Raw genomic sequence first — 123,363 nt, forward strand, 5'->3', positions numbered from 1 at the left:
GTCTAATGCTTCTTCCACGTTATCCTTCTCTGTTACTCCTTTTCCTTAGAGCCCAACTGCTTAACCATGCCTGTCCCAGAATCATATAGGCCAGTATACTCGAAAACCGCCTGAAGGACTATTTGTCCCCCATGAAGAAGTCTGTATGATTGTACAGTTGTCAGTGATGCATGCACAATCTCTGGTGCTCTTTCCAAGACAAAGCTTTTTGCTCCTCTTGGGTCTGCTACCAACACAGCCATTCTCCAGTCCTATTCTTTACATACATAAAGCAGTTGTGGCACAGTATGTCCTAAGTCGGGACTGGAGTCCTATGGCAGCAAGAACTGTGTATCCTGTTAGTAAAGCAATATAATCTGTTGTGCATGCCAAGACCTCTAGCAATGTCTCTTAGCTAGGCTTTAACCCAGCTATTGACAGGAGCATCGAAACTGCACAGCATAAAGCTCACTTAGTATCACAGAAATCGTTACCTCCCTTTGCTATTTTTATTTCTGGCTGCTAAACAATTTGGAATAACCCAGCCAGTTCAGACTGCTTACATAAAGTGTAGTCACTCCTGTGGAAGCAGTTTGAATAATTCTACAGAGACAAGTGAGGGACGAAGAATGGGCAGGGAGAGTAATAAGTGTAACCAGGGCAAAGAAACACGCTCCTTCTGCACCTGTCACCTCAGCCTATTTGTTTTGAAGGCAAAAGAGCTGAGCAAGGAGGAGTGAGGGCAAAAGAAGAAATAGAAAGGTGGAGAACAGAGGAGATAATGAAGGTTTTGGGAAAGGCACTTCTTGAGGCTCATTGGTGCGGGCTGGGACTGGTAAGTCTCCCCAGTGTGGTGCCTGAAGGAATCTGGAGAATTGGCAACCAACAGCTGGCAGCAGCAGAACAAACAAAACCACGAGGCTTGTGGTCAGAGATGAGTTATCCTGGAAAAAAACTGAAAAAATAAAACAAAGATACATGGGTTTGTACACTCCTGTTTTGAATTAAATACATAAATTTTCCCCAGCTCTTGTTCAGGTAATTTTGGGTCAGTAACTTCAGACTCATGTCCTTGTTGCTTCCATCCCAGTATGTTCTAATGGGGTGCAGACACCTGTGTGTGGTTGTTACAACCCACTGCAGAAGGCAAAGGTAACCCAAGTTGTTGGCAATAGATCCCTTGGGGCAGATTAGAGTGAAAAAACACTAAAGGGTTGGTGTTTGTAGATATACATATGTTGGGTTTATTATAGTACAATTTGGTTGCAAAGAAAAACAGGAATGTAGCCATTTTGGTTGTTTTATTATCTATAACAATATAACAACATGGAAGCATCGCAATATGAAAGTGCAACAACATCACCTAAGGACGTGCCCAAGGGAGGAGAAAGAGAGAGAGAGAAAGGATGAGGGGGTGAGGCTCTCACCACCTGTAGGCCCAGGGACAAGACTTGGTTGCTGTGCAGTCTTGGTCAAAGTGGTAGTTGCAGACCAGATCTACCGGGTGGGGGTGAAGTCCCAAAGAAATAGTGGGGAAAAATCCCCAGGAAAATCTGAGGAGTAGAAGGAGCCCCACAACCCAGTGGTTTGTGCAAGGCAGGACAATTTAGACAACACATGACAAGAGGCACCATCCAATCTCTAAGGATTATCTCCTAACTCATTCATAGCCCATCATTCAGCCTCTGTTTTATCAGATCAGAGATTAGCCATTACACACCCAAAAGCTCACCTCCTCCATTTCAGCAAAGCACCCTGGCTTCTCCACTAATGGGGGAACGTTTTGAGTCATTATCCCTCAGCAGTTCAGTCTCTCACAATTGTGTGATATGCAAATGCCAACTCCCTGAGATCACTAGGACTGTATGAAGCCAGTTGTGAAAATAACAGTAGCAGAGGGTTATCATGTGCTCTGTAGCACGAAGACCAAGTTTAAATCAGCAAAGAACATGTCCATCTACAACACCAAGGACTGGACAGGATTTTAGCAAGAGAGAGTGGCATTGAGCCTTACTTCATGAGAAGCAGAGGTGACAGTCTGGTGACACAAAGGAAGATGATCGCTCCTAGGAAGAGACGTCCAAAGGTCAGGAGATGTTTATGTATCAGGAAACTAGTCAAGAATCTGTGCACATTTACTAGGACAGCTAATTCAAATACGTTCCAATCCGCATCTCAGCACTAGCATGGTTCTGGCAGCACACCAGGAGAGATTGGCAGGATTTTCTGTGTTTGTTTTTGTAATGAGTATGTGTCAAGTTTTAAGCAGGAGGTATTTGTTTTTAGTGACGACAGTGGGCACCGCCATCATGGGTTCAAAAGTGCGAACAGTTTTTCTAAATTTCTCTTGTCCCCTTTTGTGATTCACACTCTCAAAACGAATCCATGACAAAGACTTCTAAAAAGGACACCCTCTGCCACCCATCCTCCAGGACCTTCCAGTGGAGCCAGTGTGATCCCCTCCGTCCCAGGGGTACAGCGTGGCTGACATAGCCATTCCTGCACAACTGAGCATCTGTGCAGGACGTTTCCTCCAGCTGTAGGACTGCTCATTTGGTCTGTATCTAGACTTTTGTCTTGTTCTGGAGATGCTGGCAGGATTTACTCTTCCTGAATTACATACTTTTTACCAAGCACTACACCCAACCCTCTCATTCACAGAGGAAGTTGTGAAAAACTTTGCTGATGTGTCCATTCCAGTTTGTCAAAAAAAAGAGCCTCATCTGAAAAAAGGCCTATCTGCTTTACACAGTTACTGTCATACTACTAGAGGAAGACAATATAGCTGTGATATACTCTGATTACCTTCAAAAATAGCAGGGATCGCTTTAATTTAGCATCTGAATACTATTTATTCAAAGGTCTCAGAAAGATTTCCACAGCTCTTTTAACTCCTACAGGCTTACAGAACTGTTTCATTATATTTTTCATTATAGCACAAGCGGGCGACCAGTTCTGAATTACCTGCTGCAGATATTTTTATCTAAAAACCCCAGAAATTTCTGCAGAATATGACACAAATGTTTTGTGTATCTGGAGGTCATGGTGTTCTTACAGTTATGGAATATAGCCCATATTGCAGTAAGGGATCTCTCTCTGTTTGGGTTTGTAGCTATTTGCTTTAGGCTTTCTTGTTATTGGAGCATGGTGTCTCCACACAAGAGAAACTCAGAAGTGAAAATTTGGCAGAGCTGACTGAAGTCCATGGTGCTTTTGCTACTCTTGATGTCCATTAAAAAGACAATAGATATCCTGAGAACAGTGGTAAAATTTTTCTAGACCTTGCCCAGTATCTGAATCACCTATATCCTAAAATGTGACTTGTACATTTTAAAGCATGCAGGTCACTGACTGGCTGTGAAAAAGTATGTGGCTGATCCTCTACTGCACTTCTTTCTTCTTTCTGGAAATAAAGCTGCTTTTTTTTTCATTTATTTTACCTTAGAAAGTTCAGTAAAATTGAGGTCTTTAGAGATTTCTTAGCCCAAGACTCAGATATCCCTCAAGAGCTAGTTCATCTATTACAGGAAAGGCCAAGGTATTGAAACTTCAGCACACGTATTTTGTCCATTCTTGTAATGTATTGAAGTTAAGGAGCAAAATCAAAATGGGACTTCATTCACAATAAAAATTAGGTTAAAACACTGCCAGTATTTACTGGCAATGAAAATACTAGAAAACAATAAATTTTTTCCTGTAGACCAGTCATGCAATAAACATAGAACCACAGAAGAGCCCAGGTTGGAAGGGGCCTCCAAAGTTCACCCAGTCCAATTTTTGGTGGGAAATGGAGCCTTGATGACATCTAGCACCATGTCCTGTTGCACCTTGGAAACTTCCAGTGATGGGAGGGGTCTTCTGCATCCTTGAGGAGGTTTTACCAGTAAGTGATTGTTCTGATTGTAAAAAATTTCTTTCTTATGTCTCAAGATGAAGACACCTGTAGATAATTCAAAACTTTTTTCTCCAAATTTTTTCCACTAATATATAATAATTCTATGTAGTTAGTATAGTACTTTTAAGTTCATCTCAAGCTTCCTCTGACACTATGCCAAAAAACCTGATCTTTCAGAAATACTAAATCTCTTCAGAAAAAAACAGTAACAGAATACATACAACATTATGCAGTAGTATTACACCATCCAGACCTCACAAAATACTTCATAAAAGTAACTCTTACATGCTGAAGAATACACAGTCACACAGGAAATAAGTTACAAAAATGAAGGAATAAAACAGCCCTTTTGTTTCATACTTCCTGAATGGCCCAGATGGTTTGTTTCAAAGGAAAATATAAGTAGAATACCAGAAAAACTACTATCATTGTGAACAGCACCGTGGAAAAATCTAAACACCATGGAATGATGCAATTACTGTAATGGGGGAAAAAAAAAGGTGGCATAAATTTGGTCTCAAAAATTCCATCTTTATGCCATTTTAAGACCATGGAAAATGCTGTTTTCATAATAACATGTGATTAATTGTCACAAGCATCCTGCTTGTGACAATTCTTAATGCCAGACGAAGAGATAACAAGTAATGCTTTGGTATGGTTGCAAAGGACAAATGCAAACTGTCCTTTGTGCCCTCTCTAAAAATCAGGACTTAGTCTGCAGTCAAGTAAACATCAATTTTGCTACTACAAATGAAAGCCTGAAGGATTTGCATCAGCTTGACAGGGCAGGGTCTCAGCACTTGTCTGTGTTATGCTGGCCCAGGCTGATTCTGATAGATTTTAGAGGCGATAGCAACCACCCAGTGGTCACGTTGGGTTTAGGTTACCTTTAGTTAATTGTGACAACACAAAGTTACTTTCTGTTGACTGTGTTATCTGTTATCCTAGAACAAAATTGGAGGTAAAAGAACCAAAAATGGGATGGTACCAGAGATCCCAGGCTGGGAGGACAAACCACAGTGGTCATTACAGGAAGATAAGCTTGTTAAACCAGTTCAGTTATAAAAGAAAGAACAGAAATTTGAACAGTTGAGAACCAATAGAGAGCAAGTTCCCCTACCCACACTGCATTAAGGGAACTCCACCTATATAGTGTGCACCATTTTTTCCTGTAAGACTTGGAGAGTAACAAATCTTCAGCTTGTACAGCAGAGTATTTCTTTTTCCCTAGGAAATGCAACTATGAGTGGTTTAAGGTCCATAGAAAAAAATGCCCATATTCTAGGTAGAGAAGTCATATTATGGTTAACATACTGACAAAAAAGAATTATTCCAAATTCTATCAGGCATATCCTATAGGGCCTTGCACAAATCATCCTGTTCCTCTGAGTGCTCCAGGGCCAGCTCAAGTGGACTTAATACGAACTCCTTACCTGACAGGACTGCATGAGCAGGGTGTGATGAGGGGATGCAAATACTTCAGTTATTTTCTCATCATGAGGTTCCAGAACATGTTTTGCTTCAGAACTCATAAAAATGCACTATAAACTAGGGTGAAAAAAATTCATCTTAATTGGGGCAATATTGTCCAGCAAAAACTCCTCTTGCCTTACCCAAATGCCTGATGCTGTGTATAACAGAGTGTGACACATACTCTTGAGCAGCTGTTCTACTCATAGAAGCACGTTTTCACCAAAGCCTGGACCATGAGTGACCAACCCAGAATAAAATTACTGTGGCTAAACAAGTGATCCTATGTCAGTTACTGTCCTGAATTATATATGGGATCATCTGATTTCAGTGGAACGAGTCTGAGACCTTTTTTTCTGTCATGGGATGGGGGGTTATGTAGGACAGGCGGGGTTAGGTAGGCACTGCATTAACTCAAAGCAGCTCCTTGTCTGTAAATAGTTTTAGTAACACAACGTTACTGCCAGTACTGTTTCTTCTGTTGTTGATACACGGCTAACCTCTGTTGCACAAATTTTGTGTTAATACTTTATTCTGCATCCTAAAGAATTCACTGCAAGAAGTGTGGGTCTGTATTCTGCAATAATAAGGGTTAAAAGAACTGTCTGGACACTCTGGGTGCTTGTCAAGACAAGCTGAAAGGAAGCAGAGGTCTGTGAATCAAGGTTATTTGCATTCTTTCAGTTATCTCTTCCTTGGCAACTGGAGACATTTTTGAGAAACTGTGTTAAACTATGCTGCAGTTTGGCATTAAAAACTGTAAGAAGGGGTGAAATATGCCATTTTCCACTAACATGCACATCATGGGAAATTATTCAAGGGCAAATGAGAAGACATTTCCAGATACAGGCAGGTCACCTAGAAAAAAAAAGCAGCTGTTTTTTACAAGGAATTCTGTAAAAGTAGTAGCATACTGGAATGCTGCTCAACTTGCTTCTCTTTAAAAACAAACAAAAAATCAGGCTTTTTTTGTTCAAGCAATCCTCATCTTTTAACTTCCTATTCTGCTTGAGTTGCAGTCTAAAACCCTAATAATCTTAAGCTTTCAACCTGATTTCAACAATCATCAGTCCTTTCTTCAGTGTAGCAGATCTCTGCCTTTTTTTCAGCCATGTCTCATGTTACAGGATGTAGTCTTTGGTTCCAGTTTCGCACAGAAGACAGTGTTGTGCCAGCCAGACTTTATTTGCTTCCCCTGTGTTACAATCCCATGCTCCAATTCTTTCTTAAACCTTATTTACTAGTTCTTAATAATCTCTTTTAACTGCTCAAGGCAAATAAAGCAATGTTGACTTTGAAGGGGTCAATAACAACTTACAAATAAGCTTCAAATATATTTCCTGGGGTTCCTAATATATTTGAGTTGGAATAGTAAGTACACGCTGCAGGTAATGAGTGGTAGGACTTCAAAATGGTATAAAGTCTCATAGAATCAGAACAGTTTGGATTGGAAAGGACCTTTAAAAACCATTTAGCCCAACCCCCCCTGAAATGAGCAGAGACATCTTCAACTAGACCAGGTTGCTCAGAGCCCCATCCAACCTGATCTTGAATGTTTACAGGGATGGGGCTGCCACCACCTCCCTGCACAACCTGTTCCAGTATTTTACCACTCTCATTATAAAAAACTTCTTTCTTATATCTAAAAGAATATATTAGACTAATATTATCAGACCCAAAACTAGACAGATCTTTGCATTTAAGAAAATAGATTTTATAATTAAAAAAAAAAGGCATTCAAAATCCATATTGTTTATTGACACTTAGGCCACCTCTTCTCAGCATGAGAAAGAGTTTGGTAAGATTGCAGCTCTTCCATTGCATTATTTACTTTTTTCTTTAAAATTAAATGATCCTCCTTGTGTCAATGGAAAAAAGTCACTACATCTCTCTGATGACTGTGGAGTTGTTTCAGTTTCATGTCTTTCTAAGAAACTAATTCTTGCCTTCTGAAATTTCATAGCATTGATTGCTAAATATATCAGCTTTCCTCTCTGGGATCTTGGAAAGCATTAAGAGTCCAACAGGCTGTTTCCATTCATTCTTCACCACTTCTTTTGCCCCAACACCATTTCTGAGCTCTGGCACCAAAATACACTGGTTATATCTTCCTAAATAATTTAAAATGAAATCTAGATAATTTGGTTTTTATTTGCTTTAATAAAAACAAATTCATTTTTTAACACGCTGTCACACAAAACAATCCAAACTGGAATGGGTCAGAGCAAAGCTTGCAAGGTATGAGCAGGCAGGGCTGACCTCCAGTTGGAGCAGTTGCGATGCAAATATGAAAAAGTCTTTTGATGGCTGCTTGCAGCCAAACAGAGAAATAGACTTCTTCACTGCTTCCACATGGGCATTAGGATTTTGGCACAGACAAACAAAATTTTAAAGCTTCATACAGGCGACATCCAGTAAAATGAGCTGCATCTCTGTTCTACAAACTGTAACACCAGTATAAGGTACAAAGTGAAGATTTTCCTACTGGCTGGTCCAGGGCAGATACTGACAGGGCAAATAGCTGTCAGCAACAGCATGGACAAGGAAGAATTGGAGTAAATGTCTTCTGTCCCAGATTGAGTATGAGATCCAGCAGATTCCTACTCCCATTTCCAGCTGCTCTGGGTGAGGCTTGTGGCAGACTGCCCAAGGCCATCGAAAACAGATTCCTCCTCAAAGTTCAGATCCTGGAGCAGAGCCAAATTCATTGGATCTGAAGTTCAGTGCTCCCCACACTCCTGGTGCTTCCCAGGCCAGTACAAAGTCAAGGTTAGTGTACAGTAGGTCGCCCTCTCTTTGTCCCTATTAACCCTTTGCTCCCTGCCCCACTCATCCTAACAGCTCCTGAATCTCTTCCTGCAAGTCAAAGCAAAAGTGCACCGTGGCCAATATAGTTGTCACTGCAACCTGGAGGTTCAGGAAGCCACAGGCAGGGAGGTGGCAGGACTGCTGTCTTCCATCCAGGTATTTTTGCCAAGGTCAACAATTGGGGAACCTGAAGTCAGTCTCAAAAGGGGCTTTTGTGGAGATCTGTCATGCCTGAGGGCACAGCAGGGAATTGGACAGAGCAAAACTTTGTAGCAACCATCCCAGACAGTGCTGAGGACAAAATGTCCTTGGAAGGCAAAGCACCTTATAGCAAGGTACCACCAGTCCAAGTCACACACTTAAGTGGTTTTGTTTCTTGCTTTACATGTTCATTCCTCAGAGGGACTGTATCTTCTTCATGCCCTTGGCCAGGATCGTCCTGTTTAAAGTGACACCTGTGAAGGGATACTTGCAGGATAGAGTTTTTTTCTTCTCTCTTCTGCAAAATGAAAACTGCTTTGTTTATTGCTGTCAACATTTCACAATTAATGTATAGTTTCAAAGATGAAGACAGGTGTTTATGAAGAGGATGAGAAGAAGCTGAAGTTACATTACACTAGATTAAGAGATGCCAGTTGTAGAGCATCTTCAAGTGGAATGATGCCCATTTCTTGGCACTGCAGCTACAAACAAGACACAACAAACATGAATATACTCTGGTGTTTTACAAAGCAATACACTTGCTACATCACCCTGACAAGGCACTGCAGTGACACTGCCATCCTGGAGAAGCTTTTGGGGATAATATCTAAAAGAATGTATTAGAACTGGCCCAAATCCATGCTGGGTGTGCAGCAGTTTAATTCATGTGTGTTCCACTAACTCCTTTGTGTGCAACCCTTCTAGTCAAGATCACTCTGAGAGCAACAGGTTTCATTGCATCAGGGCTATGGTCTCTTCCTCCACTGCAAAGAAGGGAACAGGTTCCCGTCTCCTGTACACTGGTCATACTCCAACCGTGAGACCCAGAACAATGCACGAGGTGGTACAGAATCACAGAATCATTCAGGCTGGAAAAGATCTTTGAGATCATCAAGTTCAACCTTTGACTGACCTTGTCAACAAGACCATGGCACCAAGTGCCACATAGAATAGTTTCTTGAACACTGTTGGGGTCTCCTCCCCCTGCCATGGAGCCCTGGGAGAGGGGCCCTGAGGGGAGGCACAGGGTTTCCCTGCCCCTGATCAGCCTCACTCCCCATTGGTTGGTTTGTGTTCCCTGGTGTGGGCAAGGACCCTCGGGTCCTGTGACTGGAGGAGTTCCTGAGCTGAGCCCCAGCCATGCAGCTGGAGAAATAAAGACCTCTGAAACATCTACCACGAATCTGTCCATATATACTTCGTTTCCACAGGGTTCCTGGTTTGATATATGCTTGTTACAGTAATCCCCGCTGTAACAAAATGGTGGAGAATTGTGAGCAGAACGATACCAATCCCTGAGGAAGATTCGTGAGTAAAATAACCACTCTAGACCTCTCTCTTCTCATCTTGGTTTGGATATTCTCTCTGGACTATGGAAGAATCGTGGGAAATGGGGCTCTCTGAGCCACAGAAAAAAATGTATCTAGAAGTAAAAGGAATCCTTGAACAACAAAACAAAAAAGTAATGCAACTGGGAGATCTAGAACATTTTTTCATCTAGCTTTTCAAAAGGTTCTCCTATATTTCTCGAGACTTACTTTTTGATATCAAACCTCCTGGATCTTGTCAGGGGTGTTTCTGGGACGAGATCTGGGATAAGGTAAGGGATCAAAGAGAAGCTTTCCGTGCATACCTTATAATCAGGGAAGCTCTTGAGGAGCATTTGTATGGTTCCATTACCCCTAAAGCAGAAGATCATACTTATCCCATGGTCGAGACCGCGCGGCCGCCATCCCGGGAGCACATGACTGCAGCCGTGCCAGCGGAGGTGCCTGCGCTGGATGCGCCCGGCCCCCTCGGTAGGGCGCGCCTTATCGCGGATCCCATCCCCGCCTCGGGGTCCCCGGCCGCTCGACTGTGAGTGAGGGAGCGACGCCGCGGGTGCCGTGGGCCACGAGCAGCCAGGAACCGGGCATCGGCGTGGCAGCCCGCTCTGAGCACACGGCTCGGAGAGCCCTGCGGAGGGAGAAGCGGCGGTTCCCACAGCGACACGAGGAGCCGCGCAGCGCCGAGCCGGAACGGGGCCGCTCTCAAAGCAGCGTGGAGTTGGCGGAGCGGAACCGCTCACAGGGCACGGAGCCAGCGGCGATGGCAACGCGGGGCCGCGCAGAGCCCGGACACGCGCCGGAGCAGCGCCGCTCGGAGAGCGCGGAGCAGCCGCAACGCGGGGGCCCGGCCGAGACGTCGGAGTCAGCGAGGCGGCGGCCACGCGGGACAAGCAGCCACGACGAACATGCAAGCACGTGATAGGAGGAGTTGTAGCCACGAAAGTCACAGGAACTGTGAAATGGTACAATGTAAAAAACAACTATGGATTTATAACACGAGATGATACAGGGGAAGATTTATTCATCCATAGAACTGCCATTAAAAGGAATAACCCTAAAAATTACCTGCAAAGTGTAGGAGATGGGGAAGTTGTACAATTTGATATAGTGCAAGGAAAGAAGGGTTTACAAGCAGCAAATGTTACTGGGCCTGGAGGTATTCCAATCAAAGGCAGCCGTTATGCACAAAATTATAAACAATATCCATCCCAGCAGCTTCCCTACCCACAGCCTACTTTCCCCTTTTACCCTATACCCAATATGAACCCCTTCCTAAGTTTACCCTATCCCCAGTTTATTCCTAATCCGTTTTTCACCCCATGGCTTCCCTATACAATTCCATTTCCCTACAATTCCTCTCCGATGCCAAGGGGGGGATGAAAAGAGGGAGAGAAGAAATTAAACCCTCTCCTGCCTCAGTTTCCCCACAAAGCATGCCCGGAGAGTTCTGTCTCCCTTCTGTCAGCCCTAAGATGTTCCACAGAATCTGTTTGGACATTTAAAGACTCAGGAGGGTGGCTTGTTTTGTTTTGAAACTGTTCTTGTTATGTTTATCCAGTTGTTTTCATTCTCCTTTTATTAAAATAAAACGGGTGAGATGTTGGGGTCTCCTCCCCTGACATGTAGCCCTGGGAGAGGGGCCCTGAGGGGAGGCACAGGGTTTCCCTGCCCCTGATCAGCCTCATTCCCCATTGGTTGGTTTGTGTTCCCCTGTGTGGCCAAGGACCCTCGGGTCCTGTGACTGGGGAGTTCCTGAGCACTGCCCCGGCCATGCAGCTGGAGAAATAAACCTCCCTGAAACATCTACCACGAATCTGTCTATATACTTCTTTTCCACGGGACTCCTGGTTTGATATATGCTTGTTACAGTAATCCCCGCTGTAACAGAACACCACCAGGGCTGTTGACTCCACCACATCCCCGGGCAATCCATTCCAATACTTAACCACCCTTTCCATATGCACTGGCAGAGAAAGCAAGAGCTCTGCTGGACAAGTGTCTCCAAACCTCAAGAGACCCCAAAGCTTGGGAGTTTCTGCCAAGTTTTAGCCGTTGCACAAATAAGGATCTGCTTTATATTTTTAAGTAATTACTGAGTAAGAACATGTAACTGTGACTGCCCAGACATATATCACTGTGGACACAGGAACACCCTGGAAAGCATCCTGCAACTGGAGACATGTAGTGGCAGCCACACAGCCAGTGCAGTCCTGCTGTCATAGGCACAGAGCTCAGCCTTGATGGACACACATGCCACAGTGCTCGTAGCAGTTCACAGAAGCACAGAGTGGGTCAGGTTGGAAGGGACCACAGCGGGTCACCTGGTCCAAACTCCCTGCTCAGACAGGGTCATCCTGGAGCGCATGGCACAGAATTGCATCCAGGTGGTTCTTGAATGTCTCCAGTGAGGAAGACTCTACAGACTCTATGGACAACCTGTTCCAGTGCACAGTCACCCACACAGTGAAGTTCTTCCTCATATTCAGGTGGAATTTCCTGTGCATCATTTTCTGCCTATTGCCTTTCTCATTGTATTGCTTGGCTCCACCAGGGAAACTGGCTCCATCTCCTTCACACCCACCTTTTAGGTATTTATACACATTAATGAGGTGCCATCTCAGTCATCTCATCTCAAGGCTGAACAGGCCGAGCTTCCTCAGCCTGTCCTCGTAAGAGAGATGCTCCGGTCCCCCAGTCATCCTTGTTGCCCTCCTCTGGACCTGCTCAAGTCTCTCTGGCACCCAGGAGCCCAGAACTGGACACAGCACTCCGGATGTGGCCTCACCAGGGCTGAGTAGGCGGGCAGGATCACCTCCTTCGACCTGCTGGCGATGCTCTTCCTAATGTACCCCAGGATACCGCTGGGCTTCCTGGCCGCAAGGGCCTGCTGGCTCAGGGACAGCCTGTTGTCCCCCGGGCCGCCCGGGTCAGACACACGCGGGGCTCCTGCGCGCCGCGGCCCCGGCGGCTCCGGCTTCCGCTCCCTCAGCGCCTTCCCAGCGCGGCCTCCCGCCGCCAGGGGGCGCGCCCCTCCGCCGCGGCGCGCGCGCTCCCCGCCCCGGCCCCGCCCCGCTTCCCGCCCGGCCGCGGCGCGAGCGCGGCCCCCGCGCGGCGCCCATGGCCGGCGTCATCCGGCGGCTGGATGAGGCCGTGGTGAACCGCATCGCCGCCGGCGAGGTCATCCAGAGGCCGGCCAACGCCATCAAGGAGATGATCGAGAACTGGTAACGCGGGGTGCGCCCCTCCCGCAGCCCGGCCGCGCTGCGTGGGGCGGGGGGGCTCTGCCGGGGCTGACACCGTGTCCCGGCCCCGCGTCCCGGCCCCGCGTCCCGGCGGGCAGCGAGGGGCGAGCGGGAGCCCGGGTGCCGAGGAGGGGCGGTACCTGTGTGTGCTCGTACGGAACGCGCGGGAGGGCAGCTCCGCTCGGAAAGCCGCGTTCCTGTCTGCGTTTGTGCTCCGGCTTGTTTTGTTCTTGTTTGAGAAACTTATGAATCGTTTGGTTTCGGAGCCAAGTTAGCATTCACAGAATCATTTAGGCTGGAAAAGACCCTTAAGATCGTCAAGTCCAGCCATTAACCCACCACTTCAAGTCTACCGCTAAGCCATGTCCCTAAGCACCACATCTTCAGGTCTTTTAAATACCCCCAGGGTCAGCGACTCAAACACTTCCTTGGCTGCCTGTTCTATGCTTGACCACCCTTTCTGTGAAGACATGTATCCTAATATCCAATCGACATCTCTCCTTACGCAAGTTGAGGCGGTTTTCTCTTGACCCATCACTTGTTCCTTGGGAGAAGAGGCCAATCCCCACCTTGGTACAACCTCCTTTCAGGGAGGTGAGAGCAATAAGGTCATTCCTGAGCCTCCTTTTTTCCAGGTTAAACACCCCCAGCTTCCTCAGCCTCTCTTCATCAGACTTGTGCTCCAGACCCTTTACCAGCTCCACTGCCCTTCTCTGGACATGCTCCATCACCTCAGTGTCTTTCTAGCAGTGAGGGGCCCAAAGCTGAACACAGGATTTGAGGTGTGGCCTCACCAGTGCCAAGTGCAGGGGAACACTCATTGTCCTGCTGGTCACACTTTTGCTGATACAGGCCAGGATGCCTTTGGCCTTTTTGGCCACCTGGTTACACACTGGCTCATGTTCAGCCAGCTGTTAGAGCAGCACCCCCGGATCCTTTTCCATGTGGCAGCCTTCCAGCCACTCTCCCCTCAGCCTGTAGCATTGCATGGGGTTGTTGTCACGCAAGGGCAGGACCTGGCACTTCATCTTGTTGACCCTCATACCATTTGCCTCAACCTATCAATCCAGCATGACCAGATCCCTCTGCAGAGCCTTCCTACCCTCCAGCAGATCAGTGCTTCTGCCCAGCTTGGTGTTATCTGCAAACTGACTAAGGGTACACTCAATCCCATCATCCAGGTCATGGATAAAGATATTAAGCAGAACTCTGGGATTGAAATTGCTTTCTTGGTTTTTTGGTTTCTGCAGTTTGGATGCTAAATCTACAAGTATCCAGGTAATAGTTAAAGAAGGTGGTCTGAAGTTCATCCAGGTCCAAGATAATGGCTGTGGTATCAGAGTAAGTAAACAGAGTTGACAGGTATATGCTGTTGTTTAATACTACCTTTTAAAAATTATTTCAATTGGTGTTTCTGATCTTGAAAAAACTCAGAGAGTGACTATTGCTTGTCCCTTTCACATAGAAAGAAGATCTGGATATTGTATGTGAGAGATTTACTACGAGTAAACTGCAAAAATTTGAAGACTTGGCTAGTATTTCTACATACGGTTTTAGGGGCGAGGTAAGCTCTTCATCAAGGTTTTGAAACTGTTCATTGTTGTTACTCTGCTGTAGTGGGCTGTACATACTGTCTCATTCCCAGTACTTTTTACAGAAGCTTCTGTTTTCTGAGAGAGTCTGCTATGTGAATATAGTATTCAAAATACATTTCAGTGTCTTCCAAGATTAGGTGGATTCCTATAGGGAGGTATATATTCTTTTTGCTTTCTGGATTAAGATTTTTTTTTTTAATTGAAACAAAGCCTGTCTTCTCAAATGATGGTTCAGGAACCTACAGATAAAAGTGGAAGATTTGAGTTGAAGGTGAATCTTTGATGTCAGACATTTGTCTAAATACCACATTTAAAACGAAATGTTCAAAATGTACAGTGGTCTTCCTTTTCTTTTGCTATTAGACAAAGTTAGTATCTCTTACCCTTCAGATATACTGTTTTTTCATACTCTTATAGGCTGTATCTAAACTCTGGAAGAACAGTCAAGGATGAGCTTAACTTTCTCCTCTGGATGAACAAGATATATAAGTGTGTGTCCTGTGCTCAGATACAGAGATCCTCACATGCTCCAAAGAGTAGACTACTTGAGTCCTCTCCTCACACACTTTCAACATAATCATCTCCACAGTCAGTGGAGTCTGGTCCTGAGGCTGGTTTCATCTGTGTGGACATGTCCATTGAGTTTTCCAGGAAAACCATTATGACCTAACTTTGTAATATTACTTACAGTCAAGAGAAAGACTTGGGCAGGAGTGAGAAAGTAACAGCTAAAACCTTCCAACTGCTTTCTTGTTAACATGAAAAAGGCACAACTGTAATAATTTTGCAAATTTCTTTTAGTTATGCTACGTGGTTAACCACTTGCATTGTCAGTGATAATGAAATATTAGGGAAGCCAGAAGGATCTCCTGGATTAAATTCAGTATTATAGATACTAACATTTTTTTAAGCTTTACTGACCAGCAATTTCCTTGTAAGGATTTTTATTAATTACTTGCAAGTGGTATATTGAAATTTAGTGATGGTGTTTAAAGTGTGGACATGCCTCAGTGTTCTCCAGAGCAAGGTTTACAAAGATGCTTTCTCTTTTCCTAGGCTTTGGCCAGCATCAGTCACGTTGCCCATGTTACAGTAACAACTAAAACAGCTGATGCAAAGTGTGCATTCAGGTATGCTACCTATTATCCAGGTGACTTCTGGTGCATGCAGTAACAGATGTATCTATTTCAGAGCTCCTATTACGGAAGAGGGTATGGTAAGAGTAGGTACCAAAAAGGCTTGGAATATGAGAAAATGTATTTTTCCAAATTGTAAATGGAAGCTTGAGCTAAATAGTGTATTTTAAAATTGGTGGAGGTAGGTTGGGGAGGCAAGAGATCTTGAAGGAACTTCTACTTCAGTAGTTAATGTAGGCTAAACATTTGTCTTTTTCTCCATTTCAGGATAAAAGGTTATACATATATATTATGGGCATTGTGTCAAGCAAATTTCGGATGTCTCAGCATAGAAACTTACAGCTTAGTTTGTTATCCTGTGGTGCTTTATCCTATCCAAAAAGAGTTTTGAATGTTCTTTTGAAAACTTAATCTAAATTATAAGCAAGCTTTTCCATTAATTTCTTAACTACTTTTAAGAAAAGGAAGTGGTAAAAAAGAGATGTTCTGAATCTTGGTTTTTCAAAAGATTGTGTGGCTGTTGTCTTTCTTGCACTAAATACACAGGGTATGTGAGACAGCACAATAAAGTCTGTCCTTTGAATTTATGCATCTGTGTAACTTGCTGAAAGACCTACGTGGGTCAGAAATCTCTTATGCTCAAAATCCTGTTAGTGTCAAAAAGGAAACAGACTAAAGTCAAGAATTTCTCATTAGCATAATTGAAGTGTAAAGTCTAGTGAGAGAATTGTTATTAGGCCATGTCTACCTATTAAAGAAAAAATGCAGTAATCCTGCCTTTAGAGGAAAAGTCTCAGTAATACAATTTCAAAACACATATGCCATGATCTGCCTCCTTTCCTCTGCTATTATTCCCATCCCCCCACTGCCCCTCTGGCTCTTAAAATCAGAGAAGACAGTTTTACTCTAGCAGAAAGGTGTAGAAAGCTAATTCTCAGGGTCCCAAATTGTTTGCTGGGAGGAGTGTGACAATGATGGGATTTCTTTTGTTTTCTTCCTTTGTTGTCATCTGTCCATGTCCGCCCTCCTGTAAATCTAGATGTCTGACAACTTTTATTTTCTGCCTAGAGCTACTTACAGTGATGGAAAAATCAAAGCCCCTCCAAAGCCCTGTGCTGGAAACCAAGGAACTCAGATCACGGTAGGTTTTAGTGCCCGTTTTCTCTTGTTCCTTTTCTGTTCCTTGCTTGTTAGGCTTGCACCAATTACGTTGTAAGGTACATGACAGTATCACCTCTGGAGCTGCAGTTTGTCAGGTGAACGTAGGGAGGCAAGGAATAAATTGAATGTTGATTCTTCATAAACTAAAGTATTCTCAGAAAATTTATATATAAAATAAAAATTAACAGGATGGATTTAGATTAATTCTATAGTAAGAGAGAATTTTAAAAATTGTTTTTAATTGTGAACTTTTTCTCTGTAGGTTGAAGATCTCTTTTACAATGTAAATACAAGGAGGAAGGCTTTAAAGAATCCAAATGAAGAATATGCAAAAATACTAGAAGTTGTTAGCAGGTAAACTGAAATAGGAGGCTCCCAATTCTGTATACTGCTATAGGGAGTACCAGGGTTTTTCAGAGGGACTGGCAAGTGTGTGTTTGGTGTCATTTTGTTGGTGGTGGTGGTGATTTTGTTTGTTAAGGTTTTTTTAAGCTATTTTTTAGTGTGCACTACCAGATAACAGTCTGTCCAATTTGATGTGAAAAATCCACATAGGAAGTAGTGTATTCTATCTGTGACTATTAATTATTTCTAAGAATTCCAGCAAAGAAATGGTGATGGACTTGAACTCAAGTGAACTTTAAATATACTTGGGCTGAATAGAATTAATGTAAAATCTGCTCAGGAACATTGAGATTTGGCTGAATACAGAAAAGTTGAATGGCAACTTAACATCCCCAAAAAGCAGTAATGTCACTTTAGCCACTAGATGTTCCTTGCCTGGGCCCCTTGGTTGCATCTTTTGCCACGTGCAGAGGCTTTGCAAGCAGGATCTGCACAATTTAAGCAAAAGAACTGCTTTAGACTTTCAGAAGACACGAAAGGTAGCAAAGAGTAGCAAGACTGTATACCAAGGTTTAGCCTACTCCCCAAATGAACTATTTAAGAGTCTTTACTGGGTCAGGCAGATTTCAGCCAGGAGGTGAAAGGTCAGCTCCTGCTGCTCTGTCAAACAGAATGATCTGAAGTCTTCCTGAGTTACAGCCCTCCAGCTCATTGGTTGTTGTTTTTCATTAGGATTTTTCTGTTACTTAATTTTGGTGTTTTTTTCCACTTGAATTTTTGAGTTCACAGTCACAGCAGTCTAATCTTTGTCTGCATTTTTACATTTCTCATTGTGCAAGGTTCTGTGGTGTTTTTTTTATTCACTATGCAGTAATTTCCCTGGAAGTTTGAGCCAACATTGTGGAGCTGTAGTGTATCAGATCTCAGCTGTGGGATCACAAATAGCTGAACTATCTGGGTAGGGGAAGTTATAAGGGTGGGCCAGCCATTATTCAGATGCTTCTCCCTAGTAGTTGAGACTTGCTTCTGTTGTACTTAGGATGTTTTGGTGTTTTTATTTAGTTAAACCTGTGCAGTGAAACTGAAAAAACAGGTCTGTAGGAGCCGATCCTTTTTTTTGAGAAATAAGCTAAGCTGATCCTTGAATTTCTTATGGTTACAGTTGAGTTATAAATAGGACATGCTTTTTTTTTTTAGCTATGCAGTCTACAAAAGCTCAGGTTGGCTCAAATTGCATTACTGTCTAACAGGAAGTGAAATTGCTTGCCCCTATTACTAGCTGCTTTTCAGCAATCAGGGGAAACAATTAACTTTTCTTCCACATACTGCAGACTTACATTTATATGTTTTTCAGGTATGCTATCCATAACTCAGGCATCAGCTTTTCAGTTAAAAAGGTGTGTAGATAAAGTCTTTGTAACTTCACTGTGTGTCTGTATGTGCCTGTGTATATATACATAATGTGTGTATCTGAAAATGCCAGAAAATTTGCACTGCATCTTTTGGAGCAGGGACAGCACACAGAGCCTTCCCTTGTACTGCACTGTTGAAGGGTATGTTGGTGCAGTTTGCCTAGAAAGCACATCAGTTAGAAGTAAGCAAGACAAAAATATATTTGTCAGGAGTTTGTATGTTTCTGTGCGGTCAGTGCTGTATTTGGTTTAGCTTTATGAGCTGTTTCAGCTTCTCTGGAGAGGCTGGTTACTAAGTACTATATGAAAGAGGCTGGGGTAGATTACCCTCATTCTGTGCCATTCTTGATAATTATTTACTGAACTGAGTGTGTTCCTCACTTTCCATGGTGGAGTTACTAGCCTCAGTGGGTCTGATGTGCTCCAGCTGATCTTGTAAATACGTGCCATTTACCATCCATTGCTTTTTGAATATAAGTAAGTAAATAAGAATACAAAACAATATAATGATGTTATGTTGTTCCCTGCCTTTGTTTTAGAAATGTTATTGTGTAGTTTAAAGTATTTCTAAAACTTTGTCCCGAAAGGTGAATTGATTGACACTCATTTCTGCCCTCTTTAGCAAGGTGACACCGTGTCAGATGTTAGAACCTTATCCAACGCCTCAACAGTGGACAACATTAGGGCCATCTTTGGAAATGCTGTTAGCAGGTATGTTGATGTCAAGTTTCCTTTTGATATTCCAGTGAATCACCCTCCCTTTTCTCTTTAAATACCATGGGCTATGATAACTTTTCTTGCTTCCTTCAAGGTTAATTTCAGAGAAGAGGGAGTGCAGCAATTAGAGAGCTCTTGCTTCTTTTCAGAATGTGTGACTTTTTTTGTGCACCAAAGGGAAGAGGAAAGTTACAAAGTTGTTCCTTTAATGTACTGAAAAGGAAACATCTGCTTGTAACTTTGCGAGTGCTCATGTAAAAACAGCAAGCTGAACCTGTGTTCTCTACAAGTTCATATTCTTTTCCTATACCATGAAAATCTTACCTCTTCTTACTGTCTGCTACCTCATAAATTTTGAAGCTACTCATATTGTTTTTTCTGAAATCTTATGGTTTCTTATTTTGACAAAAGCTACATTAGCTGAGGCTGTGTAAATCAGGTAGAAAAGTTAAAAAACTAAAAGATTGTATTTTGAAGATGTATCTGCCATTGTAGGAAAAATCCTCTTTATGAGACTTTCAGCTGTGAAGAATTCATGTTATGAATTTGTCCCATGAATAGCTGGGTGTCATTTTGATTCTGTTCTGTTACTGACTGAAGTCAAACTTCACATTTAATGAATGTAATTTCTAATTAATGAAAACACCTTTAGGAAACACAGCAAAATAGAGAGGCTACTCAGTAATAAGGTTTGCAGCTTTATGTATTTCCTTGTTAAGTATTCGTTTTTTCCTAGTATGGATGCTCCTTTGGCAAGAGTTTTTCCTTTGTACAGTTCAGGATAAATTGCCCACTTCACAGTAAATGTTGTGATAATTTATTTTCAAACAAAACTTTTAATTTACCCAGTTCAAGGTGGTGTTAAAAACTGAACACAAATAAAAATGGCACTTGGTATATATTTAAGTTGAATTGGAAAGAAGTTTTTACATTTTAACGACTACTCAACAGACCACCAAGACATATTAGACTGACAAAAGTGGACAAAGTAGTCCAAGAAATAATGTGCTTGTTCTTCCCTGGCTGTAGACAATTTTGAAGTGTTCTTGTCAATCACTGTCAATGACTTAAACAAAGAAATGCATGTTAGAATTATCAATAGATTATAATGCTGTGGATACTGTAATATGTTGCAGTATTAAAAAGATAATGGAGGTAATTTTACAAACTCCAACCATACAACATTACCAGTTTACACTTAGTTGAGAAGAGGAAATGATACAGTTCAGGTTGAATAATTATTGTGGCCCAGCAGTCAGTGTTTGAGCTCTGAAATAATTCTAATGTTTTCATTAACTGGGATAGAAGATAGATCAGTATATGAAGTAGTGAGATTGAGCAATAGGCCCTGAGCCAAAGCTGACCTTTAGATGAACCTTCCAACCATATGTTATATGATATTTTTATCTGCTCATTAGCAAAATATGCATGATCATTAGCAAAATATGTAGTGTAATAAGAATATATTTATCTTTCCAAATTTAGAGGATGGACAAGGCAGTGAAATCAGACATCTGACCTTGTTTGGGGGTGTATGGTCAAAGCCAACTCCCTTGGTTCCTCCTTGAGCCCTGGCCAGGCTTTGGGTGGAACCCAAGAAGAGAATGAAACCAGATGTTTCTGCATTAGGGTTATGTGGGCTTTTTTAGTCAACAGTGTAAAAGCTGGACCCTCTCACAGCGAAGGTGGAGTCTTCACCTACAAATGAGCTCACTGTGTAGGATTTCCCAGTTACCAGGAGTGGTTCTGCTGTCCTGCACTGTGACCAGGGCTCCCCAGCTGATGTGTGGATCTGGGTGATGGTAAAGTGTTAGGGTAACTGGTGTTGTATCTTCTTAATCACTGTAGGCAATCTTCTGTAGTAATGAGTAGGTGCATTACTTAGGTTATCTCTTTGTAATTCTTTGCTGTTTTGAACTACAGTTAATTACACTCATCCCTTAGAGCTGATGTCTGTATATTTTGTGCTGACCCTGCCAGCTGGCGAAACAGAGTATCATGTACTGTTCAAAATTTGCAGAGTTAATTTTTTGATTGTGTTTCTGTCAAACTTAATAGGGAACTGATAGAAGTGGGCTGTGAAGATGCAAATCTGGCCTTTAAAATGAAAGGTTACATCACGAATGCAAACTACTCAGTGAAGAAATGCATATTTTTACTCTTCATAAACCGTAAGTTAAAAAAAAGGCAGCATTATGTACAGTCATGTGTTGCTTACATAAACAGAAGAACAAAACTTTCTGAAGACCTACAAAGTACCTGAGCGTTCTTAAAAACATTTTTAAGAATAAATATTGCAGTTAATTGTAAATCTTAAAGTGTTTTTTGATTTGTAATGTGCATCACACTTGGCACTGTATTTAGTGGAAAACAGCTAAAACTGGGCCTAAAGAAGTACCGAGGAGTATCGAGGTTATGGTTGTGTCCTGCCAGCTTACACTGAGTGATCTCTCCATTCTGTACCAACACTGGCATCGGTTGCAACAAACCTTGACTGTATGAAATAATGAAAAGGTAGTTTGGTTATTTCAGCATTTGTGGAAAAACTACTTCTGAGTATAAAACATGCTAAGAAAATATTGTCTATTCCTGGTTTTATATGAAGAATAAATAGGTCTTGGGGGAAAATGTGCTTAACAGATACCTTTTGAAGACACGAAGCATGAAGATGTCTGAAGGAGCAGCTGGGCACTGTGCAGTGTGTTTTAGCTGGGCTCTTTGAAAACAGCGCTGTGTTCTGTGTTTCAGATCGGTTGGTAGAGTCAGCCGCTATGCGCAAAGCCATAGAAACTGTGTACGCTGCTTATTTGCCAAAAAGCACGCACCCATTCCTATACTTAAGGTAAAGTAATAGGAAGATGTAGCCTTTTCATGTTGTAGGATATAACTAGGGTGAGTAGTTTAGAAGGACATTTCTGTTCCTTGTAATAGTGTTAAGCATTGCACTGAGGTAATTAATTACGAGACAGGAGATTATTAAGTAACATCAAGGAAATCTTAAGAAGGCAGACCTTGTTTTTAGAAGTAGTGAGTATCTGTAATTTCAGCTGAAGTCCTTTCCTGTTAATTCATGAGACACTGCAAGTAAAAGATATTTGTAAAAATGGGTTTTTGTAGTTGTACAATGGCGATGTTGGTTTAAGCTTACCTATGTAAGCTTATTTTGCCGAGTGATTTTGGATTATTTTTTAATACACTAAACAAGTCTGACTGTAATACAACTTTAGCAGGTTTCAGGATCTTCTTGACTTCTTTGTATGGAATTTGTGTGGACAAATTTTGTCAAATTTGAACCAATTTTTGCTTTCTCTGCCATCCATGGGGTATTTTAGGTTAACTTCTTTTAAAATGTTTTCCAGCCTGGAAATAGCTCCCCAGAATGTAGATGTGAATGTGCATCCTACAAAACACGAGGTCCATTTTCTTCATGAAGACAGTATTCTGGAACGTGTGCAGCAACATGTAGAGAGCAAGTTACTGGGCTCTAATTCTTCAAGGATGTACTTCACTCAGGTGAGAACGTGTATGGAGTGATGGCAGTTCTGCATTATTGTAATGATCAGGGATACTTTTACTCTGTTCAATAGTGCAATCTTTGCAGATATGGCACTTAAAAGTGTTGTACTGGTACCTTAAGATATTTGCTCTATGTTTCAGGGATGAAGTCACTTTAATACACCAGTATGGCAAAAGAGAGAAAAAAAAAGTATGGAAACACTTTAAGTATATTTCTGTCAAGTACCTGTTCGGTTGTCTTGATTTTATAAGTATGTTAGCCTTCACATGTGGTAAATTGTTTTCTTATTCTGCCCTGGTTTATGTGAAGATGATGTGATTGAGGAAACTGTTCTGTGTATTTGATAACACTTTGGATTTAATCTAACCAGAAAAAAAGTCAGGAAGATATTCTACTCTCTCTTTATGTAAAGCATAGCATGAGAACTACTATAATTTTTATACAAACTAATTTCCTTGTGATTTTTTTACCTTAAAGATTTTTTTCCTTTGAGACAAAGGAATGGTAACTAATGATTTTAGCTGCCAAGATGATGACATTCCCTTTATGTGGATAGCAAGTGCAAAGATGGTGGCCTTTTAAGCCGTTGACACTGTGTTGGTGGGGTTTCAAATTTGCTCCTGAGCAGTAAGAAGTGTGATTGATCTTTCTGGGTTTTTTTAAATGTTATTCAATCTCTTCTCTTTGTTTCCCCATATCTGAATGAAGACGTTGCTTCCAGGGGCTGACTGCTCTTCCAGTGAGGTTGTAAAATCAGCAGCGAACCCTTCTGTGGTTACGAAGGGAACCAGCGATAAAGTTTACGCACACCAGATGGTCCGCACTGATTCCCGAGAGCAGAAATTGGATGCTTTTCTTCAGCCAGTGAACAACCCCCTAAGTGCAGGCCTCACTGAAGTGACAGCAGAGGTTAATGCAGGACCTCCAGAGGGTGCAGGCAGACCCCAGGATGCTGAAATGGAAGAAGTCAGCGACCTGGTTGAAATGGCTGATGTTCAGGAGGATGCAGTGAAGCCTGGGGGGCCAAGCGAGAGTCGACACCTGTCTCCTGAGACTGTGCCTTCTAGGTGAGTCTCACCTTTCGTCAGGTGGTGCAAGGCTACCTATTCATTTCATGGCATAGCCCTGAAACTATAGATTTTTCTGATCTCTTTGGACTTCTGCTTTTCCAGAGGGGGAAAATTCTCTAGAATAACTTTTCATGACATTTTATTGAGAAATTAATCTGTGAACTGTGAATTATGTAATTTGTGATAAATTTTGTGACTGGAATAGGATTTCCATGCATACTGAAAGGCAGGAAGCAATATACATAATGGCATTAGTTTAGGGAGATCATACTGGTCTGTCTCTTTCTGGAAGCTTCCCTTTTGTGGAGGGATAGAAACTACATCACTGAATTTGACAGGCATTACCCTAACAAAGGTAAAAGTGCTGTTATTATTGTTAGAGCTCCTGGAAGAGCTGTTAGGAGAGGCCAAAGTCTTCTGAGGGAATCTGATTCCCTCTCCCCGGTATAACAGAAAAATGGGCATGGAAAAAAAAATCATTAGAAATACCAACATATTTAGACATGTCCTTTAGAGCCCAATTTGCTTGGTGCTTAAGCAACAATTGCCTAATATTAGAGTCACAAATTCTCTTAAAATTCTGAACTACCCTTTCCTAACAAATTATTCCTCAGAAGCAAAATAAAACTGTCTTTCTGGGAAACTGTCTGCATTTCCTGTGTTAACATACAGCATGTGAATTGAGCATCCCATCTGTTGCTGTGTTTAGCCTAAGTGATAGGAGAATTGAACATAATTCCTTTTGTTTTGGTATTGCAGGAAGAGACCACGGGAAGACATGGACATAGAATTGGAGAAAGATCACACCAGAAAGGACATGACTGCTGCTTGCACCCCTAGAAGAAGAATTATCAACTTGACTAGTGTGTTGACTCTCCAGGAAGAAATTGAGAACCAGGCACATGCAAGTAAGCAAGGCTTGTTTCTCAAAATTACTGTTATTCCACCAACTAAATATGACTGTTTGAACTGGAAAAAGGTATTTAAAAGGAGGCCCAGTGAACTTACTGTGTTGCTAAGCAAGTTTTTAACAAAAGTTTTTGCTTTTCATTTTTATTTGTATCTGTCCCACTTATATGAAATGGTGAGACTTGTAAAATATTGTCTCTTTTGTAAAGAGTTGTTTTAGACAAAGGTAAATGGTTTGCGATTCTTTCTAGGGTGTTTCCCTCTTAGCTCAATTGCCTCTGAAGGCAACTTACCCTGACTCATACCCTTATTATTCATATGTCTAAATGCTAGGAATATCACATCCTGGGGGCTCTGTTGGATTTGTTTTGATTTTTCTGCTTGTAAGAACTGGGGACACTCCACACAGACATCTGTAATAAATAACTTTATAAACTGCTAAGAATCTTAAACTTTAGAAAGCATGAACTTTTACTTTACTTGTGCTGCAGTAAATGTTTTGCAGAAGACTGGTAATTCTGAGCCAGTAATTCCATATGTGACTGTCACTGTTTAAATACTGAAATCAAAGAGTTGTCCCTGAACCATAAAATACCCAAAAATGTCTCAAAATGCGTGATAGAACTTTTGAAGCTGCCTATGGTTGTGTCTCATCTTCACATCTGTAAGAAATACCTAGAAGAGACTTTGGAAAGAGAGAAATCTTTTCTCAGACTGTTACCCTCTTTTGGAAAACATAAGAGTGGAATTAGGGTAGCGTAGTGCTTTGTACATGCTGTGACTGCAGTGCCAAACATCTGTAACAAAGCTGCTCCCAAGGATGGCAACTAGTGAATTTTTTTTGTGGAATGCCTAAAATGAACTCTTTTATGAAATCTGACATCTCATACCCTTCCCAGCCTTCTCATTCATATATATATATTTAAAAAAACTTTGTGAGAGAAAAACAAAGAAATTATGAAAAAAAAATTACGGACCTATTCTATCACACTTTTAGAATTTAGTTTGACAATACCTAGATTGTGCTGCAAAGCTGGTTTACACCTGCAGTTTTTGAAGTACATATGTGCTCCTCACCAATCTCCTGTGGCTGGAAATTAATCTTGGAAGGTATTCAAACACAGGGTTTTTAATTTTAATTTTTTTTTCTAATTTGCATTTGTAGTTTAAATGTTAAATAACTATTCTCCCTTATGCTTTAATAGTATGAGTATGCGCAGAAGTTATTAATATTTCAAAACTTGTGAATAATTGGTCATACAGGGATATAAGAAGAAGCAAGGGTGTAGTAGGACTGAACAGTAATCTGAGACTTTCATGCTAAGAAGACGCAAACCACTCAACTAAATAAATGAGGGCAGGGTTGTGTCTCGGTTTTGGAGACAAAACTTCAGGAGGAAACACTCCAGAGTGTCTGCTCCGAAGGGAAAAGGGCCTACCCTTTTCCTCCACCAATAAGACAAGTGGGTCACAGCAAGTGAAAGTGGAAAAAACAAACTGTTTATTAACACACAAACAAAACAGGGTAGAACAGGATAAAAATAAAACCTCCAAATACAACACATTCCCGGAGAGGGAACAGCCACATGGGCTCGGACCAGCTGGGGCCACCCCATGGGCCTGCTGGGGCCACCCCGCAGGCTCCCCGGACCAGCGAGGAGGGAGGGGGGGCAGTGAGGCAAGGGAGAGAAAAGGGAAAAAGAACAAGTAAAAAAAACCCAACAGAACCTTTTCCCAGCTATGCGGAACACAAAAGAAACCCAAAGAGCAGCACAGCGCTCCCGGCGCACTCCCTCCGAGCCCCGCAGAGCCCCAGAGCCCCCCCGAGCCCTTGGGCTGAGCCATTAAAGTGCCCCGCACTCGGTCCCACGGCCCCACCCCCCGGGCCCATCTAAAGGCACAGCGGCCTTGGGCGGTGAGCGGGCGGTTTAGGAATAAAGCGGCTTCATAACATCGCCCCAGGACAGGCTGCAACTATGAAATGACTTCCTTTTGTTTCTTCCCCACCTCTCTATTGTTTCAGAACTTCAGGAGATGCTACGTGATCACTCGTTTGTTGGTTGTGTTAGTCCTCAGTGGGCTCTGGCCCAGTATCAGACAAAGCTGTACCTTCTCAATACAACAAAACTCAGGTAAAAGAGTTGTAAGACCTGTTGGCAGCTGAAATAAGTACCAGTTGTGAAGCTAATTAGAAGAAGGAAGGAAATTACAGAGAAAACAACATCGTTCTCGTTGCCTATCTGAAAAGTCATGAGGCTAAAGATTAAGCACAGTTCAGAACAGTGGAAACAAGTCTGGCACACTTGGGAAAAGTTGCAGGGAATCAGTGTAACTAAAATGCCAACTACTGTATTCTGCACTCACAGAGAGTGGGAAGGGAAAGAATTTTTCTTGCTTCATGATGCTCTATGATCATCATCATAATTTGCTGCAGGATCATCTACAGCACGCTGTATAGAGCAGAGTCTTCAGAAGAGTCCTGTAAAACATTGTATCCAGCTGGATTAAGAGTATCTGCAGGACATGATTGTAACACAAACCGTGTAATTTTGCCTCTGCAGCCTTACAGGGCCAGCTACATAATTTTTTGTAACAAATCAGAGAATAGACTTGAGGTAGATATGTCTATTAATTTCACAGTTCCTTTGCATTTCTTACAGTGCAGTAAAGGAGTAAAGAAGTGGAAATATAAACTATCAGGGAATAAATTGATAGGGATTGGATACTTGAGTATGTAACCTTTCTGCACCAGTGTGGCTGATGAGGTCAGAAACCAAGAAATAGACTTGTAAATATCTAGATAGTGCAGGTGAACCCTTACACTCTTTAGTTAAAATAAGATCTTTATTAATAGAACTGAATATATACATCTGATGTTTCCAGGATGATACTTTCCCTTCTTAATTATGGTAACTTGTACATATGATATCCTGTCCATGTAACTAATTTTTATGCTTCAATTTAGCCAAGAACTCTTCTACCAGATACTTATTTATGACTTTGCAAACTTTGGAGTCTTAAGGTTGTCTGTAAGTATAATTTTACATTATATCCTATATAAAAAGATTTTAAAACAATGTATTTACAAAATGTCTGTCCTTTCAGACAAATGCATGGTTTTTGGTTGCACAGTCAGGTTGGCTTTTGTCCACTACAAGAGTATTGTTTTGTTTCTCAGTAAGAATGTAGAAAATTCAGTAATTTTGTAGCTCCTACTGTTAAATTGTCATCCTGGCTGCTTGTTATTAGTGTCAGTTGTAGTTGTTCACCAAGTTTTGCTGTTGCTCATTACATTGGGACAAATAATTAATTTGAATATACAAATTACAGAAATACAGTGTTGATTGCCAGTGTTCGTCCTGTAAAATATCACAGTGCTCAGCAGGATTGTGGACTGCAGAGAAAGAAGAAAGAAATTCATACCTTTTTAGCCTGGTTGTGATAAACAGAACTGTTAGTTCTGCAGGCCAGATGTCGTGTATTACAATTAGTTAGTATGTGAAGGAAGAAGCTATAGATTTCCAATAGGGTGTGCTGATCATTAACCAAAGTTTTGCTTTCTTCATTTTTTAGGAGCCAGCTCCTTTATATGAGCTTTCCATGCTTGCTTTAGAGGATCCCGAAAGTGGCTGGACAGAAGAAGATGGCCCAAAAGAAGGGCTTGCTGAGTACATTGTGGAGTTTTTGAAAAAGAAGACTGAAATGTTGAAAGATTATTTTTCTCTTGAAATTGATGAGGTGACTGCAGCTATTACTTCTGACAGTAAATGAATGGTGGACTTGGCAGTGTTAGGTTTATGGCTGGATTCAACCTTAAAGGTCTTTTCCAACCTAAATGATTCCATAATTCTACATTTTGGTGACAGATAACTGCAGTAGTTTGCTTGCAGTGCTTACCATCATTAAGAATTAGTTCCAGTAAGATTTTAGGTGGCATAAGCCTTTTGTTAAAAATGCTCAGCACTTACGCTGCCTCTAAGAAGGGTGCTACACAAAGTTTCTGTTTAATTAGTTACCAAGTCACAGAATGGGTTAGGTTGGCAGGGACCACAGCGGGTCATCTGTTCCAACCTCCTTGCTCAGGCAGGGTCATCCTGGAGCACACGGCACAGGATTGCATCCAGGTGGTTCTTGAATTTGTCCAGTGAGGGAAACTCCACAGCCTCTCTGGGCAATCCACGATTTAGTCATTGCTTCCATAACTAATGCAGATCTCTTGACCAACAAGGTGTGAATCTTAACCAGCTTTCAAGTCAGACAGGGCTGCAACACCACTGTGGCTCTTAATGTGTCTTTTTTGTGTGGCTTTAAGGCATCCCTTACTTTATACAAAAGTGAACAACTTCATCAAGCCCAGGCACTTCATTTGGATGTTTGCCCGGGAAGTGGTACCTGTGTATCCTAGAGCTAGAGGAGAAGGTTGAATTCAGCCACTCCCTGAGCTGAGTGGCTTAATCTATGCCTTGTGAAATTAAACTCTGCCAATAACTCTCTTCCTTCCAGGCAATGTCTGCCTGGCATCAGGCTTTAGAAACTTGTAAGGCTCACTGAGTTTGGTAAGAAACAGTCTTACAATATGTAACAGTTTTGGTGCTTTTACTGCAAGGAAGAACTTTCTTTTTTTACTGAAGTAGCAGTGTTGCCTTGCAGGAAGGAAATCTTACTGGGTTACCACTTCTGATAGACAACTATGTCCCACCACTGGAAGGACTGCCTATGTTTATCCTGCGCTTGGCCACAGAGGTATATTCTCTTAATTATTCTAATAATGCACAATTACTTTTTTTACATTACATTTAAGCAATTCCAGCCTTCCTTTGCAGTTTCTGGTGCAGCTTAAGTGTACTGTTACGTGTTCCAGATGCTTTTCTGTGGTTACTGATTAGTTATGCTTTGCCTCTGTATTTATAACTACTGACTGAATGAGCCTCTATTTTGATTTAAAAGCCTGCATTCCTACCCTCTTTTTTCATTCTATAATTTTACCTTACCAGGACAAAAATGGCCAATATATTAATATGAATTTTCCATGTTAAGAATCTCTATCAAGTCTCTTACTGCTACCCAGATTCTGTAAGATGACTCTTTTTTTTTTGTAACAGGTAAACTGGGATGAAGAAAAGGAGTGTTTTGAAAGCCTAAGTAAAGAACTATCCATGTTCTACTCCATCAGAAAGCAGTATATAATAGAGGAAGCCAACCCGGCAAACTCTCAGGTACAAGAATACTGTAACTAGTCCTGTGAGCAGATAACTAACAACATACAGGAAACTGCTGCTCTTTCAGATATAGACTTATAATCCCAGCTCTTTCAGTGAACTGAGTCAAGTAGCAGTGTGGCAAGATTCTGAAAGAATGTGGCTTAAATTTTCTGAAGTATTACAGGTATTGAGGGAACCTTTTAACTTTGGGCATTGCAGTGTACTTAATATTATAACAAGCCTCCTTGGCCTCCAAGTTGGAAATGTATTTTTTATGCTATATTTCTACAGAAGAACAAGGATGCATATAAATTTAAAATACAGCCTGATTGTGTCTAAATATCTGCCCAATCATTCAGTTAAGCTCACCCATTCTGCAAGTGACTTCACAGAGCTTAGAATTTACTGTATAGAATGAACTTTTCTAATACCAGCAGAATTTTACAACTGCTGTAGTCTTACATAGTAAAGTTTTTAAGGAGTGCTGCCCTCTAGTTAAACAGAACCTCGGTTTAATTGTTTGTACTTTTCTTCCTGTATTTCAGAATGAAGATTCTGAGTCTGGTTCAACAACATGGAAATGGACTGTGGAACACGTGCTTTACAAAGCTTTTAGGACTCATCTTTTACCTCCTAAACACTTTGCAGAAGATGGCAACATTTTGCAGCTTGCTAACCTGCCTGACCTGTATAAAGTTTTTGAAAGATGTTGAGCACATAGTTATTAAAGACTGTTTTTTTAGATAGACACCATTTATGTTACCTTCAATTTTACTTAGTAGAAGATAAAGCTGGAATCTCGATGGAAGAAAAAAAGAGGGGATTTAGTATCATACTAAACTACTAACATGGCAGCAAATGGTCTATTTTCCTTCTGTTGATCAAAGTATAAAAAGCATAATTTTTGCTTTGTCTAAACCCACCAAAATCCCTACAATAAAATCTCCACTTACACTCTGAGTTTCCCTATTAACCAATCTGCTGACAGAATACACTTCTACTGAAGAAAATTAACTGGGTTAAGTGATTGTGGAAGAGGATAGAGCTTAATTTAGTTGAAATGTGAGTGCTTTAACTTCACTGCTTTTGGAAATCAAATTAGGTTACCTGCATTCTTTTAAGCATGACTGTTGTCTGACAGTACCTGCAATGTGAATGTACATGCAAAGCACTTAAAATCATCCATAACTGCAGGAGTTAGGCTTGTAATATTTCAGGACCCTTGCTGAAATAAGGCAAATCCCTTCCCTTTTAATCAAGGAGTCAGAGAATAGAAATGGGAATGCTCTGGCAGGTAGTAAATGAGCATGCACACATAATATTAATTGTCTCCAATTTAATGAGTAGGGCTTAGGAGATCTGTTACTTACAAGGCTGTCCCAACAGAGAAAACATTTTTCTAAGTCCAAGAGGCATCTAGCATCCAAACCAAAAAGGAAAGCAAGCTTCATTTTTTACACTGTAAAGATTTCTGTTCCATTTGAAAGCAGCTCTGGTACAAGCAGAAGCATTAATGCTCTTGGATTGCTGAGGTGCCAAACCCTGCCTTCCTTTGAGAAATACTCATGAAGGGCAGCAGTTTGATGTGAGTCCAAAAAGACAGGTCCTCTCAGATGGGCATCTGCTGGCCTCAAGTAAAGTATAACACAGGGGCTGTGTAACTTCAACTATTTCAAGGGTGCCAAGTGCAGATGCTGATAATTTCTCACCAATGATGTGCCAGCTTCAAAAGAGTGGGAGTTCTCAATAGTAGAAAACCACACTGTTCCAGAAAGCATCTCCTTCCTTCTGCTCCCCCTCTTCGACGACAATCCTGGCGATGGGATAACTACTGGGGAATTCGTGTCTTCTTGAGCCAGGCAGCCCAGCAAATGACATCTGAAGTGAGCAGAATCTGGCTTCAGCTGGCCTCAGCCCACATATTACTTCTGGCAATGAGGGGGCATGGAGAATGTGGAGAATATAGGAACTACTAATGGAAATAATATTTGTATTGTGATTCCATTGTGCTTGCCCTTGCTAGTGTGCTTGTCTTGTGATTTCAGCATACTGCGGTATCACTCTTCACATGTAATACCTAATATATCAAATAAGTAAATTTGATATTGAACATGAAAAGCTCTCTCTGTGGAACATCCAAAAGAACCTGGACTCCGACATGTACATGTGAGAAATGTCTAGAGATCACCACAGGCATACTTACAGTGTATGTTAAGTGTGGCAGCAGTCTGGTGTGCACTCACATGCCATGTAACAAATGCCAGCTCCTCATCAAACTGTTGTGCGGGTTCCTGGACCCCCACAAAACTAACAAACCCCAAAATCATATTTTGAGTTACGCTCATTTTCTTCTGGTTTTGGTATTTTTTCCCCTTTTGGGATTTAATGGAAACCTGATGACATAGTGCCAAGTTTCTGTCACAACATGAAAAATACTGATAGCTCAAATACCTTTTTTTTTCTTCTAATCTGTGTATATTTCAGAGCATTAAGCAACCTGATACAGCTTAACTGACTTCCTTTGGGTAAAAAATGTAGGAAATCTTTCTTGCAAAATATATTTTGAAGTTAAGATTGCAGTAAACCATCAATCAAAACATTCCTGTCACAGATATATGACAGGCAGGTGATTGTACTTCGGTTAACATCTTGCTTAGGTTATTTTTCCTTTTAAATCCTTGATTCAAATCTGCTTCTTGAAACAAAACTTCTTAAACCTCATTTTCAAGCCTAATGAAAAGCAAACCCACCCCATTAAGAGCACATAGCCACACTGCTGTCACAGTCATGCCAAGCAATTCAGTCCATTACCACGGGCCTTCCCATGAACAATCACCTCACCTGTATTAAGCGAACAGCTTTTTCTAGTAAAGGCTGGTGAAAAGTTCTTCTGGAGATGTATTTGGGGCTACCCAAGGAGAAACAACATCCCTGGGGAGGGCAGGATTGAACAATAGTTTTTGCAGGTTTTACAGGTAGGTTTGAGAGGAGTGAAAAAAATTAATCCAGATTGAGTTTTAACTCCTTTCTATACTGTAACTGATGCATTTTAGATTTACAGGAGATGCAGCCTCTCATGGCAGCAACTGGAACTGTTTGTGGATGCACCAAAGGGAGTAACATCCTTGGCAAACTACCCATGTATGAGAACATGGCATCTCAGTTAACTCACTATGCAGAGCACCCAAACCATGCACCACAGGAAGATGCTTGTTTAGGAGAGGCTTGCAAAATCTTTACCTGACATTTGCCAAATATAACTATTCATGTTTGGTGTAACAAAATAACCCCCACCCCAAGGGCTTTCTGTCACCAGTGCATATGGCTTGTTCTGCTTTGCAGTTTTTGTATTAATTCCATTAAATTTTTTCCAAGTACTGAACTGCAGGAGGAAATAGGCACTGAGAATATGTTGAATTTCTTAGATACACAGAGGAATTTCATATGGCAGATTGAGGGAAAGTGTTCAAGTAAAGTCATGGGTTGTGCACCTAGATGAAGTTCATAGCTTTAATGGAACCTTTGGCCTCCTATCCCAGATGCATTTTTCTCATTGAATTTATTCACAGAATCATTAGGGTTGGATGGGACCTCGAGATCATCCTCTCCAACCCTCCTGCCAAAGCAGGGTCACCTAGAGCAGGTTACACAGGCATGCATCCAGGTGGGTTTGGAATGTCTCCAGAGAGGGAGACTCCATGAACTCCCTGGGCAGCCTGTTCAGTGCTTTGCCACCCTCAATGTGAAGAAGTTCCTCCTTGTCTTGAGGTGAAACTTCGGTGTTTTAGTTTACAGTCATTGTTCCTCCTCCTGTTGCTGGGCACCACCAAAAATAGTCTGGCACCATCCTCTTGGCACCTGCCTTAGAGATATTTATGTGCATTAGTGAGATCCCCTCTCCTCCAGACAGGCCCAGCTCCTGCTGTCTCATCTCGTAAGAGAGATGCTTCAGACCTTTGGTTAGTAACATTCCAACATTGTTAAATGACAGGGTTGGAATTTTTTTTTTCTTCTAATGGTTTATTCTTACCTGCATCCTCTGAAACAGATATTGGCTATTCTGAAGCAATGTAAGGGATAAACTTGGCCCTGGCTTATATTTTCATTCAGCAATCACAGAAGAGAACTTTAGGAAGAGCATACTGAAGCCAATGCAACAAAGAAGTGATGTGCCACTACCACTAACATGGCCTCCCCCTACAGGCAAACAGCACTATAACACATTTTGCACAAAATTTTTGCAAACTGGAATCCTTATTACCCCACATATACAGGAGTGGTTTATCAGATTTTCTGATAACAGAGCAATGAAATATCATAATACATCAGTCATGTTTTAATGTTTTTATTTTAGAAAGTGAATATATCCATTAAAAAAAAAAAGAAAATGCATGGAGTTAAAAAAAAGTAAACATAAACTAATGACAAATTGCAAGAACATAAAGTAGTTTTATCTAGTGAGACCCAACAATTATTAAATATACTTCCACCACAGAGAAGTTTTACTTCATTATATTACCAGTCTCTTGATTAGGTACACAAGACAACACTTTCCAGTAATTACCTAGTCATTAGAAGATCAACTTCAGGAATCACTGAATAATAAAATACATCATGGACAAATACTTTCATACCACCTGGGAGGCAACCTAATATACATATGTCAACAAGGTACATCTTCATGAGGTATTACAGTACATGGGAACCCTTCCCTTTACTTTCTAATGAGCAAATTCTTCTGTCAGCAGCTCCACCAGCAGGTCAGCCACAGACTCTGTTGCCAGTTTCCAAACCCCAACAACTTCCTGCACAGATTTTCTTTCTGCAACAGATCACACAAGCCAGGATGAATGAAGATGGGAGTAAAGAAAACAGATATTGTAAATAGGGAGGCTGAAAAGAAAAGGCCATCCACTCTTCCAGGTGAGCACTAGAAGACTTCAAATCAGTAGCTTCAGCTTCTCAAGAACATTTAATACCTCCCCTAGCTTGAGCTTTGCTGTGAGTAGTGAAGTGAAAGCATGGGGCACGATAATTCCAAAAGTAAATAAAGTCATTTCCAAAATAAGGAAGCAATCTCATATTTAACCAAAGTAGACTACAAAAATCTTAAGATGAGGCTGCTCCAATGTAACCCATTTGTAGTATTAAACAGACTGAGGAGGGGGAATACCAAAGCAGGTTTGCCCATGAAATCTTCAGGCATACATGTCCTAGACTTAAACCAGAGACAATCTCTTCCTAGCATTCCTGCGGTGCCATCTCCAAAGAAGTATCTCTCTCCGCTGCCAAAAAAAGGAGTTTTTACACATCTGGTCCACTATTGTCCTTTCCAGGAGAGCCAAAAAATAAATGTAGAGGACCCCAACTCCAGGCTCTCAAGAGCTTGGCAGGATTTCCTTCTTGAAGGCTGCTATGAGAGACAGACTGAGTTCAAAAATGATGAACTCCTAAGAGTTAACACACCATTTAATTTGTTTGGGAAGGAACTAGGAAGGTAAAACATACCTTTAAGAATATTCAGGTTCTATGCAAAGGAACTTACCTGCTTTTTTATATTTGCTATACAATTGGTTTTTCACTGTCTTGTTTTTCTTCAGAGTCTTCATCAGAACCTGAAAAGGAAGACAAGAATGCTGTAGATCGGTTGAGAGAAGTAAAAAGACACACAAAAGTGTTCAGCATTTTTTGGACAATTTACTCTGAATTTCTTTCATTTCTTGGAATAGCATATCTGCCTCCTTTTGAAGCTCAAATTGTACAGGAACTGAATAAATTTAGTCTTTCCAGGCTGATTTTCCACTTGCTACCTCCAGAATAGACTTGGTTACCAAGTAACCAGTGCTGAAGAGGAAGGGTCACCCCATATAAAGAAGTGGTTTCAGGGTATGTTCCTGGACATGTGTAGCTTCAAGAAAGACAAAAAGAGACAAATATGCTGAAAATTCCAACAGAGCTCATTTTAAACATCACCTCCTAAAAGCAAAGATTTGTTTTTAGAAATGCTGCTGTGTCAGCAGAGGGCTTTATTCCCCACTGCATGATCACAGGGAATAGTTTAGCTCTAAATATTTGTCAAATCAGTATGTATGGCAAAGTGACCAAAAACTGCTCTCTTAGAACAATCCATTGTTTGTCTTCTCAGAAAGAAATGCAGATTTTTAAAGAAATATTTCAATTATGAGCTATTTTTACTCTACATTATCTAGCAGTTTCACTTTGTGACTACCAGTGTGTGTGTTTCAGTTCAAATATATTAATTTGACTGTTCCTTTTACTTCTCATACCCATAAAGGGTGCTTAAACAAATGTACTTGGCAGTCAGGGCAGACCTGGAGAAGGCACCTGAGCTGTTAGTGAATCCCACTGGACAAGCTGAAAATAATGGCACACCTAGAGTTAACACATGCATGCTGCGACACACCACCTCACTGCACGAGCAGCACAGACACAATGTCTAGAGAAACATCAGCTCCACTTACACTCCTCTCACACTCGATATTCTGATGCTAAAAAACCCCACAAAGCCCAGGCTGAATGGCTGAGTCCGGTATAATACTTCCAACCATTATTCCTCAAAACAGACCCGCAGTTTCAGCTAAAATCCATTTTCACTTTGAATCATTGGTTAAACTCGACATTAATGCTCTGTGACCCCTAGATGGAGCTCGAAGTCATTCACTGAGCCAAGATGCTCAGCATAGAGAAACCAGAGACAAATATTAAAATGAAAAATATCACATACATGTATAACTCTATAATGCAAGATAGGCGAACGTATCTGTAGCAATTAGCAGATATTTTAATTACATTGCATAACACAGCACAGCTTTACAGAACAGGTTTACATATTAGGGGAAAAAAACTGATACGGGATTTGGGGGTTCCCACTGCATTCTCGGGTAACACAAATTGATCCGATCCATAAAGAAATTACTCATTTCCTTGAAATGCTTGAAAACATATTATTAAATCTTGCCATATTTACATTTATTTTTGACTTAATCAACTCATACCTCAACTAGACCAAAGCACATGATATGCAGAGTTACGATATAATTAACATTACACACAGCTGAGCCTTTTTATACAGAGAGGGCTTTTTCTTCTTGAGAAAAGAAAAGAGCCTCTGACTGAAATTTCAGTTTGCCTTATAGCAGTTTCACGTTCATTGTCTATCCTAAGACAGTATAAAGCTCCAAGTCCAGGCTGGATTAAATAGTGCATTACTGCATAAATGTTGGAAGGGACCTGTAAGGATCACCGACGGCAGAAGCAAACCGTAACTGCCTCCTTTCAGTTGTGGTAACATTTTCTTTCAGACTTACCTTGTTTTTAGTCAGAACATGATTTAAAATACACTAATCACGTGTATTGTAACTCATCTGGTAGGTAGTAACTAAACTGAATTACTGAATAAAAAAGACTTGCATTTCAGGGTGGTAAATACACTTTTTCTTTAAAAAGAAAAATATTTTTTTTCCCTTCCCCCTTCCCCTCTTGAAGGGGGTGAAATATGCAGGAGTGTAAAGTGAATATGAAAAATCGTTCACTAAGGAAACATCATTACCTGCTACAGACTCAGGAGGAGAATAGAACTGCCCATCAGAGAGGACTCCTGGGTGAAGAAGAGCTGCTCGTTCTGAAGCATCCTGTGCTATCAAAAACCCTAAAAGAAAAAGAATACCAGAAAACAATTCCTCACTGCTAACGCATAGCATCTTAAAGATCAAATATTGATGAAGAACCTTGAAGACTGATGTATTATATTAGCATTCCTAACAAGTTACTTCTTTAAATAAATACCTTTTTAAAAAGCATCAACAATTAATTTAACACTTGCGTCTTCTATTTAAATGCTGGAAGCTAAGGTGGCACACACTAGCAAAACAGACATACTGCACACATGAATTAAGGAATCTTTCCTTCTACTACGTGCAATTACACAACTAGGTTGCCATACGTAAATTCATCTCTATTCACTGGCTAACTAAAACTTCTGAAATGTATTTTTAATGATCAGTGAGGTACCATGCATAACCAAATAAATTATTTTCTCACTTTGCCACTATGACTCTTCACTAATGGCTTGCTTTCACCTATCTATCTCAACATACTTAGTTTCTGCAACCTTCATGAAGTATTTGCATGTGTATGTATGGAATACTTTCTTTGTCTATGAATATTCAACATGAAAAAATGCAAAAGTCTCTGAACTGGTTAGATTTCTTATCTATTTAGATAACACTGTGATGCAGCTGTATTTTGTCATCCCCTCAAAAGATAAAAAAAGTTACCCTAAGTTTCTTTTTCTCCAGACAAAACCCACTGTTCTCATTTAACCAACTTCTTTCTCAGACTGGTGAAAAAGATGAGGGAAGGGATCAAAGTAGGAAGACTGCGTTCAGAGCACGTAAAAATGGAGGCATCCATGCCCATGTAAAGCCTTCAGATTTACCTAGCACATAAACATGCCCTCCCAACAGAGTTTCAGACTGTACTTCAGGTAATGGTGCATAAATAACAGCTTGGCTGTATAACTACCCTCCTGCTGTTGAAACTCAAAAAGCATCGGTAAGCTTTCTTTTCCTCACCGCTCAAGCAATACTCTCTTTCAACTGTAACTGTGGGTTTTCTCCATTTAGTTGAATACACTGAGTGTCAGATGACATGGTGTCTTATCTCAAAGGTCGAAATTCACTTGTTCTGGTCTCATTCTGCCTGTGCATGAAGCAGACTCTCCACAACACTTCTTTGCTTTTCCCTTTCTACCTCAAAAGAGGAGTTAGTGACATTGAATTAGTTACTGTGTCTGCTCTTCCTAAACGAAGAGCCAGACACTTTATGCACTACCCAAAAAATGAAATTTTACAAGCCCAGTTAAATTTTACAAGTCAGTTAAATTCTCGTATCTTAAGCATACAAAATTACATGCATTTCTAAGTGTTTGAAAAATTGCTGATCTGGCCTTTGTAACTTTTAACTTTGCCTCCCTAAATTAATTAAAAACCTCATTTCTTTGAAGGCATATGTTCCTTTCCCAAAAACGCAAAAATCATGCCATATGATTTAATTTTTTCCTCAGCTCTTCAAATTTTGAGAAGCTGAAAGAAGTATTCTTCTGCCAGCTAACATGGCATCAAATGTTGCCAACTGCAGTGATTGAGGGGAAATATCACAAGCTTACTGTTTTCTTCTTCAGCTTCTTGTGGTAACACTTTAAAGTCCAGGAACCAAGTTTCAATCCAGGCAAGTATGAAGGATATGATGGGCAGCACATAGCCAAAAGCACCCTGTGAGAACAGCTAGAAAGAAAGAAAACATTACAAAAATTACCCTGAAGAATCTTGCTTTTAAGAAAACAACAAAGGAAAACAAACATTTGATTAGAATATATACCTGTGAAATAATTACTTTTGCTAATAAAAAGGCACTGGTCACTGCTGTTGTAAACTGAAAGAGACAGAACAGATAAACTAATAAATTGATTTAGTTTTTGATTTCTGCCATTATCTATTAGTTGCAACTTTAAATATTTACTGGCAACAGCAAGATCACATAGATTAATAAAATGTAACAAGCATGTTACAATTAACCTAGTGTTATTAAAATAACCTCCTTAATAAAGATAACTTTTAATACGAGCACCTCCAAACGTTGATTTCCACATAGCAGACAGCATTTGTGTAGAATCTAAACTGCCTGAGTTACATTAATTGTGATCTTACTGTACAATGAAGACAGTGTACTCTAGTCATCAAGTCCCTTAAAAAAATCCCAACTATTTATGTATGTGGGAAAAAAGCAAACAGCAGCTGTTCCAAATGCTTTTCACTACCATCCAAATCAAAATATCCATCTCAAACAACAAAACATCTTTGTGGGGGTAAATTGGAATAAGTATTTTAATCCATGAAGTGATATTTTGAAAAATTTATTTCTTTGAAGACTTGATATTCCCTGATATATTTTTTTAAAATGGCAGGCTGGATAAAACATCTAAACAAACCCCAAAACCTGAAAAAGCAGTGAACAAGTACTGTTCACAGAAGCAAGGCATCTATATCTTCTAGTGCATTTGGGTGCAGCAATTCTTTAAGTAACAGCAGAACCTAACTAACTTCTGTCAATCACAGGTAGGATATTAAGATTAAAGGCTTTGGCAAAACCTTCAGTGAAGCTTTATGTATCTAATTACTTGCTACCATGATGGGTTCACTCTCACCACCTCACAAACAAAGGCTTAAGGATTAAGAAATATGCTAAAGCTACACAACCAAGAGCAAGGACTTCTAAGAGGCATGCATTTAAATATAAGCACAGTCAGAGCAGCAGCTATTATTATGTATGTGTTTATGCCATGCTAGTAACACAATCTATAAAAATCATGGCATGTAGTCTCAGAGTACTAAGCAAACTGCATGCTACTCACTTGAAGAAAGTTATACATGAACCTGTTCTACATGCACCTACCACAGCATAAGGGAAAAAAAAAAGTCTGATTTACAAAGCACTAAGCCAGCAGCACACCTATTGTATTACAATCTATAGTACTGACTGGTGGATGCATGAATTTTACACCAAATTTTGCTTTCTTTGTCATTCCCACAGTACAGCTGCATTAAAGATATTGGCTCCAATCCACTGTGGCTGCCTACAGTTCTTGAGAACTTCCTCTTTAAGAAGGGATGCATATTCAACATTTTTTATTGGAGCATGAAGCAATACAGGTACTAGTGTTCAATGGGTGGCACCTAAAACTTTAAAAAGTAAGAATGTGGGAGTTAATGGACACCTGGATCTCTGGTACAATAATGCCAATTCTTGTTTCTGAAGAAGGTTCACTATTTCAAATGCAAATGTATTTCCAACATTAATTAACAAATCGGAGGTAACAAGCAGTTCTGACTAGCCATCCATACTGGATTAAATTGAATTTATTGATAAATTAATATATTTATTAATATATATTAATTATATAATATATTAATAAATTAAAATATAATACAAATTGATAAATCTTCCATTTGTATTAACATGATACCTAGTAAGAACCACACCCACTGTGTTAATGAATTCTTGCCTTTAGGCTGAAAATCTTTCAGAAAACAAGTTTTTAATTTGTTACTGCAGGACAAATGTTTGTATATATCATCAAGATGATTCTTAACAAACAAGCGTTAAGAGGCATCTAAAATTGTGTCTGTTTGATCCAGTCTAGGAAAAACTCCATTACGCTTGGCTACTACTCACAGCTATTGCCCACCAATGGCGCAGTCTGCACATTGCATATGCCAGTATTAACACCTTAAACCGAAAGACTGCCAGTAGCTATAGAGAGAGGAAAACACATTGGTTGGTTAATTCAGAACACAGAAGAACCACAATATTCTCAGCTCACTGAAAATACAGAAATAGAAGTCAATTTCCCAATTTGTAAAGCAACATCCACACGCCTACACAGGCTCAAATATGCGAACATGTGCAATTCCACAAATTAGTTAGAAACATAAGAAAGCTACACAAAGTATGTTCATGATCATTTTACCTGACTGGAATCTAAACAGTTAAATTTGGATGCAGTTAATCCAGCAAATACCTTGAGCATCACTGCATCTCACTGATCTTAGTGGTCTGCTACTATACTTCTAGTATTTTTTGAAATATTAACATTGCAACAATCAATTATCCTTTACGTAGGTGCCTGCAATAGCAAGTCATTCTATTTTGCAGTAGAGAAAGGTAAGTTATGGTATTTCTAGGCCATAAAATTAAACCAATAGCAGACAGACAAGATCTCTGAATCAGGGACCCCGACCTTCAATTTCCCTGTTTATTTTTTGATACTAGATTGTCTCCAACTTGTTTTAAAAGATGTGTTCAGAATTGAAAAAATGGGAAAAAAATGCTTAAAAATGAAGAGAAGTCAAAGACAGCCATGGCCAGAGGTACGATAAACCCACTTAATCTTATGCAAATGTGTAGTAGAAACAGGAAATTCTGTAAAAGCCCACAAATAATTTTGCAAAATTTAATGTTCTAGTCCCTTCCCAGGGAATAAAAGTCTGTCGTTTTGCATTTGCATTTGACCCTTGGTTAAACTACGGGATAAAATAACTTCCAGAGCTTCAACATTTAGAGATAACATTTTTTGCCTTCTGCAGTACGGTTTATCATGGAGAACCTGCCAGCAAAACAATGAAAGAGGGAGAAGTAGCAGAGCTTGCTAGCTTATATAATATTTGAATCTAGTAAGTTCATTTGACACAGCAAATGTCCAATGCAGAAGTAAGGATGGGTTTTTACACCAGTTTCAAAGAGAGGTTCTGGATATGGTCATCAGTGTAAAATGACTAATACCAAACCAAGTCATCTCTGTAAGGCAAACAAGATCTGGTAGAATTAACAATCTCGCCCTTTAGAAGAACTGTAATGAAACACCTTTTACTTGGGTCATGCAGTGCAAAATGCATTGCAGCTACAGAGCTACAGCTTCACCTAAAGAAAGAAATTTCCTAATGCAATAGAGTTCCTCTTACGTGCCTAAGCTACTTATACATAGTAAAGGAGACTCCTACTTCATGCCAACTCTTTTTACTGTTGGAGTGAAAACAACTCTGAAAAAGCCTGCCCTGCGCAGGCCATCCTGGGAACAAGCCTCTCCTCGTTGCAGCCACTTTATGCCCAAGGAAGGATGAAAACATCGGTTTGAGCAAAATTATTTTAGAGCTGGCGGTCTCTGGGTCTTGTTCTCTTAATGAATTACCTTATGTTACATCAGACTCACATTCTTGACTGGGTTTTCTATCTGCTTTTCCATGCACCCCAAAGCTAAAGATGCAAATTAATTGGCCCTAAGCATTTCTATCCACAGGCTCCATGAGCCTGCTGCAAGAGCAGGACTGGGCAACCCCTAGATGGATGAAATTTGGCACAAGCCCTTCTGGTTTAAATTATCGAGAAAAGATCAACCTTTTCACAAGACTCAAACTAGGAAACATCTGTGGAAGGAGGAATGGGAAAACTGTAGTTTTCCTGCTCCTTTTTCTTTTTTTAAGAACACTTACAAATATATCAAAATATGAAGAAGAGTAGTCATAATGTAGGACTTCTTTCTCTAAGGTAGTCTCAATGCCTCCTTTTACCTACAAAGGAACAACAAAACACACAGCTTCAGAAAACAAAATACACACAAATATGAAGGGTAAAACTAGTAATTCCCTAATAATTCCTGCTGATATACAAAAAGATCATTAAACTAAATACAGAAGAGCTGTCTGCCAAGAATGATAGTGTCAACACTATTGTTGTTATTTGTTTTTCATGATTACATAGACTTTTCAAAGTGAAAACATTTAGGATTTTCATCCTTGCCCTAGGCAAGCTACATTTCAGACTGTCCCAAAATAAAAGCAAACAAGTTGTTGAGGGAGGAAGAAACGATTAAATGTTAAGAAGGTCTGTTACACAAACTCACAAAGCATTTTATGTCTTATAAGGAGGATCAAAACAGCTGATGAAAAAGCCAACCATAACCCGGTTCTGGTTAGTCTCATATTAGCAAATAGGAAACAGAACAGAAACTGAATTCATACTTCAGGCCGTTTCCTTATCAGCCCTCACATGATTTGTTAAGAAAGCTGAGCAAAAAGATCCACAGTAAAAAAACCAGAAGCTGCAACTATTAGACTAATCTCCCACAAAAAACTAACATTCAAGTTTAATTCCTCCATTTGCTGATGAGATTCAAAATTGCACCTTCCTTAGCCACCGTGTTTCTTTCCAGTGGAAGGATTCTACTGTTCAAACAGGCCTCGCAAGAAAATAATTTAAGGTGTACTGGGTCAGAGAATGAGAGCAGTATCTATCTTAGTTGAAAATTAAAAACCTCAGTGTCCATCTCCTATTGCTTTTAATATGAAGTTCCATAATTAAGCACCGCATGAAATAGTTATGTAAAAAACCACCAATGGAAGGCTTTAATATTGAGTTCAACTACTGTCATCTTTTCAAGGAAAGGAGCTACCAAAGCATGCCAACAACATATGCTCACCATCTCAAAGCAATGCAGTCTACACACTTGCACACTTTTCCAGCTATACTGCTGGACAGTGTTTTCCTGAGACTAGTCATTCAAACTCTGAATTTCTTCTCCTCTCCCTCCCCTCTATGGCTACCTGACAAATAACTTTATAAATACAGTTTTCCCTTGGTTGCTCTACTGCATCAGGTGCAATTATCCAGCATAAATAAGGAAGATCAACTTCCCCCACTCCAAGCTGTTCGTAACTGTGTGGCTGTGTGAGCACCATGTTAACATAAGGATAAACAGAGAACCATGGAAGTCTTGATTTTTGCTCAAAATGACAGGGAGCCACTCCCTGAAGCATTTAATGATAAAGTACACTATACCTAAGGAAACTGGATCGTGGCAACAAAGTGAAAACAATATTTACAGGAACTCTCATAGCAATTCTGACCCATTACTTATGCACCAGTAACAGACAGTCCTAACACAGTGCTATTTGACTTCCCAGTGAACAAAGCAATTCAAAGAAAAACTGAACAAAACCCTAAGCACACGTCAGATCCCAGATATCAAATTTTAGCTTCTAATATCATGACTTCTAATGACAAAAACCTGTTTTTCATTCTTGCTGACATGTGGAAGTACAGGACACCAGTTCATAATATGTTGTCTTGAAAATACAGCTTTTCACAAAGAAACTGCTATGATCTTGAGGTCCCTTGATGCTGTAGCATTCAAAATAAAATATCATGAGTTGGTAGCATTTTCTATTCAGAGTCTTCAGTATTCTGAGAGCACCCATGTGAAAATCTGTACTCTGAAACCTCAACAAGAGATATAAACCCACTCTGTTCCTCTTACTCGTACAAGCTGTTGAGAAACTGGCCTAAAAAATAGAACTGCCTCAGAACACTATGCTACAACCATTTTTCCACCTAGAGAGAAAACAAAAAGTCTAGTCCCAAAATTACATCATTCAGGCAAGCAAAATCTGCTTTCTCTAATTAAATCAGAATGAGTATTTTTCACTGCATCAACAAACTATTGAACAGTCAGCTCCTGAAGCTTCATAATGTCAAATTAATAAGCAAGGTTATTTATCTAGTAAAGGAATGCTGACAAAAAATATTTACTCAAGATCTTTCTTGTCTAGAAAAGGGATTCCTCCCTAGTGTGTCCTTTCTTAAATGCAAACTTTAGATTATAGCTTAAAACCCAGCTCAAGAACTAGGATGCTACTTATGAAATAACAACAAATGAGCTATCCTATTGCTTTCTGGAAATTTTAGGAGAACAGCCTCATTTTCCAGATTACAAATGGTGGAGTTAAAAGATGGCAACTGTGGGAGTTTATGTTGTTTAAATGCACCCTGCCATCCATAATGTATAACACATTAAGTTTACATCAAAGAAAATACATCACAACAAAAGAAAGGTTTTGGCCATCGGAAGTCTTTTCAGGGACTAACACCTCAGTGAAATATCACTGACTAAAAGTTACTCAGAAGGCAAAGTCTTGAATCCTGTAAAAATTCACATTTCTTGCTAAATTCAAAGATGTACAGCAACATTTTCGTTTATTTGATGCCTGAAGAGTTCCCTGGATTTCCAATGTTTTTTTCAGCATGGTTCACAGACTACAGGAACATCTAAAGGTTTCATAATAAGATAAATGTGTCCTAATGAATAAAAGTAGATGCAGTTGAGTAGACACTGTGTTCATGGAAGCTTAAAGTAACAAGCAGCCTCAACTTAAATAGATACAAATAACATAATTTTGGATAGAAAGGAGCAACTTACTAACCGTCTCTGAAGTGAATAAATACTTAACATAATGTCTAAGGGTAGGTACTGAAAAGACGACTCACATTTAATTCTATTATCCACAGTAAGGTTATGAATAAGAGATCAAATGTAACAAACAAACAGAAAGTCCTTCTGACATCTGATATGCCTTTCTTCTCCCTGCCTTCATATGACTCAATCCTTGCCATCAGATGCGTGGGGTTGATGGAGTGGACATCCCGCAAGGAAGGACAAGATTCCATGCTGCTAGTGTGAGCATTTTCTGCATCAGCTGGGACCCGATTCATCCTGAGTTTGCTTAGAGTGGTCTTCTTCCAGTTTTACCATCACTAGAAGGCTGATCCATATAGGAAGAATTTCTAAACAAACAAACAAAATCAAACCACATTAGTCACCAAATGCCCGTAATTCCAAGAGGTATTTTCACCTTACAGTGTCAGTTCTCTTTTTGCTAAATTGATGACTGAGAGAATTAGGCAAGCTGGCCCTAGAAATTGTTTCTAACACAGTATCTAGTTCTTCTTCATCTCTCAGGAGATTTGTGAAGCAAGAGAATTAATGTTCAATTAGACCGTTTGAAATAAGGGAGCACTGTCTAGATTTAAATGGGTCATTTCTCCATGTTGTTCGAGTGAGATCTTTGAATAGAATGAATAAAAAGCATGATGCTGTGCATCCTGAAGGTTTCCAATACTGATTTAAATGCTCTCAATAAATAGGAAGACAACTTAAACGAACTTCCACATGCAATTCCTGAAAAATGGCAGTGTTAGCACATCCAGAGCTGCCACAAACAAAAGATTAAAAGTCCATTAAAATCCCCAAATAGTGGACTAATCATTCTATAAAGCATATACACTGCTATTAGCTCTGTAAATTCAGCTGCTATAGCAACTTACATTGCCAGACAGTTTCTCCATGAAAAAAATGTGTGCAACCAGTGGTTAAAGGTAATGCAATTACCCTAAGTCTCTTTTGAATACAAGGCTTTTAAAAGAAGTTTCAGGCTGAATTTCCTATAAAACTGGAGCAGCTTGATGCATGATTCACTTAAATCCTCTGTGAGAACATTTGTCCAATTAAAGCTTCTAGAAAGGGTGGACTCAGAAGGTTACAAGTTTCATGGAAACACACAGAAAATTTAATTTTATGCAAAATGCTCAGAAGATGAAACTATACATCCTCCAATACAAATCACATCAGACAAGGTTTTTTAACACTGGTGAAATAGCTTTTTGAAATTCAAGAACAAAACTTTGCTTCCTGCTGTGTGGATTGTTTTACAGTAAATGGCAAGAGATACAGAAATTCTTCCCACTCCTGTCTTTCAACAGTGTTTCAACCCCAAGGCTTCAAGAGCACAGTCAGTCAAAGCCCAACAGGGGATCTGTAACACACCACTAAGCAAACACAAGGGAGGATACAAGGACGCAGGGAAAAAGTAAAGGTGGTGTGGGGAGCTACCAGAGCACACACATCACAGCTGAGGAAGACACAGGCCAGCCAGGGAAGGTCAATGCCTATGTCAAGTCACACAGAGCAGCCTTCAGGGAGTTTAAAGCAGCAGGCAAGGGTGGACAAGCACAATGCATCCTTAAATCTTCCTCATTTATTTCAGCAGTTGCCTGAAACATGGCTGGCAAAGGCTGTAGAGGAGGGAGACATACGTGGTGTGTGTTTGGTCAGGTGTCTTGAGCACTACAGTGAACTTTGGGCCGCCTGAACCCGAGGGCGTGAGCAGAATTGCTGCACTCCAGTGCTGTGAACTGCACTTGCTTTGTACTGAAAACCCTCACACTAAAGTGCCCTGCTATGTAACAGCAGGCCATAGGAAAATGTTTGGGATGAGACATAAACCTCAGATCAGGCCATCAATGGCCATAATTAAAAAGAAAAGAAAAAGACAAGTTAACACGTGAACTTCCAAAAAAATTTCCATCTACATTGGCTAAAATATTTATTTTATTTTGATGTGGCACTCAGTGCCAATTATATAGGAAGTTGTTACTTCCAGTCTGGATTATTGCTAGATACAGCACAGTATGGGAATGCAGTTCATACAGCCAGAGCTAATTGTTTTAGGATGTGCTAGTTCAGCATCCATTTGCCTCCGCAAAGAGAAAAGCATGGCCTTAAAACGCACTGGCTACCAGTTTGTTTTCAAGCATGACTCAAAATGTCAGATTCACTTATAAATGCCATGTACTCTGAAATCCTTGCTACTGACAGACTGGTTTTTGCGTCAAAGCCCTCTGGACAGGGGATACTCAAAGTAAGGGAATTTGTCTCTAGCCTTGCTCTGCCTGCTGATCCATCAGATCCATGTTTGGACACATGGCAGGGCCTCTCTCGTCACACTAAGCTGGCATCAAAATGTTGTGATGCTTTAACTGAACAGACATAGCTTGGCAGCTTTCTGCATTCATTGCAATAGCTCTGCAAGCTGATTAAGCACCAAGTGTGTGCTAGAGGATTGTTTCCCATTATCTCTTTCATTAATTAAAAGTTCCTTTGTACCTGAATGACATAATCAGCCATTTCATCACACCAGCATTCTCAAATGGCTTCAGGTGGGTGCACAAAAAAATCTTAAATTCTTTCCGGCAGCTGTCTTACAGGCATGTAGGGACTATTAAAAAGCAGTGTTAGTGTTAGATGGTGACTTGGCCAGACACTTTCATACGCATCTCAGCATTACCAGCAACAACAATTCTCCCTTGCACTTCCAAAGCACCAGTCATGCCCCATCTCTCTTGCCCATTACAAGTTTGCAGCAGGAGTGAGTGAGCTCTGCTCTTCCCTTGGCTCCATTTCTCCAGGGGCTCTTGCTTGTGCAGAACAGCCCGTGCTTGGAAGGGCTCCAGGCTTGCACCCTCATGAAGAGATGTCACTTTTCAGCACTCCATGTGGGCAATACAAGCACCAGGCAGGCACAGGAGTGCTTTTCATGCATCCCTGGCCAAGAAACTCAGTGGTGGAATAAGTTTAGGAAAGGTGTGTTTGTCACTGAGATGTGTCATACTTTTAAAAATACCACACAATTCTTTTGCATGTGACTGTTACCGATCTTTATTCTTGCTCTTCAGGAAACACGGACAGCTCGACCTCTATTCAAACTGCCATATTATTTGAATTTCTGTATCCAAACTGATACATGACATTGATTATTGTTCTTTCTAAAAACCAAAATAATTTTGAATCAGAGAAAAAAATAATTATAAACTGGGTGTGAGAATGTTTGGGGTTTGGGTTTTTGAAAATGCAAATTCAGCCAGAAAAAAATTCATTATCAAATAAAGAGAGAAAATCACATTCTTATAACTTTTGAGATATTTTCTAAAAAGAACCTTTTTTGTGCATCAGTGAGTTATCTACTTTCCTGTTTCTGATAAAGGTTATATAAAGGTTATAAAGATTTTATAGATAATTTTCAGGGGTTTTTTTCCAGTATCAGTAACATATTTTCAAGACTGTTGTATCATCTGTGGGTTGACCCAGTGTCTGCCTCTGATTTGAAGGAGACTGGGTTCACCTGGCACCCCTTCTTTTGGCCTTCTCTATGGCAGGCTCCAGGAAGGATGTGTGGTCAAAACAAGTATGTCCTATGAAGGAATGATGTTTACAGACCATCATGTTCACTCTCTCCAGAGAGTGAAGGACACTCACCAGGAAGATAAACAGCCCATAATTCATAATATTCCAAGAAACTCTATGGGCAAACTTGCCTGGAGAGGTGGAGTTCATAGCAACTGTGTTGGATACAAACCGTGCCATTAACTCCTTGCCACAAGAGACACATGAGTGAGACAGAAATCTGTTTTCCTCATGCAGTCTGTATTGGTTTGGCACAGCCTGGTTTTAGCTAGCAGGGGGCCACAGAGATAGCTCCTGGGAGGAAGCTGCTGGAAGCTTCCCACCATGTCCGGCAGAGCCAATGGCTGATGGCTCTGAAGACGGACATGCTGTTGGCCAAAATTGGGCCAATGAGAGAGGCTGGTAACGCCTCTGTGATGACATATTTAAGAAAAAAATCAAAACAAAGTCGCAAGATTTTGGATTCTAGTCAGAGAAGAGGAGGAGATGAGAACATGTGAGGGAAAATAACATGGAGACACCAAGGTCAGTGGAGAAGGAGGGGCAGGAGGTGCTCCAGGAGCCGGAGCCGAGGTGCCTCTGCAGGCCGTGGTGCAGCCCATGGTGCAGCAGCTGTGCCCCTGCAGCCCGTGGGGATCCACGGGGAATGCAGAGATCCACCCGCAGCCCATGGGGATCCACGGGGGATGCAGAGATCCACCCGCAGCCCGTGGGGATCCACGGGGGATGCAGAGATCCACCCGCAGCCCGTGAGGATCCACGGGGGATGCAGAGATCCACCCGCAGCCCGTGGGGATCCACGGGGGATGCAGAGATCCACCCGCAGCCCGTGAGGATCCACGGGGGATGCAGAGATCCACCCGCAGCCCGTGGGGAGGTGCCCGTGCCGGAGCGGGTGGATGCCTGGAGGAGGCTGTGATCCAGTGGGAGACCCAGTGGGGAGAGAGGGCCCCGCTTCCAGGCTGGAGCAGCCTGTCCTTGGAGGGCTGCACCCCGTGAAAAGAGAGAGCCCCGGCACAGCAGTTTAGGAAGGGCTGTGTGCCCGTGGGAGGGGCTCACGCTGCAGCAGGGGCGGTGGGGCTGCTGCTCCTGAGAGTGGATCCACACCAGGAAAGTTCAGGGAGAACTGTCCCCTGTGGGAGAGACCCACGGCCTCACAGGGGAAGGACTCCTCTCCCGGAGCAGCAGAAGGAAATCTCGGTGATGGACTGACCAAACCCCCATGCCCTGTCCCCTGTGCTGTCGGTGGGAAGGAGGGAGGGGCTGGGAGGGGGAAGGTGTTCTAAGGGCTTATTTTACTTCTCATTATCCTCCTCTGATTCTGTTAGTAAGAAATTCACTTTGTAACTTAAGTTGAGCCTGTTTCACCCTTGAAGCGCTTCTACTGGTCCTTATCTCAGCTCATGGAGCCTTTGTTAACTTTTTTTTTCCTTTCTCTCCTCTGCCCAGCTGTGGCAGGGGAGGGTGAGTGAGCAGCTCTCGTGGGTGCCTGGCGTTGGGCCTGTCAAATCCACAAAATGTAGGGGACTTGCAATGCTCTGTAGCTCTCTGACTTTCCTTTGCCAGACTTCAAGTGATGTTTTTTCAAGCTAAACTGAGGACTGCATTAACCTGCTCCTAGCTACACCTGCACATTGTGATAATGCTTGTGAACATTTATTCTGAAACAGAGTGAGAAAAATAAAATCCTGTTTCCAGTTATATCTCTTGTGTTACATGTCTTTGAAAGTGTTTTCAAAGCTAAAAAACCCCTGGCATTTCAGGCATATAACAGTCTTATTGTTATTTGACTCATCATGAGTGCAGAATAGAATATTCAGTTGAAAGGGACAGTAAACAGTCACCTTATCCAACTGCCTGACCTCTTCAGGGCTGACCAAAAGTTTAAGTATGGCATTAAGGGCAATGCTCAAATGCCTCTTAAACACTGACAGGCTTGGGGCATCAACCCTTTCTCAAAGAAGACTCTTCCATGGTTTGACAACCCTCTTGGTAAAGAACTGTTTCCTCATGTCAAGTCTGAACCTGCCCTGATGGATGCAGCTTTCAGCCATTTCCACATGCCCTGGTACTGGGTACCACTGGGAAGAGATCAGCAACTTCCCTCTCCACCACCTCAGGAAGCTGCAGAAAACAGTGTGGTCACCCCTCAGCCTCCTTCTCTCCAAACTAGATGAACCCTGTGTCTTCAGCTACTTCTCACAGGGCATTGCTTCTAGCCCTTTCACCAGCTTCAGTGCCCTCCTCTTGGACACATTTAAGGACCTTCACACCTTTGTTAAATTTTGGAGTCCAGACGTGCACACAGTACTCAAAATGAAGTTGCAGCAATGCTAAACAGAATGAGATGATCACCCCTTTTGACCAGCTGGTTGTGCTGTATTTGAAGGTTTGCCACTGCTGACTTTGAGCCTGCTATCAGCCAGTATCCCCAGACCCATTTCTGTGGGGCTGCTCTCCAGCCATGCCTCTCCTAATTTGTACTTGTGGAAAGTTCTGCTGTATCCTAGGTGCAGAGTCCAGCATTTGTTCCTGTTCAGTTTCATGCCACTGATTATTGTTCAACACTCCAATCCATCCATATCCCTCTGCAAGGCCTCTTGTCCCTCAAAAATGTCAACAGCACCTCCCACTTCAGCATCATCAGCAAACTTGCTACTAGTGCACTCGACTCCTGCCTCCAAATCACTGATAAAAATTTTGAGCAGAACTGGCCTTGGGATTGAGGTCTGAGGAACACCACTGGTGACTGGTCTCCAGCCAGGTGTAGCCCCATCCTCTACAACCCTTTGAGCCCTGCCCTTCAGCCAGTTCTTTCAGCACACCATCTACCTGCTCACTTCACAGTCAAACTAGTCCAGAAGGATGCTGGGAGGAACAATATCAAAATCCTAAACAAAATCTAGAAAAATCATATTCACCACCTTCCCTTCATCTCCTAGGCAGGTGAAATGACAGAATCTGCAAGCTTATTGAAGTGTCAAAACACTTAACAGGGAAATAAAACTTATGAAATAAGAATCCACATCAGTATATTTGTGATATACTTTCTCCTCACTTCCCCTGATTTCAAGAGATGTAATATTTTAATGTTTTTTCTTTCTTTTCTTCATGACTGCGTTGTGGCAACCTAGAATGCAGAGAACATTTCTCTGCCTGTTTTGAAAGGTTTTACCCCCCTGGACAGTACTGGTTTTGGCCTTTGTCCATGGGAAAATTTGCCTAGCTTCTGGGAAGAATTTGAATCTACAGTGGTGTGAATTAGGTGATAGAAGATTTTAACGACAACTTATCCTCCATTATGAGGTTTTTCTACTTCTATCTATTTACTATGCAAATAGACCTAAAAACTCTAAATTTTTCACCCTGTGATAATCTCACATAGTATTCTTTCTCCTTCTTCACTAACTCCATATTTTGCAGCAATAGTGGTTTGGGATGATTGGATAAAGAATTCTGCAGTTCCTGTCTACGTGATTTAGGAACTTGTTGGACATTGGTAAAAAAGTGAAAATATCTTGTGTTTTAAGTTTTCATTGGGTAATTTACCTTTAAAAAGGCTGTGAAATCTTGATAAGTTGTCTTCTTGCTGCATTCTCTGCTCTGTGCTATGTCTAAGCCATGCCAGTGGCTTGTACTCCTTAGATAAGAATTAATAAACACCTATCTGGAGACTGAGAAGCATGAAGTCCCATTTGCCTCCTTTTTTCTCCTGGCAAAAATCTGAACGTCTTCCCCATCAGGGAAGACAACAATTAATGACGCGGACAGCGTTACTGCGTATATTCACTCAACTCCCACTAAAAATATTTAGCTAAGTAAGTTTTCTATGCTGACATATTCAAAGTCATAGATAACAGTGGCATAATTTTCCTGGAAGGAATACCCCAAAGTTTGCATCTATTTAAATAAAAATAAAGAATTAAAATAAAGGTTTGTTTTGCTTTCTTTTTTCTTTTTTTAAACCCTTAATTGTTATGGCCATAACTCAAACTTCCAAACAGAGAATTAAATTCTCAAACTTTCTACTGAAATACGGATTTTACACTTATTAATAGTATTAGCTAGTATAATAAGTGAAAAGTAAAGGAATTAAAATTATCAAGCTTAGGACTGCAGTCCTTCCCTGCCCTCAAAGTCTAATAAAGACTTTAGCAATACAATGGTGAGAGCTTGCCCATGATTTCAGGTTACATTTACAATTAACATCATTATTTTCATTCATACTGACAGAAGCAGATGGCACACACTGCATGTGTAATTTTACACTTATCTTAAAGATGCAAGATCAGAAGGCTACTTCTCTTTTCTACCATTATTCTTCCAGTCTATTATCCTTGGTTTAAATTTTTTTTTTGGACTCTATTACTGTATCATACATGAGCAACAGCACCACATATGATACATTTTTCTTTCCAAGAAAAAAAAGATGCAGCAGAATTTAACTGAGAAGGGATAATAGATGTGATTAAAAAAGAAAAAAAAACCCAAACAAAAAAGGCTTACTCAAAGGCTATCAACAGCTCAGCAAAACCAAAACTTAAAGAGTCACATGGAGGCAAGTCCGAAAAGGCAATGCTAGTTTAGGTTAAAATACGAGAGAAGTCACGTTTGCATAAAGTAACTAGGCACACAATGTAACATTGCATCACAACTGCTGTTGAAACACACTGAATACCTATAATACTTCTGTGTCCTGACAACACTAAATATGGCCCAAAAATTACCACCATAAACAGCTTTTCTGTGAATGTTAAAAAAACCATCTGAAAATATTTCTTTTTTTCCAATGAGTAAAATAGGATGACATGGACAATATAGCAGCCAAGATGCTCAAGTACTGTGAAAACTACAGGGTAGTAGAAAAGCTGACACTGAAAGAGCAGCAATTTTCACTCCTAACAAAAATAAAAAATAAAGCATTTCCTTGCTAAAAACTTTCCTCATAGGGAGACAAATAAAACATGCCAGTTCTTTACCAAAAGAGTTATTTTCTGATAAGAGGGCTTACATTTCTGCTTATACTACCTGCTGTGCTGTAGGAACACACTACATGGCACAGATAAACCCAAAATTTCTCACAAGAACAGAGCTTAATACAGTAACCGGTCCAATTATAACACTAACATTCACATATTTAAGTTATACTTAAAGACAGTTTCAGACAATTTTAACATACCTAAAAGAAAATGGTCTTGAACCACTGTTTGCTCTCTCACCATCATGAAGCCCAACTTCATTCTTTATCTAGGCATAGACACAAATTGCCCTAGCCAACACCTTGGACAGAATATGCAATTATCTGTAAAGACTGCTTTGGTACACCCCATATTGGAAGTCCAAGAAACTGAGAGTTTCTGGTATAAAGCCATATTAACCTGCAGGAGTATTAGCAGAAGCCTCTCAGTGTATCTTCTGACAGTACCAGCACATACTCTGATTAAGAGCCAACACAGATAGAATCAATTTCTGTGAAGATGAAGTAACGCTGATTATAAATCAAGGGGGAAAAAAAAAATTCCCGAAGAGCTGAAGATTGCCTCCAAAGCTTACCTGGACACATTTTTTACACTGTTTTCTACTATAAATGACCTCACTCTGCCGACATACTCTGTCCCTCTTCTGTTTATATAACTGCAAGAACTAATTTTCCTGAAATCCGCTTGTAGTGGGTACATTACTAGTGACCTCCTGATACTCATTGCTCCTGTTCCTGAAGGGCACTCAAATCCCTTCCAATCTGCACTCATTCTGTCTCTAGCTGTAACACATCATTGCCTCAGAAACATTTTAAGGTTTCAATGCCTTTAAAAACACTGTCTGAAGCACTGTTCTGTTCAAAACAAATGCTCCTTAGTGAACATGAAGGAATATTAAAAAAAAAAAAACAACCAAAACACCACCAACAAAAAAACCCCAAACCTGGGCCAGACACTTTAATCAAAATAAGACTGAAAAATTCAAACTGATGCACACCCACAAAACTCCCCAAACATAAGCAGAAGATACGGTCGAGCGCTTTGGCAATAGTCTAGCTTTTCAATTAAGCAATACAGCAGGAATTACAAGTTACAAATATGTAATACATTTAAAGACTGGGAAGGTTTCCCACTGGAGGGGCAGACTTACCAGCATATAGGAGAGAGCATCTTACAAAGAGTTTGGGTTTATCTGGGTGTTCAGAACTAGAGTAGCTCTGCTTTACCCTGAAGTAGCAGCTCTTACTTACATAACTTGTCCCTGTAAAAACAAAACTGAAACAATAAACCCCCAGTTTCCTTGAGAAAAATGTTTCCCCAATTTCCTGTGCTCTAATGGTGACCTAGCAAAAGTAACAGGGCAGTTGCACACATTTGTACTGAATAATATTTTTCTCGGACCACTGAAAGAAAGTGAAAAAGAGAAAGAAAAAAAAAGGAAATACATTTTTTTAGGTTAGTAGAGCATCTGAGGAAACAGCAGTGTCACCCTTCTCCATCCCAAGAGTGAGACACATAGATTCAGAAAGTCAAATCGAAGTGTCCCAACCTTGGACTAGTTTTCCCTGCAGTTGAAGAATCCCTGCTACTGAGCCATGTCTTGCAAAACACTATTGTCCTTTTCCAAACACTTCATTTCTTATTCTACAAGAGCTGAGAAAAATGGCAGAGTTAACAGCTTGTAAATTTGGCATCAGCATTGTCCTTACTTTTATCTCCATCACCTCTTCCCCTCTGGACTCCTATTTAACAGCATATCCCAGACTTTTACTTTTAAAATGGACTCAAACCAGACATGTGAAAGAGCATGTGAAACAACAGCTCTTCAGAGTTATTCCCACCTGGAGCACTGCATCCAGCTCTGGGGCCCCCAGCATCAGAAGGATGTGGATCAGGTGGAGTAAATCAGCTTCAGAAGCTGAAGACAAGCTGAGTGAGTTGGGGTTGTCAGCCTGGAGAAGAGAAGGCTCCAGGAACACCTTAGAGCACTTTCCAGTACCTAAAGGGGGCCTACAGAAGAGCTGGAGAGGGGCTTTTTACAAGCGCATGGAGTGACAGGACAAGGGAGAAATGGACTTACATTGAAAGCAGGCAGGTTTAGACTAGATATTAGGAAAAAGTTGTTTACTGTGAGGGTGGTAGGACACTGGAACAGGTTGCCCAGAGAAGTCATGGCTGCCCCATCCCCAGAAGTATTCAAGGCCAGGTTGGATAGGGCTTGCAACCACCTGGTCTAGTGGAGCATGTCCCTGCCCGTGGCAGTGGGATTGGAACTAGATGGTCTCTTGAGGTCCTTCCAACCCAAACCATTCTATGGTTTTATGACTCTGAGAATATTCCATGCTAAATTCATGATACACTTGAAAACACACTTGCCAGAACTCAAAATGTGTAGAGGTCAGATTTTGTTTAATCAAGAGTATGATCTTAAATCACAGAATCATCTGAGTTGGAAGGACCCACAAGGGTCATCAAGTCCAGCTCTTAAATGAATGGCCCATACAGCGATCAAACCTGCAACCCTGGCATTATTAGAACCATGCTCTAAACAACTGAGCTAATATGCAATGATATTCTAAAAAAAAACTAACAAAAAAGGATGCACTGTAACATGTTCCAAAGGTTTGCCTCAGATCTCAGCTGCACTCAAGATAGTTAAGCATTGCAAACTCCAAAACTGAATTCTGTGCACGTTATCACTGTTAGGTCCTTAGAGAGAGAAAGTATCCCAGTTATAGAATTGACTGCATATCATCCCATTTACAACCAATAATTCCAACTGATAGCAATGACTTCATAAAATCAGAGAATGCTAAGGGATTGGGATGGACCTTGAAGATCATCCAGTCCCAACTCTTATTTAATTAATTATCAAACCAAAACTACAGTTTTCTTAAAAATAACATAAGCTTTTTATTTGGTTTAAATGTTCTGGAGTAATCTTGCCAAAGACCTGAAACTACATCAGGATTTTAAGGTTTAATACAGTCAGCTCCCCACAGTTATATTAACATACGTAAACAGCATTTTTGTATGTTTTATGTATACATACACATTCCAGTCACAAGCAATACCTGCATGCAATAAAAAATATAAAGAAAAAAAAAGATGCTAATGATTTCTTGCAAAAGCTGGGAGGGAGAGGTGGGCATAAAGGGGAAGTGATACAAAGATAGAGGAAAGACAGTTAAAAAACCTCCAACGAATCTGGTATTAACTCTTCTTCACATCTGTTACCTGCTCTCTGAAGCTGACTTTGTAGCCCACCCAACACCAGCTCACAGAAATGAAGATTTCACGGCAAACTTTCTCCACTAAGCACAAAATAAGCAATAACGGCTTATTATTCATTCAGTTTCTCAGACTTAACTGTGGGCCAAATAAACCATTTAGATATCAAAACCATACCTATTTTATCACACCAGCATTTCTCTAAGTAGAAAACACAATTTTTTAAAGAGGCCAAACATCTCACTGATTGCCTCAAACATCAAGCACGATACTGGTTTATAACACTGACTACTCCTACACATTTGTTGGCTTTTTCCCAGATCAACAACAAACATATGCCCCAGGGCTGCTAGCCAGATACAACTTGGACAAGAAAAGCTATTCTTTTGCTAGCACAGAATTGTGGGACTCTTCCTGAAACAGATCAGTCACTTTATGTACTAGTGAGAAACACTCAGGATTCTGTCACTCCCTCAAAAACTATTCCACAAAATGGTGCAAGTTTACTCCAGGCAAACAACCCCTGAAAATTCTTCAGAGCTCTTAAAGAAAACAGCCCTTCAAGAAACTGACGTCCATTTCAGAATACAGGATAAACTTTTGTAAGATTTTTTCACTCTTAACTCCTCTTTTATAGGTCTTGAAGGTGCTTCAAAATAAAAGGAAGTATCAGGTTTTACATTTTACCTCTATTTTTCTTCTTAAAAGACATTGTAAGGAAACAATTACCTAGTCCAAGCAGCAGCAAGTTCTAGCAAAGACCTACATCTGAACCTTCAGAAGAAAAGACTTAGTTTAACACACCCCCCACATAATTTATCTAATTTTTCTGTCAGTGCAAGATAGAAATTAACTCCTGATGTCTGAAGTGATGCTATTTTAGGGCTTCAGCTGATGACTGAGTAGCTGAACTTAATATGAAAAGCATAATGTCATTATAAGACATTCAGTTGGTTCTTTTTGGTTCTAAGATTACTTTTTTCAAATTTTCATTTTTAATTCTACTCCTAGCTGAATTTAAGTCAGCAAGGCAGAGAGGTAATGTACAAGCTGTCTTTTCACACAGTCGCTAACGATTCCAAATTAAGACCAGATATTTAGCACGTACAGTTAAATTAGAGAATGTTTAACAAGCAACAAATCTGTGATCCTTTAAAGTGACTCATCTGAGTAGCTGGATGCTGCTGTCTAACCATGAGAAATCACAGGCCCTGCTGTCACAAGTCTGATTTACCATTACCATGTCATCCATATCTTCTGCAAAATCACTGGTAATATTGTGCATGTTGACTTAATTCACCGAGTGAAATCCATTAGTCATGTTTATTAGAAACTAGGTTTGGCCCTGTAAAATATTACAACAAAGATGTTTTAATAACTGTATGTTTGACTAGGATGCTCTGACAAAGTTTAAAATGGTAAAGACTAAATACATTCTTTCTCATGAATGATGACCTAGGACAATTGTGCTAAACTCACTTTGAAAAAATCATGGCTAAACACTTGAGAATTTATGAAAATTAGACCACATCACATCAAGATCACCACACTCAAGCCCAAATGCACAAAAAAGAATGCCTAATCCATGTGAACTGAGTTTAGTATTTCACAAATTCCAGCATCGTTAAAAGATCATATCTCTTTCTCAACATATCAAGTCTACAGAAAGCAACATTCACCCTGAAAAAGCCTAACACACGAATAACAGAAAATACTTAAAATTATGGATTTGCATCACAACAAGAGGATCACTGGTGCCTTTTATGCAGAGTATCTGGCCCTGAACACCATCAACAAACAAAACCCAAATCACTCTGCATCTGGCCTACTTAAAACTTCCAAAGCTGATGAAAAACATCTACTAAAAATAGTAACACCACTATGGACTTATAAACAGAAAGGAGCCTCCTCACAATGTTGGATTCACTAACAGCGCCCCAAAACACTACCAGCAAAAAATGAAAACTTTCATAGCAATTAATATTCAACACAGTTCTACATATTATATAAACCAAGATGACAAACGCGCACCATAAAATGTATTGACAACGTTGTGCAAAATACAGTGATCACCTTATGCCTTTATGCACACTAACATGATTTAAAAACAAACAAACGACAAGTTTAGTATTTGTGGTGAATATTTTCCAGGTTGAAGTCGACCACTGTGTCTGCTTACAGCTAATTGGGAACTGCTGAGTGCTAGCACTTGATCAATGAATAACATAAACTGCTGCTGGAGACCAAATGCTGCGGGTTTAACCAGCTCGCTCTGCAGACGTACAGCGTCACCCTCAACACAGATTAAAAACCCTACACTTCAGGAATGAATGATCCACTTTAAATTCGGATGCTGAACGCAGGCAGTACCTCTCCGAAGCTGTCTAAATTCAGCCCGACGCTAAAATTAACCCTCAGGACAACATTTTCCCGCGATGGAAGCCGGAGGTTCGCAGGGCCCGGCTGGCTCACCCCACTACCAACAGGACAAACAGGTCGCCGTACCTCTGTGAGGATGGATTTGCTGGGCTAGGATCGCAAGGAGAGGGGAAAAAGCAATCCTCCGCGGGCCCGACAACAGAAGCAGCGGCGCCGGGCATGTGGGAGAGGCGGCCGTGCCCGCTGAGCATCCGCCGAGCGCCACAAGCACTCCCTCCGCGGAGAGGGATCCCCTTCCCAGAAAAGGACCCCCGCCCCGCCCCGCCTCCCAGCACGTGATCGCCTTCCTCCTCCTTCCTCCTCTTCCTCTTCCTCTCCCTGCCCCCACCTCGCCCCAGCAGGACAGCGAGCTCCGTACCAAGGGGAACAAACCCGTACCCTCCCCGGGGAAAGCGGCGGCACCGGCACAGGAGGAAGTGGGCAAAGGGAAGGGAGAGAAGGGAAAGGAAAGGAAGGAAGGGAGGGAGGGAGGGAAGGCAGGCAGGCCGGGCCGTACCAGCGGCCCCACCGCGCCACCACCAGCAACACGCCCCGCATCCCTCTCGGCCTATTCCCCGCCGTGCTCCCCTCGCCCCCCGCTCCGGGCGAGGGGGCAGCGAGCTCACCCCGGCGCGCCGCTCCCCCCCGCAGAGACGGCCCCGCCGCACCGGGCAGCGCCGCAGGCCGCGGGGACGGGCGGGGCGGGGCCGGCGGCAGGGGGCGGGCCCGGCCCGGCCTCCCTCTCCCCTCACGGGGCGCGGGATGCGGCGGGACCGGCCCGCACCGCCACCGCGCCCGCCCCTGGCGCGAGGGACACGCGGCGCTGGGGGCAGAGCCCTGGCGGAGGCAGCGCGGGCGGCCCATAGATAAGGCTCTTATCTTTCTTTGAGTGTCAACACTGCCAACTTGAGCCATCGGAACGAGCAGAGGGACTGGTTAGCTGTCGTTCGCCCGGATTCCACTTGTGTGGAATCATAGCACAGTCCTTGTCTTTGCCGAGATTAGCACCAGAGAATCACAGAGTATTCTGAGTTGACAGGGACCCACAAGGATCATCGAGTCCAACTCCTGGCCCCGATGGTCACACCATGTGCCCGAGAGAATTGTCCAAACGCTTCTTGATCTCGGTCAGGCTCAGTGCTGTGACCACTTCCCCGGGGAGCTGTTCCAGTGCCCGACTCCCCTCTGGGTGAGGAACCTTTTCTAATATCCAACCTAAACTTCCTCTAACACAACTTCAGGTCATTCCCTTGGGTTTTGCCTCTGGTCACCACAGAGAAGAGATCCAGGCATGATTCCTGTCATCGTGAAAATAGGACACAAAATCAGTCGACCAGCCACTGTAGGAAACCATCCATTCCTTTGGGAAGCATGGTCTCCAACCTTATTGAAGCCCAGAGCTTGTCAAATGCTTACATATGTCATAAGGTTTGTCTGCCGTTCAGTGCTGCAGGCTAGATCCACAATACACATCTTTTAACAAGAAGCAGTGTAGCTGGGAAACAGAGGAAGAAGGGTTAAAAGACAGGTCCAGGAAATATTGAGATAAAGGTCACTTGCTCCACCCTGCCTTGCTCACTCCACTAGACCCCAGCATCTTCAGGGAGATCAATGCACAACAGCAGCAGGAAGGTGATGCTGGGGTGTTCAACCTGGAGTTAGAACACTGCTGGAAAAAAGTAGTCTAAGAATTTATTATTTAAAAAAATTAAGATAAATAATAGCTGAGGTGAATTGCTTAATCTTTGTTCCACAAACCCAGAACTCACAATAAAATGTCCTCTTCACTATTACCTCTCATTAATGGGAAGGGAGAGCAATTTCTGTAGGTGTGAGGAAAATCTTGCAAGATACAAGATCCTTTTTCTTTTTTTTTCTGTGCTAATAATTTTTTCTTAGTCTGAGTTTGTAAATAAAATCACTTTATGCACTTTTATGCTTTTTACTCATGTTTGTTTACTTCGATTATCCATGTTTGGTTTGTTTTGTTGCGCTTTTTGTAGTTATTGTACTAAAAATCACCTCAGGCTTTCAGCCAGGTAACTATTTTTAGGAATTACTGTTCATGCAAATGCAAAGAGAAAGACTTTTGGATCTCAGCTGGCAATCTGTATTTTAATTACCTGTCACCTAATAAGTTTGATGTTTAACACATTGCAAACCAAAGGCAGCAATCCGTTGTCACAGCACACTTTGAAGTAAATATAGCTTGGAATAAAATGTGGTTGAAATTTAGCTGAACAGATTAGGAGCATAATTTGTGATAAGATGTGAATGGCCGCAGTTATTCAGGCCTCATCAGTAGTTACAAAATTATATGAAAGTATGAATGTTATGTCTTGAAAATATAGCCAATAAATAGAGACTAGCTTTCAGATAACTAAAACCTGTGTAGGTTGTGTGTAACCATTGACATCATGAGGAAAGCAGAACCCTCAATATTCCCTCATATATTCCTGATGGAATGATTTTTTTATAAGCCAATTTTAAAAGTATGATATATTTGATGGTTATAACCAGCTGAGGCTCAGATCTGATAGCCATATATTTTCACAGAACCAGCCAGCTTGCTGGTTAGTGGGAAAAGGGAGATCTGACTGCAAGAAAAGGCAACTAGATTGTAGATCTTCTGTTTTGTAGTTATGCTACAATAGACACAGGATTAGAAGAAGAGCAAAAAAACCCCAAACCTAATTTCCTTAAAATCCAGGTGTTACAGAAATTTTTGACACTGGGCACTTGTGTCTATTAGATAGGTTTATTGGCACAGATCAATTATGATACCTGATAGCTTGAGCCAAGTGCCTGAAAAGAGGGACCATGGAAAAAGAAATCCCTGGGTAAATACACCCTTACAATCTAAGCTCCCCATCCCTCATGTGACAATCTGGACCAGCAGACATGTTAGGGTCTGTGGTATTGTCACCCTTCATTGGTTTTCTGTTTCATTATCGAGTGATGGCTGTGTGTTCATTTTTACATCCTCTTAGGTTGGTTTTGGTGGGGTTTTGGCCAGTTCTGTAGTCCATGCTGTAATAGTGTTGTTACAGTTCATATGCCACAATTTAGGGGCTGTCCACTCTGGCTATTAATTTTCAAATAATAATTAAGCTGCCAGCTTTGTCTGTTCTAACTATTATTAATATTCAGATTGTTACCTCCAGGTTTCACTATAATACATCTGTACTTATAGAACATAGCCATAGAGTTCAGCTAAAGTTCAGCTTGCAGCATAACAACTCTAGCTACTTATGTCAAGCAAGTACTTTCCTACTTTTGAATAATATAAAATTTGCAGCATCAGAAGTAAAGTACCACTGAAATCAATAGAGAAAACACCTTTTAAAAGTAATTTGTATCTGCTAGTGCAACTTGACTCTCTTCTCAATCTTCTTGTCCTCTTGACAGCCCTTCTAAAATACTGGTGAGAACTGGGAGAATTTAAGATATAGAGAGGTGGAATGCTAGGGAAAGGAACCATCAGCTTTAAGAGAAAGGCATGAGGCAACTATGGAAGGGAGGGGGGATCCTAGGTCAAATCTAGCAGAGGTGAGAAATATCTGTCTTCAGTTAAAGAACTGGTATTTAAAGACCTGTCAGATTAATGTTTGAGTCTCTGCCTCCTTCTGGGTGGCCTATCTCCTCTCCTCTGCTAGCTTTGTCAAATCTCACTGGGGAGAAAAAAAGTGTTTGTTCTGCTTTTCCTGTTCTGCAGGGTGTATGGAGGGGATCCTGATGAGTAAAGAACTGTTTCAGTTCCTCCTGCAAGGACATCACATCTTGCGTTAATCAAGGAAATTCAAGTAGGGTTTGCTGAGAAGGCTTTGTTAGGCTGTACTAAACCCAGTCAATAAAGTGCTTAGCATAATATGCTGAGGCTATGTTTTCTAATCTACTGAGAACTTTGAGAGTCAAAATATACCATCGTGTATCATACAGTGCTGGATGCCCTAATTTCAGATCATATTAGTGACCTAAACAACAACTTAATTTTGGGAGCTGGTAATCTTCTTCTGCTTTTGGAAAGGGAATTGAGAGATTTGGGGATTTACATTCCATAACCACTCAGGACATGTCTTCAGACAGATTAAATAATGTAAAAGTTGGCTTTGAAGTCCTTGTGAAGAAAATTGCACAGGTAATCTTGTGTTTGTAATGCTGTCCAAAGAGAGGACATTTAGCAGTGAGGACTTGAAAAAAAATGAGCTGAGCATGGACTAATGGACTATTTTTTCCAAACTGTACAGAGGTATTTTCCTAACAGTCAGTGGATCTGAACACAGGGAAGGACAGACAAGGTTAGGTCACGTAAGGAAGGACTCTGCAGTTTCTTCAATACTGCTGTCGTGGTTTAACTCCAGCTGGCTACTATGTACCACACAGCTGCTTCTTCACTAGCCCCTCCAACCAGTGGGATGGGGAGGAGAACTGGAGAAATATAAAACCCATGGGCTGAGATGAGAACAGTTTAAGAATAGGAACAAAGTAAAATATAAAGAAAAGGAAAAGGAAGAGGAAAAGGAGAAATAAAAAACTAGAGAAAAAACTGATGCCCAATTCAATTGCTCACCACCTATTGACTGATGCCCAGCCCATCATTGAGCAGCAAGTGGCAGCTCTCAGCCAGCTCCCTTGAGTTTAAATATTAACCATGATCTTCTATAGTATGGAATATCCCTTTGGTCAGCTCAGGTCAACTGTCCTGGCCATGCTCACCTCTTAGCTTCTTGTGCACCTGAGATACTGAAAAGTCCTTGACTCAGGGTAAGCACTGCTCGGCAACAACCAAAACGTGAGTCTGTTGTCAACATTATTCTCATACTGAATCCAAACCACAGTTACTAAGAAAAAAATTAACTCTATCCCAGCCAAAACCAACACAACTGCTTTTCTAGCAGAGGCATGTCTCTCTATCCTGATGCTGAAGTTTGAATGCGAGCAACTGAATTCCATGTGCAGGTAATGGACTGCCTGCTCCACCTTCTAAAGAAGTGGAGCAGGTTGTGCCTAGGTTTCAGACAACATTCCAGTTAGATTGTTACCTTGGACTGTGTTCACGTGTGCCTATTACGGAACATTAAGGAAAGAGTGCCTGTAATCTTCTGGAGCAAGAAAAATGGAAAGAGAAGCACAGTAACAGTACTCATCATTTACATCCTAAAGCCTTCCTCATTTGGTTTTCCTCTGCTTGTATTTAGGTTAGTATTTTTCAGTCTTTGACTCTGCTGCCTCTGTAAAAAGTGTGTGTCAATAATAGGTTCCTTGGCAGAATAAGTAGCTAGCAACCAGTACAGGTTAATATTTCAGTCTTGTTCTCGATATGCTTATTCTCAGGTTTATATTCCTTCTTTCTGGAGAAAGACAATCAGGATTCATTTTGAGGCTGAGTACTTCTTTGAGGCTGAAGGAAATGTAATTTCCTATTCAAAAGTGCTATTGGTACTTGACAGATAATAAGTAAAATCTTATAAAGCCACATGATGTAAATTACTTTCTAAAGATTCCTCAGCCTCCTACTGTGGCAGGAGGAGGGCAAGAGGGATGCCAAATGGAGGCAAATGTGCCTGAGAGCTTATTAATGCTGTTCTTTGGAAAGAGAATGTGTCAGTCTTCAATACTTGTGGAAGGGATTTTGGGAAGGAACAAGAATAATTTCTTGTATCTTGGTTTTCTGGGGATGGGTTGTGATACAGAGCTTCCTAAACTGTGCTAGGGCTGAAAGGTGGGTGATTGTTTCAGTGTGATCCCTCACCCGAGCAGTGAGGACGTCTAAAGGCAGAGTGTCTCACTTAAGGCAGGTCACAGGTCTTTGGTGTTTGCCCTGGCTTTGGGACATCAGCTAATTGTTCTCACAGCAGCTACTGCTCTAAGGTGGAGTGTGGGCACTGCAACAGTTATCTCCAGCGTGACTCATTACATCAAGTAGCTGGAGGTAAGGTGAGCCACTTTCTGATACAAGTGTCTCAAGTGTTTCCTCCCATCTTTTCATGCTGTGGCAAACAGTCGAAATGCGTATGTTGGTTCCTGCAACGGAATATACACACACATTCCAGTAGTTACACATAGTGCCTGAAGATAGGCACTAAGATGTTCAAAGACGTTACACCCCCAGATCTCCTTTGAAATCAAAGGAACTGCTTAAATACATGTCAGGATGTGATGGAGGTTCATATTCCTGCGCATGAGGGGTTCTCAAATCTCAAGGTGAAAATCCACAGCCAAAGACATCCCTGGCTAGCTGAGCCAATACCTCAGCTTCTCTAGTTTGTGAGCTCTTAATGTCTATTCCTCCTTCAAGAAGAGTGAAGCAGCTTGCAATGCAGGTGGTCAGTTTGCCTCCCAAATAGATAATATGGATAGGATGAGATTAAGTATTTCAATAATAGGACAGGAAGAAAAAAATCACTTGACTAAGAAATTGCAAGGCAAGTATACAGTTAGGGTTGTCACATAACTTAGCTACCCCACTCCAGTGTTAAAGCTGTTGTTAATTCTTTCTTCTGTGACACGGTTCAGTTTAAGTGAATGAACCCCCACTGTATGAACTTTAAGCTCACCCTGCAGCAAGAAAATGATGACATGAAACCAGAAGCCAAGCTCCAAGCATTTGTCAGGTATTGAAATAAAGCACATTATTTTTAGAGTTGGCTTTTTTTTTTCCCAGGATAATGTGATGGCGTTAGTGCAAGCTGTAATTGCTGCTTAATAATCACTGCAGCGGCTGAACAGCACTGTTCAGCATATTTTGTAACAACCATAGTAACCATATTAACAGGCTGACATGCTGCTTTTGAAGGCATTATTTTTGTTCCATGAAATTAGCTAACTCCCTCCTACACGTGTTTTATCAAATGATAAAAGTCTCCAAATTTCTAACATGCACATGAATCATTATTTTATGATCCTATGCTCTAAGGAGAACCTCTCCTTCCCTGGAAAAGAAACAGTCCAAAAATCCCCCTGTCTCTGATGTTAATGGGAACTTTATTAGACTGTAACCCACAGCAGTTCACTAGTCAGGTCAGTGACAGAAATGTTCTTCTCTGAGCTCTTGCCTGTCACCAACACAAGACAAATTCTATCTTAAAGATAAGAGCTTATTCACTTGGGAAGAAGAAAGAAATGCTGTACTTTACTTTTAAACAAAAGACCATTTTGAATTTCTGTTGGCTTTTGGAAAGTGCTTTGAGGACACAGAATGCTTCTGGGCTGTTTATGAGCCAATTTCTTATTTTTTGGCCATTCACACTCACATTTATCTCTCTGCAAACCCTGTCTCTTCCATTTCTACTGCCTTATATTTCTAATGAATAGTATTATTTTTGAATAATTTTCCCCCCATCAATTCCTCTCTGTTCCATTTACAGATGACCTGTTTGACACATGAAAAAATTACTTTTTCTGATTGTGCTTCTTTTTTGTTTCATAACAAGTCTCTCTGTCCCAGGAAAAGTGCTTTCACCCACAGTTAGAGTTTGTGAGTTTAATGAGAGGGGAAAATAAGCTATTTCAAACATTTAATGAAGTTTTTTACAGTTAATTTTTGCTAGAAATTGATGATAAACACAATACCTGTAGCTAAAAGTATCTGTTTGTCTTTCCTGAAAAACTTCTATTTGCAATCCCTATATACATCAATAATTGCCCCATTTTAGCTATATTTTTGTGCATAAACTACTATATATGCTTAATTTTCTTTTATCTGTTTTTATGTATTTCTGTGTTTAACTGTCCATGGTTTCCACCTAAACAAGTTTCTTTATACATGAAAACATATCTACTAATGTTAACCTTAGGAATATATTTATATGCTTGTAGGACCAAATACAGATCTGGTAGTTTCATGAAGCTTTAAAAGAGAGACATTATTTTTGCCATTCATGTGACTAGATCTATTGAAACTAAAATGTTTAAGTGAAAAATGAGAAGTAAAAAATTAGGAAAAGAAAAAAAACCCCACCACCCTTGACCAGAGATTTTAAGAGTGACCCTTTGTTACATTTTATTCTGCTAGAAGAGGAAATATGTCTAGATTATTGTACAGAACTGCTATGTAAGCAAGGCAACTTTTTCACCAAACTGGACTTTACCCAGGGAATATTTATAATGTTCATCCTGCAAAGCCTGAGACAGCAAACTAACAAAGTACAGTTGTAACCTTCAATAAACAGATTTGCAGTTATGATATTATCAGTATGACTATCAGCATCTCAGTAGAGAGTCAATGTTTGTCAAATTTTAGATTTAGGTTAACAATGCAGTATAACAAACCCCCAACTGTTTAATGGATAATTTGCGTATGTGCAAAGTTCTCAGCCTCCAGTTATGCCCGAGACCATTTTCTGAACATAAAAATACTGAACTTTAAGGAAATAATGTGTAAAGCAGTGTCAGGTATAAAAAGGTTGAAAATGCTGACATGTTGCTTCACCAAAATTATTACTTTGAAGGGTGTGTTGGCAAAAGGCATTCAAAACCATTTAAAGTGATGCTGAAGAAGCTGCTGTCTGGTATTTTCATCTTAAATTGCTTTGGAGTGAGTAGGTTCCTCTAGCCCTTGTTTCCTCTCCCCTCTTCCTCCTGTCTGTTTTTCTTTAAAGATGACCTAATAGGAACACCACTAACATAAAATATATTGTTACTGTTTGAATGACAAATGCTTTTCTGAAAAAAACACGTGTGGGGAATTCTGAGTGAGTGGATGAAAAAGTACTACATCATGCAAATGAAAAATGAGACAAAGAGAATTATGCAAGTGGCAAGGAAACTGAAAATTTGAAATGACTAAACCTCATCCTTTATTTTTAGTTTTCCTCCATGCTTTAGCACATGGTCACATAGCTTAGTATTATGTTTTAAAATATATACAGTCCTTTCTGCCAAAACAATATGCACAAAACCAACAGAATAAACCGCAGAATCCATCTTTTGATTTTCTGTAATCAAATTTTTGGAAGATTGTGTATTCTGTTTTTTTAACTCACTCCTATCTGGAAAATGACATGTACTCTTTTCCACCTCCTTTATTGTTCCTACAACGGCTTTTTCTTGTGCAATTCCCATGCAGTTTAGGTTTGTTTTCTAAAATAATACACATGGACTTCATTGATATATCGGATTCATTTTCAGCTGGGTATTGTTACGTGAGTCACTCCAAAATGAGATGCTCTTTCTGAAGCTACCATTCAGGACCTGGCACAGCACCTTTTTCTTCAGATTAGTCCCTTGTAAAGGCCCTTCTGGCTTGAGTGGGATATAAAGCACATACCCTGTTTTTGGCTGTGATAGAGTTAATTTCCGTCTTAGTAACTGTTACAGTGCTGTGGTTTGGATTCAGTATGAGAGTAACGTTGATAGCACACTGATGGTTTAGGTGTTGCTGAGCACTGCTTACTCTGAGCCAAGGACTTTTCAGTTTCCCATGCTCTGCCAGGGAGCAGGTGCACGAGGAGCTGGGAGGAAGCACAGCCAGGGCAGCTGACCCGAACCGGCCAAAGGGATATTCCACAGCATGTAACGCGCTGTTAAGGAGCCCGGGAGCCGCTGTCGGTGAGGCGCAGCTCAGGCTTCCAGGGGCTCCGCCTCTCCCGGGAAAGGCTCGGGAAGAGCTGGCGGGTCGGGCAGCCAGCCCCCTCTCCTGGGCAGCCCGGCGTGCTGCACCTCCTGCTCCCGCCAGCGCATCCCAGGAGGCAGAGATGGATTTCGGCGGTGTCGGCGCTGCTCCGGAACATCCTCTCCGTACGCGGAGACACCGCTGTGTTCGTGGTACGAAGCGACCGTGACAGGCATCAACCTGTGGCCCAGCACAGAGATAAACACTGACTTACAAGAAAAAGCGGCCTCTCCCATCAAGCAAAAAGATATCCTGGAAAGGATGGAAGTCAGAGATTCATTTATGCAGAAGCTGGATGCTGGAGGTGAGATGACTTACGTAAGAACAGCACGCGCTGACAAAAGGCCTTCAGATGTGTGAAATATCTTGTCAGCGTTTGTTTGGTTGTCGTCCCAGATGAAACACTGCGCTATTCTTGTTCTTAGAGTTCAGTCTAGCAACCCCAAAACATTGAGCTATTAAGAGAAAGAAAAAAGAAATCTATGAAAATTTAAAAAATACTGTCTGACCCACAACAACTGTATTCGAGTTACCTCTTGTAGATGCTTTAAAAAAGAACAGGAAATATTATTTCCAGGTTTTTGTCCAGGAGTGTTTCCAGGAAATAACACACTGCAAGGGAAACCCCTAGTGTTACGCAGCCATCTTTTTATTAGAGGAGGTGTTTTCATCATTTGTGTCACAGTGGACTGCAATTTTCAGAAAACAGGGCTGTATGGAATAGGTCAAATTCACATGCATTACAGACATTAAAGGATTCTTAAGTTAGTGAAAACATATTGCATTTCACAGTAATTTGTACCCATGTCGATTAATTTGGATAAAGAAATTAACTAAACAGTCATTGAGAGCATAATCTTCACTTAGGTATTAGAGAAAGATGATTCATATGTAAGTGTAGAGACCACATTTTATTCCCTTTTATTTTGTGGTTACATTCCACTGTAATTTATTTGCAGTAAACGGTCCTGCAATTTTAAAATCATACAGATTCTTACAGAGATGTATTTTGTATAATCTTATACAAATGATGCAATTGAGAGAATGCTATTCATATAGGCAATATATAGATAAGAGAATGCAAGTTAAAAAGGTAACAAGACTGTCAACTTCAAAAATCTAACCTTAGCTTTAGAAAATTAAGCTTTTCTATACCTTAAGAAGATGCTGACATTAATTTGCATTTTTGACTAAGAATTCTTAAACCTGAGGAATTAAATTCCTAGAAGAAACTACTTTGACATTAAGGAGACTGTAAAGATAAAGCACTGACAGCTTGAGATTCTTTATGATAACGCTAATTATTTCAGTTGCAAAGTCATGTGCTTGGTAGAGCTACTTGAAAAGGAAGAGAGGCTGCTCTTCTATGCTGTATTGAACTCTGCTCCATACTACAGAAATGGGGAAGGAAATGCTTGGTTTTTTCAGCCTGTCATGGAAACATAGAACTGTCCTTGTTACAATGGGAAATTCCATCTGTTAGGTAAAGGTCATAGAGCAGTGTAGGCAGCTGTGGGCTGCAATCTTTGTCATTGACTGTGGGAGCTGGATATGATTTTTGAGGTATGTTTTGGCTGGTAGTTCATTTAGGAAACACAGCTAATTCCCTTTCCAGCACACAGGAGAAACCATTGAATCATCTCATGGTGTTGAGCCCACAAAACTACATCTCTTTTGGGGGGACAGGTTTTGATTTTGAACTTGATTGGAGTTGTTGCCAGGGTTGTGGCTTCATTCACAGCAGCCTCTTTTGCTCAGGAACACCTCACCAAACATCTCTTGAAACCCTCCTGCCTTGGGCAGTGTTACATCCTGCCACACACCTATAGGCCAGTGAGGATGTGATGGGCGCGGCACTCACAAAACAAGAGCTGATGGAAAAGATCTCGTCATCCTGAGTTCAGTGACTTCTTTCCTCTTGTTTACATTAGGATCATGCTGCAATTATGCATTTCCCAAGTGTGTTCACAGTTACTTCCTCGCTGGGAATGACTGTCTTGTTCTCTTTCAGAGATAGCCCTTGAGGGGAAGAAACGTGCAGGCGATTAATGGGTGGTTATTCAGCTCAAAGCTGGCACCTGCCGCTGCACAGTGGATTTGACAACTTACACCTTTCCCACACCGTGCAGCAGCTCTGCCAAAAGCTGGGGTCTGACCTCGTGTGGCAGCAGATGTTGCCTGTAAGAGTGTTGGGCACCTGGGTGCATTACTACCAAGCCTACAGTGTTCTGCAGATGCATTGGCTGGTGAAGAGGTGCAGAGGGTCCATCCATCCTCGGCTCATTTCAGGTCTTGGGAAGCTTTGGAAAATGTCCTCACCTCTGTTTTTTTAATCACTGTGTTGGCAGAAAACATTCCTAGGACCTTCTTCAAAGATACAGCATTTGAAAACCCCTATGCTGAGCTCCTTAAGATGCAGGCAAAGTTAACTTGTGTTTGAAGGTGGTAGCTAGATTTCAGGAGGGCTGGAACAGAGACTCTCAAGGGTGGATTTTTCTTGAACAATAATTCAACAAGTGAAGAATTTGTTGAAGAAAAGAATACTTAGCTTACTCTTGTACCAAATAAAATAATAAATTTGAAAGTTACATATGAAGACTGAAAAGTTAATAGGCCACAATTTATGCAGCTCTGGGACAGAGACTGAGAGGCAGGGGAAGAAAGGCAGTTCAAGGTGATTAATTCAAAAAGGGGTTTAGACAAATGAATAGACTACAGCTCCATATACACATAGTAAATGTGATACTTAGATCCTGTCTTTTATTCCCTTTCATGCAGAAGTTGCATTCAACTGTAATTAATTTTTAAGTATCTTTAAGTGTCTTAATGATTTTTATAGCAAGAATACGTAAAGGTCCATGAATGGACAACTGCAGAAATGTGCATGCACTTCTTCTGCTAAATGCTTTCACAAATTTCCATAGATGTGTTCCCATCAGGTGGTGGTAAAGAGCTCAAATCTGCAGCCAGCAGCAGTAGACCATGTTCTGAGCACCAAGTTACAGCCTTCAAAGAGATCTCAGCTTCCAAAGGAGAAATTCTCAGACAAAGTTTGTTTTAAAAGTATTATCTGCCTGACTCTCTATGTAGAAGAACTAGAGCTGATTTTTTTTTTCCCCAGCCCTTGGGATCTAAGCCTACATGATTTTTTTTTTTTTTTTTTTTTTTTTTTTGGCATGGTACAGGGAATGGGTATAGCTCTGCTCTGGTTAAAGCTACTGTTTGTCCTTAGAAAGAGATTTCGGATGAATCAAAGAGTAACAAACATTGCAATATGAATGTATCAGGGCCAAAGTAAGCTTACTTAATGTTCCTTCAGCCTAAGCCACATGTGTAAACCAAACCTTTCCTCTTCTTATTTTGAAGATATAACTTATGATACCTTTAGGGATAATGAGAGAAACATTTTTATTTCTTTAACTGGTGGTGAAGTATTAAGAAATTCCCTTGTATTTTTATTTATGTTATCTAATTCTGAAAATCAGTGAGAACAACTTACTTGGCATGGACATGGCAATGCTGTTGCTTTTTGAAGGGGAACCAGACTGCCTCAGGTGTGTTGGTTATTCTGATATAAGAATGAAAGCACCACAGCAGTGAAGTAAATTTTTTATCTGTGCCCTAAATTCACAAGGCTAACAGATGCAGCTGAGGTACTGTTTAAGGATGGCAAGGCTGCCAGAAGTACAAATAATAAAGCAACAAAGCTGTAGAGAAAAAAATTATTGTATGGGTAAATGGAAATGTATCAGAAACTTTTCTATTTAGTAGGTACCTTAGTAAAGAGGAGTTCAGCTAAGCATGTTTCATCACACAGGCACCATACAGAAAGACAATCAGGAAAGGAAGCTTTATAAGAGATGGGCAAGCCATAAAATGAGGTTCTATAGAATTATGGCAGTGTTTTTATAGGCCCTTCTGCTTGAGAAAAAAACCCCAAAGCAGTAAGAACTTGAAAATTTTTGTTTTTATTGTTTGAAATCCTGTGTATTGGTCACTAGGAAAGAGTTACGGTAAGCCTGAACTTTTCACATCTCATTCACAAGTGATGGGACAGGATAGAAAGCTAAAGTTTCAGTTGTGGCTTGGTTCTACTCTATTGTGTTTTATTATAATTACCCTGGTTTGGGAGTGAAATTACTGATGAAGTGGTGCATGATTGCCATGTCAACATAAAACCTCTACAAACAAGGATTTGGTTGCTTAAATACACACATCACAACATACTATCCTATCATTTACATCTGACAAGACATATCCAGTATTTTGGTTGGCCATCAAATAAAAGGGAATAGCCAAGTTTCCAATAACTTCACTTTCCAAAGTTTAAATGAGACTTCAAAAGCTGTAGAAATGCAATACAGGATTAAGAAGTCCTATGCATACAATATCAAATCTTTCAAAAAGAAAGAACTGTGAGTGCAGTTTCTTGTTATACTGACTGACACAGTTTCTGGAAATTTCTTGGGATTTGGTATGAAGACTTTAAAAATCTTTTCCATCTGTTCTTTCTCTGGGTTATTTTAGAGTGAATTTAGAGAACTACATCCACAATATATCATGGCCACAATACATAGTTAATATTTGGAACAGACATTTCTACTATAAAGCTATGTTGAAAGTCATGGGGACATTGATTTCCCTAATTAGGCATCCAAAGTAATGCTAGGACTGAGAGTGACTGAAGAATCAGATGGATAATCGTGGCTAAATAACAGCCAGAGGAAAGAAACATTCACTTGGTCAATAGTTACAGAAGGCTGAACATTGTCTTCCTCTTCAGTGCAGATCTCAAGCCTGGGAAAGGACTGAGTTTTTCTTCACAGAGACATACTTGAGCAAAACAGGATCCCATCCACGGAAATACCCATCCTGAGAAAACTGATCATCTATCCCGCAAAAATCAGGAGGCTGCACATCCTGTGGTAAGAACAGGATAGTTATTACAGGTTAGTTATTAGCTAGCCAAGACGCTGACACTATGCAAAACACTTTCACTACAGTAAGTGAGATTAGTTAAGTATGGCTGTGGATTAGTTAAGTACATGTTTCCCTCATGCTGTCTTGATTACCCAAGAGATCGGGGACACCAGACCTTTTCTTCAGCTTCTTTTCAGGGCAGAAGTGTGATAGAAGTGTGGTGTCAAGGGACTACCTCCATACTCTTAAGAAATATCCACAGTAGAAGTGGCAGGTTGGCCAAACCTCCCTTAGTTTATGGAGAATGAACTTTGCTCCACCTGTCTGGAGGAATTCTACAAGCAAAGTAACAAAAAAATATAATCAGAAGGTGGTGGGATCTTTAAAAAAACCCAACACATTCTAGTCTACCAGAGTTTGTTTTTACAAGGAAGTGTACACGAGGAAAGAGTTGTATTCCCTGGCTCCCTGCTCTTAGGCCTGGGACCATCATCTTCAAGCTATGGTGTGTAGCTGCTCAGTTCCATGACAAACTTGCTCAGCCTCAGCTTCTTCTTGTCCTCCATCATCTGCAAATATACTATTGAAAAAAATTGTTTTTTTCTTTTTAGACACCAGATGCAGATCCAGGCATGCAGCCAACTTCATGTATTCTTGAACAGAAATAATAAGATAGACTTTCTGGGAAGAGTAAGTGCCGAGTCCAAAGGGCAGATATGTTCTAGCTCCATTTATGTTATACTTACACAAGCCTTAGCACACACTACAAAACTTTAAAAAAAAATAAAATTGGAAAGTAAGATTAAGCCCAACAGCAGGTTGTTGGACTAGCAGCATGGAGAAACAAATGGTTAACAATACACTAGTTGCCAAATAAATATCAATATCCATCATCTTTAGCCAGCCACGTTTACCAAAATATTAAGAGCATCATAATGTAGGGTGGAGGGTAATACCCCCAGGAGGAGCACCCAGGCCCAGCAAATGGCCCCCAGGCTGCTGAGTTCACTCCACCCCGCTGCACTGTGAATAAATATCAGACATGGAGGGAAGGGAATGAAGAGCTTTATTTGCTCATGTGTGGGCTGTGAGGAAAAGCAGACATCTCTCTCTGCAAGAGAAACCCCATGGGACAGATGAGAACTAGACACTGCTGTTACAAATCTCTCTGAAGAAATGAAGTGCTCAGAGTGCTGTTAATAAATTCCTGTTGGTTTGAACTGCTCACTGCTGAAACTGAGGGTGATAAAACTGCCTTTACTGAAGAATGTAGCAATCAAAATAATGCTTTTTATCTTTTTGTGCCAGCCTGGAACTTGCTAGTGGAATTTCCTAATGCATTTCCCAACCATCGTTTATTTGTCCTTCTGTCGCATGCATCAGGGCATTTGGTAGAACTTAGGGACATGGAGATACCTGTGGGTGCTGAAGGAGCTGAAACAGATGTTTCGTGATGTGGCTGTGATCACTAAAAGAGAAATGTCTACAACAGAAGGCAGGAAAACAAATTTTATCTCCAAAAAACCCTAGCACTGACAGTTCTCAATTTTGTCTGTTGCCAAAGCTGGAGTTATGCTCCATTCTAAGTCTGGATGAGAGGGAGGATAAACAAAGAACGTGGATCTGCAGATGAATAAGTTTGTGACCAGCTGGTTCTGGAGTACTGGGTAACAATGGGATAGTAACCGTGTCTGCATGGTCAGTGACAGGCTGAGAAAGCAGTGGATATTGCAGTCACATGAGAGTTTGGTAAGCACCAAAGTAGTGTTGTTAGTAATAATTATTAGAGAGGTGCAGGGTAGCAAAGTCCCTGTTGCAACAGAAGAATTGGTTTTGATAATGATTTGAAAGAGCTTTTAGTTCCCTGCATTGCTGACCCCTCTCACTGCACCAAAAGGCTTAGTTCTGAGGTTCTCCTGGCCCACATCTTTGCTAGCACTTAACTGTCTGATTTATTCAGCTGGGCCTCAGAAGAGAAATATGCATGGAGGACCACAAGGAAATATAATTTGTGATGTAAACTGTGAGTCTGCTTAGTAGGAGGAGAAATACTGACCAGTTTTGGTGCACACAAAAAGTCAAATGATCAGAAGAGCACCCAACAGCAATCCACAGACACTTGCATCCTGCAGCATTGTTGTGCTCTATTCTGGAAGTAAATGGAGTATTAGTGAGGCAACTGGCATGGCCACCGTAAAAAAAAAGTGACATTTGGGGATGTCTTTTGAACTAGGCTGTTCAAAATTTTGCAGCTTGGCTTCCACCATGATATGATCTCCATGGTCACAAAACTATGTCTTGTAAGACCCTGAAGCAAAGATTAATACCATCACTGCAATAACACTCAAAGAGCAAGGTGTTTGTGGTTTTTTCTATACTGGAAGACACACACAGCTCACAGATCCACAGACAAAAAAGCACAAACCCATGAGCAGTGAATATTCCACATTAGATGTACTCCAAGTGATTAACACTGAATGCAGTGCTCGCTTTGAATTTGTATCATGAGCATTGGGCAAGCACATTTGTCAGGGTCTGTTGATGTATTTGAGCTTGGATAGAATCTGTTTGAATTGAACCTTATTTATCATCCTGAAATTCAACTGTCCTTTACACATCAACATTACTACAAAGACCCATTTAAGTAACTGAAAACAATGTTTATTCATGCTGAATGATAACATTAACTGAAGAGACACTTGTCAGCCTATTTACTATTTCTCACTTGCAAAGCTTTGGCTGATATATTTATTGAACTCCAGATAGAAATTGTATTTACAGATCGGTGAGTCTGATGAAGGTCTAGTCAGTCTGGAGTGGTTTTACACTCACAAACATGATTAAGACACTTTGGGGCTGACCATCCTCTTTGTGGAGCAGACAGCTATGCTCCATGGCTCTCTATCTTTGGGCAGGTTCTTCAGTCACAAAGCAAGAGGACAGAATTGCAAAACAGTTTTGTGCCTCCCCAAGTCCTGAGGTCTTCCAGATCTGTCTGAGGTCTGGCAACTCCTATATGAAAGGATTAAGGGGAAGAGCAAGGTTTAGGAGTCTAAAAGGAGATTGAGGATATCAGCATCTATATTTCAGCAGTCAAGGTCTGTAGCGCCTGTTGTCCTTGACTGAGGACAATATTGTATTATGGGCTTCAGAGGCCCTCCAGTGATCTATTGAAGCAAGCCCATGACTAGTTCTAGGCTCTGTGAGTTTATTTTGACCCTTAAGGTCCAATTTGAGAATGTTTATTCCTAAGCAACTTGATCAAAGAGTGCCTATGATGAATACTGAGGAATTAAATCCTTCCAAGTCTTCTTTTTCTTGTTACGTCTCTGGTGCTGAAGAATCTGAATGACTTATTTCTATCAGCCACTTCTGTCTAGGCTTTAGAAACACCCGTCTTCAGATTTGTCAGTATTTTCACGACATGTCTGACGTTAGGAAGTTCTCCTGGTACCCATCCATTTGACAGAAGTTGATCACACCTTGTAATTTTTTTATGGGATCTTCTGTGCTTCAGATGTCTAAATAAATTTTGGCAGAAAACACGTATGAGAGATCTGAATTCTGATGTGGAGTTTCGGCTTTGTCACTAAATCCTGCCCAACTGCTGAAACTTTTAAGCCAGTTCTCCAGATGTCGCTTTCTATGCCCTTCCAGGCCAAGGATGCTGAAGTTGTCCATTGTCTCCACAGTTTGTTTGCTTTCTTGAATGTCTTACATCTTTTTGGTTTGGTTAAGGAAACTGAGTTTTCCTCTTTGCTCAAGAAACCCTTGGGGCAAGTACTGCTGTTACACCTAAAGTTTGTTGGAACACATTTGAGATTTGTCCTAGCTAAAAGGACTTAATCAGTTTTGTATATGAAAATATTTTAAATGCAAATTTATTCTTTGTCTTTAAAAGCGTATGTTACAGAACCTCAAATCCCTTCACTTAGAAAAAGGTAACGCACAAATTCATATAAATTTATAGTCAGGGACTATAAAATGGGAAATGTTACACCGAGAGCAACAGGATATTACCTCCAGGGTTTTGAATAAAGGTTTTGGGGTTTTGTATCCGGACAATATGCTTATAACTTCCATGAAGCATAATTAACCAGACGCTTCATTTATAATCTTTAACCCTTTCGAGATTAACTATGCTTCATCCCATCATTTGCTACGGAGGAAACCAGAACAAAATATCACAATGTGGACATAGGGTCTTGTTACAACGATTAGGCATAAAATAAATCTATTTGTTTTCCAGTGGTCAAAGTGAGGTTGGAAACTTTATATTGGTTGTGGCAAAAAAATATTTCTGAGAGGCCTTTTGGTCACAAAGGGAGACTATATACTCACATGGTTGGTATGGCCTGTGTATACAACACAGTGGGCAATAGAAGCTTTCCCTTAGCTTATTACAAAGTCTCAGGCATAAAATATATTAATATTTTTAAGTTTCATAAAATTTAAAAATTAAATGTAACTGAGAATGTTGAAGCCATTTTTCTTGTTAAATAGAATATAATGAATTTTTAATACCTTTGTTCTACAAAAAATATACACCAGCAATGAAATACAATACTATGGGATTAAAAGAAATGGATTCTTTAACATTAAAAAACCAGTAAGAATTATTCTGATATTATGTTAAGTTTTTTACAATGGAAATTTTAATATGATTAGATGCAGAAATAAGAAAAGTGTTAAATGGGTTCATAGATGATACCTGTGCAATTGACCCATTAAAATAAGTGCCATGCTTGATAGACAGCAGCAGCCCAGGCAGCTGCTCCCATAGTTAGACATAAATCAGTACACCAGACAATTGCCGGGGAATTTTCTGAAATGACTCACTGGGAGAGCAGGGTGTTGAAGGATGAGGTCGGAAGACAGACAGCAGAGTCATCACTAAATTTGAAGCAAAAGGCAGATAAAATCCATGAAATTGCTGGTCTTCAGAAATAATTGTAAACCCAGACTATTGAATAAATTGTTTTAATTAGAATAAGCAGCTCCATTTTCCCTGGAGTCAGCAACATGAATTGTCAGGCCAGGATTTTAGACCATATTCTGGCATGAACTGAAGGGAGACTTGAAACTCACTCAAGTGAAATTAAAATCCTAAACAAAGAAAGCATTAATGTAGCTGATTAATTATAATTATTTTTCTTTTAAAGATCTGTATTAGGTATCTTTATGACGTATATTCTATGGACTGGCTATTGGGTTTTGACATCTTTGATCAGCCTTTGCTAAGGAAGTGATTGCTCAGACAGATTCCATGAAATTAGATTTCAAAGCCAGTGGTCTAACAAAACTGCTTTTCTAACAAAGTATTTTAAAAGGGTGTTCAGGAACTTGCTTGGATAGTCTTGTAATCAGTGGCATGGTATATGGTGTTTATTTCATGCACTGAACTTGCCATGTTTTCTTCCAGAAGGCACTTTTATTCAAAGTGTTCTCCTACTAACAAAACCCCTGTAATTTGAAAAAATAAATACTGTCACTGCAAAGCATCAGGGATAACAAGGAGGAGGTTCAGATTTGAAGCATACTACCACTGTTAGGAAAGGAACTAACAACCAAGAAACTGAAAGAACAGACAAATTTAGAGGATTCATAGCCTGTAACCACCAGAAGTTGAAAGACCAGACAGCACAATGTAACGATGGACATAGGTTTGGTTTCTTTATGATCATCACAGGAACAGCCAATATCAAGTTCTTGGTGCAGAAAATGGAGAGAAAATATATCCCTCTGTGTTGCTGAGATGCATCAACTGAGTGGGCAAGGCTTACCTAGCCTGCACAGAAAATCACTGCACATGCCAGGCAGTGCTGCTGTGCTAGCAGCGGGAGACGAGAGGAGTTGGCACAGGAGAGGGCAGTGATTTCCTTTCCTTGCTGCTCAGGTAGAGCTGGAGGAGCAGATGCTGCTGACCCAAGCCTTGCCCATGAAGACACGGAACTGTCTCAATGGCAAGAAACATAAACCACGGAAAGGGGCATGAGAAGCAAAACACAAGCTCTTCCAAAACCACCAGAGAAGCATCAATGAATGTCCCAAGAATAATGTCTTGTTGCACGTATTTACCTCCAATAAAGGTCTTGGTGATGACTGACCTACCCAGTGACGGTTCTCCAGAAAAATGCATCCTGCCCCATATGTCATCCCACACAGAAGACTGGTTGTGGAGGATATATGGCTGCAAATTTTTTTTTACCTCTTGGGTACTGTGGTGGGGAAAGAAGTCTGTCACAGGCCATAGAGACCTACTGTTACTGAGCTTTACTGCACCAAGGTTCCCCACTGGTTGTGCTTTTCACCATGAAAGCCCATTTCCTGTGTTGCACATCTTTGCATCTGTCTGGCTTGCTTGCTCTGCTCTTCTCTAGTTATTTCCTCTAGCCACGATGGTTGGGGTGGACCTTGTAGCAGTCCATGTCAGTCAGTGATTTCCTTAAAGAGGGTGCAGTGGCATGTGGGATCCACACAGAGTCCTTGCCACATAAAAAATGAAGGTTTCCTAAACGGAGTCTTTTCCTTTCTTAAAAAACCCTCTTTGCCCAATGTTTTCCTAATCTATGTCTTCAGCCTCTAATCAGGGTGGCCATTCACTCCAGGCATGTTGTGCACAGTGGACTTGCCTATGGTTTTCCCCTCAGAGTAGTAAATACCCCTCCTTTAGGAACCCAATGATTTTCTAGTGAAACATCCCAAAAAACAGTAACTAGAGACATGAATTAGGTCTATGTAGGGCCGCCCACTGGTCCATGTGCATCAGCTCTCCAAAGATTCCTCTGTGAGCCATCCAGCCAGACACCCTGGGCCCTCAGAGGGGAGCTGCCTTTGACCCAGGCCATCAGCCAGACCTCTGCAAGGCAAAGGGTGATCGCTTAAGCTGGAAGTTCTGAGAACTACATGCTGGTGCTGGATGCAAAGAGTTAAAAAAAATATAATTATGTATTTACTTCTGCAAAATTTACAACGGCCATCACCAAGCTAAATTTCAGGTCGTAGAAGTAATGCAGCTCATGGCACTGCATGTTAATGGAACAGGAATTTCACCTTTTATAATGGTAGGGCATAGAGTGCGGGCTTCGGCGGATCGATGCCACGTTTATCCCACAGGTCCCTCGTGGACACGCTCAGGCAGCGCTCTCGTAGCACCCACGCGCGCTCACGATCTCAGCTTCGCAGGTGGTGGCGAGCAGCCGCTCACACCCACAGGCTGTGCACGAACCGGAGACAGAGAGGCGAGAGGGGCTCTCTGCCTGCAATTCCGAGGCGTTTAATGGCAACAGCCCGAAGGGAACAGAGGCATGAAGAACCCAAAACCGAACGCCTGCGCCGGTTTTGTCCCGAGAGCTCCCAAAGGCGGGCAGAGCATCCAAAAGCAATAGTCTGAGGGCTAGGGGGCAGAGGCAAGGTTGAGTGACATAACAGGGGCCAATGGGAAAAGGGATGGGAGGGGGAGAGAGCCAGTGACCAGCAGAATCTAGACAAAGGGAGAACTTTCTAGCACAGTGTTGTAGAGAGAGACCACTTTTAGGGCAACTTGGGAGGTGTAAGGTGGACTTAGCCACTGTAACAGTAGGGGAAATTGTCAAAGAACACTTACCCATGTTATCTGAAGTCCTGCTGGATTTTTGTCTGCTGTTTCTAGGAACCATATGATAGCCAACCATGATCTTTCACAAGTTGTCTTTCTTTAATGAATATTATCATGGCACATTCAGTGGATATTTTCACTGTATGAACCTGCACTGTGCTTTGCAATTCTCCCCAAAATCTCAGGGCTGCTTTTAAGCATACTCATAGGTTATGAAAGAATGTTTTCCTAGTCCCCTGTTCTTACATTTTGTCCCTGATGTCCATATATGCCACTCTTAGATACACATCTGCAAACACACACAAAAACATATATGCTCATATTTATATATGTATGCATATCTATATGCAGGCATACAGATTAACTTGTTTCTCAAGAAAATAAAACATATCAGAGATCCTCTATCTCACTCTGCTAGACATGCAGTCACCGAAAATGGCTGCATAGATCACTGTATTGGGACTAAAAGGTAAAACCATTCCTCTTGCACAGCCGAATGAAAAGTAAAACCTTCAACCTTGAATCTAAGCCTTTGGGTTACGATCTTTAGTCATAAATGCAGACACCCTAATGGTTACTATGATTTTCCTTTTGGGAGGTGGGGGAGGAGTGCACGTATTTAGAGAATTTCAAGGCTAATCTTAGAAATGCTTATTGTCTTAGTGACCAGTGTGGCTGCTTTTTTGCTGTGTTTTTTGTTTTTGTAGAAGCTAAAAATAATTTAATTGGTTTGTGTTAGCAAGAAATGCTTGGGTTTTCTTCTGTGCTGCCATGTGGCATAGTCTGGGATGTGGGTTTTTAATGGCCTGAGTAGTTTGTGCTTTGTCCCCACAGTATCATCAACACCACATGCTCCAATGTACCCTCATGTTTGTACAAGGAAATGAAACCTCCAGGCACTGCAGCCTTTCTTTTAATATAACTGTTCCACCTGCCAGACCTGAGTCAAAGTTAGACTATACAGCTTTCTAGTGTTGTATAGTGCTTGGGCAGAAAGCAGAGTTTAAAAACAACTGGGGCTGGTCACAAATGCATTGGGTACTTGCCGTAACCCTTTTTCATTCTGTTTTTTATTAATATTTCAAAACTCCTCACAATGAACCTCAGAGATAATACCTTGACATGCTTAAAAATAGTAATTAAAAGACATTCAGGTGGGGAACAAGGCTCCCATGTCTCAGTTTAAGCAGGTTTATGGACAAAAGGAACTGTGCGACCTTGGTGCTGAGCTAGAATTCATTGCAAATAATGATCCTGAGAAACTGAACTGCAGTTGCTTGCTTACACTGTTGTCTGGAAAACTTTTCAAACTTATTGCAGTAGTAGTTGAAATTATATGCTTGATTCTACAGGTGCTTAAATCAGCCAACCTCTTGGACCTGGGAAGGAAGAAAGGCAAGGATGGGGAGGAAAGAGGAAAGATCACTCAGTAGTCATAAATTGCCTGGCATTTTTTTTCTGTTTAGTGTGAATCATCCTGTAGTACTACGTCAGAGTCTGAAGGATAAGGCTGGTTGTGTCTTATCCCAGAATATGTGAAGACCTTTATGCTAAGCCACTGGTTCATGTTTCTTTTGATCAAACCAGACAGTGCTTCATGTTTTAGTCTGTAAAATTCTGGCTTCCAGACTTGCTCAAGGAGCAGATTTCAGTTCAGGAAGGAAAGTGGGCAGTGTGACAGAGCCAGTTGTATTACTCAGCTCACCTAGTGTGTCAGTCTGTTGTGTCAGGGCACTGTAGAAAAGTTATCTCTTGCAGATAATGATATATTTGAAAAAACCTCATCTCTTCAGCTGTATTGTCTTTATACATTATAGAAAATTTAAATCCACAGAGTTTCTGAGCAGGAACTATTTATGAAGATGAGATTAATTTTCTGCTTTCAGTTGCTGAACCTTCCTTCCCCCTCTAGCTCACAGTAAAACTGCCCTTGCACAAAAGGTTTTGCTGCTGTCTGGCACTCTTAAAAGAGCCTGTGACTTATGCAGTTAAAGTTTTGTGTCAAGATTCATGCACTTATGGGCTTCCATTACACTCCAAATGAAAAGACACTAAGGCTTTTATTATGGTTGGTCCAACTGTGCTAAGTTTGCTTGCTCTTACATCAAATTCCTTTCATGTTTTTCACTTACAACTGGAAGAGCTCTAGTCACATCTTTTCAAGGAGCATTTTAAATCATATTCCACAGATTTTATTTGATCATTTAATAAATATTACTAATTTGATAAATATTATTTCAGAGGTATCATTTAATAAATATAAATCAATATTTTATTTGTGTATGGATTGGTGAATTATTTAAAACATTTCTTTACCATGAGGTTGTCCACTGATCAAAACTTAATTATCCCCATAAAAAATCTCAATTCATTACTCCTTAAATGAAAATGGAAATGATATCAAATGAATGATATTAAAAGTAACCCAATTTCTATCTCCTTTGAGTGTAGTGAAGCACAGATTTGTGTGTAAATGCTCAGGAGTGCAAGGAAGATTTTGCTTTCCTCTTTGTGCACTGCTCTCACCTGTTCCCAGTGAGGCGGCACAGCTATGGAGCTCCACTACTATCCCATGGCCAGACCATTTCTGCTAGGAAATAAATCATAGAATCTTTAAGGTTGGAAAAGACCTTCAAGATAGAGTCCAACCTTTGACTGAACACCACCATGCCAACTAAAGCAAAGCCCCAAGTGCCATGTCCAGTCATTTCTTGAACACTTCTAAGGGTGGTGACTCTACCATCTCCCTGGGTAGCCTGTTCCAATGCTTGACCACCCTTTCTGTGACGAAATTCCTCCTGATGTCCAACCTGAACTTGCCCTGATGCAGCTTGAGACTGTCCCTTTGTCCTGTCACTGGTTGCCTGGGAGAAGACGCTGATCCTCATTGTGCTACAACCTCTTTTCAGGTAGTTGTAGAGTAATAAGGTCTCCCCTGAGCCTCCTCTTCTCCTGATATGATTTACCCTCTAGATCCTTCCCAAGCCTTGTTATCCTTCTCTGGACATGCTCCAGCATCTCAATGTCTTTCCTGTAGTGAGGGACCCAGAACAGAACACAGGATCTGAGGCATGGCCTCACCAATCCCAATTACAGTGGGACAATCACTGCCCTTGTCCCACTGGCTACACTATTTTTTATACAAGCCAGGATGTCACTGGCCTTTTTGACCAGCTAGGAACATGCCGGCTCATATTCAGTCATTGACTAGCAACCGCAGGTTCTTTTCTGCTGGACCCCTTTCCAGTCAGTGGATGTGGATATTTAACAAACTCTTCCATTACCTTCCTGTGATTTTCCTGCAAAACTATTGCTTTGTTGTACTCTACTCAACACCATAAAAGCTCATCTAATAACAGTCTTAATTAAAGCATGTATTTCTTCTAAGTCAGTCATTCACTACTATCCATGCTGAGTTTTCTCTGTGCTTACCCTAAGATTTGCTTTGGGGTTTTTTTTGGCATATGTATGCAGTAACTGCAAGCAGACACAGGGTTGGCAAGGTACAGAAGAGCTAAAGGAAACATTACCACGATAAGACATGAACTATGGGTCTGACTCAGGGACCAAACTTATGAGTGAATGTTAGAATGTGGCTAGGAACTGGAGTACAAAAGCCACCATAACCAGCCAGTTAATGCCACTGGATGATGAAAACCATGCTAATTACATGCTTGTATTTGCCTTTACAGCCATAGGAAATTTGTGGTAAAGTACAAACTGAAAAGCCAGCACAAAAACACCATTAGTATCTCCAAATGTGTGTCAGATTTTTACAAGAGCATAAATAAGTCATTTTTTAAAACTCTTTACGTTAATCTACTTTGCTGTCCTAAAGAATGGGAAGTCCAAAAGCTGTGGCTGATAAGTCTGTGAGCAGCCCTTAACATGCAATCCATATTGTCCTGCCTTAAGAGATGAGGAACTGCTGTCAGAGTTGCAAATAGGGACCAAAAGGTCCCTGAAATTGCAGCCCGGGGCACCTTCTGCAAGCTGTGCTGAGACCTGAGGAGCATCAGTATCAGCAGGAGCAGAAGGAGAGGGCAGCAGATGCATGTCCTGGAGGCAGCCCTGGAAGCAGGAGCTCACCTGCTCAGCCCTTCAAGGCAGAGTGCTAAGGCATGGCAGTCTTTTATGTTGTCCTGAAACCTTGACTAGTCCTCCAAAGTTTCTGAAGTCAGACCTTATTCCAGGATTAGGCACCAAGAAGAAGGGCTACGTACTGCTTCTTGAATTCTTTATAACCTTCCAGCTATATTCTTCAGCTACATAATGGTTTCTAGGGAAGAAACAGAAGAGAGTGTGTAGATTTTGCTACACATCCTGGGCTTTGTCTGCAGCTTATTTTAGGGGTAGTCTTTGGTAATTTGCCTAGAAGCCAGTCCTTTTCAATAAATAGCAAAGGCTTGGGACATGTTTATAACTTTTCTAGAGATCTCCAACTTGATGTGAGCTCTGTTGTTTCAGGCGTCCCTTGGGAAGACCATGCAGCCAGAGTGGGAGGTGGTGAAGGCTGTCCAGCACTTTCTCTACTCCCTGTCAGCCGTGTCTTTGCGGATCCAAAGGAGTTGTTGCAGTGATCAGGAAAACTCCCTAAAATACCTGTGGTTTTTGCAGACAGACTGTTACCTTTACAGCAGGCTGGGATCCTTCCCATAACATATTAGGATGCTTTTATAGGACCTGTCTCCCTTCAGCTCTCTGGGCTGGAAGTTGTTTTGTTACTCTGAGTTTGAAGCTTGGGGTGTGAAGACTGTGACCAGCGGCCCAAGGGATTCCCTGGGCTGCAGCCACAGCAGCAACCATTTGTTTTCTTTTGACAGCCTGTGGAGGCCCTGAAGGCCGCTCAAATCCACCATTTGAGTACAAGCTACAAACCACAACCCCTCTCCACTGTTTTAGAGCATATACCTGACAGGAATACAAGCCCTGGAGGCCCTAGCTGTGCTTTTCCAACTGTTCTCTAGCATTTCACTGTCTTTTTATTTACCCAGGATTTGCCTAAAGGAGTTTGCTTGTATTTTGGCATCCCTAGAGCTCCAGACTTCCCTAGAGCTTGTATTTTGGCATCCCTAGAGCTGCAGACTTCCCCTCTGGGGACAGTTAAAGGGTGAGGTTTTCAGAGGGGTGGGAGGTCTTTGTATTTCTTTAAAGTAACTTGGGTGCCATAAAGGTCTACAGAAAATATGTTGTCCCTCTCTACAACAAGAAAGTGTGCATGAACCAGGTTAGGAAATCACAGAAAGGATGGTTCATCCTTAAAGCTGTCTATGAGGTTGCTGTTTTCATGTCCAAGAACACTTCCTGAAAACTATGGCTAGAAGGAATTTTAGATAAAATTGAGGTGGAAGAAGGACATTTCTTCACTTTGTTCCATGTAAAATTTTAGGCCCCAATGGTCTGTTCTGTCATCCCAGTGTGTTCAAGCAGAGAAAAACTGATCAGGTTGCTAACACAGAGTTCATCACCACACTAGTGCCAAAAACTTGTTTTCCAAAACATGCAGGAAAAGCCTTGAAGCTCCTAGAAGATGCAGATAACTATTATGGAGGTATGTTCTTGGAGTGATATTGGATAGATGCTGTAAACAAAGAAAACCCTCTTCCCACTCCTCAGTTTTGAGTAGATTCAAACCTTATCGAAGACAAAGAAACAATAACCAAAAAAACCCCCCGACCATATGCGTCATATATGAAGGTGGTCTGTAAAGCCCCAAACTTATTTATGGATATGGTCAGACATCATGGATCCTGCCACATCTGATGTCTGGCCTCTCAATCTCTGTGAAGATTGGGGGTTTTCCATAGTCTGCCCATTAGTAATCTCCAAATTCAGCAGTCCAAAACCTGGCGCAGCAGCTGTTTGCCTGCTCTACTTAGCCTAAACAACCAGGCTGGAAGGATAGTTATTATTGCCCTGTGGTGTCTAGTAGGATGTCTTTTCAATCTGCTCTATGATAAATTTACACAGAGGACCTTCGCTGTGGTGCACATCAACTTTTACTCTCAAACTCTCACAAAACTACTGAAGAGATCTAAACAGACCTGAACATCTTAAATAAATGGTGGCTGTCCCACACTCAGTCTGCTGCTGCATGTTATAGTTAAGCCCTACCAAGGTCAGCAGAACATAGATCCTGCAAGGATGTGACCTAGACCTCAGTGAGGGGTTAAGCACGCCGATTTCAGCAGGAAAAGAGAAAAAAGATGGTTGCTTATTGCTTGGGGATTTGTTATAAACAGGTATGTCTGAAAACCATTTTCTAGCAGTGCACAGCTACAAACACAGTATTATTTCTAGAAACCACCCATGGCCTCAGTGCTGAAAGATGCAGAGAGGCCTCAGCATTAGGAACGTCAAGTTCTCTTGTTCCAGACTGCGGTTTCCTTACACCTTTCCATTTTGGCATAAGTTTGCAAAGCCACTCTCCATTTTTAATATTTAAAGGTTAGCTGACACACCCAGCATATTCTTGGGAAACGGTGTAGCTGCAGTTCCAATAAGCATAGCTGAAAGCAGGAAAAGTAACGTGGCTCTGTATCTCAAACAAATGGGATGACAAGCTGCATGAGCCAGGAAATACATTTTTGCCTTGCCTAGGGAGTAAGTCTTACTTTCTGCTTCAAACTGTAAAGATGATGGCTAAAATTAGATGATTCATGTTGATTCACTACAGGTTTAAAAACAAAAAGTCTCTCTGACCAAATTCTTCAGTGGGCAGGAGAGCCTTTTTTGTTAGAAACAAAAAAAATCCAAAAGGCAAAAAGCACAACACACATACACATTCACACATGCTTAAAAGTTACTGTTTTTTACCCTGGAAAATGTGGTTTCTGTAATTGAGGGTTGTAAAAAAGAAAAAAACCTTTTAAAGCATCCCACTCGATTAGTCATTCCAGGGTGGGTCAGTCTTATCATATCACGTGATGTCCAGTAATGGTGATGCAATAAAACAGATGCTGTCCGAATTTCGTGCCACCAGTCAGCAGCAAAACTATGCAAATCAAACCACTGTCCTTTTCTAGAAATTCCAAAACATCCTATCTTTTCCAGGCCCTGTGTTTAGTAGCCTCTGCCTTACCAGACAAACTAAATACATGAGCATTTCTTCTTCGGCAGCACATGACAAGAATGATTTCCAGACTACTGGGAATACAACTCAGTAGAAATTCTCCTTGTGTACAGAGGGGTACTGTACCTTCTTGGAAAAAGAGGTGGGAAAAAATAATATTTCCATAAATTGATTACAGTCTGGTATTCTGTATACTTTTATACTACATATATATATATTTATATATATATATTTGTACTTATATTGTCTGGCAAGAAGCACTGTATGTAAAATCTCATCCTGAGACAGGATCAACCCACTTAGTTCTTTCAAGGCACTGTATTGCCCCTGAAAGTTTTTACCCAACATAAAAGGATGATGACACAGTGGTACCAATTCTGTTTCTATTTTGTGTATTTCTCATCTAACTGATATGTGGATACAGAGAAAGGAAAGGCAATGTGCTGTACAGTCAAAATTAATGGCTAATTTAGTTAAACGAATTTCTTTTAAGTAGAGAATGTGACTTTGAGTGACTAGATCCAAAAAATGAGGGAAAGCCCATTAAAAGGGCTACACACAAGATTTTATTGCCACAAAATGAGATAGTGTTAGTAACAGAGAAGTACAAGGGTGCCATCAGAATGGCTAGCAGCAAGCACAGCAGTACCTATAAATCAGATGGTCTGAATAAATGATAAGGTATGATTTTTACATTGAATCTGGTTTTACTTGAAGAAATGGTGGTATTTCTACTAGAACATGAAGCCTGGAAATTATTTATGGCTGAACTTTTCTTCATTCTGTAGGTGAAAACAACAAATATACAGAAACACTGTCATCCCCCTTGAAACACTTGAGATACATGTCCTGCCAAGTTCTGGATAAGTTTTCTACCTTAAAAGTAAAGTTCTCTAAAAATCTCTGAAGCTACTTTGGGTATATAAGTAAACCCTAATGGGAATTTCCACAGTGGGAAAATGCACTCCATTTCCGATTACACTTCTAAAATTTGTAGACATGACTTTTACACATTAAGAAGAGGTACCAGAGATTAATTTGATTGTGTGATAAATTCCTGAAGAATGAAAAGCAGAGTTTTCAAAATATGAACCCAGCTGCAGTGAAAAGACAGGATGTGATGGCAGTGGCCACATGCCAAATGCAGTTGGGCAAAGATTCCATTACCATTGGCTTGCTACTGATCAGAACTGGCCAGTGCATGCAGAGAAGACACAACCATGGTCAATCGGTGCCTTCCTAAACTAAGCTCCAGAGAGGTATGTTGCTATTGGCCCCACAAGTTTGCTCAGCCACCATGGTATGTATATATCAGAGAAGTTGACTGAGCTGAACGCACAGCTGTGGCAGAACTGAATTGTCCTAGGACTTGCCCTCCATGCTTGAGTAGCTCCATGTCCTTTTTGCAATGGTGGACCTGTGAGGCTGAGGCATCAGAAGCTTGCTGTAAGACAGAGGTGTCCACTCCAGCACCCAATGAAGCCAGCATGTTGCTTGTGGGAAACAATTCAGGATTACAAGACATTTTGAGAGGTCTCCAAGTTCTGGCCCAGGAGTGGGGCTTGGGACTTACCCTGGAAAAGGCCTGGGGTAAGGTTCAGCAGTGGCTGATGAAATTGAGACTGAGGAAATAAAGTGTTTGGCCTCAGTAAGAGGAATAGGGATAATTCTGGCAGGTTTTTGATGGAGTAATGGTTGAAGAAGCCTGATTTGCAACAGAGTGTCAATAAAGTGAGTTTAAGGACTAAGGGCTGGTGAAGGAAACTGCAACAAAACCATTGCTTTTTACAGGATAACACCTTTTTTTAGTGTTGAAGTTTTCCCAGATCAAGTATTCAAAAAGCTTCAGAAAGGCTTGCCAAATACCCACAATGCCACCAGTTGTACCCTGCCACTGGGTTTCATGCTCAATCCTTTCTCCACCAGCAAAACAATGATGTGTGAAGGCTGAGTCTGAGCGAGTTACAGCCTTGATATGTTTAGGGAGTCATATATAGACTGGATAGCCAGGAAAGAGCTGCCAATATTGGGTCTTCTTGGCTAATAACTCAACCCCAAAAGATATCCTTCAGTGTCTGCAACCATGTAGTCCCAGATCCTGCATACAATAGATTCCCCATCTCCTGTGTGATGCGTGATGCTCTAGCATGGCAACTTGGAGCAACTGAGCAGAAACCAGCAGTTTCCTGAGCTAGAGTGGAGGAATGCAAATGGTGTTTAGAAGTGGAAGAGCAGCAGACCTGTCAAATGAAGATGTAAAGAGAATCGAAATATAAAGACAATTTCCCTCAAAACATGAAGTTTGTACCAAATATTTCAATACAACTTATACAACAAATTGAGGCAACATTGCAGTCAGAAATGGATATGTAATCTTTATGCATTCACAGGAATGTGAAAGGCTTAAAAGTGCCATAATATTATAGTCTATGGCCTTTATTGGAGACAGCCAGGACATGTAATGCTATGATGTTTAATTTGGGAAGGGAACACATTTTTTGGTTCTTTTGTACTTTTTCACACATTTTCTGGTTCTTTTGTACTTTTTCAGTTACATTTTGATTGGGAGAAATAGTCTAGTCACATTTAGCATTTATGCCTTGTGAATTTACTCAAGTGAATTATATGAAACCAATTCAGAAAAATGGATCACCCATTCTGCTTGGAACAGGCATTAGCATGAGAGTTCTGGAACAAACTGAAGGAGTGTGCCAAATGTACTGTGCTGCAGCAACATGCTTTGTCTTTTTATTAGCACGCTGTGTATTTAAGCAAGGGCCAATTTACATGCACTCTTAGGTTTTGCTTTCTGACTGCAAGACCCAATACAATGAAGGAATTATTCTGGATAAATTTATTTTAAATGCCATAGTGTCAAAATGGTTAAATAACTTATCAGCTTCTGAACTGACCATGTAACAAGTGGGGTCAGCAATGGCAACACTTGTTTTAGTAATTTTCCTGCCTGCAACATTATGGGTGTAAAGAACTTTCTGGAGAAGTTGTGGAATCTAGAAACATTCTGTTGGGCAATTTGACAGTAAAAACAATAGTATTGCACAGAAATAAAATGCTTTCTAGGTTTAAAAATAGCCAGCATTAAACAGGTGATACTGCACAGATCTGTCACTTGGACAATGTAGTCATAGAATTTAATACAGAACAGTTGTATTCCAATGTTTCCATTTCCTAATAATTCAAAGCACTTGCAAAACATAAGGAAACTTAAATTCCAAAGATGATCTGGTGCTGTGCCAAAGAGGAGTCAATCATTTTCCAATAGATGATATCCAGGAAATATGCCTGCCAGAATCTCAGTGTGAGGCAATGAAGTCTCTGTAACTGAAAACAGAGGCCAACTTATTTTACACAGCTCTTCAGCATGATTCAGTTTTCCAATACTCAGTATCTACTTTGACGTAACCATGACTGTTTCATCTTGCTTTCTGTATTTGTACAGACATGTTGGAATATTTACCTTCCTTCATTTCCAGCTCTCAGTTGCAGAGCTTGTTAGTGGCTGACACTTGGGAATTTATATGCATGAAGGATGTTAGCCGTGAGCTGGTCATGGATTAGATCACCCATCTGTGTCTTCCGTGTGCACAGACTCCCACAGTCCCTCAGGGAGGAAGGGATCTCTGCTCCAAGAAGGGTCAGAGCTGAGTTCAGATCATGTTGCACAAGCCTGTGACCTTTTGGGCCTTGAAGTCCTCCAAGGCGATGGCCTCTTCTGGGTAACCTTGTTCTGAACCCCAGGAGGCCACAGTGAGGTCCCACACCAAATCACCCTGCCAGTTTTGGCCTGAGGAGCCTGGTTGAGCAGTGCTGTACAGTGGAATGCTCAGGCAGCATTAGAACACAAACATTCACAGACTTCCTCTACTTTTGGGTCATGCCTTCCCCATGTCTCATGTCACTGATGCTGCTCAGTGCCCTGGGGAAGGGCATCTCAAAGAAGGCTAGTGGAGACCTATGGATTCTCCCTATTGACCTAAAGAATTCTATTTAAGATTGGAAAGACTCGGAGGAGTGCTAACACACACAATCATGATAGTAGCTTAGCACATGTGAACCCTGTGTGTGAGAAGAAAAGATTTCAAGGAGCCAGAAATAAGGACAAGTTCCATCATCCATCTGCTAAAAGTGACTTTTCCTTGTTTTCCACTCTAAGAGCTGTGGACTTGGACAGGCAACAGAGGAAACCTTCCCTTCCCAGAAATTTTAACCAAGCTGAATGAATTTCTGTGAGAGAGCTGAAGTGGCTGACAGTGATGGGAAAGATAATCAATGCTAGGTTGAATGCTTTGCTTCACTGACTCAGACATTGCTCAGTTAATGTTACATTCAGTACTTTCAAGATTCCGGCACAACCCTTGTGGCTTTCCCCATTGGTTTTCTTCACTGAATATCCATTCCTGGTAGGGCTGAAGTGGAAACAGGGGAAGAGAGGCATGCACCATCAGATGCAAGTAATATGGATCCCGACAACTGAGCGTGTGCTCTTTGATGAAGTACAGCAAAAGATTATAAACTAGGCATGAATAAACTCAAGGTGGAAAGTAGGAGCTGTCTAGCTATTAGAGTAAGGGGATCTTGCAACACCCTATTCATAGGAGCAGCGGGAGGCAAAACAACATGATTATTTTTAAGATGGAGCAACCCTGTGCTTGTGAAAGGGGATTGTAGTGATGCAATGACCTGGCCTTTGTGTTCCAAGAAATTCTAGTGCTCTCTTGATTGGTAGGAAAGGTGAGTTTAAGAAAGCTGCTTATTCACACAGAGAAAAACAAATTAATTTCCCTTTATTTCGTAGATGGTTACAATGGATTCATGTAATGTGAGTCAGTGAGGAAATACTCGTAGCTTCAAATGTAGCCCCAAAACAAGGAATGCAGCTGCTCCATTTTTTAAAATTTGACTTGTGGTTAGTGAAGCCCTGGGAATATTTTCTTTGCCTAATTAAGCATCAGTTATAACCAAATGTCTGATGAGAAGTGTCATGTTTCTGGGCTCTTTGTTTTTTACAAAAAGTCCCAGCAACAAAACCTTTCAAAAGCAGATGTGTTACACTTATCTGCTATTGGGTAAACAATTCTTGGATTTTGGGGTTTGGGATTTCATGACCTGTTTGTGTCACAACAGCTACCAGTGTCCAAGACACGTCATGAGGTTTCTGTTTGGCTCATACACACATGTAAAATCCACAAATGTCAAAAATGTGACTGCCAGAGCACTTACCCTTGTCTCTCATACTGCCAGCCCTGGCCCAGTCTAAGAAGGACTGCAACAATCTCCCCATATTTCTGTGTGAGTGTTCAACCAAACCTCCTTCACGTCTGGCAGACTTTCCCCTGAGGGTGGTCTGCAGCTGCTGGGCTGAAAATTGGTGATATGCTACTTATTTTCAGGGTGCATTTCTGGAAATTCAATTTATTTCCAATATGAAATACCAGTCAAAATGGTCCTTCTACAGAAGTCTAACTGGTTGCTGTTCACCACAACTGTTAATTACCTTTCTCTGCTCTTAGTTGTCTGTCAAGCCAATGTAATTTCCCATAGTCATAGATTTTGTGGGCAAAGCAAAAGCAGTAAGTGTCATATCTTAAACATAACACTTGTAAAGACGGTGGAGAAGCATGATCAAGACAAACTGAAGATTCTGGGGTGAGCCAAAGCTTCTAGAAAACCACATCATCTGTGAAGTCAAATGGATGCAGTGAGCAGAGTTTCACAGGGATTTAATCTGAGTCTGATATAATGCAGTATTTCCAGGTCTGACCCAAGGATAGAATAAAGTATTGTACTAAATGTGCAAATGACACCAAGCTGGGGAGAAGTGCAAGGTTAGACCCCAAAGAAATCTTGCCATATTGGAAATACATCATGGAAACAAAATGAAACAAAGCATTTTTCCACAGGGACAAGTGTGGGGTGTGCAGTCGCTGATGGAAACTAGGCAGCACACCAGTAGGAAAGGACCTACAAGCTGAACATGAGCCAACAAAGTTGTGGAGCTACAAGAAAAGCAAAAACTGGGCTCCATAGAGGATGGCCGATAAGACATATGGATGGAAGAGCTCAAGAACTGTGGCACAGCACAACCACAGCTGAAACTGTCTAGCTGGGGGGCTTGCACATTAAGAAGGACATAACTGCTTGGAAAGAGTACAGAGAAGAGTAATGACAACGAGCATGAGCCTGGAAAATACAGTCTTGGAAGAAAGACTGGATTTATTTGTGTTTCTCCTGAAGAAGGAATGGCTAATGAGGGACATCACAGGTTTCCAAGCCATGAAAAACTGCTGAGGAGGTGAAGAGAACAATCATTTTTCACACCCATAGGATAAGAAAAATGTCTGTGTGTTGAACTTCAGCTAGAACTCTCCTAGGAGCATGGGAAGCAAAGAATGAGGTAAATGACCAGAGGAAGAATGTTTTGGAGACTGCTAGTCTGGTGAAATGCTGATCAGCAATGATGCAGCTACAGCTGACCTAGCTGTGGGACAGCAGAGATGAGTTAGACAGCCTGCTGAGGTGGAAATCACTGACCTGGTAAAACAACATTTGGAAATAGGGATGATGGCTCAAAGCTATTTTAAAAATGAGCCCATGCCACTTCAAAGAAACTACAGCTTCAGAGCTCTTTTTCATGGCTGCCTGGAAACTCTGGGCAGTTATGCTCTGGGGAAATGGGGCTCTATGATGCCACTTGAGAGCAATTGACAGAAAGCATGGTTTAATGCTTGGCAATAAAAATCTTTATTGTCTGGTTTAGTCACTCTCTTCTCACCATTGCAACATCACCAGGACAACATTAATCCCACAAGTCTTAGATTGCAGTACTTTACCTTAAGATAGGGAGAAACAGTAAAAGTGAGATACGAGCTTAGTTTGGATTGGTTTACATTGCAGAGTACATGCAAAATACAGAACCTATGCCAAAAGGGCACTGAACTGCACCGAAAAATGCTTCTTAAATAACTTCAGAGACTGCCATGATGCATTACCACCACTTTGGGTATGTTCAGTATGCTTGAGATCCTTTCAGGTTCCATTCAGGTCTCTCATAAAAATTGCAAGGCTTTGGGGGTTAAAGGGGGAAAAAAGGTGCAGGATCAAGATCCTGAGGTCCACTGACCCAGGTAATCAAAGCTAGAGCTGCCCCCAGCAACACTTTCAGAAATGGTGAGCTACTGTTCCCAAAGGTTTTGTTAGACAGGGCCCTCACATGGTGTGAAAGGACCAAGAGTGGGGCATTTTCATAAGCCCCAGAAATGCATCTTTTATCACATGTTTATGTGATAAATGATATGTGACGTAGTGAAACACTGTGTCCCAAAAGAGCAAATGTGCACAATGATGTAACAGTGCAAGTTCTTACGGTGAAACAGCTTTTGATCATGACTTGGGACAAAAAACAGTGTCAAAAAACTGGGAGCTGATGTGAAGAATAACACATCAATAACTTTTGGCCAAAAATACTGTGATGTTACATATACCCAGTATTCTTTTATTCTATATTGTTGGCTTTACGCATGAGATGTTTTTCTGAGGACTGGAATTGTGCCTTTGTGGAAAATTTATTACGAATATTTACTCATCAAGGTTTTACAAGGAATATCTTTGATGTTTAACCTCCATGACTATAAAAAGTCCTGAAAAGACAGAATCCAATCTGAATGTCATCAAAAATCCAGCAACATGGAAGGATTGAGGTTAATCATGGAATTATATAGCCTCATGCTCTTCCTCATCCATTATACCAGGGCAGGATGCTGCAACAGAGATGAAAGAGATTTCCTGACTGGTACTAACTTCAGCGTCAGCAAAATCAGCAAACTACATCCTGCAGGGGAAGGTATTGCTGAAGTGGTCAAGATACTAAAGATCTAACAGATTTATAGAGCTGCATAAGCAGGTTTTTACATAAGATTTCTGGGCTGAGAAGATGTGCAAATCGCTGGAATGCTTTCATTGCAACCGGATGGTACACAAGACGGGAAATATCAAGTGTGAAACCATTAATAGAAGGAGGTCAAATATCAGCCATTGAGGCGGTAACATCTGGATGTTTAGTAAGTCTGTGTGGGAAGAAATTCAGCAGTCTGTTTGAGGCAGTACTAAATTTCAATTTAAAGAAGTTCATAGGTGATGAAAAAACCCATTGACTTCTTTCACTAGCAAAATCAAGCAAGTTTTTTATTTTCTAAACAACAATTTCTTTAATGAATAGCACCTTCTATATTTGAGTGTTGAAATTTTCCATCTCTTTGATGATTAACAGAATGAGGCTGATAAGTCTGTCTTTCAGCTCCACAATGCACTTTATCTCCAGACCTTAATACGGTGGCCTCTTTTTCCCTCACTTCTTTCAGAATAGTGAAACCAGAAAATTATATTCAGTGTAGTGTCAGCACCAAGTTTAGTGTATTTAAAACTGTTAATGGAAAGAAACCTTATTTCACAGGGTTCTGTAAGAAGAAGTTTGAGGTGATGTGAGTTATTCTGCTTGGGCATTTAAGCCAGTCTACATTGCTGCTAACAGCAATAATCCCTTGACTGCCCTCATTCAGCGCTTGGAACTTGAGAACATTTTCATGTATTACATGACAATTTCTGTTGACTTTATTCTCCAAACATCAAGGCATGATGAAAATTGTTTCATCAGCTTGAAATTTGACAGTCATCAGTCTGAGTTTCAGACCAACAAAAACTGGAAAAGTGATGATCAAGAGTGCATAGTCTTCCAGGCACATCTGGCACGCTTCTATTTCATGTAACTTTTTGAACTTGCTGCAATGCAGTTCCTTTGGGGAGCTCTTTATGTATGAAAGGCTTATTTTCTTTTTCTTTTCTTTTATTTTGGAATAATAATAAAAAACTATTTGCGAAAAATATTGTCTGGTTTACAAACGGGGTGCTAAACCAGCAATCATTCACGTAATCTGCCACTGTAGATTTGGGAAGCCAAAAGGAGTCTGAGTCAGGCAGGTCTCTGAGGTCCCAAATTGCATTTATTTTCCTAAATTCATGCTGAGCTCAAAAGAAACTTAGCTGCCTAAATAATTTTTCTTAATTTTTTTGGTAAAATCTCCAGACTTTTTAACAGTCATGTTCTAGATAATGGAAGAACTACAAACCCATCTTTTTATATTAGCACGTAAAACCATCTGCAGATAACATGCTGGTAATTATTCAGATAGCAGTAACACTGTCAGACAATAAATCCTTTGTGGCAATTTCAGTTAAAATAATCCCCTTCTCCTAACCATTGCAAATGGTATTTTAAAAAGAAATAAATTGACCTTTGAGGAACAGTTTTAATGCCTTGCTTGGATATGCTACATTTCTCAACAGGAATCTGAAGGTGAAGCCCTTCCTTGTAATGGATGGAAACAAATAGAGATACAATGAACAGAACGATAGAACGAGAAAAGCTTCTCTAAGTAACTGGGAGGAGAAGGGTGTAGGGAGAAACTATTTTGTTGTCTTAAAGTTGGTTTGAAGCAGTTTTTGAAAACGTTTTATGCTTTAATAATATGGCTGGGGGAGTGGGGAGTTTTTGCCTAGAATAAAACTGGAAGAGTGATTCACCGCATGTCTGCAACTGTTCCTTGATCCCAGTTAAGTTTGACACCACTAACACCTATGAGTCAGCAGAGGCTCTTTGGGATGTGCTTTGCCTGCCCTGTTTTGAGACTGTTGCAGTAGGATCTTTACCCAAGGCTGGAAACTGGCTCCCAGCATTGCCTGTGTCAGTTTTTCCTACCCACTATCAAATGCCACCAGCCTCCACCAAGAGAAGGGATCTATTACTACATCCCATGATCTCTGCAGTACAGCTGTACTAGTCTATACTTTACTGTCTATGTCCAGGACCTCAGTACTGTTTATCATCTCTCTGTAGCCAAGGTAACAGATGTTCCTGTAGGGACTTTGCGATAGAGTGTTGAAGATGAACATCTGGAGTGGTCAACAAAGCCTAAAAAAGGACAGCTGTGATAACCAGCAGTCAAGCCATAGGAAGGTTTTGTGTGCCATGCTTGGAGGATCCTTTATTCTCCTTGAATTTTCATGTGCTCTGTGCTTAAGTGTAAAAAACAGTTCTGCTTCTAAAATGATGTGATGTAATTTGGAGATTTGACAAAGTAGAAAATAAGGGAGTTCTTCCATGTATGATGCCATCATACAATCACATCTTACATGTCTTTGTCTTGTTTGGTTCCAAGATTGCTCAATCTCTGAGCTGCTTCAGCTTTCTATCTGGACTTGGCCTACAATTCCTTAGACAACTGTTACCACATTTAAATTTTTGGCTAATGGACAGGCATCTATCTTCTGGAGCCATTTTCTGAAAAATGTCATGAGCAAATGGTAATGGGAACACTTGGAAGCACATTTGATTGTTTTGCTGGCTACATTTATGCTGAATTAGAATATTTTACAGTAGTTCTCATGATTTCTTTCAGTTGTATACCTACACCTAGCTGCTTGCTGATTTTGTTTTTTTTGTGAGGGTGAGATGGAGTTGTTAATGAACCTCTTACTAAACAGTCTTATCTATACTGCAGAGAATGTACTGCTGGCTGTTCTGCAAAACAAAATAATCAAAATCATTTCTGAGAGCCATTTTTCTCCAGATTTAAGTACCAGCCACCACCTACAATCAAAAATATTTTTTATATATGGCACATGGTCTTCTTCTTGGAAGACAGATGTTAGAGAACAGTATTACCAAATAATTCAATATATGTGGAAGCAAGATTTACCAATAGGCTCAGCAAGTCAGCAACAGGTCTGGAACAGAAGACATGGTTTTTATGCAAAGGTAAGTATGGATTCAAATTCCAGATTTCACCTTAGAGTACTCATTGTAATGTGAACTGATGAACAATGTTGACAAATAGTCCAGACAAGAAAGTTTTCAAATAAATCCTCATGTCTGTTGTGCTTGCTCTGTAGGTATTGATTGTAAGAAATCGACGCTAAACCAAGACCAACTTTGGGAATACAGAGAAAGGTGTTTAGGAGACATTTGGCAGATGCCTAAACAACTCAGCAAAGCTCTTCAGAGGGAAGGTTGTCTACTAAATTTTTCACTCTGAAAAAGCTGGTGAGTAGTTTTCCATGTCAGTCAGTCTGAGTAAGCAATCTCTGGCAGTGATATCACCTGGAAAAGCAATGATTAAGGGGTTAGTTAGCATCCATGTCAGTCAGGTAAAATCATTGCTGTTGGTGACCATAGGTCTCTATTTCTTTCTCAGCTGTTTACTTTGGACTGATTTACTGTGATGCACTTCATTTACACCTGATGCTTTTCCTGAAGTGGAAGACAGCACAGGATTCAGGTTGGAGTTTGGTATGTAAGGCAACTTTTCATGGTACATCATGTCCATCTGCTGGGAATCAAAACACTCATCTGCTGAAAATTCTGTAGAGTTTCGTCATATCGGGTTTTGTTTGTGAAGCCTTTAACAGGGTTGTAATTATTTATCTTGGTCCCTGGCTCTTCCTGTGGCATTTGTTTTACAGTCATGGTCAGAACAGTGTTCCTGTTCACCGATAAAGGATACAGTTTTCTTGTGGAGACAGGGAAAAAATCCACTGGCATTTGGCTTTCTGGCTTTCCTGAAGGTACAGAGTAACTGTTGCATCTGACTTCATGCTATACAGAAATGCTTTAGCTGCTGTTTCTTTGATTTATTACTGACTGAACAAAAACAGTGTCTCTAGAACAGATTACTTATTTTTAAAAAAACAGCACAAAACCCCCATGTTTTTGAAATGCTTACATAAAGGATTTTTCTTTTTCTTTTCTGTTTTTAATTGACTTCAGAATTTACAATCTCAAAGACTGACATTGAGCACATCCTGCCCTGCCTGAGTTTACACTGCCCTTGAACTTCTACCATGTCTTAAAAAATGAGGGAAATGTACATCAATTCCTACAGTCATGCTCTCTTTCATTCAGCAACTCAAACAAAAAATTTTTTAAAAATGACAAACATACTGTCATTTTAAAAATAGGTACAACAATGATTGCCATTTTGTCTGCTCACCACGTAGATTTAACACTCTTAACTTAAATTCTCTTTACAGTCTCCTGGAATTCTAACTGTAAAAGGTTAAATCTTTATCAAAGCATGGTCTTACAAGAAAAATTGAGATAAAATTAAAAAAAAACCCTGGTTCCTGTAGTGCAGGCTGGGATTCTTGTACTTCTTCAAGCCCAGTCTCCCATCTCTCTACTCTTCTAGAGCTTTGAGAGAAAAAGATTGGAGCACATGAAGCTATTACTTTGGGAAAAGTTCTTTTAACCTTTAAGGTAACTTTGCCAGTGCTGTAATTGCTGTTCTCTGAGGTTGTACCATGTGATAATTAATTTGCAGGAAGTTTTGGATGTCTCAGTGTTAAAATACTGGTTTTGTTCCAACAAAAGACCTCATATGATTGCTAAATTTGCAGAACAAAAAGATTCAACAAACTGGTTTGTTTTCAAATAGTATGTAAAAATAAAGTTTAAATATTATCAAAAGGTTATTTGGGAGGAATTTCAAAATACTCCTGCCAAGAAAAATACATTTAGAAGCTGATGGCAAGGTCAATATTTACAGTTTTTATTCTTTAACTTTCTTAGCTGAGTCTTTTCAGAACAAAGATACCCTATAATTAGCCATCCCCTCGGTCTGTCCTGTTGGATTTTCACTCTCATAATTCTGAAGAATGACCATAAGTCTTCATGAAAGAAGGCAACATTTTAATATGCCAAAAAATATATAAGCATGCTGGAGGTGAAACATTTATTCCATTAGGGGGTCCTATATTTTAAAAATAAATGGCCTTTTAAATGACGCACAAGAATTTCCCTCCAGACCGGTCTTGTGAAATGTGGTGGCTTTGTCTCTGTCGTGGTTTGGGTTGGAGGCCTTTTGGTAAATAATAAGTTTTTTTAGTTCTTGTCCAATTATTCCTTCAGATGCAGTCTAATCTAGGGTTCCTTCTGGGGCAACAAGAATATTACAGTAAGTGCTCTGTCTTCAGAGCAGAAGGAAATGGATTTTAGGAAAAGACATTCAGCTACACCTAACTTTTGCTGTCAGCTGACCTGCAACTATTTTTCTGTCCAGAGTGGGCCATTAAAAGGACTTCTAATTCAGCCTTTTATCAGTTCATAAATCTCCTTATAATCCTGTTGACAGGTGCAGTCCTTGAAGGCATCGCCAGTGGGCTGGGGATATGCATGTCATTGTCAGACCTTTGTGGCCAGGTTACAGACCAGCAGAGGAGAGGAAAAAGCAACCCTTCACGGGGTCATTAGAAAGTGCACGTTGTCAGGGATGCTCAGCACTTCCCTTTTATTTTAAAATGGTGTATTAGTGGTGGTGCTGACAGCATAGACACTTCTTGCAAGGACCTGTATCATTCTTCCTATCTGGTGCAAGCTTTCTGAGCCTGGGATGATAAATGCCCAAAGGCTTCACTGCAATTCTTTTATTGCCATCTGCAACCAAAACTGCACAAATACTGTTGTTGCACTGAAGAGTTTAAGTGTGTGTTAGAAAATGTGGCTGTTTTGTACACAGGGACAAAAATTCACAGGCATGACCCTAAAGGTGCTCTTGATTTCTTGCCTGTCTGAGGATGACTGATCTACCCTGGCCAAGAAAGTTAGGGCTAGGGTTTATTGCCTTGTATTGTACAGTATGGCAATTTGTACGTGGAAACTTCTTAGGTCGTTGGAGGAAGTGAAAATTAAATTTGAGGAGAATTCTTCATTTCCCTAATTATATACCCAGGTGCTTTACTTAGTTCTGAGATGGATGAACGCTTTACTTCAGCTAGAGCAGCATATTTCCAAATTAAATTATTGGTTATTAATTCAGAATTTACATCAGCCACTAAGGTTATGTTTGGAGAAGCTACTTAGGTTTAAAACTAAAATTTACCTGACTTTTCTAAGTCTCTGTTCTCTATACTCCTAGGATTTATAACACGGGGGTTTTTTCTCTTTAAATTTATCCATCCATTTTGAATATTTTAATAAAAAACCCATAGCAGCTTTTACAGCTTTGATTTAGCCAATGCTCTCAGGTGATTGAGGAAAATCTGTAGAGACACTGAGAAGTGGAGCAGTTCACACCTGTGTATCTACCTTGGTGTTATGTTTCTGTATCTGTCACTACAGAAGTAAAAGGCTTTCCTCAGTCTAAACCATAAACTTTTCTGCCTCGCTGAATCAAAAGTTGGAGTATTTGCTGCAGAAAGTTGAAATTTCGGTTCAAGAGGATGTTGCTCAGTCTAAATGACAGTGAAAACAAGTCAAGTAAATTGAAATGATTTTCCTCTGTCTTCTGAAGGTGATCAGCTCTGATGACTGCATTTGTGTTTTGTGATATTTTGAAAATGTCATTTGAATTTAGAAGACCTGACTTTTTCCCAGTGTTTCTAAAAATGTAGCTGGTGCTGTTTAAGTTGTTTCCAGAGTAGTATTATTTATAAAGATCCTCCAATAAGAGACCATAAATTACTCCTCATTTTACACAGTCTGTCTACTGGTTTACCACGCTATGTCTGGGGACTTCATCTATTGCAGATGCCTCTTCATTCTTTCATGTGACAAAATAAGGTTCCCTTCTGTAATAGATCAACAGTTCCTTCCCAAATTCAGTTGAAAATTAGACATCTTTGTTTCAAAGGGAAAATGGCAAATATTGTAAAATACTGATGAAAATATAAAAAAGTCTTCAAATCTTCAGGTTTTTTGGTAATTAATTTGCCCTATCCTCCATTCTTTCAACTACCTCTTTAAACACACTTGAGGGATACTTAGAAGGGGACTAAGGTGCAGGATTCAATACCCAGACCTCATAAACATCTGCAGGTCAGACAGCAAGGGTGGCAGAGACCAATATTTTGACACCTAAATACCCTTGGAGTCAGGAAGAGGAAGGTGCTTCCAAGGATTTTGAGCTCTAGGAGCTTTTGGTGCATACCAGAGCCATCAGTCTCCTTGAGAGGTGAGATCAAGAGCTACCTGGGCAGGCAATTGGTACCAAAGTGGTGATATCCTGTCTGAGCTGGCCCATGCAGCAGGCAAAGAAGGATGGTTGCTGTCCTTCACTCCCTGAAGTCTGGTTACAGAGTAGATGCAGCCAGGATCTCTGAGGTGCTCAGGGAAAGGTCAGAAAACAACAGCTGAGATTTGCAGCAAGGCAGAGGCTAGTTGGACATAAGGGGGGAAAGAATTCTCTGGGTGAGTGGTGCAGCCCTGAGAGAAAGAAAGCTTCATCCTTGGAGATGCATTCTTTGGAGAAGCTCAAGACACACCTGGACATGGCCCTGAGCAACTTGAATTCCTTTTGGAGTTAGCCCTGAACTGAGCAAAGCTTGACTTGCAGGCCACCAGCAGTCACTTCCAGCCTCAGTTATCCCATGGGAAAATGACTTTTACGTAAGACACCCAGGCAGGGTAGATGTGCAAAGACTGAATAAAACATTCTCACACCCTTCAGAGAGATAAGGTGGAAGAAGAGAAATGGCTTCAGAAGCAAGTTTTAGAATAAAAGTCTTGTTCAGATACTGAGGTTATAGGAAATACTCTGTAAAGTTCTCTCAAGGATGCACTTTTTGCAACATACAATGAGAAATCAGTTGTCTTCTGAAAGGATTTAGTTCAAATCCTTAAGTCAGCAGCAAGCATGACAATAGTACTGAGCAGCTGAAAACTGTTGGATATTCTGGAAGGTAATCCTCTTCCAATTCATTATGATATTGTGGGTTTCATTTTATTTGAGAGAAAGTTCTTGTTAGAAGACATTCACTGTGTCTGTAACAATGATATTATAAGTTTAAATGAGTGGAATTTTTAAAAATCCTCAAAAATGTACTATCTTTTTTCCTCTAAAAACTTTTTCCAAAAGCAACTTTGCCTTTACTTTTACTTTGTATGTTGTCTCCCTGAGAAATAAAAAGTCATTGTAGTGAAATAAGAAGACATAAATCCAGTTATAAGTCAAGTGATGAACATTTTAAGGCTGAAAATATTTTGAAAACACAGGCAGTTCTCTCCTAAACTATAGTATAAACAAAGCTACCACAGTCTTCAAACCTTACACAAGGCTAGGCTTTATGAACATCAGTGGAAGCTTTCTAGTCCTCTGCTAGATATGCAAACATAAATTATCAGTTTTCTGAATTGAAAGTCCCACCTAGAAAGGAAGAAAAAGCTTGGTAAACTCATGACTTAAATGCAAATTAAAAACTTGACTCTATGAAAGAGTCCATGAGTAATGATTTTTTATACTGCTTAGGTTTAAAATTCCTCAGAAAGAGTGGTTAAAATGTTTTAAGTGCTAAATTACAAGTTAGCTTTCCAAACTAAATCGACTGGATGGTACAGAAGACTGCAAATCAAAGTTTGCATCTTTTCCTTGAGACACTGGTCCAAAATCTGTTGAAGTTAACTGGAATCTTTCCAGTGAATTCACTCTGGACCTTGGAAGATAAACAATATGTAAGCACTTAGCCCTTTTAATCACCTTCTACTCCCATGCAGGATATGCAAAGAAATGGGAAACTAGAAAACTGATAAAAGCTTCTGAGTGTTGTGTCTGAGGGGCAGTAGTGATATGTGCTAAATATCCCATTTCAGGGCTCTGGCAACCAAAAGTTCACAAAGTCTGCAGACAAGCATGGACAGCCACCTCTGCTGCTGTATGCATGGTCCACCCTTCCAGGCTGTAGATCTTACAGGGGCATTGGGTCATCCTTTGCAAGAGCAAAGTCCTTCCTGGCTCTGTCCCAAGCCTCCTGCAACCCCCTCACTCCCAAAATTAACATACCCGTAGGAGATACCAGAGATGTGCCCAGGGTTTACTTTCTCTTACTGGTACCTCTAGGTATCCATGTACTGAGTTTGACCTCTTTGCTTGGTGTGTCTGCACTGCTAAGCCTGGTCCCAATATTTCCAAGTTCTTAAAGTATAGTCCTATGTCTTTCCATGGAGCATGACATTCTTAGCACCATCTCATTCAACCACCTGCAACGTGCTTTGAAGTCAAAAGGCTACCTGAAATTAAGATATTTTTTGGTGCTCACCTGTCTTGTGGGTATTGCTATCATATGACAATTAGCCAGATTTCTAATTCTTTTCTTTTTGCACCAACACAGATCAATTTTGCGCAGGCAAAATTCCAAAGCATAAAGGGAAGCAGGACAGAAGCTCTGGAGAAGCCAGATGCTGCTGCTGGGAGCAGGAAAGACAGGAGGGAGTGGGGTTTATTGCTTCTGGGAGATGTCCTCCCCATCCACAGCCCAGGCAATGCAACCCTCACCTCCTGATCAGCACTTTGTGTTTACACAGCATTTTACACAGGTGTGGAGCAGGGCTGAGTGTACCTTAGGTGGCAGGGTCAGAACTTGGTGAAGGATTTCCATCAACTCCTGCCAGAACTTCTGCATTTGCTAATCACTACAACCTCATAGTGTTGAAAAGTGAATTAAATTGTTAAATATTTTTACAGGTCTGGAGGCTACCAGACCCCATGCCGGACATCTGTATCCTTTAATGGCAAAATTGCTAGTTTAAGACTCTGCTCCTGTCTGCTCTAGCTCCAATTAATGATACACAGACACGATGTAACAATGAAAGGGTTTCCCAATAGAGTTCTGGGGATTTAGATCAAATTCAGTGGCAGTCTTGGTAATAGATGCTCTAATGTAGTTCAATAATTTTTGAAAACCTCTTCTGTGAAATGACTAGCTAAGGCACTGAAACGCACTCCTGATCATGCTTCTTTCTTAAGAAACGCTTACACAGCAAGGCCTGAGCCCTCCCTGCCACCTGCTGCTGAGCTAGCTGTTACTTGGCTTCTGTGAAAAACTTCTCCCCTCTTCCTTAATACAAAATTGCTGGTTTGGCTCCTTTCCCCCACTTTGTTCTGCAGTTTAAACCAAGGGTTGGGGTGCAATCGCACAAGGTTCCCAGCACACATGCTCTCTAAGGCCAAAATTTTGGTGTAGCGCCATCTGATTATTATGCATGGTCTCTAAATATTAAATATGAGTCTTAAATCAAACAAGGAGTACTGTTTTGTTATCGTAGTTAACATTTTACTGTAGGAAACCTGAGCTTACTACCTCAGCTGCAATGAAAGGATGTTTATGGTAAAATTCCCTTCCCCAGTTTCCTCATCTACCCACTCCCTAAAAAGCACAGGCCTTTACAGACTAATGCTTTTGTGCAGACCTGGACAAAAATGGTGAGTGTAAAGCAACCTACACAATGAAAAATATGTAATTTACAGGCTGAAACTAAAATTATGTTGCTTCAAAAAACTATTTTCTATCTTAGCTGCTGGAGAGGCAGAGGTTCTAAAACTAACTACAGCCTAGTTTTGCCTAATATAAGAGGTTAAGGCATGAGACAGACACAAGACTAATGTGGAAAAGTGGGGCTGTAACTTTACTGGAACTAGAAAGCTGGCCATAGTCAAGATGCTCTCTGGGCATCATATGAGTTTCCTGTCCTTGAATAAAACACCAAATCTAGATTAAAAGCTCCCCCTTGCTTCAGGAACACAGCCAGAGAGATTAGGCTGGGTGTCAGCACCTATTCCCAGCTGCTCATGCTGCTCAAGGGAGCCACGTGGCAAATGCTCTTCTGCTGTGGGGCAAGATCCAGACCTCTCTGTGTAGAGATCAGTCCTTGGCAGCGAGTCCTTGCTTAAATATTAACTACCTGCCAGTCATACTCTTTGGAGCTGGCTTTTCAGGAAGATAAAAGCACCCAAAGCACCAAAGAAAAATCTACGCTCATTGACACTGGGCACATGGTCAGAGGAATGCTGTCTGGGCAAAATACAAAAGGCAGCAATAAAACATCCTGCTGCTGTGAAGCTTTCATATCCAGCCTCATGGAAACCAGCCCAAAGCCAGAGAACCCTGTCTGTGAAGGAGGTGGAAAATTTCACAAAGTGAGAAAAACTTGAACCTTTGTGAAGAATCTGTGTTCACCCTCCCCAGCGCTGCAATAGGTGATAGCTCTGTACATGGTATGGGACCTTGTCTCGTCCCACTGGTGTGGACCATGGGGTATCTTGCAGCATCTTCACCACCCCACTTCCCTAGGCAAGCCTAAGGAAAGGAAAATCCCTTTGGGAAACTTGTCCTCATTGGCAGGGAGGAGTGTCTGACCATGAGTTGCAAAGAAACAATTGCATGTCCACTGACAATCTAACACACTGTAGTTTTTGGGGCTTTAACCCACTCACTATATTTGGGAGCATTTTTCTTAACATTTGAATGTTTGGGGCTGGAGAAACAGCTTCAGTGGATGATATTTGGCGCTTCCTGGATTTTCCACGCAAGGTTAGCCAACAAGCCTGAAGCAGCTGGGTCTGGCCAAGTCCTCTTCCCTGTTGTGCAGACTCATGATGTGCCAAGGAAGCTCCACAAGTGGAGGCTCAAAGGTGTGAAGGCATTGGGGGTAGATGAAACTTTGGCTGCCCATTTCACATCTCTTCAAATGACTCTTAACATCCAGGAGGAGAAAATACAGAGAAAATCTCTCCCTGCATGTGCAGGCTGGCAAACATGAGACCTTTCTACTGCAGCCCAATATGTGATGGTCCTTTATTTGGATGCAACTTCTCTCCCACTCCCTCGCTGTTGGTGATGAATACCCCCAGATTCGCCCCAGAAGCGTCATACCTGGCCATGTGGAAAAGGACAACTGTCTGTGGCAGAAAGAGCAGCAGATTGGGCTGTGGTTACTGATCCTGTCTGCAGCTGAGGGCTCACTGATGGAGGAGCCTACATCCAGCCTTTAGCGATGCTCCTGCCTTCCAGAGGTGGCTGGCAGAGGTTGCTGATGTCTTTGGCTGCCCTGAGTGTCCCTCATTCAAGGTCCTGCATGGAATTCCTTCCTCTGCCAAGTGGTTAAAAAAAAATAAAAAGGAAAAAAGAAGAAAAAAAAATTAGACTTACCATTTTTTACACTTAAAAAAACAGTTTGGAAAATATGTTGCTTAAAATCAACCCCCATTTAAAAAAATTAGTTCAAGATGTTGTCACTTCCCGAGCCAGGAGACATTGGGAGCACAATGCAGGAAGCCTGTCCAGCCCCTGCACTGCTGTCGGACAGGGACAAGTTATTATAGTGTGGGTGAGATTAAAAAAGGTTCTGAGCACCCAGACAAAATTTTCCTTTGTCTCTGTGCAGTGTGCGTGTAACCCAGTCTGTGACCTGCGCTGACCAGGGGATGGAAAAGAGGTTCAAGAGTTTTACCTCTATGAAGTCATTTGTTTCAGACAAATTGCAAACAGCAACACAGATCCATCTGTGGTAAAGACTATTTCTGCCATGTTGTCAGTGGCATGTTGCTAAACAGGGCTGCCACAGACTCTTCACCCCACAGGCCACCCTCAGGAGATCAAACTGTATGACTGTCAGGGACAGATGCAGTGGGATGCTGATACCAAGCAATCATAGAATCACAGAAGGGTTTTAGATTGGAGGGGACATTAAAGATCATCCAGTTCCAACCCCCTGCCTTGGGCAGGGACACCTTCCACTAGGCCAGGTTGCTCAAAGTCCCATCCAACCCAGCCTTGAACACGTCCAGTGATGGGGTGTCCACAGCTTCTCTGGCAACTAGTTCCAGTGTCCCACCACCCTCACAGTAAAGAATTTCTTCCTAATAACTGAACTAAATCTACCCTTACCTAATGCAGGAGGAGCATGAGTCAGCTATGAGAGATGTAGAAATAAGCAAATAATTTAAGTGAGCCAGAACAGTGCTCTGTGTTTGTGTGTCTGTGTTTGTTAGGGCACAATACACACACCAAGAGCAATGAGGCATAAGGATGCCTGTTATCTGTTATTCTGTTACCACAATAGCTGTGTTCCAGCATGACCATGCAATCACATTCACAATTTATTTTAGAATTTGAGAAAGGAGAGGAGGAATAACTTTTTTCTCTTGAGCACTTCAGGACCGGATCCAAATCTCTTTAAAATCAATGGGCACCTTTCCAATGCTTTCATTAGGTTTCAGCACATACCCTAGCTGCAGTAGAACAAACGGGGATCATTATTTAGGCATATAAACCTTCCATCACCTTTAACTAGCAGTAAGTTTCAGTGTGACAGAGACATAACTTATATTTGAGAGTCAGTACATTGCTTGCTAACCCTCTAACAACACTGGGAGATACGTGTTTTTGGAAGACTCCCTAGAACATCATTTCAAGGAGATATAAACTGGCATCTGCAGTGCATAAGCTGTTGCTTCCAGGAGCCCCTACTTTTTCTTCTCTTCTTTCTTTGTTCCTCATTTCCTTAGCTTCAGCTTCCCCTTTCTTTGATTTATCCTACAGTCTTCACTTCAGTGACGCAATGCTCAATGTACAGAATATGAACTCCAATTTGAATTTCTTCATTTTAAGGCAACTCTAATTTGACCTTTCTCCTTTTTTTTAGCTTCGCAGCTCTTTTTAGCATCTTGTAAGTTAAAATATATGGTATTGTAGTGTGAAATAAAGATTTATAAGACAAAAGAAAGAATTGAAAATTCCATTTTCAACTTATAGTAGGCAGAACCACTGACAGTGCTATGCTAATGGCTGGATGCAATAATCTGAAAGGTTTTTCCAGTCTAAACAATTCTATGAGTCTATGAGTAAGTTTAGTAAGTGTTTATTTTAATACAAAATTGTAATTGTTTATATCTGCAAGTAGAACTTACAGATTTTTTTTTTCTAAGTATTATCTCTATACATTTCTGAAGAATAACAAAAATGAAGTTTAAGGGCTCTAAAACATAGTAACTTTCACGTATAGAATATTATAGTGTTGAAGCTGGATGTCCCAGGATTGTCTGTAGAAAGGACTTTATTTCCTACTTTTAATGTTACCAAAGTCTCAACTTTAATATTTGAAAGTGAATGTCAGAAGTTATGTTTCAAGAGAATTTACTGGCAATTGAAATATTTGTTTTTTGGGATTTTTTTCAGGGGTTGGACATTTAATAAACCAGTCTTTGATAATATCTTTAAAGTGCTTAAATACGAATTTAGGAAACTGAACTGTGAAAGATGAGTGGTTTCATTTAACAATTTTTGAAAAAGATTGTTGCCTGTAAATTAAGATCCATATCTGTACACTGACAATATTTAATTTCCTACAGTGGTTTGAACAAACAGAAGTATTTTTCCCCTCTCTCTTAAAGGCAATACACTGCAGAAATTAGCAAATACATGTTATTTGCTTCCTCAGGTTTTGCTAGAAGAGAAAACAAACATTTGTTTTCTCAACAAAGTCATGGAAGTCTCATTTTATCATCAGCTGTAGGAGTATTTGCTCCATATTTAAGTAAATGAAAAGCATGGCTACAGACTTACAGGTTTGAATCTCAGATCAGTTGTTAACAATAATAATACCCCAAGAAATCAGTTACATGATAAAGGAGGATTAAAAAACAATCTAGGAAATTAATCACTTAGTGATATTTCTATCTCTACCTAAAGGAAAACTCATAGCAATTTTTGTTAAAATTTGCAGTGTAAGGCAATAATACTTCCAACAACAACAACAACAAAAATTTAGAAACCTGAATCTATGAATTTGGGGTTTTTTTTTGTTTTACAGATACTGAGCTTAAAAATTCCTGATAAACTGAAATATTTTGTTTATTTTCACTAGAGAGATATGAAATGAGTTGCTAAATCTTTGACCTAAATGCCTGTTTGCTTGTGTATGATATCTCCAAAAGACAGAACAAAGTATTATTGGGCTATATGTTATTTTTCAATGTGTGGGCTACTTTCAAAATTAAATATAAAAACACGTCCACTCAGTTTTATATGTGCCTTACCTAGTGCCGCTTTGCTCTCTTTCATATGTACATTTCTCACATCAAAACAGGATTCACTCCTGTCCAAAATTTCTTCCTAAATTCTAAATATAAGAAAAGAAGGTTAGAAAATAAGAGGTTAACCATAACTTCTAACACTATAAATCCATTCAAGCCATAAATAGCAAGGTGATTTGGTTTCTTAATGTCTACCATGACTTTAAAATGAGTAGTAAAGAATCTCCAGTGCTGGAAAATTGAAGATTATTAAGGGTAATGAATTTCAACCAGAACTTAGATGTTAGAAAATGGGGCATAAAGCAGGCCAAAGCTGTGCTGGCTCTGAAGAAGTAAGGGTTAGGAGCAAGACTCACTGAGTTTATGCCAGAGAAATTCTCATTTGAACAAAACATTCCACGAAATCCACTGTACCTTGTCTGTGTTCCAGCAGCTTTCGCAAAGGCAAGGCATCACAGTGGGACATTTTCCTGCTCACCCCATGCAGTCTGGTGCTAAGCACTGATAAAGAGCAAACAATGCTCATTTCAGACCTCTAGTTCAGATTGAGACATTGGATGTTGGGTGCCACAATGGCAAAAAAATGGACAGACCTTGCCTGGGAAGGTAAGGCTTGATAGGGACTTACCTTGATGGCCTTGGGTTAACTTTTGGGCTTAACTTTGAAAATGCCCATGTGCAGTCTTCCACTGAGGGTCTGGGTCTTGTTTTAGTTCATTTACCTTGAACAGACGAGGAACTCAGTGTTGCGATGTCCTGGTGCTAGCACAGCATTACACTCTGGATTTTTGAGTAGATGACCTCAGTTTTGCCCAGTTCTGTTCACATCTCCTCTTGGCATCCTTGCAAAATTCCCTGTGGCCTAAATTTGAGTAGTCTCAAGGAATTTCATCTAAGTGGAACTGGCTATCCAGATTATTAACAGAGGATGTCACAACCTACTGAATGGAAACCTCAAGAAAAAGGGACCTCTTGGAGTTGCACACATGCCTGTATGTGCATTATTGCTTAGGAGGCCAAACTTTGTCTCTTTGCCATGTCAGGATGACCTTTTGTGATTCTCTAGGTGCACTGAGGTTTGACCCATGGGCTCTGTGCACCAAACAGGACACCCAGGCAACATCACAGAGCCCACGAGCGATGCCGACAAGCGCTGAGTTGAGCATGAGTAAAGGAAATCCAATTTGTGCTGAGCACCAACACCAAGCCTTGACCTTATGAAAGGCACTTACTGGCAGAAGGCTGCTTTTTGCTTCCGCTTTCTTTTTTGCTGGAGCCAAGTCTTTAATCTCAGCAAGTGCCACCCCTGTGCAGTCTGGCATGTGCTCTTTGGGGGCTGCTGAGATCCCAGCAGACTCCTGCCAGAAGTTCATTAATTACAAGAACAGGAGCGCTGCCTGTATGCTGTGCCAGCGTGTGGCTTCCAGGTCTTTGACGGTGTGTGTTTATGCAACTGCAGACAGTGCTGGCGTCTGCTGCACCTTGCAGGGTGACAGGGAAATGACAGTAAATTCAAGGGCGTGCTTGTTCATTGCTTATGTGAAAATATCCTGCCTTCATCATGCCGGAGAGGAGCCAATGTCAGCACTCAGCACCGTGAGGTCACTTCCTCCATATCATGTCACATATCCCCTGGGGCACTTGCATGGACAGACTAGCAAAGTCAAGGGAGTTCACATTTTGTTTCAGAGGCAGTTGACCATCTCTCCACTGCTGAGGTCAGTGGAAATGGAGACAAGACTGAGCCAGGCTGAGCCATGGAGCTCTCTGATATGGCCCTTGGAGCTGCCCAGCTCCAGAAGGGATGCCTTCCTGGATTTCACAGGCAGAAAATAGTATGCAAGAGTCAGCCACTTGCACACTTTCCCAGAAGCCAGAGTAGCTTCACTGGATGCTGTGGACTGACACTGGTTTGCACTGCACAAAGATCTGGCACAAGGTCTTTTGTGCCTTCTGATTGCTGTGAGTCATCCAGATTCTAACTGATATGTAAACCCATTTTAAGACAGTTTAAAAATGTAAAATTAGTGCTTAGTTTCTTGCCTGCTAGCATCAAATCTTGCCAAGGCAGCTATCTGTAAGTTTAGAATATATTAAGATTTATAGATCCCATGAAAACACTCTTTTCCATCTCCCTGGCAATTTAGCCTTCCACTTGCTTTTTAACTTCAGTCCATCTTTAGATCCTGTGGAAACAACACTAAAGCTAAACACAGAACAAAAATGAGCTCACACCGTCTGGAAAAACTTCTTTCTTGGAGAGGCCATGTTTAACTTAGGAAGACCCCTACCAGGGTAGCAGGAGTTCAGATGAAAAGCTTTTTGTAATAAATGTATTTTAAGGGTTTATACAGTGGTACAGAGCACCACATTCTCTGGTAGCCTTGTCAGGATTTGCCACAAAGGAACATCAAAATAACAAAGAGTTTCATGAGCAGATGTCAACCCTTTTTAATGTTAGATTGAAACAAAGGGTTTGAGGTATAGGAACAGGAAAAGATGAATAAGACTGAAAAGGCTTAATATAATGGTTAGAGGAGTGATGGAAACTTCCAAACATGCTGTTAAAACCATTGCATATAAGATGAACAGTAAATAACCACAGCAATAGCAACCAGTGCTTTTGTGACTGGTCAGTCACATATGTTATTCTTCTATTGTACATGTATGCATGACATACAACTGAATATAATACGGCATTAAGAGTCAGGGGTGAGGTTCTCAATTGCTGTCAGAAAAGGGATCAAGCATTTTAGTACCAAAGAAGAAATATTTATATATATATAATATACCTGGGAGTTTTACAATGCTCAAGAAATGGAAGCAGCAGGATGGAGTAACTGGAAAAACAAAGTGGTATGAGAGAGCTTGGAGCAGAGGCCAGCCATAGGGCAGATCGAAGAGGAAGGACTTTGGACAGAAAAGTATAAGCTTAAACTTCAATGAGTGGCAGCTGAGCCCTGCAGCTACTGCAGATAACTTGAAATAAAATTCTAGGAGCTATAGAGTGAACTGGCCTGTGCTCTTCCAAGAACTGCATAAATTACAGACACTAGTTTTCCTTCTTAGAGTTTTCCAGTCTTCCACTAAGAAATTTCACAAGAGGTATTAAAAAAATGCAATGAACAATGAACAAATAAGGAGCCCAGGTCACTGTCATACTGGACCTGGAACCAAATGTATTTGATAGACTCTGTCATGATGCTCCTTCATGCCCAGCTACAGATTACAGAGCCGTTGATGCCTCTGCTACTGAGCATTGCAATATCAATCTTGAATTGTTTACTGGGATGTCTGCTTTCCTGTCATGCTTGCCAGAAAAATGTGGCTGAAAGTCTGATCTGAAGCTGAATACTTTATTTCTGTTATCTGATGCTGTGCAAAGGGTGAGAGTAATCTTTCATTGTCTGTCAGCAAAATAAGAAGTGGACTCTCTGCGTATATCTCCCAATGTCCTTGACTCCATACTGGCATAAACTCATAGAAAGTTTAGGCTTTCAGCTTTCTAAACGATTCGATGATGCAGTAGTCCAGATGCTCTTCACAGAAGGCTGTATTACAAGCATATTGTCATTACAACCAAGGAACAAGAACTTGTAGGCATTCTCAAGCACCCTTTTTGTAGTGCAGTTGGCCAATCATGCTACTTCAGCAAGTATGGTGATGGAACCAGGTGGTTTTATGCAGTAGAGCTTCCTGCTGACTGGAAGGCAGACAGTGTTATTCCAGTTTACAAGGGCATGAGGGATACTCTGGGAAACTACAGACCTGTTAGCCCAGCCTCAGTGCCTGGGAAGCTTACAGAGAACATCATACTGGATGCTACTGAAAGGCCTTTAGAGGAGAAGGCACAGACAACATAGTCCTGTATAACTTATTTAATATTCTTCTAGCATAAGATCACCCACCTATTGGATAAAGGGAAGGCAGTAGAGGAAGCTTTTCTGGATTTCAGTTTATTAAGGCTTTTGTTTCTGTCCCTCACAACATTCTTCTAGACAAGCTGTCCAACTGTGAAGTGAGCAGGTACACAGTTCAGTGGGTGAAGAATTGAGTGAAGAGCAGGGCTCAACATGTTGTAGGGAATCTGGCTGGGGGCCAGTTGCCAACATTGTTCCTCAGGGCTCAGTTCTAGGGACAGTTCTGTTCAATATATTATCAATTATCTGGAGACAGGAGTTGGAAGTTTTCTGAGGATGCTAAACTGGGATGTGCTGTTGACTCAAGGGACAAGAGGCCTTGCAGAGGGATCTGGATAGGTTGGATAGGCAATCATCTGTGGCATGAAATTGAACAAGAACAAATGCTGTGATGAGAAATACTTTCCACAAGTATGAACTGGGAGAGGCACGGCTGGAGATGATCCCTGCAGAAAGGGGTCTGGGGGTGCAGGCTGACAGAAGGCTCAATATGGATTGGCAGTTTCGGCACACATCAACTACACCACAACCAGCTGGTCAAAAGAGGTGATTGTCCTGCTGTATTTAGTGCTGGTGCAGGCTCATCTTGAATGTTGTGTGTCCCAAAATTTAAAAAGGATGTGAAGGTCCTTGAATGTATCCAGAGCATGACAACAAAATGGTGAAAGAGCTGGAAGCCGCATCCTCTGAGGAGCAGCTGAGGACAGGGGCTTGATCCAGTTTGGAGGGAAGGAGGCTGAGGCAACCTCACTTCTCTCTGCAACTTCATGAGGAGGGGAAGTGCAGAGGGTACCCAGTGCCAGCATGCATGGGAATGGCTCAAAGCTGCTTCCAACAGAAAAGATATCAGTGGAAACAGGATTTTAATTTATTTTTCTCACTTTGTTTCAGAACAGATGTTCACAAGCATTATCACAATGTGCAGGTGTAGCCAGGAGCAGTCAATGCAATCTTCAGCTTAGCTTGAAAGTACATCATTTGAAGTCTGGCAAATTCAGAGTCAGAATTTTGCAAGTCTCCTACATCTTGTGGAGAGCCATTTGCTAGTGGGACTGCATGGGGAAAACAGATTTCTGTCTCACTCATGTGTCTCTTGTGGCAAGGAGTTAATGGCACGGTTTGTACCCAACACAGTTGCTATGAACTCCACCTCTCCAGGCAAGTTTGCCCATAGAGTTTCTTGGAATATTACAAATTATGGGCTGTTTATCTTCCTGGTGAGTGTCCTTCACCCAGGCTCTCTCTGGAGAGAGTGAACATGATGGTCTGTAAACATCATTCCTTCATAGGACATACTTGTTTTGACCACACATCCTTCCTGGAGCCTGCCATGGAGAATAACCCAAGCAGTGGGACTGCCTGGAGCCAAAAGAAGGGGTGCCAGGTGAACCCAGTCTCTTTCAAATCAGAGGCAGACACTGGGTCAACCCACAGATGATACAACAGACTTGAAAATATGTAATTAATACTGAAAAAACCCTGGAAATTGCCTATAAAATATTAACCTTTACCAGAAACAGGAAAGTATATAACTCACTGATGCACAAAGAAGGCTCTTTCCAGGAAAAAAAAACCTCAAAAGTTTTAAGAATGTGATTTTCTCTGTTCAGTAATGCATTTTTATGTATGAATTTGTGTTTTGGCATTCAAAAAATCCAACCCCCAAACATTCCCCACCTACATTATATTTATTTCTTTCTCTTTTTAAAAATTATTTTGATTTTTAGCCTTTGAGGAGGAAGAACAATAACCAATGTCATGTATTACTTTGGATGTAAAAGTTGAAACAATTTGGGTTTATGAACAGAGATGGAGTAGTCCCTGTTTCCTGAAGAGTGAGAATACGGATTGGCAACAGTCACACACAAAAGGAGTAATGCTTGGTATTTTCCAAATTATGACACACCTTGATAACACAAAGCACACTTTTTGCCTTCCAAAACTTGCTCTGACATAGTTCTTGAGTAGTGATGCATGAAAAGCACTCCTGTGCCTGCCTGGTGCTTGTATTGCCCACATGGAGTGCTGAAAAGTGACATCTCCTCATGAGGGTGCAAGCCTGGAGCCCTTCCAAGCACGGGCTGTTCTGCACAAGCAAGAGCCCCTGGAGAAATGGAGCCAAGGGAAGAGCAGAGCTCACTCCTGCTCTAAGTTTGCAATGGGCCAGAGGGCCAGAGACAGCCAGGGCATGTGTATTGCCTTGGAGGCACAGGTGCAGCAGGCAGAACAGAGTTGAAAAGGCCCAGAGGAGCCCTGGCAATGCACTGTGCTCAATGACACACAGGATAAGAAGCAAACCCTGGGGGCCACCCTGGGAAAGTTGCCTTTGTCCAGGTGTGAGGCGGGAGGGTCACCTTTGGCAACCTGGTCAAAAGGGACCCTAGAAGCCCTGACCAGTGGTTATGCTTGATGCTGCAAAGGAAAGCAAAAAAGCCCCAGAAAACCGTGGCAATCTGTCCTACAGGAAAATTCCTTCCTGATCTCAGCACTGGTACAGGCTATTCTCTAGGCATGTGAGTAAGACCTGTCTCATTGTCCCACAGGTTGGTCACACCTCCCAGGAGATGTCCAAATCCTATTCTGCCTCAACCTGGAGCTGTCTCAGGGCCTTGTGAAAGTGGCCACACTCAAATGCATGCTGAACTAGCACATCCTGAAGCAATTAGCTCTGGCTGTACTATTTGGATTCCCATACTGTGCTGTATCTAGCAATAATCCAGACTGGAAGTAACAACTTCCTATATAATTGGCACTGAGTGCCACATCAAAATAAAATAAATAGTCACATCTTTTAGCCACTGTAGGTGGAAGTTTTTTTGGAAGTGCAAGTGAGACTTGATTTTTTTCTTTAGTTTTTAACTATGGCTATTGATGGCCTGATCTGAGGTTTATGTCTCATCCCAAACATTTTCCTATGGCCTGCTGTTACATAGCAGGGCACTTTAGTGTGAGGGTTTTCAGTACAAAGCAAGTGCAGTTCACAGCACTGGAGTGCAGCAATTCTGCTCACGCCCTCGAGTTCAGGCGGCCCAAAGTTCACTGTAGTGCTCAAGACACCTGACCAAACACACACCACGTATGTCTCCCTCCTCTACAGCCTTTGCCAGCCATGTTTCAGGCAACTGCTGTAGAAATAAAGGAGGAAGCTTTAATGATGTATTGTGCTTGGCCATCCTTGCCTGGTGCTTTTGGCTGGCAGGGACATGTTTCACTGTCGAGGCAATATCCCACATTTCCTTCGCTGTTTAAAAAGATCCTCTGGAGGGAGAGATTTTGTTAGTGAGCAACACATCTGACATCATGCTAGAGCTGGTCTAAGATAGGCAACATTAGCCCCAGTCTTCGAAACACAATAATGCTTTGCTTCCTGTGGTTTAACTTTTGTGATTGCCCATTTCACAAGTCCAGTTGGGTGGCTTGGGAGAGGCAGCAGGTGTACAGGAACATGTCCTGCCTTGCTTCATTCTGGACTTCACCCTCTGATTATTACTCTTAATGCTTCCCATGGGGACCATCAGTTCTTTTCATCCACATCTGTAAGAGTGAGACTGTTGGAACAAATAATCCTAAGGGCAATATCATTTTGGCAGTGTGAGCTAGCACAAGGTGGAAATTAAATGGAAGAGAGTTGGGCGCTTTCAATGTCCAAATTCAGCAGCTCTGTTAAGAAAACTTTTCTTGGAAATGAAAGAACAGGGTCATAAGTGTCGACTGTTTATTTCCACCAGCTAGAGATTATTTCACGCCTGATCTATTCACTTCAGTGGGAGGTGCAAATGTTTGGTACTTCCCTGAAGCGAGCGCGAAAGGTCAAATCCATCCAAGGCCTCCTTCCTTCTGCAGGGCACCCAAAAGCCATGCACTGGTCCCTGCAGGGCCATCAGGCACTGAGTGACCAGCATCTGTGTGAGCAAAATCCATGAGTGCTCCGTCAGACTGGTCAGGTCTTTCAAGGATTTGTATCGCCCAAAAAGAAATGCTGACGTTTAGGAACCTTTGAATTTGGATTTGGTCCCCCATAATTAATGTCCTTTCTATAAACCGATAAAACAGGCTGAGAAGGGATAGGCAAACATGGTTCTCTACCTTCTTCCTTTCTTTCTCCCCCCTCCTTTTTCTTTGGGGTTTGGTTGACTGGTTTTTTGGGCTACCACTCTGTTGGCATACTTTAATTTTGCCTTATCTAATTTTTTTTTCACCTTGTTCTATTATTGCTGTTTTTCTCCCATTCTCACTTACATGAAACATGAACTTTACAGATTTCTGAATGAGATTTCCAATCTAGGATGTCCTGACAGGCTGGAAACAGGGAAAAGTATCTTCAGTTCAGGTAAGCTTTCTCCCATGGTAAGGGACACTGCCTGTTACTCACAGCCTGCTCTGTGTTCAAGCAAGCGCATTTGACAAAACAAAAGATTCAGAACAGATCCTGTGCTGGCATAAAACATCGTATTTCTTTGGAAATCTGCAGAGTACTGAGCTAACACACAAGTAAAGAAACCCACCACTTTCACAGGACAGGGTCTGCAGGAAGAGACAGTATCTTTAATTAGCTGAATTGGTATGGTTGCAAAAGCAGCCAGCTTTAGGCAAGAGCTCCTCTTCAAGCTTACAAGAGAAGCAGCTTCTTTCAAAGCTGAAAGCCAGTTGAGAGGGGTTATTCAGAGTTTAGTCCTTCTGACAAGCTGCATTATTTATTTACTTTAAAGTAGAAGTTCCAGGCTGAACATTTTTATATTAAAGCTTCAGATTGCTTTATAGATACAGCATTTGTTTCACGACAAATCTTTGAAACTTTCTACATACCATTTCTTTAATTCAAAAGTCAACATTTTCTGACAATAACTTTTATATAATTTCTGTAGAAGAATGCTGGAAGAAAACATCTGGTTTTCTGTCTCTCTATGAAGCAACTGCTCAAGAATGAGTTATGGTCATGCATACAGGATTTATTACAGGATCTATTACAGGATCTTACTTTAATAAAGTAAAAGCAATGTGGTCTGCCCAGCATAGTTCCCCATCTCCTTTGGAGATATGTGATGTGTTTCTTGGGGTTAAGTGTCTACAGACTCTGCAGATCCCAGAGTTTTAACACTGTCATCATAGTTGGTAGTCACTTGGGCCACTAGTAAGGGTATGTCTGCTGTAATTAGTCATCACTTTCAGCATTTCCGCTTCCTGTGCTCTTGCCAGTGCAAACTGCTGCCAACATCAAGAATGTCCTTCTTTATACAAGTCACCGATCATGAAGCATTGCAGCAATAAACAAGGGCTGCTACATGGCACCAAGACTGTGGTAAAAAACCCCCAAACCTGACATGCATATGAAAAATTGCCCCATCAAATTAACAGAAGCAGCTCTCCTACAAAGAAAGGAAACAGGTGAAGAAACCAGGTAAAAAAATTCATTTCAAAGCGGCATGGCAATGGAAAGATAGGAAGGGTTTTCCCCACAACTTTAAAAGCCCTATAGGAAAGCAAAGAAGACCTGCCTGCCCTGTGTGTGGGTGCAGCAAGATCCCTCACAGACCTGGAGAATGAAGATGGGACAGTGGGGACAGGCTGAAGGCCACTATCTGGCCATCCAGGCTGTCACAGACTGCTGGACTGGGGCAGGTGGCATGAGGACAAACCTCCACCAGACAGGCTGGGATGGCAGCGGCAGAGGTGATGGGAGCGGGCATGCATTCTCTATGGAAAACAAAACTGAGTCACTGGCCTGGTCTGAAGGATAATTTTAGTGCAGAGGGTGAAATACAACCCTCTCCTTCAGCATGACATGGGCTGTGACGTAGAGCTGGCAACTCAGCTGCTGCTGTTTCAGGAACGTAAAAGCTGTTTATCAGTCCTGAGCAAGCGTGGGAAAAACCTTGGCGGGGAGCAGGGTGAGCCCAGCAGGTTTTCCTTTCATTTCCTCTCCTTCCCTTTCGCTCACGAGCCCCTTGGCCTGGCGTCATGGAAGCCTGAGCTGAGCCCAATTAATGGTGACGGCTGGGTGCTGAGGGCATGAGCAACACCCTCGTGCATGGAGCGAGCGCGCAGGGACACAAAGGGTGAGCCCAGACGTGTAACACACACACGTAATTTTATTACACATTGCAAGGCAGGGGCTGGGAACCCTCCATGACATTAGTGCTACTGCACCAATGCCTCCAGGCCTCTGAGGGCCCCACTGGCTGAGGCCGTGATGTTGGCCCAGAGTTACCACAATTAGGAAGGCAAGAGCAGGCGGAAAGCAGAATTGTTGTTCCCACCTTGCAGGGTAGGAAAGAAAGGACTCTGAAGTAGATTCCTATGCATGTAGCAGTGTGAAGATTAATTCTTCAGTCTTCAAAGGGAGCAGGCAGCACCCTTTTAAAGGCACACACATTCCTGTAGATAAACATGCAGGTCATCAGTCATGCACTCACACCTGCAAAATGTGCAGTTCTGGGCTATTTGTTTCAAACAAAGTATCATTCTGCAGCTAAGTGCATCACTTCATTCAGTATGCAGTTTTGGGCTCTATGCTGAAATAGCCATACCAAACCACATGGATCTCTACGCTGGAGCATGTTAAACCAGTAGGCACTCAAGTAGTGTTTGGAAATTTACCCTAACTAACATCTTCAGAGCAGCATCTTGTCCTACATTTCTGACAGTTTTCTGTGACTACTGATTGGATCAAAAGTTTTTTTCCTCACCCCTTACAAAGCAGTAAACGCTCAGGAGTGTTTAAAAAGCTTTTCAAGCTTGCTCCATTTGTTTCTATGCCTAAGTGCAAATGTGAAGACTAAATCTGTATGTGTCCGAATCCATCCTGAACATGCAGCTTCCTGGAAAGGTACCTGATTGAGACCTCCAGATCTTTATATAGTCAGGGACCTCTGTCTATTTGTGTGGGTGCCATTTTGAAATCTTTATTCCTTACAGTTAGGGAGTAAGCTGCCGATGATCGCATGATGTGCCTTTCTGTCATGTGAGAACATCTTGCTGTTTGCCTCCTGCAGCAGTTTGTGGCCAAGGGTGCAGAAGATACAGGACGTAATACAACAGCCATGCCAAGACCTCTCATCAACTGGTATTTTGGTACAGCAGCAATTGCACATGAGCCAACACTGGTCTCTCTGTTGGACCCCCACATGTAGTTCAGCATACGTTACTCGTACCTGCATATGGCTTGGACTTGAAATAGAACTGCTGGCAAAATAAAGGGGTCAAGTCCAGCTCAGATCCATCAGGTATTTAAACGCTCAACTCTGAAATACTGAAATAAATGCAAGTGAGGGTTGCAAACACAGTTTGGAAGTGGACTCCATTGACATTAGGAAGTATAGGGTGG

At 41.1% G+C, this 123,363-nt stretch overlaps 2 protein-coding genes and 1 long non-coding RNA gene across 9 annotated transcripts; 2 read left to right on the forward strand and 1 right to left on the reverse strand.

The window, feature by feature from the left end:
* Positions 1 to 12,756: 12,756 nt before the first annotated feature.
* Positions 12,757 to 30,946, forward strand: MLH1 (mutL homolog 1). Its single transcript, XM_048298765.1, has 19 exons — positions 12,757 to 12,905; positions 14,174 to 14,264; positions 14,389 to 14,487; positions 15,575 to 15,648; positions 16,723 to 16,795; positions 17,078 to 17,169; positions 18,515 to 18,557; positions 19,195 to 19,283; positions 21,348 to 21,460; positions 22,038 to 22,131; positions 22,649 to 22,802; positions 23,515 to 23,873; positions 24,636 to 24,784; positions 26,809 to 26,917; positions 27,751 to 27,814; positions 28,359 to 28,523; positions 29,436 to 29,528; positions 29,888 to 30,001; positions 30,532 to 30,946. Exons 1-19 carry the CDS (start codon positions 12,799 to 12,801, stop codon positions 30,697 to 30,699), a joined length of 2,250 nt encoding a protein of 749 aa, XP_048154722.1. The 5' UTR covers positions 12,757 to 12,798; the 3' UTR covers positions 30,700 to 30,946.
* A 4,585-nt stretch (positions 30,947 to 35,531) lies between these two features.
* On the reverse strand, positions 35,532 to 60,751 carry STARD3NL (STARD3 N-terminal like). 7 transcript variants are annotated; one of them, XM_048298785.1, is made up of 8 exons: positions 60,670 to 60,751; positions 45,884 to 46,180; positions 43,054 to 43,131; positions 41,240 to 41,317; positions 39,386 to 39,439; positions 39,174 to 39,291; positions 37,557 to 37,655; positions 35,532 to 35,601 (listed from the first exon to the last, which is right to left on the reverse strand). In XM_048298785.1, exons 2-8 carry the CDS (start codon positions 46,106 to 46,108, stop codon positions 35,549 to 35,551), a joined length of 705 nt encoding a protein of 234 aa, XP_048154742.1. In that variant the 5' UTR covers positions 46,109 to 46,180; positions 60,670 to 60,751; the 3' UTR covers positions 35,532 to 35,548. The 7 variants fall into 7 exon arrangements, with proteins under 7 accessions (XP_048154742.1, XP_048154734.1, XP_048154751.1 ...); XM_048298777.1 differs by lacking the exon at positions 60,670 to 60,751 and adding an exon at positions 60,131 to 60,318; XM_048298794.1 differs by lacking the exon at positions 60,670 to 60,751 and adding an exon at positions 56,236 to 56,559.
* An 8,741-nt stretch (positions 60,752 to 69,492) lies between these two features.
* Positions 69,493 to 106,805, forward strand: LOC125335090. The gene is made up of 4 exons (XR_007207341.1): positions 69,493 to 69,960; positions 100,211 to 100,361; positions 100,513 to 100,607; positions 106,771 to 106,805. It is a non-coding gene; the product is annotated as an uncharacterized LOC125335090 (long non-coding RNA).
* The last annotated feature ends 16,558 nt before the right edge of the window (positions 106,806 to 123,363 follow it).

The sequence above is a fragment of the Corvus hawaiiensis genome, chromosome 1, assembly GCF_020740725.1.
Source record: "Corvus hawaiiensis isolate bCorHaw1 chromosome 1, bCorHaw1.pri.cur, whole genome shotgun sequence".
Lineage (NCBI taxonomy): Eukaryota > Metazoa > Chordata > Aves > Passeriformes > Corvidae > Corvus > Corvus hawaiiensis.

Bases quoted from the DNA above. Each gene is read 5' to 3' on its own strand.
- MLH1 (XM_048298765.1), top strand. From the start codon at position 12,799: ATGGCCGGCGTCATCCGGCGGCTGGATGAGGCCGTGGTGAACCGCATC. The intron at 19,284-21,347 runs GTATGTTGATGT...CAAACTTAATAG, and splicing joins TTTGGAAATGCTGTTAGCAG to GGAACTGATAGAAGTGGGCT. The intron at 29,529-29,887 runs GTATATTCTCTT...TTTTTGTAACAG, and splicing joins TCCTGCGCTTGGCCACAGAG to GTAAACTGGGATGAAGAAAA.
- STARD3NL (XM_048298785.1), bottom strand. From the start codon at position 46,108: ATGAATCGGGTCCCAGCTGATGCAGAAAATGCTCACACTAGCAGCATG. The intron at 39,292-39,385 runs GTATATATTCTA...CTTTCTTTCTAG, and splicing joins CAAAAGTAATTATTTCACAG to CTGTTCTCACAGGGTGCTTT. The intron at 35,602-37,556 runs GTAATGATGTTT...CTTCCTTTTCAG, and splicing joins TCCTCCTGAGTCTGTAGCAG to GTTCTGATGAAGACTCTGAA.